Source organism: Poromitra crassiceps (genome assembly GCF_964638095.1).
Source record: "Poromitra crassiceps genome assembly, chromosome: 1".
Lineage (NCBI taxonomy): Eukaryota > Metazoa > Chordata > Actinopteri > Beryciformes > Melamphaidae > Poromitra > Poromitra crassiceps.
The window spans coordinates 10,908,001-11,030,273 of NC_139623.1; the positions used below are offsets into that span (position 1 = coordinate 10,908,001).

The 122,273-nt window shown below is 43.4% G+C and overlaps 3 protein-coding genes across 3 annotated transcripts; all 3 read right to left on the reverse strand.

Moving 5' to 3' along the window:
- Positions 1–4,063: 4,063 nt before the first annotated feature.
- LOC310787905 (G-protein coupled receptor 20-like) lies at positions 4,064–13,104 on the reverse strand (the record flags this gene model as incomplete). Its single annotated transcript, XM_083649359.1, has 6 exons — positions 12,985–13,104; positions 11,520–11,786; positions 9,810–10,054; positions 7,065–7,149; positions 4,798–4,923; positions 4,064–4,552 (listed from the first exon to the last, which is right to left on the reverse strand). The coding sequence occupies exons 1-6, from the start codon at positions 13,087–13,089 to the stop codon at positions 4,064–4,066; spliced, it is 1,317 nt and encodes a 438-aa protein (XP_083505485.1). The 5' UTR covers positions 13,090–13,104.
- Positions 13,105–28,938: 15,834 nt separating this feature from the next.
- dgat1b (diacylglycerol O-acyltransferase 1b) lies at positions 28,939–89,275 on the reverse strand. Its single transcript, XM_083633306.1, has 17 exons — positions 88,975–89,275; positions 82,153–82,240; positions 76,172–76,212; positions 75,558–75,643; positions 56,995–57,047; positions 56,297–56,402; positions 46,352–46,480; positions 43,972–44,040; positions 43,729–43,832; positions 42,114–42,152; positions 39,853–39,894; positions 37,452–37,496; positions 33,099–33,211; positions 32,460–32,525; positions 31,210–31,297; positions 30,839–30,901; positions 28,939–30,708 (listed from the first exon to the last, which is right to left on the reverse strand). The coding sequence occupies exons 1-17, from the start codon at positions 89,196–89,198 to the stop codon at positions 30,559–30,561; spliced, it is 1,506 nt and encodes a 501-aa protein (XP_083489432.1). The 5' UTR covers positions 89,199–89,275; the 3' UTR covers positions 28,939–30,558.
- Positions 61,332–62,768, reverse strand: LOC310784040 (zinc-binding protein A33-like; the record flags this gene model as incomplete). Its single annotated transcript, XM_083645007.1, has 1 exon — positions 61,332–62,768. The coding sequence occupies one exon, from the start codon at positions 62,766–62,768 to the stop codon at positions 61,332–61,334; it is 1,437 nt and encodes a 478-aa protein (XP_083501133.1).
- Positions 89,276–122,273: the final 32,998 nt, after the last annotated feature.

The window sequence follows — 122,273 nt, forward strand, 5'->3', positions numbered from 1 at the left end:
TGCAATTAAGCTGGCCAATATAAGGTACATTCTATTCAGTTTTCCATCCACTTGACTGTATGTCCTGTGCTTACGTATTGCAATAAACAGCCAATCTATGATTCAAAAGGAAGAAGCAGCCAATAAAAGCTGCAGTAGATCCCGTTCACTTTGCCATCCAGTCAACAGGCACGTCGAGGTTATATCCTGGTGTGTGGCTGTTGGAGGTCAGGTGCATGCAGCCGTTTTCCCAGGGTGTGTTTTGACTGTGTATCAGCAGACCTTGGTGTGTGTGTGTGTGTGGGGAGGGAGGGGGAAGGAAGGGGGGGGGGTGTCAATACAGGTGAGAACTCCTTGGCCCAGACTCATTAAGTCACACAGCAACCTGCAGAAAAAACAGATCAGTCAGTTAGACAGTAAGCTAAAGCTACAGATTAGTACAGAGTTTGGCTTCAGCATGCCCTATCTTGGCTTCTATATTCTACAGATGCTGGAGGCAATACAAAACCAAAGTAACAGAAAACAATAGTAAATGATTATTTGAATCCTGTTTCTTCTGAATACATGTAGGCTCCCTTTTGCTGCCTCAGATACAGATTTCCATCCTAGTTAAAACAGAACTTGAGTAAATGTGAATGTATTGCATGAATCAACATGACAGATTAAAATGAACAAAATATATAATAAATAATGCCACACCTTAGGTACTGACTCATTATCTGGAATCTGCACAATCAAATGACACCACTTGTAGCTTTGTAACCTTTGAGTCAGTCAGTCAGTTAGTAAGACCATAAAGACTACAGAGGCATGGAGGAAAGCCAAATTAAGCAACAAAGCCTCCATGCAACAGTGTGACACCATAAGGAACTGGGTCATTTACCAGTGCTAGCTTTCGATTCCCGGAAAACTCAATGAGATCATAGCCACAAGATGACTGGACACTTGTTCTTATTTACAGCAGAGGTTACATTTATTTCACTTGCAAATGTAACTCGAAACTGCAATTCATTTCCTATGGTTAATGAGCACTCATTTTCTGTTATCTGCTAACGTGTCAGGTATGACATGGAAATATGCATTGATGAGGCAAACCATGAGCCCTACCTGTATTTATCCCACCTAACGTTACCTCCTGCAAAATAGGCTGCGGAATAACAGCCAAAACAGGTATCTGTTCAAATAAACGATCCCAATGGCTGGGTGGACCTGCCTGCTCCTCTGGAAAGAAAGAAAAATCCTTTGGGAAAGCGTTGGGACTGATCTTACAGATGTGAAAGCACTGATCAATATTGAGCTTAGCTATCCGCCTTGTCTTTCATGTGCAATGGTGCAAGTTTCGACAGGAACCGCGCATGAATCCGTATGTGCGTCCGAGAAGAGCAGAAAATGATGATTCGGGACAGGAATTTGTGAGTGTGCGTGCCAGGTCGTCCTGAACCGGTTAGGACATGTTTTAACGTTAACCTGAGTCACATAATGAGCGTCCAAACTCCAAAACAAAACCGTCAACGCAGCCATCCTATCAAGTTCCAGCATATAGCATTTCTAGCATCCTGGGAATGAGGATGATGGACATAGTGGCATGCGCGTATTCTGTCGGGCTGGCTGAAAGTGAAACCACCTGACTTATAGCTAGATCGACGTTAGCTTGATGCCGACAGGTTTTCGGCTTGCTGGCTATAATGTTACTACAAGCTAACGTTAGTTGGCGAATACTGTAACATGTACTAACTCTTCAGTTACCACAGACCCACTCACATTGAAGGCAGGCTGATTAAACATACCTCAGTCCTTTATCTTCCAAGAGTCGCATCAACTCCGTATGATGTAACGACGTTTAGCGTTAGCTATGTTTTCAACAACATTGTCGTAGAACTATCGATGATTAGTTAGCTTTGTAGCTAACCGTAGCCCGCTACCCGACTGGCCAGCCTGGTGACGCGAGGTTACCATCTGGTTGATATGCCCATCAATCTCATTGGTTGCCACAGTAACAATGCGGGGGGCAGTCAGAAGGCAGCTGATGTCACCAAACCATTCATAACGGCTTTACTACAGTTAATAACAACAAAAATGATATTACCATTTATGAACATTATCAAAATAAATAGCCAATTCATGGTCGAATCATCTGTAATCCTATTGACTTTTTGTGGGCAAATGAACTAGCCAAAATATAGCAAATATTGCTTACTTTGGCAGGTATTTTATTGGCACATGATCATTGTGAATCGACTAATGTAAAATCAAATAATAATAATGGATAGGGACATTTTATGTTGATTTGAGTTGTTCATTTGTCTAGGTGTCATCAAGACAACATGCATGATGTTGATAACCCTATAATAATTAAACATAGTGAACAGGATTGTATTCCCCCTCCTTTATTCTCAATTTTATTTGATATTTTATCTGCAAAGAGAGATCCCACTGATAAAACTTCTTGTTCACAATCACAAAATAGCTGTAGGCTATGTACAAGATGTTTACAAAGCAGCACACAATACTGAAATGTATTTTCAATTAAAAAAAACATTATGATTACAGGCCAACAATCCCTATCCAAACATTCACAGTGAAGTTGCTATCAGTCTTCCCACTCCCAGCAGCTTTTCATTTGGAATCGCCTCAGTTATAATGGTTATAATCAAGTTGGGGGGGGGAATCTTTTGAGCTCTGATAGTCTTAAGAAGGGAGTGAAATGCTGCCCTCTCCTGCACAGAGCTCACATGACATCTTGTACAGTGGATCTTCAGAAGTTTCTCAGATATGATTTATATCTGAGAAACTTCAGAAGATCATGGATAGTATTTTTTTTAGAAATAGAAAAAAACTCTCTCCAGCAGTTGTCTTTTGCAGGTTGGCCTGAGAAGCGATGATGACCAAAAACTGAAAGTTGCTTGTAATCCCTGCACTGACAGAAATCTGTATTACATTTGTGAGCTGGTGACTGCAAGTTGACTGTTATTATACTGGATAAATAGGTACTCATTATCACTTGTGTGATGCCTTTATATAATATTAATACACATTCAATCAGTGTTATATTCTGTGGTATTGTGTGAATTTGGCAGCAGATTGTCCCAATAGTTAAGGAGACATCCCATAAACAAAAGGTGCAAACTCACAATGTGTCCAACAATCATGTGTACAGTCAAAATGTCCTTGGGCAAGAAGCTGAATCTCTATATCTGCTTACTTATTGTCAGTCACTCTGGATAAGAGATAAGTGTCCGGGTAGTGTAGCGGTAGATTCCCTGCCTACCAATACGAGGGTCGCAGGTCTGCACCCCCGTGTTGGTCAGGTGTCCACACAGGCACGATGGGCTGTGTCTGCGGGTGGGAAGCCGGATTGAGGGTATGTGTCCTGGTTGCTGCTAGCGCCTCCTCTGGTCGGGGCGGAAGGGAACTGGTGGGAATAGCGTGATGCTCCCACATGCTACGTCCTGCCGGTGAAGCTCCCCACTGTCAGGTGAAAAGAAGCGGCTGGCAACTGTGCATGTGTAGGAGGAAGCATGGTGCTAGTCTACGGCTCTCCCCAGATCGGCAGAGGGTGGACCAGTGACCGGGGCAGCAGGGAGGAAATTCGCCAAGTACAATTGGGAGAAAATTGCGGGGAAACTCAGGAAAAAAAAGTCCAAAATGTCAAAGTAAAATATTGGTTTGTGAAGTGACCTTACTGCCTCTCAGGCAACTTGGCTTCTTATGTTAGTCTCTGTGTAGAGGAGAGGGAAGGTTACTGGTCCTGATGCTGTTGTTAGTGACAGTTGACTGCCCCTCTTCACTCTTGGGATTCATCCAAGTATAGCTAGAGGTTGTTAGGACTCTGACCCATCTGTGTTGCATTGTGTGATGATTCCCCATGATGGTATCTCTCTTCATTGTGAATTGTCATTTTGGTCACCACGGTTATATCATTAATGATAGCATTGACTGTCCATCCTCACCCCTTAGCACTGATGTCACCACTGGTCAGCATGTCACGGGAGTCTTGGTATACCAGCCATGTTTCCACAGGCAAATCTGAGATCTCAGCCACTCTCAGCTCTTCCCCGTCTCTTCACGCCATGCCAAAGGAGATTTACAGCGTATTGTTTTTGCTCAGATCACGGTCTCTCTGCGGTGAAGGGCTCAGATTAGCGTCTCTCTGCGGTGAAGGGCTCAGATTAGCGTCTCTCTGCGGTGAAGGGCTCAGATTAGCGTCTCTCTGCGGTGAAGGGCTCAGATTAGCGTCTCTCTGCGGTGAAGGGCTCAGATTACCGTCTCTCTGCGGTGAAGGGCTCAGATTAGCGTCTCTCTGCGGTGAAGGGCTCAGATTAGCGTCTCTCTGCGGTGAAGGGCTCAGATTACCGTCTCTCTGCGGTGAAGGGCTCAGATTAGCGTCTCTCTGGGGTGAAGGGCTCAGATTACCGTCTCTCTGGGGTGAAGGGGGGATGTTGGTCATCACAATCACATTATTGGTGATGGCATGTGCGGTTCCTCCCGAGGCCTTGGAGCTGTGCTGCATACTGATGATGTCGCCGCTACTCTGCTCGGCCTCGGCACGGCGAAACAGACTTCTCATAGTGGCCTGGCGGAGAAAGAGGGACTGAATTATTCAACGAATGGGTGAGTTAATATTGGCTGGAAGAAAATATGGATAGGTGTGGAGAGATGGACAGATAAGGAAGGATGACTGGATTCACAGAATAAAGCAAGAGAGGAAGGCAAGGAAGAGAGGGAGTAAATATATGAATCAATCAAATGTGTATGCACGCATACACACACACACACACACACACACACACACACACACACACACACCGGTCTTATTACCTGGAAATTATTCGTTACAAAGCAGTAGACCACAGGATCCATACAGCTGTTCAAACTGCTGAGAGTGACAGTCAGGTGGTAAACTATCACATGGTGAGGCATGTCAGGGTAGAAGTACACCACCACCTACAGCACAGACACGGACCAACACAACACAGACATGTCATGATGATAGATGACAATGCCTTGTCTGTGCATCATACAACAATGATCATCATCAATCATTCCAGATCCCCCGATTTCCTTAGATGTCCCGAAACTAAAACTGTGCTAAAAAGCTAACATTGTAAGTATCAGTCTGAATAGAGATAGATAGAGAGATAGATAGATAGATAGATAGATAGATAGATAGATAGATAGATAGATAGATAGATAGATAGATATATACTTTATTGATCCCCTTGGGGAAATTCAGGTGTCCAGCAGCTCATAACAGTCTGATAAAACATATGAAACACAGATTAAACGACAAGACACATTAGAGGAGAAGAGTAAAGTATACACAGGGATTAAAAAAGACCAGGGTTATCTTAAAATGAAAAAACTTAGAACAAAGGGGGCCCTATCTTCGCAAAAGCGGTAATTTAGCGTTTGCGCTCGTTTAACACTGTGCGCAATGCAAATTGGGGGCAGGCACAAGCGCATGCCTGTTATAATTGTACTGGGCATAGGCGTGCCACGTGCCAAAGCAGGCGTTTCAGTGCTAAAATGTGGGGATAGATGGCATTATCCTATCGTCAGCAGCATGCAATTACTTTGCGCTAAGAGCTTTGAAAAGCACCTCTTAGGTGCTAAAACACTCGCTGTGCTTGAGCGCACCATAATCTCTGCGGAGCGCAGCGCAGAAACGTCATTACGCACGGACGTGCCACCCCAGGACATCAAATTCTGCTGCTAAAATTGGGTAACCAGCAGATTATTCGGTGAGGCAATCAATTATAATTCACTGAGAAACCTTTATCACATTGCAAGGAGGGGTTATGGTAAATTAATTGAGAAAACTTCAATTGTCACACCTGTCAAAAAAATAACCCGAATTGCATCAAAACTCAGATGTTTTTAACATGTATGATGTGATGGTGTCGTTATGAGATAGGGATAATATATACAGTATAGTCAATAGGCCTACAACTATCCAAATTATGCATGGGGAGAATTACAGCATGCCTCACGCAAACTGTATTACATGGACTGCAAGACGGGAATCTGGTTTGATTGATGTAACGCCCAGGCATTGCCAGGCCACACCTGTGAATAATTCTGGCAGTTAACACCGCCCAAATCCCGTTTGTGCCGTGCATAAATGATTTGGCACGCCTCTAATCTGCGTTTGCGCCCGTTGTTGTGACGAGTTATGCTTCCCCGCAAGTATTGCATCCTCACCATATTTTGGGGCTGTTTTAACTTAAAAACAGGGAGGTCACGTCTACCCAAACAATTATATCATTTTTAAACAGTTATGTTTCTGTATAAATCATTACAATTATGCTCCCGTGAGGTGGGGATGTGTGTAGCTGCCACCGGGCGGGGTGCAAAACTCGGCATAACACCTGGACAGCGGACTGCAATCTTCCCTGCCTTAAGGCACGCGCAAACAGGGGATATCGCCTGTACCAAGATAGGGCCCAAGGAGTCATAACGTGGGGGGGCTAGGGGGGGTTCATACTGTGGTAAAGAATGATAAAAGAGTCCAGGCTTGTATTGCACTAGTCAGGTCATGGGCCCCTGCCACAGGCAGAGTTGTACAGTAGCTAGGATCGAATGCCAAAAGTTAAATATCCTGACAACAGATCTTCTCCTTCACCGTTATATGGCCTGTTGTTGACAAAAAGAACGAGCCCCCCTCCTTTGTTTTTTCCGCTTGATATATATATATAACCGTCCCATCAGAAAGCCATTTTAAAAAACAGCTCAAATCACACTTTTACGATTGCCTTTGGCAATCGATAAACAATCACTGCTTTTACTTGTCATATTTGTTGTTTTATCCCATGTTTTTATTGTACCTTGTTGGTTTTTTAATATATTGTTTTATTGCATTGTATTGCCTTTTCTTACCAATGTAAAGCACTCTGTGCATTTGCGCTATATAAATAAAGTTTTACTTACTTACTTTTATATATATACGGTATATATATATATATATATATATATATATATATATATATATATATACATACATACATGTATATATTTCTATTCAGTACCTGTTATCACTATTCAGCACTTCTTCACAGATATCTCCTCACCTTCCATCTGTCACTCACCTGTCGGATGTGGAAGGGCGTGAAGCAGACAGTGAAGATGACCAGCACAGTGGTCAGCAGCTGGACCGCCCTCCTCCTCCTCTCCCTGAGGGAACAAAGGTTGAAATCCCCCACTGTGACGTCCCAGCTGTCATAATATGCTCTCACTGCTGCAAAGGTGAACCTCTTTCCACAAAGTGCTTTTTTCTCAATACATTTCATGGGGTTTATTCACATTGTGTTCTTGTATAAATAAATAAAAAAATGAAGAAAAAAATCAATCCAATGAATTAGTAGGTAAACAAAGCCAGTGAGGGCGCAATAGTGCTTCCAGAGAGGACACTATGACACAATTCCAGGGCTGGGCTGGGGATGGGAGGGAGGGGAGTGTTGGGGTTCTGATTGAGGCCTGTTTGAAATTATATCCACCTTATTTCTAGCTGAAATATGGGTGCTTCTTCCGGTGTAATCCTCCCAGGAGAAAGACTCATTACTGGGAAGATCCAGATCCATCTTTACCTAAGAGACAGTTTTTTTCAATTCCCCTTTTCGTTTACTGAATCTTCAACTGGATAAAGACACTTTTTGCACTGCCTTTTAAGAGAGACTGCTGCCTTTTAAATGACTCTTTAAACTTTTAGAAAGACTGCCTTCACTGCCTTTTAAGCCATTTTTCAGCTGCTTATGGAAAAATAAACGGATCATTTTCATCCTGAAACTGCCTCCGTCTGTGTGCTTGTGAACCAGAGATTTAAAGAACCCTAGTGTCTATTCCCTGTCTGTAAACCACAGCTGCAGGTGAACGGAGCAAATCACATCCAGCTTGACAAAAATCTCGTCGATAAATATCCCGAGTTGTTCAAAGAGCAACAGAAATAGCGGATGTGATAAAATTATTACATTCCCTCAAATAAGTCGTCAAATGACAGCAACTTTTTTTCCCAGCGGCAGAGTTTTAACGAGAAAATGCACCAGCTGCATCACGTTCTAGACCGGACCTTGCACCCATAATTATTTTACAGTGCAGCGTTCAAAAATAAGGTGGGATACAGTACGCCTAACATCCCACCCTAATCAGCCATTTTGTGTTAAGGCAGGAAGTGAAGCAGTGCAAGCAAGACTTGATTGGAGTGGATTAAACTGGACCAGCTGTCCCTGCAGCAGAGGAGTGGATTAAACTGGACCAGCCTGCAGCAGAGGAGTGGATTAAACTGGACCAGCTGTCCCTGCAGCAGAGGAGTGGATTAAACTGGACCAGCTGTCCCTGCAGCAGAGGAGTGGATTAAACTGGACCAGCTGTCCCTGCAGCAGAGGAGTGGATTAAACTGGACCAGCTGTCCCTGCAGCAGAGGAGTGGACTAAACTGGACCAGCTGTCCCTGCAGCAGAGGAGTGGATTAAACTGGACCAGCTGTCCCTGCAGCAGAGGAGTGGATTAAACTGGACCAGCCTGCAGCAGAGGAGTGGATTAAACTGGACCAGCTGTCCCTGCAGCAGAGGAGTGGATTAAACTGGACCAGCTGTCCCTGCAGCAGAGGAGTGGATTAAACTGGACCAGCTGTCCCTGCAGCAGAGGAGTGGATTGAACTGGACCAGCTGTCCCTGCAGCAGAGGAGTGGATTAAACTGGACCGGCTGTCCCTGCAGCAGAGGAGTGGATTAAACTGGACCAGCTGTCCCTGCAGCAGAGGAGTGGATTAAACTGGACCAGCTGTCCCTGCAGCAGAGGAGTGGATTAAACTGGACCAGCTGTCCCTGCAGCAGAGGAGTGGATTAAACTGGACCAGCTGTCCCTGCAGCAGAGGAGTGGATTAAACTGGACCAGCTGTCCCTGCAGCAGAGGAGTGGATTAAACTGGACCAGCTGTCCCTGCAGCAGAGGAGTGGATTAAACTGGACCAGCTGTCTCTGCAGCAGAGGAGTGGATTAAACTGGACCAGCTGTCCCTGCAGCAGAGGAGTGGATTAAACTGGACCAGCTGTCCCTGCAGCAGAGGAGTGGATTAAACTGGACCAGCTGTCCCTGCAGCAGAGGAGTGGATTAAACTGGACCAGCTGTCCCTGCAGCATAGGAGTGGATTAAACTGGACCAGCTGTCCCTGCAGCAGAGGAGTGGATTAAACTGGACCAGCTGTCCCTGCAGCAGAGGAGTGGATTAAACTGGACCAGCTGTCCCTGCAGCAGAGGAGTGGATTAAACTGGACCAGCTGTCCCTGCAGCAGAGGAGTGGATTAAACTGGACCAGCTGTCCCTGCAGCATAGGAGTGGATTAAACTGGACCAGCTGTCCCTGCAGCAGAGGAGTGGATTAAACTGGACCAGCTGTCCCTGCAGCAGAGGAGTGGATTAAACTGGACCAGCTGTCCCTGCAGCAGAGGAGCGGCAAGCAGTACCTTCTTTGCACCTGCGTTTTACTTCCTGCATTTTAGACCAAATGGATTTGGGTGGGATGTGAAATAGGCTAACGGGTTTGAAATGGTTTTCATGAAAATGTCTCACACCTATAAAGGACAGCATTTAACTATAAAGTTAAATGAAAATTAAAGTGACAAGATTATGCAACAGTGAAACTATGCTTCCTTTGCCTCTGGAAGATTACAACACTTAAGTCATTAAGTTCTTTTTTGGGTCAGATGAAGCGACATGTATGCATGTAACATTTCCCATAGATTACAAACAGGTAAATAACAAAAATACCGGTCTAAAATTGTAAATGGACTGGTATTCTACAGACCATCTAATACTGATACTCCCTTTAACATTGGCCATACCTGCTCTGCTGCATCAGGCGGCGGTCAGCTAGCGCCCACATGATCCTCAGAGTGAAGACCACGATGACGACGAGGGGCAGGAAGAACTCGGTGATGGTGAGGAAGAGGAGCTTGGAGATGCAACAGCCCGTGTGCCGGAAAGCAGTGGAGAGGAAGGAGTAGGTGACCACGATGGCAAACAGCCAGACAGAGAGGCACACACACTTGGCCACGTTGGAGTTACGCCACCGGCGGGACGCTTCAACCTAGAAGGCCAAAGGAAATGAAGTAGCTTCACATCCTGCTGTTATTGAACTGGCATGCAGTGTGAGAGAATAAGAAACAGGAGAGAGAGGGCATCCAGCCTTCAAACAGAGGTGGGCAATTATTTTTCCTGGGGGGCCACATGAGAAACCCAGATTGCCGCCGGGGGGCCTTTTTTGTTGTCATGCCGCAACCTCAAATTTATCACTAGAAGTATAGAAAACATACGTGTGCACTTATTCTTCAGCATTTATTATATTGAAAATCACTCCAAACAGCCAATATAGGTAATCTAATTTGATGTTTTTAGCTTCATAAGTCAAATGGTGTGGTTTGTCTTATTAGACCTCCCGGGCCAGACAGAACCATCACGAGGGCTGGTTCTGGCCCCCAGGCCATGCAATGCCCAGGTCTGCCTTCAAGGAAAATTCGACCATAACATTCAGATGTTATTCCTGTGATCTTGGACAGTCATTGAAACAGAAGGGAGGAAGGAAGGAAGGCAGGCAGGCCGTGGAAAGAAAGGAGCTGACATGAAGGTAAACATCCAAGTGAACTGCATTGAACTCACTCTGCACTGTGGCCAGCTATGGCCAGGTAGTTACAAACGGAACTAGATAGAGGGCACTGCAGAGTGCATACCTCTGCCAGCCTCTCTACAATTCGTGGTGTTAGGTGAATCCATTTGGAAGTTAGGGGCCTTTTTTGTGATCGGCCACGCCCATTTCCACTGCCCTTTTTGGCCAGTGGGTATCTTTTTTTTTTTGCATTTCTGCCTTTATTTAGATAGGACAGTAGGCAGACAGGAAAGGTGGGGAGAGAGAGAGGGGATGACAAAGGACCTCGGGCCGGACCCGAACCCGCGTGAAGGACCGAGCCTCCGTCGTAGACGTGCTACCAGGTGAGCCACGACGTTAATCGGTTTTAAGTTGGTCCATGGCCTACTTTTCTACAAAGTTTTTTGCAAATCTGTAAATTTGTTTAGGTATCCTGCCGACAAACAGACAGACAAACAGGGGTGATAACAAAATCATTATGTTAAGTTAGGCATTAAAGGGTCCTACTACAGATTTGCAACAAAGTGGCTTTCTTGTTCTTCAAGTAGGAACAGAGCTTTTGCACACCTAAAAAAGACAGGCGCTTACTAGGAGAAGACTCAAGTGTCTGCTTCACTTGCAATGAAAAGGTTTTCATGAGAAGAATGACGTGTTGGTACGCTGCTTACCGAAACATCAGCACTTCTCATTAAAACCTTTGAATTGCAAGTGAAGCAGACAGTGTGCGGAGTCCCTTTGTTTCAGTTGTTCTTCAAGTAGGTAGAAATGCCCAAAATGCCAAATGCGTGGGAGAAATGTGATGAATAATAACCAAACAACTTGGTCCGATATTGTCCACTAATACAACACAGAGGATGTTATAATTGCTACAGTACCGTGTTATAATTGCTATCATTACTGACAAACCCACCTGCACTATGGCGAGGTAACGGTCAACACAGATGCAGGTGAGAAACAAGATGCTGCAGTACATGTTGACAAAGTAGCTGAAGATGTGCAGGTAGGAGCAGGTGACGCAGGCTCCTCCGCTGTAGTAGAGCAGGATGCGCGTCGGTAGGGAGAGGTTTACCAGCAGATCCGTCACCGCCAGGTTGATGGTGTAGATCACAGAGGTGCTCTTGGGCTTGGTGCGGAAACAGAAGACGTATAGAGCCACCAAGTTGAGCACCATGCCCACCTGGGAAAAGGAACGACAGGAGAGGCGAGGAGAGGAATATCTGTCAACCTGCCAACTCTTAGCAATCTTGTTGGTGTCTATCAAAGAATGGGTAAATAAGACCGTTTGTACAGATTGGAATATGTTGGAATATGTTGCATCATACAGTTTGAGGCCCTGGCAGTAGAACCCAGTACAACACAGTCATTCTTTTATCACAGTGCCTTGCAGATCTCCAAATCTCCACTTTCCAGGACTTGTAAAAACTTGCCTAATGGTGTTGTCATTGGTGTTTGTTGTTGCAATTTTTTTCTTTCCCTTTTTTTTTTTTTTTTTACGTAATACTTTGCTAAATCAGTGGTCGCGAATGGTTTGGCTTGGTTCCAAGTATGGTTGTTTATAGGAGGTAATCTGCTGGGTTCTGATGGACTGATGACTAGAGCAGGGGTAATCTGCTGGGTTCTGATAGGCTGATGACTAGAGCAGGGGTAATCTGCTGGGTTCTGATAGGCTGATGACTAGAGCAGGGGTAATCTGCTGTGTAAAGTGCAACATTTTTAATCAGTTTAATCAGTTTTAGGGGCCTAGATGAGAAGTGGGTGAGTGCGTCTGTCCGTCCATTCTGTCTTTGCTTATTTTTATGCCTCTTGATGTGTTGTCATTTCCTCCCCCAGTAGTATCAAAAATGTTAACGAGTATCGATATTTTCCTGGGTATATCCGTATCAAAGTTAGAAATTCTAGTATTGTGACAACCCTAGTCCCAACATGGAGAGATGGATGATATCTTGGGGTTTCCGGTGTAGAGCGGATGGCCGCACCAAGTACTTCGGCTTCTGTCGTTGTTATACAGTCCGCGTCCGACGACCTCTCATGGTTATCTGTTTATGGAGATCAGCCGAAATCCCACCTGAACCAGAAACATCTACAATCGATCAACTCCAACTGCCTTCTTGTGTCAATTGGACTGTAATGACCGCAGCGCGCGGAAGTCTTGGTGCAGACATCCCGTTCAACACTGGAAACCGCAAAATATCAGCCGTCTGTCCCAGAGTCTGTCAGCTGTCAATTCAAGTAAAAAACAAGTAGGCTAAAGAAACAAAAAAAACAAAAAAGGACTGTATATTGACAACATGTATAAGATACAGGGCTTTTATAGGATAGGCTATGTTAAATATCAAAGGGGGGGGGGCACATGAGTGAAGAAAATAAAGTCCTACCAGGAATATGAGACAGTTGACGACCATGAGAGCGATCCAGAGGCTGTAGAAGTCGTTGTAGAGCCCCTCGTCCAGATGAACCAGTCTCTGAAGGTACGGCTCCATGTCACTTCTGTTATCGGCACCGACGACCACGGGCAGCATGGGGAACGAAGTGTTGATGGAAGCCCAGGTCTCAGAGCTGTTGGAGTGCATGATGGAAGCCCAGGTCTCAGAGCTGTTGATGGAAGCCCAGGTCTCAGAGCTGTTGGAGTGCATGATGGAAGCCCAGGTCTCAGAGCTGTTGGAGTGCATGATGAGGACGCAGGCGGCGGTGGTGGTGATGATGATTTGGGGGAGGAGTTGGATCTCTGTCAGACAAAAGGATGTTGCTTTCTTAAGCTGATACTTTGGATTTCAGTACCCTATGTAACTACAGTAATAGCAATTAAGCTAACTAGGCTGGCACCAAATCATTTTAATGAAGAATGTGAACAGAAGCAGCTTTTTGGTAATTGAAGCAGTGAAGCAACTGCAGTAGGGTATTTCCCACAATGCAGTGTTGGCAAAGAACTGGTGTAATCTTAAAATAAATTTGATGCAGGATTTGGAATATTAGCCACTAGGACAGTAAACTCCTAAATTGTCTGGAGTCTATGGACACAAATACAAAGTAGACTTGGGCCATGAGAACAGAGCCCTGTACTACGAAACTAGTTTAACAGATCCGCGATAAGTCCCTTTGATCTGGTTTGACTGAACAGGATCAAAGCTATCTAGTTAACTGATACTACGACGCTGGTTTTTTACTAGGTAAGTGGACCTGGGATCTGCCTGTGCACGCGCACGTTTTTCGCTCGTGCACAGGCGCGCGTCCACGCGAAAGAGGTGCGCCAGCCAATCACATTATGAACAGCTGAGTTTATCCACGCCCACACCCATTTCCACACCCATTTCCTCGTTCAATGAAGCGCAGTGCATGATCAGAGTTTTAGCGGATATTTAATGTATCCGCGATTTAATGTCAGAATGAAAATCCGCGTTGGATAGTCTGCTGAAGGGCTGTCTAAAGCAGCAGCTTGTATTCACATCAGTCATTTGATTTACTTTGATCAGCGATTGATACAGCTGCATTGATACAGGCAGCAGCAACAAATCTAAATGTGTAATCTCAGTCTATACATTTCCACAATCTGTAAGCCTATTTAGACCATAGATTTAGAAACGCATGCTCAATGAATAATGATCTCTATCACTCATGTGTGTGGTTGCACTGATCGAATAATTCATATATAAAATAGCCTAGTATAAAGCCTAATAGCCTACTATAAAAGAGAAAACTGCTGAACTGAATTGAGACGACACCCTCACTCCATTTGAGGGTCCATTCATGATATGCGCCGCGGTGATTAATAGTGATCATATTTCTCCACGCATCGTTGAGCTGTTAAGACATAAAGTGGTAAGTAGGCTTAATTTAATTATGTAGCCTACAGAGCCACAAATGTTTTTTTTGTTATATTCTCAGTTGACTGCAATCTATTTTTCATATGGCGATCTTATATGAACGGTGAGTGACTCCAGAGAGCCGATTATATGGGTCTGTCATGGATTTTGATCTTATCCTCTGAAGCTAACCTGTGACCTGTACTACGAAGCTAGTTTAATGCCTTATCCGAGTAAGTTTGAGTTTAAACCTGGTTTAGCCGTACTACAAAGCAAGTTAACTTTCAATCACCATGGCAACTGACGCTGCAAAGCTAACCTGGTCGCGACCAGGTTAGCTTCAGAGGATAAGATCAAAATCCATGACAGACCCATATAATCGGCTCTCTGGAGTCACTCACCGTTCATATAAGATCGCCATATGAAAAATAGATTGCAGTCAACTGAGAATATAACAAGAAAAACATTTGTGGCTCTGTAGGCTACATAATTAAATTAAGCCTACTTACCACTTTATGTCTTAACAGCTCAACGATGCGTGGAGAAATATGATCACTATTAATCACCGCGGCGCATATCATGAATGGACCCTCAAATGGAGTGAGGGTGATATTCTCCTACATGCCAGAAAAGCCTATACATATAATATAGATATGGGATAAATATGGATAGCCCCAATACTAAATATGCAGGCTATTCTTGCATCTTTCAGCTGGAACTGTGTCCTGTAGGCTGTATGCCAATATATGAGCAAAAATAGTCTAGTTTTTATCAATGAAAAGTATGCCCGCATCGTCTCAATTCAGTCCAGCAGTTTTCTCTTTTATATTAGGATATCATTATTATAGCCTATATATGAATTATTCGATCAGTGCAACCACACACACATAATGAGTGATAGAGATCATTATTCATTGAGCATGCGTTTCTAAATCTATGGTCTAAATAGGCTTACAGATTGTGGAAATGTATAGACTGAGACTGCTGTATCAATGTATGCAGCTGTATCAGACAGAAATCGCTGATCAAAGTAGCCTAAATCAAATGACTGATGTGAATACAAGCTGCTGCTTTAGACAGCCCTTCAGCAGACTATCCAACGCGGATTTTCATTCTGACATTAAATCGCGGATACATTAAATATCCGCTAAAACTCTGATCATGCACTGCGCTTTCATGGAACGAGGAAATGGGTGTGGGCGTGGATCAACTCAGCTGTTCATAATGTGATTGGCCAGCGCACCTCTTTCGCGTGGACGCGCGCCTGTGCACGAGCGAAAAACGTGCGCGTGCACAGGCAGATCCCAGGTCCACTTACCTAGTAAAAAACCAGCGTCGTAGTATCAGTTAACTAGATAGCTTTGATCCTGTTCAGTCAAACCAGATCAAAGGGACTTATCGCGGATCTGTCAAACTAGTTTCGTAGTACAGGGCTCTGGTCGCGACCAGGTTAGCTTTGCAGCGTCAGTTGCCATGGTGATTGAAAGTTAACTTGCTTTGTAGTACGGCTAAACCAGGTTTAAACTCAAACTTACTCGGATAAGGCATTAAACTAGCTTCGTAGTACAGGCTACAGGCTTCTTTTGTGCCATAAACAATAATTATCATGAATTGTGTATATCTCTCTCTCTCTCTCTCTCTCTCACACTCACACACACACACACACACACACACACACACACACACACACACACACACACACACACACACACACACACACACACACACACACACACACACACACACACACACACACACACACACAGGAAATACACACACACACACACACACACACACACACACACACACACACACACACAGGAAATACACAACAAAATACACACAAACAATACTGCCCCCTCCTCAGTGGTTGTTGCTGTTGGCATGGCCCTCATTGATAAAGTCACCTAAGGCCAATAGAACCATCCGAGTTATTTAGACTGTATTTATTTATAACGTTATAATTTATTTATGACTATGTATTTACAGCTGCATTTACAGAAGAAGTCAAAATAGTTTTTCCTCCCTTTATGTTTCAGATCGTATTCTCTCCCAAGCAGTGACAAAACACATCTACTGTAACTTTCAACTCTTTCTGGCCAGTATATGACGACTTCTTCATGGGAGAACAAAACTAAAGATTCTCAAAGAAATGATTTTGTGTACACGCTTTCACCCCGTTTAAATTAGAAGATCAGATCTGTACCACCTTAGTGCCTGTGTTACTGCAATCCTGATCTCAGAAACGGGCTGTGTGTTTATTTACCTCCAAGAAAGATGGAAAATTATTCTCTGAAATAAGATGAACTGAGTGTGTGTGTGTGTGTGTCTGGCACTTGCTGTAATAGTGGTGAGGATGTCCCCCCCCCCACGTTTATAAACTATTTAAATGAGTTTTGTATAATTTGCAGCTGTTGAATATCAGCAGAAATAGACCTAAACTGGCGAGTACGGTACAGACAATGACTTGACACATTTAGCTGCCGCACTGACAGATGAAACATCCGTTACAATAGCTGCTAAATGGATGAAGGTTAAACAAGGCTACAGCAGAATGACTGTGTGACTGCTAATGAGAGCAGGCCTACAGATGATAGAGAAGGTATATGCACATCAAAGGTAAACCACTCAAAGAACAAGAAAGAGTAAACAGATGTCAGTGTGACAAAGTATTATATGTCCTCAGGGTATTTTCACAGTGTGATAATATCCTATATGCACCAACAAACTCTCATGCTGTTGTGTGACTTTTTTTAAGATCAGACACTGGAGTTATCTTGTGACCCTTCCCATATTATATATGGCGGGTTCAACCATGAAGAGAAAAATATGCAAATATCCAAATGTGAACGAGAACGTACCAGAATATGAATCTTATAGACAGCAGAGGGCAGACAGTGACTGTACAGTATGTACTGTATCTCAATGGAATGGGAGTGAGAAGCTGTGTGCGAGAGGACGAGAGAGCGAGAGAGAGACTACATCCTTCCTGTCCTCATCCATAGACACAGCCCATCAAGTGGCCAATGACCATATTGGGACAGAGCATTTACGGTCCATAAAGGACGGGGGTAACAGAGATGAATGGGGGATGGTGGTGGAGGGGGGGGGACTTTTGAATCTTAAAGAAGTAATCCGTGTATCTTATCTGTGGAAACAGCAGGTTTCATCCGCTGTGGAAAGGACAGTACATTGGATCTGTACACAGAACAGTCTCACACTGGCCTCATTTATAAAGCTATAGATGGTGTACTTTGAATCAGACTGAATGTGTTCTGCTGCTGCCCTGGTCTTTGTTGATTTGTCTTCAGTTCGTTGGACTGAGGAACTTTAACTTTAAAATAAACTTTATGCAGGATTTGGAATATTAGCCGCTATGACAGTAAACTCCTAAATTGTCTGGAGTCTATGGACACAAATATAAAGTAGACTTGCGCCATGAGAACAGGATTCGTTTGTGCCATAAACAATAATTATCATGAATTGTGTACCTCTCTCACACACTTGAAGGGGTTCCAGGGGTCTTTGGGGGTTCCAGAGGTTCTTGAAGGGGTTCCAGCGGTCCTTGAAGGGGCTCCAGGGGTCCTTGAGGGGGTTCCAGAAGTCCTTGAGGGAGCTCCACGGGTCCTTGAAGGGTTCTAGAGGTCCTCCACAGGGTTCCAGAAGTCCTTGAGGGGTTCCAGAGATCCTTGAGGGGTCCCAGAGGTTCTTGAGGTCCTTGAGGGGGTTCCAGGGGTCCTTGAGGTGGTCCAGAGGTCAACCTAGATTTGAAGGCCACACAGCGGCCTAATAATCTAGTAAGGTTAAACTTCCCATTTTCCTTGGTTAGTAGTGACAGTTGAGTGTGGACCCAAAAGCTGCTTACTGGATCCCTCCATGACAAACAGTTGAATTGCTCATGAGGCTCCCATGCAGGCTGAAAGGGTTTAAGAACCTTTGGTTGTTGTGCTGTGTAGGCTCATACCCCAGAATTAATCTCTCACAGCAAAAAATAATCATCCAGCTGATGAAAAATGTAGTCTATATTGATACTAATGAGAATAACATGCTCAGCTGAGGGTGAGGCATGAATCATGTGATTCATCAACATTAACAAGAGCGGTCCGGCCATTAAGCTTTAAGGCCACTGAAGGAAATAAATGGGTGTTTTCACAGTCACATGCCCTGTTATTATTCAGCTTACTGGAGCTAGTTCATCATCATTAACAGCATTAACGAGTGTTATGATCACTCATAACAGCAGGGGGAAATATTAAAGCACTCACTTCCTCTGCTCAGAGAGATCAATGACAAAACAAGTCATATTTCACTGAATTTCAAAGACTGGGCTGGGAACCAAAGTTGGGTCGTGGGAATGAACATTGATCTCCAAACAGTGTTGGGGGTAACTCATTACAAAAGTAACATATTACATGTAATTTATTACTTTTAGCAGTAACTCAGTAATATAACTTATTACTTAGAGGATTTCAGTAATAATATACCAGTTACTTTGTCAAGTTGAGTTCTTTTTTTTTTAAATCAAAGCACCAAAAAGATCATTTCCTAATAAAACTGTGTCTTTTTATGCAAATAACCACTATAGATGACAATAACAAAGGAAAAGAATAACATTTAGAATTTTGGATTGTTTACACTGACTTCAAGGCAGTTGACATTATTTTTCGGGATGGTTGGACGGCAGCGATGTCATTCTGCTGCTGCTGTTGTTTTGGTAAAAGTAATGCAAAAATAGTGTAATAAGTAATGAGTTATTCTACAAAGACAGTAACATTGTAAAGTAACTTATTACTTTCAAATGAAAGTAACTAGTAATATGTAGTATATTACATTTTGAAAGTAACTTGCCCAACACCGTCCCCAAATGATCCTAAGTAATTACCAAAGACTTCATGCCTATAATGTGTAAAGCATGTGGAAGGTTTGTTCGATTAGTGCATTAGTCTAAAGCTATCAAAATTGATTTTGGTCCACAATACTCTTATCTAAATGAAGATCCCTAAAGAAAAAGTAAATTTTACCTTGCGGTGTCATGGCATGGTTCATCACATGAATGCTCTGTATTGTCATTTAAAAGGTTGATATTTAAGGTTAAGTGATTGTGGAAAATGTTTGATTGTCACATTGACTGTGGTAAAAAACCTTAAAATGTGACCGTTTCAAATATCGGACCTATTATCCTGACTGATTAGAAATAGATTGGATATACTCAAATACATTTGACGGAGATCACAGAGATAAACTGAACTCCATGCAGTGCGTCACTATGGTGGTCCTGTCATGTTGTTGCTCTGCCCCTTTTCACATCAAAAGACTTTGATGATGTAATGACTGATAAGTGATACTGAGAGGAGGGCAGAGGGCTCTGAGGCAGATCGCAAATAACACTGTCCAAATAAATTCCACTGTGGGAGTCCTCGTGTGTGTATGAGAAACAGGATGGGATACGAAGATCAGATCTCACGCATTAGTGCCCCCCCAGGCAAACCTCTAATGCCCCTCAAGATGTACACTGATCATATAGGTTACATCATATCAGAAAACATATCATATCTCAAATATCTCTTAAAAATCCTTATTTAAATCGCTTCAACGGCATCTCCCTTTAATGACTGGAGAGGATTTAATCAAAAAGGGATTAGGGATTTTGCTGAATTGGATGCAGTCAGTGTAGAGCTCGGGCTGAAGCTCTGTGTAAGCCCTCTTGTCATTTCCCTGTCTTTCTTTCAATAAGAATATATCAAGAGTTTATCCTCTGTTGAAGACTACTTACCTGAGGAAAGGAAAGGAGACAAACCAGTGGAGTCCTTATTCCCTGACCATGCCCTGGACCAGTCAATGCTGTAGTCAGATCAAGTTGGAGTGTCCTGAATGTTATTGTAATCCACTGATCCTCGGTCAGTCTCAATGCAGGTGATGCTGGGTCATTCCCAAGCAAGGAAGGGTCAACTTTCAGTGACCTTGGCCCTCTTGCATCATCTCAGAACACTGATATCTCCTTACTTTTCTGTCTGGAAGTTGAGCACATCAATGAGGATCTCCTTTGTCTTCTCTCTGTCGATGTCGTCTTTCCATTCAGGTCCTCCGCTCATATCAGTTTGCTGTATCCATCATACCCTCCTCGACATCTACTCAGTAATACTTATGCCCATCATTTCTGAATGTGTGTCTTTGGTTAGTCTGTTGCTTTCTCTCTAGAATCCTCAAACCCCCTGAGATCTTTCCGTCTCCTTAACTTGCTGTATAAGTAAGTGTCCCTCTCCCCACAGTGTCTTTCTTCTTCTCTCTCTCTCCTTCTCCCCAATCAGAATCATTTCTCTCTCTTTAATGACTTTGTCTTCCTCCCTCCCTCCCTCCCTCCCTCCCTCTGCAAATGTTGTCTGTCTGGTCTTCAGACAGGAAGTCTTCGAGTGTTTACATTCTGCTGTGACGTGCATAATGCACACACATGTACAATCCACATACATGCTTACATTCAAACATGCACGGATATGTGCACAAACCACATATGGTCAGTCAGTCACAGAGTAAGACATACAAACTACATGTGATATATTGTATGGCACAATGTAAACTTGATCTCTCTGTTCTGCCCTTGTCCTGAATATTTGAGAAAATGCTCTTAGTAAGACAGTGTTGGCCAATGTACAGTATACAGGAGTGTTTTAGCAGCATTATATTAAAACAAACTTGGTTCAGCAGGAACGAAGCCACATAAATTTCCTACAGCGAGAAATGACCAAGTGACACTGGTTTCTCTCCTCTGGTTCCCTCTCAAACGTGGGGAATGAATGATTGTATAAATGTTCTTTAGAAGCAAATTGAAATGTACACAGCTGAAACATTAACATCTGTGTCCAAGAGAAGTGCACGTTTGATGCATCGTAACCTAAAGTTGCGGCCAGTTGCATAAACTCAACTTAATTAAAACTGATAGAAAGAACAGTGATTCCCAACCTGTGAGCTGTGACCCTCTGGTGGTCCGCGGAGGTATTGCAAGTGGGCCGCCAAATCATTACACTGTAAAACAAAATATAATACATTAAACAAAACAAATTGCTGATAACCAGCTCCTTGAAAACTGTAACACTGAAAATGCAACATGTTTCAGATGCTGTTAGTGACTGTGGAAAATAAAAAGTGTTCTGAGAACACATTACTTGGCCTCCATATTTTTGATGGGGTCGGAGGTGGGCCCTGAGTTGGAAAAGGTTGGGAACCGCTGCCCAGACTTTCCATGCTTCACTTCTATGAGCTTATCCTGCTATTTATTGGTCCCATTTACCTGCTCTTTAGAGTGCATCACACATTGTAAGTTGCTTTGTATTCACAAGTTTCCTGGGGAGACCGTGGGCGCTTCCATGACACCCTCCCTCCCTGTTTCCAGCTGCCGGTTGCCTGTTTCCGCCCAGGACCGTTCATAGCGAAAGAGACTGAAAATAATCATAATAATTGTTGTGACTTTGTACCTACCTATGTCTTGTAATGGAGCCCCCCAGCATAATAATTTCACACGTGCATAATTGTACAACAGAGTGACAATATCTTGAATCTTGAAAGAGAGAGACCGCTAAAGCTACGTTCAATGACCAAATAATAAGAGTTCTGGTTTGGACGTTTAGCCTTCAAAACAAAAGCGGCCGCTATGCAACCACATACTATTTTTAGCCATTTAGGCTAAAATAAGCCCATACAGTACGAGTGAATTGACATTCACCTCGTTTTTGTAAAATATCGCCCCTATGCAATCACACGTTACTATTTTTAGCCATTTCGGATAAAATAAGCCAAATGTTCCCACTCTTTGATAGCGGCGCGCACGTCCTTGCTAGTGAAAAAAATGTAAGCAGGAAGTAACCGGCAGCCGCTGAGAATCATGGGACACGTAAGTCCAGGAATAAGGTGAATAGCAGTTGAATTGATATATCTGTAACATGTCTGAATAGGTTTAAGGTCTAAGGCACAAGTCTGTCTCTATGCAACTTGTCCCTGGTGCTGCACTCCATCCATCTTCCAGAATGGGACAGGTTTGTGTCTCCTGGTTTCCTGTCTAGAGGATCATCATCGCTCACAGCTTTGTCAGCGCTCCCTTGGAAAGATCCGGAATAACGGATGTCAGGAGAGGAACCATGGATCAACCTGTTACTGAGGACAAGGAGGAAGAGCCGGGTGCACGGGGGGGTGGAAGGAGAGAGAGAAAGATAGAGGGTAAAAGAAAGAGAGACAGAGACAAAGAGTACGACTGGGTGTATGTAGTGTATAGGTGTAGAAATGACAGATGGGACAGGTGACAGATGGTGAGGAGATTGTGTGTGTCAGTATGCTCATGCACAGAGCACCAGTGTGTGACTCGGTGAGGAGCTTGTGTGTGTCAGTATGCTCATGCACAGAGCACCAGTGTGTGACTCGGTGAGGAGATTGTGCGTGTCAGTACGTTCATGCACAGAGCACCAGTGTGTGACTCGGTGAGGAGATTGTGTGTGTCAGTATGCTCAATCACAGAGCACCAGTGTGTGACTCGGTGAGGAGATTGTGCGTGTCAGTACGTTCATGCACAGAGCACCAGTGTGTGACTCGGTGAGGAGATTGTGTGTGTCAGTATGCTCAATCACAGAGCACCAGTGTGTGACTCGGTGAGGAGATTGTGCGTGTCAGTACGTTCATGCACAGAGCACCAGTGTGTGACTCGGTGAGGAGATTGTGCGTGTCAGTATGTTCATGCACAGAGCACCTGTGTGTGACTCGGTGAGGAGATTGTGCGTGTCAGTACGTTCGTGCACAGAGCACCAGTGTGTGACTCGGTGAGGAGATTGTGCGTGTCAGTACGTTCATGCACAGAGCACCAGTGTGTGACTCGGTGAGGAGATTGTGCGTGTCAGTATGTTCATGCACAGAGCACCAGTGTGTGACTCGGTGAGGAGATTGTGCGTGTCAGTACGTTCATGCACAGAGCACCAGTGTGTGACTCGGTGAGGAGATTGTGCGTGTCAGTATGTTCATGCACAGAGCACCAGTGTGTGACTCGGTGAGGAGATTGTGCGTGTCAGTATGTTCATGCACAGAGCACCAGTGTGTGACTCGGTGAGGAGATTGTGCGTGTCAGTATGTTCATGCACAGAGCACCAGTGTGTGACTCGGTACGACCAGGGGAACTGGAAAGCTTTGTTTATGTCAGGAGCCGTCTGAATATTGGTGATGGATGAGAGGTGAGGCGGTTTCTGCACTCTGTACTCCGCTCCCCCTGTCCTCTCATGGGCTCCATTTGTCAGGAATGAAAGGGGGATGGATGGAGGATTACTGCCTGTCCTTTACTGCACACTTTTTGGCACTGGTGTTCTTTTTATTCAGAGTACAGGGACTTATGAGGGGAGATGAAAGGAAATGAGCCATCTCTGGTACAAATAATTACATGGATCCCTCTTTTTAACATTTAAGTACAAAATGAGAGGGGAAAAGCGTCGCTTGCCCATCAACTCCCTCGTTAAATTGGAAGAAATCGCCCACTACTTTATGCTCAACAGAGTGAGACTTTAATAGTGCCGCCGTCACTTTAAATGAACCCTAAAGAAGGTTTCTCTCGCAGTTGAAAAAGTGATTTGGGAGAGGGAGTTGCCCATGGCTTATCCAATCCATGTTCCAATTACCAGATGAATGGCCAACCGGGTGTTTCTCATTACCATACTGAAGGTCGACAAATATGAGTCACAAGTTTGTTTGTGGTGGTGGGTCCCCAGTTTTAATAAGTCGTGTCCCAGACTAGCTTTACTCAGTTTGGGTCCGCACTGAAAAAAGTTCATGAACCCCTTTAGTCAGGTTAAAAAAAAGTCAAATAAAAAATGGTAGTATTTTTTTAGTGAGGTGATTCTGTATATACAGTATATATTGTGTACAGTATGAGGCCATATATCCCGTCATATTTACACTAATGTCAAACTGACACAGCACGTGCACACTGTTCAACTGTCAGCCTGACAAGACACAGGTTCACAGACCTGTCTTCACATCACCGGATGACAAATCTACATGCACACGGACATGCATGCACGCACGCACGCACGGGTGTAGAAAAAAGTAAAAGAAAATTTAACTTGCTTTTGAAACCCTGTGACAAGTTCTGTACCCCTGGCTGAGATGCCCAGATACAAAGCAGTTATTTGTCTCTGTCCTGCAGTTTAGTATTGAGCCCGGTAGGTAGCCTGATGGTGATAAACATCATACTGTAGCCTCAAAATGGTGTCAAGTAATTTAACATGTGTCATGGAGCTAGAACCCCACCACGTGAGAATTAGTTCTGTCTCTATATTGTAATTTTTTTTTAGTTAAACTTAAATTCGGTATCACGTGTGGCCACGGTCTGGGAGGCCTTTAAGGCTACTTGCAGGGGCTGGCTTATCAGCTTCTCCTCAGCAGAGAAAAAAAAACGTGGCGAGGTTAAAGCTAAGCTAAACCTCAAACTCAAGAACTTAGAGGAGCTGCACATGCTGAATCCCTCCAACTTAGAACTGAGGAACTCCCTCCTGACCACCAGGGCAGACTTACAGAGGATCATTCATGAGGAGACAGCTTTCTCCCTTTTTCGTTTGCGTAGGTCCTATTTTGAAACTGGAGATAAGGCAGGGAAGATGTTAGCTCATAGATTAAAGCAAATAGAAAATAGACAGGCAATCCCACCAATTAGAGACAAGAACGGGGTGTTACAATGTGATGCATCTGCAATTTATCAATCTTTTAAAAAGTATTACTCTAAACTTTATAGTACAGTAAGCAATGCAAATTAATCTGAATTAGAGAGTTTCTTTAAAAGTTTCAACCTTCCCACAATTAGTTCGGCTGACAAGGACCTGTTGGAGGCTCCCGTTACACGGGCTGAGATTGAGAGTGCAATTATGAAGATGGCCTCAGGAAAAACTCCAGGGGATGACGGCCTGGGTATTGAATTCTACAAATGTTTTAAAGAACAGCTTTCTCCCTATCTTTTGTTGTTATTTAATGAAATATTTGAATTTGAATCTATGCCTCCCTCCATGTGCAGGGCCATCATCTCTCTGTTGCCAAAACCAGGCAAAGATCAGGTGCAGCTGAGTAATTATCGTCCTTTAAGTTTGTTAAACTGTGATTACAAGATTTTAGCACTTCGATTAGAGAAAGTAGTCCCATCTATTGTACATATGGTACAGTGCGTATCGTCCCCCTTCTGTGGTTTCTCTGAAGAAGTGTGGTTTCACAGAGGGGGAAGATGGGCACTGTGACCCCATCCGGGGCAGATCAACGCCGACTGCTGTGTTGTTGTTAGCTTATCTTCTAGCTATTAGCTAAATAATTATATTTACAACCATAATGAACCGTGATCTGACAGAAAAAGTGTCATTTAGAGAGCGCGTGCAGCATGCCCTGCACTGGCCGCAGGCTCCCGTTCTAGCCTGTTTGAGGAGACTACTCGGAGCTCAAAATCTTCCGTGGGCATCCGAATGAAGCCAAACATATTTCGGTGAGTAAAACATCATATTTTAAGCTGGAAATGAGGACCGTGGTGTAAAAAACCAAAATTCTCCTTTAACAGATGGACAGTATTGCCACTGTCTTTATGGGGCAGAGTAGAGATATTGAAGATGAATGTTCTACCAAGACTTACGCATATAATTTCATCTATTCCCCTTAGAATCCCGCAGAACTGGTTTAAAGACGTTAAATCTCTTTTTATTAATTTCCTCTGGAATAACCAAAAACCCAGAATTGCTTACAAGAAACTAAATATACCCAGATCGAGGGGTGGACTGGGAGTCCCTGATGTATTCCAGTATTATCTTTCATACAATGCAAAGTATCCTTTGACTTGGGCCTACAAACCCGACTCTGTGGTAGGTAGCTGGGATTGGTTGGAGAAATCCATCATGTCTAAATGTAAAAAAAATTCCTGTGGTACTGTCCTAGTCCACCTCCATTGTTAGGTGGTACTCTAAGTAATAACAAAACGTAGAACAAGCCAGCACACGAGATGTCCTTTTTTTATCGTTTTTTATTTACCTCAGTCCGGGGTGGGTACAGCACAAACAAGTTTCGGGCCCTAGGCCTTCATCAGTGTAGTACACCACAAGGCGGAAATGACGTTTAAGTAGCCTCAAACCGGAAATAGTAATAAAAAATAAGTAATAAAACCTGGCAGAGGCTTGGCATCACAACAGTTGGTCAGATTTTTAAAGATAATATGCTTTCATTCCAAGAACTTAAAAATCAATTTAGCCTTACTGACTCCTCCTTTCTAATATACGCACAATTATCTTCTAGCATAAACAAGAAATGTGGGGAGGGAGTCATGCCAGCCTCTTGTTCGGAGTGGGACGCAGGGAGCGGAAAATAAATCCATTAATGGGCAGAGCCGGTCGGTTGGAGCAGAGCTTGCAGGGAGTGGAAAGGGATTTTCTTCCGCTGCCGACCGCGCCTCTTGAGTTCCTGTCGCACCACATTGAAACGGGGCTGCTGCCCCCAGAGGTTAGAGGATTTTTTATTTTTGTTTAACCGATGGGTTCCCAGATTGGGACAGACAGAATCAATAAAGATCCACTTGTTGGATTTTCTCACAAATGCACTGCTGTAAAAATAGCTGTGATCTCGAATTCTAATGCGTGCTACAAACATGGCTGTGAAAATAAGGTTAGTCTCGGTTTGTATCGTGGTTTGGGACCGTGTGTTTCCTGGTCTTTGTTTACAGTGCGGCATGTCGGCTGTGTTGCTTGCTCTGCATGTCTTGATGGCAGACGAGTCTGTGGGTTGCATAGTGTAGATGGCAGACGCTATATCAGCGCACGTTATACAGTATATGTTTATGGTGGCATGGGGAGCCGTACCACCATGTGTTTTATAGACTGTGTTTATGTTTTGATGTTACTTCAGCGTGACATCTAGTGGACAAACATTTTACATAATGGGCCTTTAAGGGTTTCATTCTGAAGTGGGACAAGTGGTCAAAAACATTGGTGAGGGGTGGCTGCTGGGAAATGTCCACTGGCCACACAGTGAGAAGATGAATGAATGTTCATTGGACGACTGTTGATGTCCTGGACTAGGAACTGACTGAACTGACCACTCGGGATAGACTGGGAGGAGCAACAGGTGGATTATACAGAATATTGGACTGCGGGACTTGAATGGACGGATGCATTGCTCTTTTGCCACTCTCCCTGTATCTCCATTTGACCTAGATCAGAACTGATGACACCTGGTTTGAAGAATAGGCTTTTTTCACAGCAACCCTTTAGAGGTTGTAAAGCAGGTGTAATGAATGAGATTAATGAGGGCCCTAGCACTGGAACACCAAAACGGAATGGAACCATAATTAATGGCATTGGTTGCACTTGCTTTACTTCTTGCTTTTACCACCTCAAAACGGTTGCTGTGAAATGGGCCCATACACCAGACTAGGAGGAAACGGTTTATGCACTCCCCCTTCCCCCATTCATCGAACTACTTTAAATTAGGGATGGGACCGATCCGATCCAATATCAGTATCGGGTGCTGATATTGGCACTAATTCACGAATCAGATTTTTTTTGTTTTTTGCAATTCCAGCACGGGCCGCGCAGGGGGTGCTGGCCGTAATTTGCCCATGTATAATAGTATCCTCCTTTGCCTTGTATATTTTCTTAATTTTGTCTGCTTTTTGCTAGGTATATTAAAAAACAAAAATCTTTAATTGGCCAAATCTTTGCCTATACTGTATATTCAAGAAAAATATGGGTATCAGCATAATATCGGCAGATATCCAAATTCAGGTATCGGAATCGGATCGGAAGTGAAAAAATGTGGATCGGTGCATCCCTACTTTAAATGCCATGGGACTGCATGCGTGAAAGATCAATTTGCTCAAACCTGGTACAGTACATCTCTCCTTGTTTTACAAGGTTAATGTTCTTTGTACATAGTCCCTGTTCAAAAATAAATTCATTCATTTGTGTATTATTTGTAACTCAAAACGGTCTAATTAGTGTTGCTTTCAATTTTATTTTTGTGCCTCTTGTTAGCTGGTTTGCAACAAAAACAACTACTTATACAATATTATAAGTTTGTCCTCAAAAGTCTTTGCCTAGTGCCTACCTAATCACTTGTATAATCATGGTGAGTTTTACAGCTGTCCATTTACCATCTTTTTTCTGTCTATTCAGCTGTCATGGGAGGATGCTCATTATTTCTATCTATCTATCTATCTATCTATGCCAATTTTTACTGTCTGGATGAATAGATCTGCATACATTTTGTCAGATACTCGCCATCTCTACACACAAAGGACAGTATGAAGCTAAAAGTAAACCTTGTTCTTTCTCTTCCGGCAAATCACTTTGTATAGTATGAATTTGGCTTTGGGCCCCTCAAGAACAGATCCTATGTGTTTCAGACAGGTTTGATCTTTAGGTTTCACCATTCATTATTTTTGCTCACTTGAAGATGAAAAAAAGGCAAGGAAAACAGATGCATTGCCACAAAATAACCCATGGATAAATAACAAGACTGAAATATAACTCTTCAAATGTTTGTATTCATGAACATATATTTAGACAGACATGATTTTCAGCAGTTCTTTGGGGTATTAGCATGAGGAAAAAACAAGTCAAGGGATTCTTGTGTACCTGAGCATAGATTCATTCAATGATTTTGCATATTGACTGGTTCTCAGCAGACCTTGCAAAAACTTTTTTTTTCAAAGAACACATAAAAAGTATTGGCATATGATTTATTTTTGTGTTGTATTAATGTCATTTCACAGGGACATACTGTACACCTGTTCAGAATGCTGGTAATTTTCACTCTGCCACTGACAAAGGTGATGGAAAAAATAAATGGAAAACAAAAAATACATTGATAAAATCCTATTAGCATGTATACATTTTTCCTAGACATGTTCCATCTCATAGTAAAAACAGAAAGTTAAGGCCGCTTTGAGCCACTTTAAGCACAAGGTTTCATAATCTCTTACTTTACCAAGGCACCTGAATCATGCAGTCATGCAGGCCATAATGACACTGAGGCTTCACACTTAAAGGAAGACTTTGATGATTCTCAACCCGCTTGGTATGATTACAGTGTGGGTAATATATGCAGATGGGCAGCCTTGACCTTGTCTTCATGTTTTCCTGTGTCGAGAACTCTGCAGTCTATTCCAGGCACTTCCTGACGCAAAATGCGTCATTCTGAGATGGAAGTGAGCAGATGTTCTGCTCGAGGGTGGCTGTTCGAACTACATATTTTTTTATTTTATTTTTTATATAAGTGACTGTGTGTGAGCACGGGATGCGTGCAGCGAGATGTGGATGAGATTTAGGCTAAGCCCCTCCCCCCCGGTTCAAACATACAAGGCAGTGAGAGTGGAGTCATAAGGTGCCACGGCTCCTAGTCGGTGAAAGCCGAAAGACGCACATACGCACGGACACACACGGGTTCGACCTGCAAAACCTGCCCCGCTTACTTACACCGCTTACATTTTCTATGTATGCGCACATCCACAGAGAATCGCATGGAGACTTAATGAGCGTTAATGACCCATACCAGCTGGCAGGGGCGGAGTTTCTGCAAGCAGATGAACTGGGATTTGTCGGTGCAGAAAAGTAAACACTGTTCATGTGCTTATACTACCGAGATTATAACGAGCGTGTTGAAAATCGGCAAAGCCTTCCTTTAAGCTGAATGCTAAGCAGAAACCTACACTCCGAAGTTTTAACCAAAAATACATCGGTATAAATAGAATTGCAGTTTTCTTTACTTGTTTACCCAGTGTGGTTGAGTTTGCTCCATTTAACGTAAAAAGAGAGAGACCGTCATATAATGAGAGAGGGGGGGGATCCTCTCACTGTGGGTGCGCTTCAGCAAAACATCTAAGGTAAAAATATGAAGTTGATCCCACATACTGCTGTTGCAACACATTCACCTGAGCGAGAAACTGTGACTGGCTGTGTTACTACATCATTTTATTCCTATCTGAAGGAAACATCTCACTGTACAGTATATCTTGGCCCTGACGTCTGATGTAAACATAATTATTATCGAGAGTGACAATCCATCCTGCCCTTTAGAGGACGCTACCTGTCTGCTGCATTAGTCACTAGACACTAGTGGTGGTGTGTGTGTGTGTGTGTGCGCGCGTGTGTACGTGCACACACGTCAGTCAGTTTCCTGTCTGTAGTGTAGGACGTAGTAGTCGTGGACGTACATCAGGATAGCAAACGGTTGACCAATGATGACTGAGATCCACACTGCTGCGTTGCCATAGTTACCACGCAGGAAGTGACCAACCAACCAGGCTAATGGGAGCTGATAAGTAAATGAAGAGGGCAGTGAATTAAAATGATTGTCTTTGTAATGACCAATAGTCTTCTTAACATAAGGTTTGTGCTGGACACGGATGTTTTATTATGTGTGATTTGTGTTTGTGTGGTCTCACCTGAGCCATCATGCCCATGAAGGCCCACAGTCTGAACATCCTCAGAGGAACACTCACTAGGTACTGACAGGGGGGGGGGGGGAGCACAGTGTGAACATCCTCAGAGGAACACTCACTAGGTACTGACAGGGGGGGGGGGGGGTATTTGTGATTATTTATTTACTGTTGCACTCACACAGTACTTCACAGTGGAATAGAGCATTGGCTAAATGCCTAAAATGTAATGTAATGATCTTTAGACATTCGAAACAGGACATTTTCAAAACAGGGTGACATTGTGATACTAAGCAGATGGTCTTAATATTTGATAGACTCAATGTTCTACAGTCTAAACGTCACAGGGAGTGGTGTTGCACTCGCTCAGTGCTTACCTCATGGAAAAAGGCAGACAGGAAGAAGACGGCTGATTGGCTGGCCATTTTACTGACGCCCCTCCTCAGCAGGGGCTTGTAGAAGTGGCTTCAGAGGGGAGGGATGGATGGATGGAGGAAGGAACAGAGAGAGAAACAGAGCTAGAAAGACCAAGTTCACTCTTTTATTCAGTCAGTCACTCCCTCCCTACTTCCTAACTCACCAGCATGTTGTAACTCTCTCCCTCCCTGACAGCCATTCAAAGTCGACCCGTTGTAATGGATTAACTTGTAGAAGAGATAGCCTTTCACTCCCTTTGTCTTGTTTAATATAAACCTCACTGCATGCACAATACTTATTACTGTCACTTACTCACAGACAAATGGAGCGGTCTGTTTCCCAAATAGATCAGTGTGCATTACGGAGTCTGTAGCCGCTTTCACACACAGATTGCGCAATATTGCAGTTCAGAAGGCCCGCAATGACGTCAGCCTTGCCACAGAAATTGCTTTCACACAAGACCAAGCAGCCCAGCCATATTTCTGCCTCGGAGTGCGTTGGCGCTGAGTTTCATTATTATAATTAATCAAAGTCCGACAAATTAAAATGATGCTGGTCACCAACCAAATCAACCAATGCGCAGCAGCTCTCAACAGCTGCTCGTTAAGACATCAAAGAGAAAAGAGACAGACGACAGTCAGTGGTAATCAGTGTTCTCCAAGACAAGGTAGGCTACCGAAAAATCTTCATATTTCGACCTGCATTATTAATAGAGGCGTATTGCGTGCGGATGCATGAATATATTCTGGGGAGCTGAAGATAATTTTGCAGCTGTGCATAAAGCAGGCTGCAGATGGATTTCTCTGTGAGCACCTATTATGAGAGAGATTATTATTATAACCGAGGAGTCTATTAACACACAACAGGCGAGACAGACTGCAGATATGCTTTGGTTATCTTACTTCTGATAGTAGGCTGTTCCGTGTCGCGGCTCCTAGCCTTTCAGGTGGAGGCAGAGTGGAGGGTGATACGGCACTATGACTACCTCCACTGGCGGAACGAAAGGCGTAACACAATTATCCACCAATCCGCTTTCACCACTTTCACTTCGGTTGCGCGGATCACATATTCCGTAACATTTACCGCTTTCAAGGCCGGTGTGAAAGCGGCTTGTGTCCCTGTATCAAACCCACTGCTGTTCCCTCTGTGTAGTTCTACCAATATAAACCTGGTGGCTCCCTCCCACTGGGTTAGTGTGTGTATAACTCACCGTAAACACCACTTGTGAACAGGGATGTTCCAGTTCTGCCAGAAATACGTCACCGTCTCAGAGTTCCTGAAAGAGTCAGCAAATAGTGTATTGAACCTTGAAAAAGGGGCACACTCCAAATAATATTGATGAGATCTGAGACAGTCTGATCGATCAATATTGGTGAACATGAAAATGTCTCTTCTAACATCTAGAGCTGTGCAACCCAGACTCATCTGTACTGTCATGCAGGAAAGAGGAATTTAACAAGCCTTTATTGAGTGATACAACAAATAATTGTCCTCCTCCCTTTTGTTTCCTGATAGCATACCGCTACATCAGGAAACAAAAGGGAGGACGACAATTATTTACATAAGTTAAATTAAATTAAATCAAATTATCAATCAAATAACCCTACAGAGGGCACCCTTAGAAGCCAAAATGCTTTAAAATGCCCTCCATTTCCTTATCTGACACTAAATATTGCCACACAATACTGAAAATCCAGTTTACAAAGCTTTGTTCTCACAGGTCTCTTAAAAAGCTTGCACCCACATGCCTTTACAAGTTCTGAAAGTCTCCACCATACACACTCACACAAAGCCTCTGGTTTTCAGTCACAAGCATGCGCATGTACGCACGCACAATACACGCACTCACCACCAGTCCTTGTAGAACTGTCTGTCTCCAAAGCGCAGCAGCTCAGCGGTGAAGTTCATAGAGGAGTGGAAGAACCAGTAGAAAAACATCAACCACAACAGATGATTAGGAACCTAGAGAGAGAGAGAGAGAGAGAGAGAGAGACACACACACACACACACACACACACACACACACACACACAGAGGACTAATTGTGAATAGGATATTATATGTGACACTGGCAAGCAGGAGGTGGATTGAGTGATGATTGTGAGGCACCTGCACACAGTTGAGTTAACCTGTAAATCTCAACCTGTGTGTTTCTGTCGACACTGGAAGAAAATACTGCTGACCAGGGAGGCATGCCTGTAGGCCCGGCCCCAACACAACTACAGACTGAGAGACTGAACCCCACGAGGGGAACATTTATCTCCAGACTGTGGAGTCCACACTGAAAGGGCAACAGTGGCTGCTGGTGTGTCATGTAATTTATGTTCTGTTTAATTTATGTTGGCACCAAATAAACTACGAGGAAGAACCACAAGCAACTCTCCAGCATCCTCGAGAAAGAAAATGCCAAACAAGCATAGTCAATTAGAATTCACAGCAAGAAGTTAATACCTACCCCTTGTTTTATATCTATAGGCTTAATATGAAAGTATTTATAATATAATAGTAATTATAATATAAAAATATAATAATGTTATACTACTGTAATAATATATAAGAGATGTGTGCATACTCACAATATATCCATAATAATATCACATACTATAGAGTTGTGCCTAATACATTTGTAGCATACCATGTACACATACTTAAACACTTGCGTGTACATACGCGCAGACACACACCCTCCCACATACACATTTACAAACAGCCACAATTGAATCATACATAGTTATGTTATAGAATTCATTCTGTATCTATTTAATATCAAATCTTTAAACTTCCGTTTGACTTGATTAAGTGATCTACATAACATCAATTCCTCACTACAGTTGTTCCACAGATGAACTCCTTTAACGCTGATACAGTGATATTTTGTATTTGTCCTGACTAGTTGTTTTTTGAACAAACAGGTTCCTCTTAAGTCATGATGACTTTCTCTCATTTGAAACAGCTTTTGGATACTGTTAGGTAGTAATTGGTTTTTGGCTCTGTACATGATTTGGACTGTTCTGTAGGCAACCAGGTCTTTACATTTTAGTGTTTTTAGTTTGATAAAGTATGGGTTTGTCGGTTCTCTATAAGTGGTTTTGTTTAGAATTCTTATGGCTCTCTTTTGAAGGATGAAGGATGAAGAATAGTGTTAGTTGCATATGTGTTTCCCCACACTTCCACACAGTAGGTGATGTATGGGAGTATAAAGGAACAGTAGAGTGTGAATAATGAATTTTGATTGAGCATATCTTTGAGTTTGTATAATATTGCAATTGATTTTGATAGTTTAGCTTTTATATAATTTATATGTGGTTTCCAGCACAATTTATTATCTATTATAACTTGAAATTTGATTTCAAATACTTTTTTTTTCAAATATGTTTATCATGAGTTTCTTGTTAGAGCTGATTGCACGATTGCCAAAGATTATGAATTTTGTTTGACTTAAGTTCAGTGTTAGTTTGTTGGAGTCAAACCATCTCTTTAGCTTAATTAATTCAGTTTCCACAGTTTCCAAAAGTTGGTCAAGGTTTTTACCACAGCGAAATAAATAAGTATCATCTGTAAATATGATTGATTTTAGTAATTTAGATACTTCACAAATATTATTTATATATAAAATAAACAACAATGGTCCCAAAACCGAGCCCTGGGGCACCCCACAGGTCACATTCAATAACTCAGAACTGGAGTTGAGAACTTCAAGATTCAAGATTCAAGATTTTTATTGTCACTCCATGGTACAAGTATCACGTGTGAAATTCTTGTGCTGTGGACTCCGTTTACGACATAGTACAAATAGGCAACAAGCAATGAGCAATAAGAAATAGGCATCAATAAGCAATACTAAGCAGCAATAGGCAATAAGGCAGAATAGCGATAAGACAAGTCAGTGGCATATTCATTGCACATAGGTGCACATGTCATGTGCATACGTTAGACAGACATTTTAAATTCGACGTATTTGACATGCAGTGCAAATAGCATGTACCTTATTAAACATACAATTAAACATTAGGCATTGTGCATACGTTAGACGTGTTCAGACATTTTAAATTCGACGTATTTGACATACAGGTGCAAATAGCATGTACCTTGTTAAACATACAATTAAACATTAGGCATACATAATGGTAGCAGCTGCAGTACGGTACGGTACGGCTACTACACTATTTGCGTATGTTAAGGAGTCTCGTGGCCTGCGGGAAGAAACTGTTCCTCAAGCGATTTGTGCGTGCTATTGGAACCCTGTATCTCCTCCCTGAGGGTAGCAGGGAGAACAGGCTGTTGTGGGGATGGTTTGTGTCTTTGATGATCTTCAGGGACCTCCTGAGGCACCGCTGGTTATACAGTTCATGCAGTTCTGGCAACTCACATCCTGTTACGTGCTGGGCCGCGCGCCTCACCCTCCGTAGCGCCCTGCGGTCCATGGTGGTACAGTTCCCGTACCAGGTGGTGAACATACCCCCGTACTTGGTCCGGGGTGGTCCCGTAAGTGGTCCCGTACTTGAACATACTGGTTCCGATTCTCCAGATAACTGCTTAACCAAGTGTGTGCTACCCCTCTAATCCCATATCTGTTGAGTTTCCTCATTAATAAGATGTGGTCAACCGTGTCAAAAGCTTTTTTTAGATCGAGGAAAACCCCTACTGCATATTCTTTATTTTCTATTGCTGTTGATATTTCCTCCACAAACTCCGTGAGTGCATTATGCAGTTGTCATATTGGTTCTGAACCCATATTGCTGATCACACAGTATGTTGTGTTTTGTGATGAATTCATTTACTCTAATGTAAAATATTTCTTTTGGAAAAGCCCATAAATCATAGATTTATCACAATGTTTCCTCTCAATGGGAACATTTTGGCTGATACCGATAAACAATATTAACATTGCAACATCGGACCGATGCCGATATGTTAAAAAATTACTAACATCTGCCGATATACATATATATACATATGATTGCCGATATATCGTGCATCCCTAGTTTCACCACACATTCAATTTGATTTTTGACAATGGCCATATCGATTCCATTAGAGTCAGTAGATTTTTTACTCCTAAATGATTTAACAATGTCAACAATTTCGATATGAAATTGATGATGTCATAGACATTGTGACATTATCAGTGACATCAGTACTGACCAAAATCATCACAAATCTCACAATGTGGGACCAAAATCGCAGACAGACAGAGCCCAATTACACAATTCTATATGATGATGATGATGACTAGGCATCTCACACGCTCGATGCCTATGGCCCGTAGCTCACCCTGCTCTTATGACATCACTGATGACCACTGCGTGTCGCGGCCTCGCCTGCTCTATGACATGGTAATTAGGGCAATTAACTAATTAAAAAATATGGCTCCGTCAGGTCACCCGCACAGCCCAGGGGCGGAAGCCATCATCTCCGTCTGGTTCCTCCCGATTCTACCTACTTATACTTCTCACTTATATAGTCTCACACTGATGACATCACTGATGACATAATCACTGAACTATAGCCTCAGGGCAATAAATCTGCCCTAATTTTAAAAAATTCGGCTCCGTCAGGTCACCCGCACGGGTGCCCTTTACACACCGTGAAGGTTTCAGCCGATCGCACGTAAAACAGCATAGCTGTGGCCAAACACAGAACTTGAAACAAACAAACATTGCCCACATACTCAATTGTATATATAGATAGATGATGATGATGATGATGATGATATTCCTGTATGTGACGCCATTCTCAGCATAGTCCTGCAGAAAATCTTGTATCTCCTGTGTGTTTACTGTTATTGAAAGCTGGCATTGTTCCTCATGAGTTGAAGCCAAGTCGTTTGGTAATTGCTCTCAATGTATGAGGAATACTCAATTAACAATGACTTTTTGGAAAGGCACTGATGATATGTGACTGCTAAGTCAATAAAGGCGATTGTAATTGTGATGATAGATGATTAGCTGTGACAGTGATTGCAGTGGTGAGTTATGCCTTTGCCATGCTCCGCCATTATAAATGAATGGGAGCTGTTAATCCAAAAACACTTGTAATGCTGAAAAGCTGAAATATCTCCCTGGTTTCTACTTATTGTGATGATCAAGTGCTGTTGAGTTTTGTAATGGCATGTTGTGTTGGTTGTTTCTCACAGCCAGCCTGAATACTGACAATAATAGTAAATAGCTGTGGTGTTGTTGGGTGTTGTAGCTCTACTCACAGCTAGTCTCAGCAGTCTCTCCATCATCCTGGACAGATCCATGTCCTACAGCACAGGAAGAGAGAGGAGAGGAGACTCTTGTCACATGGGATCTCAAAAGACAAGTCCTGTGAGCCACTGTTGGTCAGGGTTAGTGTCCTCTAGAGCAGCGATCCCCAAAGTCCGGACTCCGGTTCGCATCCGGACCCAGACGCCGTCCTATCCGGACCGAGCCCTATAACCTACAAATCATTGTATTAAGAATTGTTACATTTCACGAGCTTTTCTTTTTTAACCGGCACATGCTTTTCTACCCTTTACGGTACTGGTTTAATCTGCCAGGAAGCTCACAGACCAATGCATGCGCTGTAAATCATCACACGTGATGCTACTCAGCCAATCAAATATCCGATTCGATTCTGCCTGTTCCAGTCGGTTCCAGTGCGAGAGAGTGTCTGGCACACTGACGGAGTAGAGGCGCGAGACTCTGAGAAACGTGAGAGATAGAAGTCATTTCACATGACGTGCTCAAAAGAAACGAGTACACCGCAAAAACAAAGATTTTGTTTTAATCCGGAGCAGGCAGACTCTTACATGTTCATTCATTGTTCTCACGGGCAGCTCAAAACCAGGCAGTATGTCTCATGTGAAGTGCGATGCGATCCTAACCTGTCTATGAAAGCGCCACACGAGCAAACACACTCAAATCCAGACTGAGGGCACACTCACACATTCACTGCCCAACGCATGTGACGTTTGCATTGCGAACGATCGATAGACAGATAGACAGACAGACAGACAGACAGACAGGCAGATAGATAGACAGACAGACAGACAGACAGACAGACAGACAGACAGACAGACAGACAGGCAGAAAGATAGACAGACAGACAGACAGATAGATAGATAGATAGATAGATAGGGAACTCACTTCTCTCAAGAGAAAAGGTGGAGTTAAGGGAAGAAAAGAAGATTTTCTTTCTCAAATTAAAACACTTTTAAGATGCACATTTTCCCAAAGCACTCTGTTGTATGTTATTTTTAAATGCAGCCATTATTTTACTTGAAATGAGAAAAGAACATGTATTTATTATTAGTGTAGGCTAGTTATTTATAATTAATCCAGTTAAATATGAAAACTAAATAAACATTGTTGATGTTTATTTTGATTTTTACCAGTCAGTCGTTGACTACATACAGACATTGTACATTAGGCTAGTGCAATCATTGAAGTGGCCTAAGTTCAATGGCACTGAATCATAACGCAAGCTACGTTACAATGTTCCGGACCTTTGCTTGAGGACATTTTCTCTAACTGGACCTCTAGGAATTTTAATTGAGTGCCCCTGCTCTAGAGAGAGAGTGGCGTCAGCGGAGGACCAAAATGCGAGACTAATTAGCCAATGAACAGCCAGGAATGGGTCTCGCGCTACTTTTGCATGCTAAAATAAAGCTGATAATGTACAATTTGATTCAAGGGGGGAAAAACCCTTTCAGAGTACAACACAAACTGTCTATTTTGCTGCAACTCGACAGTGCTGCTTAATCCAGGACCTTACTTCCTGGAACTCTTGAGAGTAAAATACTGGTCTATTGGAGTGAATGGAGATGTCGGGACTCTTCTATCTACAGGGCTCTGGTCAGGACCATAGACTGTATATAAATATAAGGATGTAGCCACTGTTGGTCAGGACCATAGACTGTATATAAATATAAGGATGTAGCCACTGTTGCTCAGGACCATAGACTGTATATAAATATAAGGATGTAGCCACTGTTGCTCAGGACCATAGACTGTATATAAATATAAGGATGTAGCCACTGTTGGTCAGGACCATATACTGTATATAAATATAAGGATGTAGCCACTGTTGCTCAGGACCATAGACTGTATATAAATATAAGGATGTAGCCACCGTGACGACACCCATTGGTTTTTGGACTTGCATTTTAAAACCCAGAGGTTGGCATTTTCACCGTCGCCATCTTGGTTATTTGGAACCAGAAGTGAGGTTAATTTGGACGAGAAGAGCCGCAGCGCCGCCTGCTATTGGTCTGTGATCGGAGAGCTGCGACATCACTGGACAGGCGACCCATCACACCCCAAAACAAATGAGGACCACAAAATGAACATCTCGCTGTATTGAAGACGACTTGAAACTGGCGATTGAGGCCATAAACTCATTAGGAAAGTGTTTTACTGAGGTCATAAATCAAGTGAGAAGTAGTGACATTTTCACATTCACTTCTTTTTGCAGCCAGGGGAGTTCGGAAGAAGGCAGGTTTAAGCTACTTCTGCATTGGCCTCACAAACAGAGTTCCCAGGTCAGGTTGGTAGTGCAGTGAGTGATCCTGTGGCAGGCTACGCTGCTGCGGTGGGTGGTAATCTGCATAAGCTCCACTGCCATTCTTCCTTCCTTACCTCTAGTGGCTTCATGGAGCTTTGAATAATGGGAATCATCCACTGATCGAGAGAGGAGAGAGAGCAGCATTACAAGAGTGAATTCATACATACAGTACAATAGGGGGAAATACCATACATGGAGGAGGCATGTCATTGTGGAAAAAATACTACTACACTCAAATGAAACTTCCAATGAGAAAAGTACATTTGAAGTATAAAGTAGCAAGGGGAAGTTTACAAACCTCTTTAATATATAATATTTGCATGATTTTATAATCAAAATGGCATTTGATCATCACATAATTTCAACAACTGAGGTATTTATATCTTGATGTGCTAATCAAAACATACATCAAATTATCATGTTCGATCCAAGATTAATAATACCTTTGAAAGACTCCCAGACGAACATGCTTTCTTTGACGTTTTGCTGAGCCCTCCTCACTCTAAGCATCTAATTTCTAGGTTTGTATGTTGGTTTGACAACTGCATCACGGCCTCTACTGAGAGGATTAGAGAAGGATGGCCGGGGGAACTTGGCACTGATTTATCTGATATTATATGGGATAGGAGTCAGTCTGTGGTACAGCTCTGCTCAGTTAATAGTAGACACCAGCTGATCCAATTTAAAGTCATCCATCGTCTTCACTATTCTAAACAAAAGTTGCACAAGATTTACCCCTCTGTCTCTCCACTGTGTGACAGATGTCAGGTATCGGAGGGCACTCTGTCTCATGCCTTCTGGTTCTGCCCTTCACTGGCGGGATTCTGGGCCAAAATATTTGACTGGTATTCTAAGGCCTACGAAATAACCCTTCAGCCGGAGGCAGAACTCGCCATCTTCGGCTGCTCGGAGTCCTCTCTGAACGTCACTACAGCTGTGCAACAATCTCTGACACTGGGGACAACTGTTGGCAAAAAACTAATTCTTAAGGAATGGAAGCCCTCTTCACCCTCTTTCCAATTGTGGTTGACGGACATGATCTCTGTTATACAGATGGAGAGACTCTGGTTCCTGAGAACCAACTCACTTAGAACATTTCTAACTACTGTCTATGGGACCCGTTTTTAGCCTACCTCGATGAGGTTAGGGGCAACGGGTGACTCGTCGTCGTTTCCTATAGACACCTTGTGTGAGATCTCAAGTGCGTCGCTTACAAGCACATAAGCACCTTACGTGGCTGGTAGCACCACTGTAATATTGAATGTTCATTATGTACGTATGTTTTTGTTTCATTTCTTTTCTTGTGTCTGAGCCTGTATTTTTGTTTTGTTTGTTTCTTAAAAAATAAATAAAATAAAGTATTGAAAAAAAAACTATACGTCAAATTCATATCTATTTTTTTTCTTTTTTTACACTTTTGAATGATGATGTTTAGGCTGGCTTTACACGGTAAAACTTTCACGCAAATTTAGTTGGTTGAAACTGAGGTGAAACTAAGTTGCAAATGATTTGCATGGTCTAAAGCAGGGGGTCCCAAACTTTTCCATGCAAAGGCCCCCCATATAGCATTAGCCTTTGGCTGCGGCCCCCTTAAAAACCCATTGACAATGCTATTAAAAATGTAAAAAATCACTTCCATACAACCTCAGAAGAATATATTTCCTTACTTGTATTCATGTAATAACCTAATAATTACTTATGTATCTCAAATCTTTTCTTGTCTGTTTTCCATTATAAACATTGTTCCAGAGTCAGACTACTGTATTACCCACACCGGGGGGAAATGACAATGAATGTGATGACGACTGGCAGGCAATTAGACAGATGGGAAAGGCAAATATGATTTTTATGTGGAAGGAAAACGATTCAATTATATTTGTTAACACTACACTAAATATAATTATAACATATATTCTTTATTATACTGTAGTATTAACAAATATAACAGAAAACTTCCTTTCCCATGAAGATGTTTTTTAAGTATTTTCATTAATTTGCTGAGGCCCCCCTAGTGCCCTCTGGAGGCCCGGCCCCCACTTTGAAAAGCACTGGTCTAAAGCCCTCTGCAACACACTTGAAACTTGTCATTATGACAGATGAAACATTGCCAATCTTGCTAGCTTGTTTTTGTGAAACAAACTACCTGAGACTTGATTATTTTGTAATTGCTTTGTGTAAAGGCCAAGTTGCATGACAATTATGTTTCATGCAAGTTGCAACCTGCAACTAGTTGCGTGAAAGTTTCACCATCTAAAGGCAGCCTTACAATTCTTGAATAAATACAGAATGATATAGCACCATGCAGTCAGTTTGGGATAACATGAGTAGGTTTTACCTGCTGAGTCAGACCCACTAACAGCTGGGTGAAGAACAGCTGGGGACAAAGACACATATTGACAGAGTGGGTGAATGCATTTTCCCAGGAATAAAGTGGTGTTTTCATGAACTTTCTCCAATGAAATCAATGGAAAACAAGGAAGAAGTTACATTAAATAATACAAAAAAATAATAACCAAAGGAATAATCAGGAGCTTTCATCCAAACTCAAATTATTCGTTATAAATGACTATATCACAATAATACAGGATTACAAAGTTCTTCAAATTATGTTGAGGACATCTCCAGCTGTGACAACACGTCTACATTTTCTTTAGATTTCAAAAAGTACTGCAAAATTACTTTGGTTATGGCTATTGGAACAGTGGCTGTACAACTGACATTGGACAATCTCTAAAAGTCAACAATATCAGTATTTTCCTCCTATTCAAAAGTATGGGCTTTGATTGAAATGCTCCCAAAGTACATACAGTAAGCCTTGGTCTAGCTGACTCATATGCAAGGGGCTTAAATCCTGTTCCTTGTACAGTGAAGCAGGAGTACAAGAGATACCTCCTGGACAAGACTCGCTAATCCATCTCTTACTTACAGCAACATCAAACAGTGAGGCAGAGGCACCTGCTCTCATTTTGTGTGTGTTTTGGCCAGGAGTCAAATGCTTTCACCACTAGGCCGCGCTGTACTGAACTGATCACAAAGCTACTGTAAAGCTAGTGTTTGTTGACTGACACGGACATCAGCCTGTCTTCCTCCCCATCTCAAACAGTCTCCTCAGCACAGCAGGACACATCAAATATTTCAGACAGCCTGTCTTCGTCACCATCTCAAACAGTCTCCTCAGCAGGAAACATCAGATATTTAAGACAGCCTGTCTTCCTCACCATCTCAAACAGTCTCCTCAGCAGGAAACATCAGATATTTAAGACAGCCTGTCTTCCTCACCATCTCAAACAGTCTCCTCAGCAGGAAACATCAAATATTTCAGACAGCCTGTCTTCCTCACCATCTCAAACAGTCTCCTCAGCAGGAAACATCAAATATTTCAGACAGCCTGTCTTCCTCACCATCTCAAACAGTCTCCTCAGCAGGAAACATCAAATATTTAAGACAGCCTGTCTTCCTCACCATCTCAAACAGTCTCCTCAGCAGGAAACATCAAATATTTAAGACAGCCTGTCTTCCTCACCATCTCAAACAGTCTCCTCAGCAGGAAACATCAAATATTTAAGACAGCCTGTCTTCCTCACCATCTCAAACAGTCTCCTCAGCAGGAAGCATCAGATATTTCAGACAGCCTGTCTTCCTCACCATCTCAAACAGTCTCCTCAGCAGGAAACATCAGATATTTCAGACAGCCTGTCTTCCTCACCATCTCAAACAGTCTCCTCAGCAGGAAACATCAGATATTTAAGACAGCCTGTCTTCCTCACCATCTCAAACAGTCTCCTCAGCAGGAAACATCAAATATTTAAGACAGCCTGTCTTCCTCACCATCTCAAACAGTCTCCTCAGCAGGAAACATCAGATATTTCAGACAGCCTGTCTTCCTCACCATCTCAAACAGTCTCCTCAGCAGGAAACATCAAATATTTAAGACAGCCTGTCTTCCTCACCATCTCAAACAGTCTCCTCAGCAGGAAACTCATGCGGATGGTGGGAGAGCGAGGGAAGTTCAGCTCGTAGCACAGAGTTGGAGCGAAGACAAAGTAATACAGATCTGTTGAGACGGAGAGGGAGGTCAGTTGGAATGTTTGACAAAACAGTTAAAGTACATTCATAACTCAGTGATGAATGACAGCAACAAAATCACATGAATTCAGGTCCATTTAAAACAGTGGTAGCATCCAGTTGAGTACCTCTGATAGTGAGGTTGCCAGGGTAACAGACCTGACGGTCTCCTCCACTGAGGTGCTGCGCTGAGGGACCTGTGGCAGAAATTTAGAATTAATCTAAAAATAAAGTTGTTTTTTTCCCTGTGTTCTGTTTGTTTGTCTTGTTCTTGATTTGTTTCAAGAAAAGTTGAAAAATAAAATATTGAAAATATATAAAAATAAAGAGTTCCAACATCTTAACACATTCACTGCCAGACGTTTTTTTTTTACTGTAGGTAGGTTGTGCCAGAGGGTTTTTTTGAGGATTCTGGCTCATCTTTCAAGACCCGAGGATTCTTTTCTGCTAAGATTTTGTGAACACACAATATCTCAAAAGAACTAATAGAATGTGTGCTTTCTCTGTCTAAAAGAGTTAGTTTGTAGAGTTAGTAGTTATGTAAGCATTAGCAGTTGAATACAGCATGGTTTCAGCGTCAGAAAAATTATTCAGAGATAAACGGCTTTTTGTGAAATTCGATAGAACAGTCACTTTAACCATTCATTTTTGGCATCAGTAAGACGTCAGACATCTAAACAATAGTTTTGAACAGTAATTTCCTCCATAACAGCAGGAAACCCCCCTCTGCTTCCAACTCCTCCCTCCGTGGGCGTTCTTGTTGGCTGCAGCGGCCGTGTCACAAGCTTGTCACCAGTCTCACTGCTTTGCTGCTGCTGCTGCCTGTCTGCGCGGCCGCTGTTTGAGGAAGTCTGGATGGACTCGCTCGCTTCTTGGAGTTTTGGTTGAGAGCTTTGAAGAAGCTTTTGCGATTCTGGTCATATTTATGCTGCGTGTTTCAAAGTGTGTTCCACCTGTAATCTATTATGCAAATTTGCAATCCCGCATCGCCAGCAATCAGCGCGAAAACGAAAGCGTTTTCGCCAAATCCATTTTCATGAGAATGGCTGCTTTTTGCTTGCCTTCCTCTAGTCAGGAGAGCACTGTCGCCACTTAGCTGGTCGGTAAAATAGATTATACACATTCTCTTCCTCCAATATTGGTATAGGAGACGTAAAAGGGGTTGATCGATGTCCCACCGTCAAAAAAAAAAAAAAAAAATTTAAGCCGAGATATCTCGTCTTTGGCACTCAACGGTTGGATCCTGTAAGCCGAGATATCTCGTCATTGGCACTCAACGTGTTAATTAGGGATGCACGATATATCGGCAATCATATCGGTATCGGCCGATGTTAGTCATTTTTTAACATATTGGTCATATCGGTATCGGTCAGATGTTGCAATGTTAATATCGGTTATCATTATCAGCCAAATTCTTCACATTGATATGAAATAATGCAGTAAATCTATGATTTATGGGCTTTTCCAAAGGCTTTGTAAATAAAGAAATGCATAACTTTTTCAAATTCAGTGTTAACATGTGTTTTTCAGTATGTACAAAATGTGATGATCATAAAAATGTGGTTTTATACAGATCATATCGACATCGGTAAATATCGGTTATCGGCCATAGCAGCAATGTTAATATCGGTTATCGGCATCGGCCAAGATTTTCATATCGGTGCATCCCTAGTGTTAATAGTGCAAATTATATGGTTAAATATACTAAGAAATATTGTATTTTATATGAGTAAATACTACAATAACTGATATTTGAATGAAATGTGCAGTTAATTTGCAGACATACACCACAGTAAAACGTCTTGACAAAATGTTGCCACATGTTTGCGAACATCTATCTAATAAGTAAAAGACAGGTTGCCATAACTTAAGTAGTATTATTTCATTTAGCAATATTTATATATTATTATAAAATATAATATATTGCATAACCCTGCTGTAACATTGTAGTACATTTCAGGCAATGTTTTCAAGGTACACATTTGGTACCGGATAGTATAAATGAAACAGACAAATATGGACAGTTAGGACATATTTCGTTTAAATAATTTTGGTATGTCAATCTTGATTCATTATCAAGATTAACATTTTAGCGATAATTGTGAAGCCTTATGCTGAACCCAGACGTTCACCCTTCTAAGAGCTGCAGTGTCAAGACTCTGCCATCAGATGTCACTGTAACAGCATGAGGAAGGGATCTACGGGTCAGGGGGGCCAATTCACATTCAATCAAATTCAAAACAGAGACAGAAAATGTATTTACTAATACTATTGTACTCCTTCTGTTATAGGCTGGATATGCTAACCCTCTCTTGCCAATTTTTTTTTTTTTTAATGAAAATGACCTTAATGAATGTATTTAATTGAAAGGGGTTCAAGCTAGCCTTAGGTTGCATGCTTATTTGTTTGTGTGTGCTTGCTCATACACCTGTGTGTGTGTGTGTGTGTGTGTGTGTGTGTGTGTGTGTGTGTGTGTGTGTGTGTGTGTGTGTGCACACTGTAACTTACAGGACAGTGATCGGGCCAGTTTCTTGGCCTTGATGGTGCTCAGCTCCCTGCACCACATGTTGACGTCCTTATAGGAGTACAGCTTCAGAAAGAGAATGGTGTAGGAACCTAGAACGAACGCACCCCCAACTGACAGAGGGACAGACAGACACAGAGAGACAAAAATGGAGATAGTTCATGCTTTAACTTCTAGAGTAAGATAACATACTACCAACTGACAGAGAGAGGGAGAGAGAGAGGAGGGACAGAGCATGAGGAAGAAGGGAAAGGGGGCAGGGAGGCAGAAAGCCATAGAAAGAAGAAGGAAGATGGAGGGAGAGAAAGAGAGGTTTGATCTTCAACAAACAGCACAGCAGGGCCAGTAAAAATAATAATCACAACTCAGTATGAGAGCAGTCAAACTATGCCAAGGACGGACGTGATAATATAGTCACTGTTGTTTATCAGTGTAGTTATGCGTGTGTGTGTGTGTGTGTGTGTGTGTGTGTGTGTGTGTGTGTGTGTGTGTGTGTGTGTGTGTGTGTGTGTATGACAGAGACAGAAACAGTGTCGGTCAATATAAAATATGTTTTGTTTAATGTGAGATTAATCAACACATTTTGCCAATTGCGCGTTCGCCACACACGCACGCACGCGCACGCACACACACACACACACACGCACGCACACACACAGGCCAAGCGAGCAGTTTGCACAACAGGGCTTTATCAATAGTCACCACCATATGCTAGATCATGCTGGACACACATGCACACATACACTGACACGCATACATTAACTCATTGACTCACACACATGTGCGCGCACACACTCGCTGGTGTGCCAACAGGGTGAGGTAGAGGTCAGCACACCTGGCATCAGGACCACAGCAGATCGTATCCATTAACCATCTGCCTCTCTGGCTCAATATGGCTTCTAGAGAGCTAGATAGTGATCACAGGAACTCACAGGAAGGCGGGGCTAAACTTCTAGACAGTGATCATAGGAACTCACAGGAAGGCGGGGCTAAACTTCTAGACAGTGATCATAGGAACACACAGGAAGGCGGGGCTAAACTTCTAGACAGTGATCATAGGAACACACAGGAAGGTGGGGCTAAACTTCTAGACAGTGATCATAGGAACACACAGGAAGGCGGGGCTAAACTTCTAGACAGCTAGATAGTGATCATACGAACACACAGTCAGGAATTGAAGGTGGGGCTAAACTTCTAGACAGCTAGATAGTGATCATAGGAACACAGGGAGGCAGGGCTAAACTTCTAGACAGCTAGATAGTGATCATAGGAACACACAGGGAGGCGGGGCTAAACTTCTATACAGCTAGATAGTGATCATAGGAACACACAGGGAGGCGGGGCTAAACTTCTAGACAGCTAGATAGTGATCATAGGAACACACAGGGAGGCAGGGCTAAACTTCTAGACAGCTAGATAGTGATCATAGGAACCCACAGGAAGGCGGGGCTAAACTTCTACACAGCTAGATAGTGATCATAGGAACACACAGGAAGGCGGGGATAAACCTCTAGACAGCTAGACAGTGATCATAGGAACACACAGGGAGGCGGGGCTAAACTTCTACACAGCTAGATAGTGATCATAGGAACCCACAGGAAGGTGGGGCTAAACTTCTACACAGCTAGATAGTGATCATAGGAACACACAGGAAGGCGGGGCTAAACTTCTACACAGCTAGATAGTGATCATAGGAACACACAGTCAGGAATTGAAGGTGGGGCTAAACTTCTACACAGCTAGATAGTGATCATAGAAACTCACAGGAAGGCGTGGCTAAACTTCTACACAGCTAGATAGTGATCATAGGAACACACAGTCAGGAATTGAAGGTGGGGCTAAAGGTCTACACAGCTAGATAGTGGTCATAGGAACTCACGGGAAGGTGGGGCTAAACTTCTAGACAGCGATCATAGGAACACACAGGGAGGCGGGGCTAAACTTCTAGACAGCTAGATTGTGATCATAGGAACCCACAGGAAGGCGGGGCTAAACTTCTACACAGCTAGATAGTGATCATAGGAACACACAGGAAGACGGGGCTAAACTTCTACACAGCTAGATAGTGATCATAGGAACACACAGGAAGGCGGGGCTAAACTTCTACACAGCGATCATAGGAACACACAGGGAGGCGGGGCTAAACTTCTACACAGCTAGATAGTGATCATAGGAACACACAGGAAGGCGGGGCTAAACTTCTAGACAGCTAGATAGTGATCATAGGAACACAGAGGGAGGCGGGGCTAAACTTCTAGACAGCTAGATAGTGATCATAGGAACACACAGGAAGGCGGGGCTAAAGGTCTACAGAGCTAGATAGCGATCATAGGAACACACAGGAAGGCGGGGCTAAACTTCTACACAGCTAGATAGTAATCATAGGAACACACAGTCAGGAATTGAAGGTGGGGCTAAAGGTCTACACAGCTAGATAGTGATCATAGGAACACACAGGAAGGCGTGGCTAAACTTCTACACCGCTAGATAGTGATCATAGGAACACACAGGAAGGCGGGGCTAAACTTCTACACAGCTAGATAGTGATCATAGGAACTCACAGGAAGGCGGGGCTAAACTTCTACACAGCTAGATAGTGATCATAGGAACACACAGGAAGGCGGGGCTAAACTTCTACACAGCTAGATAGTGATCATAGGAACACACAGGAAGGCGGGGCTAAACTTCTACACAGCTAGATAGTGATCATAGGAACACACAGGAAGGCGGGGCTAAACTTCTAGACAGCGATCATAGGAACACACAGGGAGGCAGGGCTAAACTTCTAGACAGCTAGATAGTGATCATAGGAACACACAGGAAGGTGGGGCTAAACTTCTACACAGCTAGATAGTGATCATAGGAACACACAGCAAGGCGGGGCTAAACTTCTAGACAGATAGTGATCATAGGAACACACAGGAAGGTGGAGCTAAACTTCTACACAGCTAGATAGTGATCATAGGAACACACAGCAAGGCGGGGCTAAACTTCTAGACAGATAGTGATCATAGGAACACACAGGAAGGTGGAGCTAAACTTCTACACAGCTAGATAGTGATCATAGGAACACACAGCAAGGCGGGGCTAAACTTCTACACAGCTAGATAGTGATCATAGGAACACACAGGGAGGCGGGGCTAAACTTCTAGACAGCTAGATTGTGATCATAGGAACACACAGGGAGGCGGGGCTAAACTTCTAGACAGCTAGATCGTGATCATAGGAACACACAGGGAGGCGGGGCTAAACTTATAGACAGATAGTGATCATAGGAACACAGGGGAGGCGGGGCTAAACTTCTAGACAGATAGTGATCATAGGAACACACAGGGAGGTGGGGCTAAACTGGAAAAACATGCCAGAGGGACACTCCACTCCCACTCAGAAACTCCCATCCAAATCCTGTATTTGTCAGGTTGTCAGTGAAACATGCCTATTAACATATTTTTAGAATTTTTGATTCGAGATGCATATCGAGAGAGATACAGGAGAGATACCTAGTATAAACTGATAACTTTGTGATATTAATAAGAAGACTGGCCAAGAAAGTAATATGATGGTGTGTTATATGTCCTTACCGTTTGTATTTTCACTTACAAATTTTGCTATTTTGTAATTCTCAGCCTAGACAGCTTACAGTAAAAAAAAAATCCCTTGCAGCAGATGTGTACACAGTCAAGCACATCAAAAGCTGTGGAAAAAATGAAATAATACCAGCAGACAGTAGTTAACAGCTTCCACCACCAGCTGAAAAGAGCTCTCACCACCCTCAACAGAAATTCAATACAATTTGAAATTAAGCTTGGTATCACATTCTTGCACTCCACTTCAGGTGCCATGGTTGAATACTGGTTGCATTTGCAGTGTCTTTCCAGTCATTTCCAAGCTCACTCGCTCTCTCTCCCTCTCACACACACTCTCCTTCCTGTGTGAACAGCAGCACTGAAGAGGAGAACAGAAAGACAGACAGATGGACTGACTCCTTTACTCCTTCACCTCCCAGTTAGAGAACAGATGAGGTAGGAGGAGAGGAGAGGGGGTAGAGGAGGATAGGAGGAGAGGATAGGAGAAGAGGATAGGAGAGGGGAGAGGAGGAGAGGGGGGGGGATGAGAGGAGAGGATAGGAGAGGGGAGATGAGGAGAGGGGAGGAGAGGATAGGAGAGGGGAGATGAGGAGAGGGGAGGAGAGGATAGGAGAGGGGGAGGGGAGAGGAGGAGGGGAGGAGGAGATAGGAGAAGATAGGAGAAGAGAGGATAGGAGAGGGGAGGATGAGAGGATAGGATAGGAGAGGAGGAGGGGGAGGGGAGAGGAGGAGAGGATAGGATAATTGAGTATATGAGTTGGGAGAGGAGGAGAGGATAGGAGAACAGAGGAGAGTAGAAGAGAGGATAGGAGAGGGGAGAGGAGGGGAGGAGATGATAATAAAGTGAATGGAGAGAGTAAAGAGAAGCAACACAGCAAGCCTCTTATAATGAGAACGGGTTGAACTTTGAAAGAATGAATGCCTTAGACGACACAACCAACTCCCACAGCAAAGTCTTGCTGTGGCAGAGGAATGACAACCAAAATATGATGAACACCGTGGCGTACACTATAAAGCCACCATCTGTCTCATGACCGGGGTCAAATGAGATGCATCCGAACTGAAACGTACAATAAAGGGCTAAGGAATCAGGCTATGCCAGAAAGCTGGCTGTTATCTGAGCTAAATATATTACCTTAACCACATGAAATACTCCTGCTGTGTCGCTTGTGTGGGCTAAATGACAGATGTGACCTTGGCAGTGAACACTTTCAAGTGTTCAAGTTCATTAGAAGTTATGGACACAGATGAAGAGTGTCCAGTATACAAGTGATAGCCATCCTACAAGTCATCACTCATGGTACATATACTGTATATTTAGCACGAAGGTCGGTGGCAGGTTGGCCTGGGGAAAGAAAGGATGGACAGTAACTCAAAGGTTGCTGGTTCAATATCCATCACAACAGGAGTATGCTTTGTTTGGAAAATCTAATCTTAGGGAATCAATTTGTTCCAAAATGAGACCATTTGAAAACATGTGCATTTGACCAAATGATGTTGACATGAGAATGAAATGTCCTATTACTTACTGTAAATGTTACTGAATACTATTCGCTTTCTTGAGCCCTTAAACAAAGAGTCAGATTTGAGAGCAGGGCTCAGTAACCTCTGGCACGCGAAGGGTTAACCAGTGGCACGGCAGCAGCACACAGTAGCAATAAGTGCACAATTGAGATTTCTTTGTAGAAATGTTGAAGTGCCCTGCAAAGTGACCATTTCACAGCCATTGCGCAACCTGTTATTTAGGATATTTACGGTAGTGACTCACTCTCTACCTCTGATTGGTTGCCTTCCATGGCAGCGCAAGAGAAAGACCGTGCTGTGTATCTTGAAGATACACAGCACGGTTGCTGTTGTAGAGGACTAGGCATCTCGCGCGCTCGATTCCTAGGGCCTCGCCCGCCCTGCACCTCACCCAGCTGGCCCTGCAGCTCGCATACTCGCCCTGGCTGCTCCTTGATGGCATACTTCAGGGATGCTGGACCACCTGTCCTGGAGCTGGCAGCATACAGCTGTCCATGGTTGAAGACGGGAGTCTTTCTATCAGTGTCTGCCCCTGGGACTTGATTTTGCTTATGACATCACTGATGACATCATCACTGGGACTTAGCTGCGTTCGGAATCGTTCACTCATTCACTCACTCACTATTCTCCATAGTGCTTATCATATAGTGAACTATACGGGGAACAATCAAACGAGTTTCGGACACTAGCTAACTCTTCTTCTCCCTTGGTAAACACAGCCGCATTGCATTGTGGTAGATGAGAGAAAATGTAGGGTACATTCGCTGTTCACTAGAAATCGCTGTGCATTGTGGGTATTTTATAGTGGACTAAATAGTGAATCAAATTAACAGTTGAGAATTCGGACACTAAAAAAAAGATGGCAACACACTAAATAGTCCACTATTTCTGTCATAGGGACCAATTCCGAACAGGGCTTGTGCGTGTCTGTCTCTTGTGTGTGTGTGATGTCACAATTTATGACATCACTGATGACATCATCACTGGGACTGTGTGTGTGTGTGTTGTGCGTGCGTGCGTGTGAGTGAATTTATGACATCACTGATGATGTCGTCAGTGGACAGAGACAGAGAGACAAACAAACAGACAGAGCCTAGCCTGGGTAAACCCAGCCCCCACGTGACCTGCTCTCAGACAGACCCTGCTCACTAGTGACTGAGAGCAGGTCTGAGAGCAGGTCACGTGGAGGCTGGGTTTACCCAGGCTAGACAGAGCCCTAGCTCCCTTTTATAGATAGATAGATAGATAGATAGATAGATAGATAGATAATAATAATTTGCGTTTTGTAAAATACTAAAATTATGTACATCAGGTAACTTTTTTCTTCCAAAAATAGATGTACTGTATAGTGTTTTGGAGTTAAACCCTTTAAGTGTTCTCAGGTAAAATATAGTATGCTGGTTTATCATGTAAAGCAGTGATCCTCACTATTTCTTCGATGAGAGCCGCACTGGCAGGACAAAGTCAATAGGAGAGGCAGGCAACGACACACGTTGACATGTTTTGGAACAGCGCTGCACGCTGGCACAATACTCCTAAAAGCAAAATGCTTATTGTTTTGAATGATTTGGCACCTTCTATTACTGTCAACACCAGTATTGTTGTATTGTAATAATATGCCATAAAGGTTTATTGAAATTTTGGGGAGAGCAGGAAAAAAAAAAAAAAAAGGAATTTCTTAGAGCCGCCAACTAAAGCTTCGAGAGCCGCCAGCGTCTCGCGAGCCGCACAATGAGGAACTAGGATGTAAAGTATAGTCATTCGTGATGGGCTGTATTTGTATGGTGTGTGGAGGGTGGCCATATTGCCTGTCAGGCAGCCTGATAAAGACAGGAGTAAGTGACCCTTGGACGACCCCATAGTGTAAACCACACCCACCTTGGCATCTCTCTTACCCTGCTCTCTCCTCCCCTCCCCTCTCTTTTCTCTCCTCCAATCCGAACTGGCCAACTGGATGCAATCCAGTCATGACCAACTGCTACCATTAGCACTAACAGAGTCCAATTATGACCCTGTACGAGAGATTTCTTTAACCACACTATGAAACTGGTCAGCTGTTTCTTTGAAGGTCAAGGATATGAATGTCCTCTTAATCGTTTATACCTTTATATAATTTGTTATTTTATTCATGGCGCTATAATGTTAGCTATTCCCGCATCAATTAATGGTTAGTGGTCCAGTTGTATAAGACATTTGGCACACTGAGCAAAAAAGTGGTAACACTTCTTGGTACAGTACTGAGTACCCCTATTACTAGGTGTTTATTTACCAGAAATATGTGGTAAAAATAGGAAATATGCGTGCACTTTCTTCTCCAAGTGCAAATTCGCAATAGCTGTGACCACATGTGTGAATTTCCTAAATGCAGGATGGCAGGGGCAGCCCACCATACTCTGCCACCCTGCATTTCAACATCACAATCAGAATCAGAATCACTTGATTGACCCGAGGGGAAATTGAGTCATGCTACAGTTGCTTCACACTCAGGCATGAAAAGATGTGGCCTTCCTAAAGAATTAGGCTACACTTTCTTAGAAACACCTTCTCCATTACCTATCCATTCAAACAAATATGTTCAATAGGTACAGTATGAAGGTTCACATTGGCAGTAGTCTCGCTGGCCAGCCTCCTCTCTCTTCTGTCCGAGGAGTCTGGCGCCACGGAAACAGGCAACTGGGATAAACCCTCCCCTGCTCTACAGCTGCTCTCTCATTGGAGCGACTGTTTCGGTGGCAGCCGGATGTCCGCTCCCGGCTTATTACAAACTCTGTCATTGGCTCCGACCATGTCAATCAGATCGGCTTCCGCTCCCTCCTCCCTGTGTGTCGCTGTAAATGGTGCCCTGCCGCCTCAGTGAAAACAACAACGCTAACTAGCTAGCAAGCTAACAGCAGAAACCTACACGCTAGCTCGTTGCCACACGCTGAAAACGGCAAGTTGGATTGTTGAAAACTATTTTCCAAGGGCACTGTCGCTAAGCGCCGCCCATGGCAATCCCACTATGGAGACCTGCGGCGCCAGACTCCTTGAACGGAAGGGAGAGGAGGCTCGCCAGCGAGACTAAATTGGCAGTAGCCCAAGTTTAACTGTTTATTTTCTATAAATCAATGCAACACTTTGATATAAATGAGATGTTCTTATGTAGTAAAAAGTAAATAGTCAATACAAAAGGTATTAGGAAACTATTGTGATGTTGTAGTTTAACTCATTGAGTGCCAGCCACTTTTGGAGAACGGACGCTCGCAGTGCCAGTCTCAGAGCGTTTTCAGTGATTTCTCGAGGCCCACAGAATATTGTGTGATATTACTATGTAAACACCGAACACGCACAAAGAACGATGAGACTCTCTTCTCTCATCTGCAAAAAAAGTTTATTGATATCATTTTCCGTTCTTTAGTTATCAGCCGGAGAAGATAGGTTGATTTTAGCAAAAACACACGTTTCAATTTAGAAGCTGAGATATTCCGCCTTTTGTGAAATGAAGCATTTCAAGCACATCATTGACTCTGAAGCTAATATTTTCTGATGTAATGACACCTCAAAAATAATTTCCTTCAATAAAACAGTGAAAACAAAGGAATTTTGTTTGGCCAAATAATATTTTTTAGCTGCAACCAGCAGCGCTGGCCCCTGCGTGCGCAGACCCTACACCTTCTTGCTGGTCTTGATTTACTGCTGGTGGGCATCAGATATTCTAGCTTGTTTGCCTGTCTCTCTGTCTATCGAGCCTGCTGCTGTCTGGGTCTGTGTTTACTGTCAATGGTTGTATACTGCCCTGCGTGCCCCACCCCCCTCCTCCTCCTCCGTGGGAGTGTCTCTGGGGCTCTGCTGCGTTTGCTCTGCGTTTGCTCTGTCTGCACTGAAAAGTGCGCTGCATCCCCCCGCTTTTTCACAGCGTGTCGCCGGCTCCCAGCTGAGAATAATGTAACTTTTCAGAAAGACGCTGGTGTCGGCAACTAAATCATATGGAGGGGCTATCGCAGCGGAGATGGAGGGGCTCAATTGTGGCAGCAGATTGACTGCTGTTCACAGGCACAGCTAACGTTATGCTTCATGCATATCGATGCGATTTCCGTTTCCTCATGACTTCTTCTCTCTTTTTTCCTCGCCTTTCTCTAATCTGGAGAGCACTGTCGCCACCTAATGGGTCGGTAAAATAGGTTATACACATTCAACATGCCCCAAAGTTTTACAGGAGATGGATCTGGCTTTGATCCACGTCCCACTGTCAAAAAACGCAATTGACGACTTTAGTCGTCATTGGCACTCAACGTTACTATCCGAATTGACGACTAAAGTCATCATTGGCACTCAATGAGTTAATGGCAAAGTCAGAGTCATGCGGCAGAAAGGATCAGTGCAGCCAAATTAATTAAGTCATATTTTTCTTATTGATTGATTATTCAGCCAGGGAAGGTAATTACACACACTTTTTTTATGTACAATTTTGGCTTTGTGGAGTCATTGCTGGGAGGGACTCTGTCACACACACACACACACACACACACACACACACACACACACACACACACACTTCTACGATACTGTAATGAGCAGCTCTACAGGAGCATTTGAGGCATGTGGGTGAATGACCTAAGGGCCCTTTAGTGTATCTTGTTCTGAAGTGCAGCTAATTAAGACTACTGCCATAACGATGCAGCTTATTAGTTACGTTTGTGAGAAGTTTAAAAGTACAGTCATAGAGAGAACCATAAAAACACATGTAACATTAGTGGGCTAGAACAATGGGTTGTCTGCTAACAGCAGTGGTCAGTGGTAAGGCTGCAGTTTATTTGTTAATGATAAGGAAGAGTTTACCTGGAGTCACGGAGGGGACCAATAGGACCACAGCAGCAGGGAAGCATATGATGATTGACAGGTTAACACAATGGACCAGCAACCCCCCACGTTCACTGAATGAACCCTGGACAGAGAGAGGAAGGGGGCTTTTACATCTGCAATTACACTTTGATGCTACATTTTCAACCACCGTCTTTGTTTACACTGTGATTTAATGGACTGAAGATTTGATTCACTCGGAGTTTTCGATACAAGCACTAACGGGCACAGGACAGCTAAACATAAGTTTTCCAAGTCTGTTTACATTTGTAACGCTGATTGTCCACGGAGTCAAACATAACTCTATTTTAAGTTATGGTGGTCTTGTAAAGTTCTCAAAAGCCTATGTTCCATCTCCATGTTCAATTTCAGATGTTCTCATTACAGTATATTTGTGCGATTTGGTGCGATTGAGGGGGGGGGGGGGGGGGTCAATGAACTGTCAGTATTAAGGGTTTTAGAAAAACAAATCCCTTCAGTGTGTTCAGCATGCAAAGATAAAGACTGTTGCAAGTTGTTCAATGTTGTCCATTCCCAGAGGTTCAGTGCCTGCCACACCTACTCCTCTTGACTCCTCGCCCAGAGTGAACTGTGAACAGCCGACAGGGTGGCGCTGAGTAAACAAACAGCAAATGTGAGAGCGCTCGGAATTCACCAACAGAAAAGAATCAACTGACCATTGACAGCTGCCTTTCTGTGTAGAGGGCCACCAGGATGAACACATTGGACACTGTGAAAGACAAGAAGAAAGTCAGGTCACTTCTTCTGAAACAGTATGACATTAAACTAAGTCCCTCCCCCCTCACAGGCCCGCTTCTGATCGGGCCCTATAGGACAGGAGTATGAGCCGAGTCCCAGACAGTCCCTGTATCCAAAAGTTAAATAAGCCGTCTGTCTCTGAAATGTCACACAATCTTGTTCTCTTAGAGACAAGAAATGAGAGAAGGCACAAAAACTTCAGACACCATTTGGCTTCTTTCTGCTCAGTCGGCTAAGTTTCAATCTGTGTGACATATAGTGGGGGGCGGAGAAGAATCTGATTTAATCCGACAGCTGCAAACAAGGTCTATACATGACGTATGAAGCAGAACAGACACTGAACACCAATCCATCTGTTTCAGTTTCACATTCACTGACGATGCTTGAGGACTGCTTGGGTTATTTTTAAAAGATGATTCAGGTGAATTAAGATTCAACTGATGAGACTAGTAGGGGCAACCACCTGTCCTGTTAAGAAGACGATGCTGGCACACGCACACGCACACGCACACACACACACAGCATATGAAAGAAATGAGCCAGCACTAACAGAGCATGTGTTGCACAACACACACCAACTGCTAGATACCAGAGTGACAGGGCTCACACACATACTAAGCATGCACAGTGAGTGACACACCCGCCCCCCCCACACACACTGTGACTGCACAAACTTCATATCCCCAATTTGGTTTAAACATTGATTGTGAGTGACAGCTGGTCTTGTCCCATGTGTGTAAAAACGTGACCGAGCCAAGCCATTACTGATCCAGTATGGATGTCATTATTAATACATGTATCAACTGGACAAAAGCATTTCATAAATTGTCTTAATTTCTTGGAGATAATCTGCAATGACATGCTCTGAGCATATTTGATAGTGGGTATTGCAGGGAGAAGTATAATATACACTATGCATTAAAATCCAAGAGGTTATTATGGAATAAGCTGCACAAAGCATCTCCAAGGAACGTCTCATAATGAATGCTCGGTAAAGTCCTGAGAAAGAGAAGAAAAAAAAGGACTAACTTTGCAAAAAAGGGTACCAAAAGCTACAATATCCAGGAAAATGTGTCTCTCATATGGAAAGAAAAAGAACAAAACTTGCTGAGAAACTGCTTTTGAAATAATGTCATTTTGATTTTCCGTCCAGAGAATGTAGCTCATTACTCTTCCTCACTTGAGTGAAGGTGCCTGCTATTCTGAAGGGCGCTATACCCATGGGTACTAGGCATCTCTCAGACCCAGTATCCAAGTTTTATTGATAAAACTTAAAAACTAAAAAAAAGAAAAAAAAAAAAAAAGTGAGCTAAATTGTGGATGACAGTTTTAGCACAAGTCTTTGGGTCAATCTTGATACAGTAAGTGAGCCATAGCAAGGAGGCCTTCAGATCACAGAATTTGCAATGATATTGTAACAGGAGTAAGACCAAACTTGATTTGTCTTTCACACTTGCTGCAGCAGTCTTATGATCAGTGTTGGGGGTAACTCATTACAAAAGTAACATATTACAAGTAATATGTTACTTTTAGCAGTAACATATTACAAGTAATATGTTACTTTTAGCAGTAACTCAGTAATATAACTTATTACAAATAGGATTTCAGTAATTTTATACCAGTTACTTTGTCAAGTAACACAAGTTACAAATTGAGTTACTTTCATCTTCTTCATCAAAGCACATATTTCAATAAAGACACAATCATTGCCTAATCAAATTGTGTGTTTCTATGCAAATAACCACTATAGATGACAATAACAAAGGGAAAAGATAACATTTAGAATCTTGGACGGTTTACACTGACTTCAAGACAGTTGAAATTAATCTTTGGGATGCTTCGACAGGGCGGCGATGTCATTCTGCTACTGCTGTTATTTTGGTGTAAGTAATGCAAAAGTAATGTGATAAGTAACAAGTTATACTCTACACAGACGGTAATATTGTAAAGTAACATATTACTTTCAAAAGAAAGTAACTAGTAATATGTAGTATATTACCTTTTGAAAGTAACTTGCCCAACACTGCTTATGATCAACAGCAGCAGAAACTGCACTGACATTGACATATTAATTTGCATATTTGTAACTGTTGACAAACTAGCCTGAAACAAGGTTTGAGTGTCATTTAGAGCATTTCCATAACAGCTGGCTGCATATCTTGCTCTGTTATACAGTACCGTAAATTCCGGACTATAAGCCGCGGCTTTTTTCCCGTTTTTTGGCCCCTGCGGCTTATATAACGGTGCGGCTTATCTATGGATTTTTTCAGAAAAAAAATTTCAAATACAAATAAAATCTCTCTTTTTTAGCACTCTTTCTACCTATAAATCCACTTCTGTTTTAATTTCCTCTGTTGCCCTCTTTTCACCACACCGCGGACACTGTGTGCACTGTCGAAATAAACAAAGGTGTTGTGTTATGTTGTTTTGTTGAAATGTTACGGTAATACGGTAAATGGGAGCTTCCTCAAACAGCCAACAATCCCCTCTGTGCGTGAACCCTTACATATGGTAATTACGGTAAGCAAAGTTCATCAGCCCGGAATCACAACAAGACGAGCAGTCTCTCTCTCACTTACCATGGGGAAGGTACGCAGAAATTCACACGAAGCAGCTTTCAAGCTGAAAGCAGTCGAACTCGCACTAAAAGAGGGAAACAGAGCAGCCGCGCGTAACCTGGGCATCGATGAGTCAATGGTGAGGCGTTGGACGGTGCAGCAGGAGGAACTGTCTCAGTGTAAGAAGACAAAAAAGTCCTTCAGAGGCCACAAAAGCAGATGGCCGGAACTTGAAGATTCCCTTGAGGACTGGGTGTTGACCCAGAGAGCAGACGGCCGAGGCGTTTCCACGGTGCAGATCCGACAGAAGGCCAAAACAGTCGCCACCGAGATGAAAATTGAACATTTCAGAGGTGGGCCATCTTGGTGCTTTCGATTCATGAGACGAAAGGGACTGTCCGTCCGGGGGAGAACTACTGAACAACTCCCTCCCGACTACCAGGAGAAAATCACAAACTTCGGCGAATTCACACAAAGGAAGATCACGGAATATTATAGGAGTGTGAAAACATCCACAATCACCAACGGGTTCCAAAACGCTGGACTGCTGCGGGATGAAGAGAATGACGCCGCCACAGCTGGCGCTGAGGGCCGTCAGAGGCTTCAGAGGCTGTTCGATGCCGACAGTGATGAAGAGGAGTTCGTTGGTTTTGAGTGACAATGAAGGAGAGAGGAGAGTGGTTGACGAAGCCACCCTGAACCTGTTCGTTTCCGACACTGAAGATGAGGACTTTGGTGGTTTCAGTACGCAGGAAGAAGAGGAAGACGAGGATTAGTGACTTGACTTCTCTGGTTACAGGTTTGCTGCACATATAGCCTATTGTTGTGTGATTTTGTCTGGGGATTAGTGACCTGACTTTTGTTTTGTTTTGTTGAAATGTTAATAAATGGGAGCTTCCCCAAACAGCGATCTCTTTCCCGACATTCCTCTCTGTGCACGAACCCTTTCATATGGTAATTAAACATCAAAACACCCGCGGCTTATAGACCGGTGCGGCTTATAGAAGAAAAAAATAGTCAATTTTGGTCCCGCGGCTTATAGACCGGTGCGTCTTATAGTCCGGAATTTACGGTACTCTATATTGTTACTGTGACTTTCCAAGCCATAGAGGACCTTGTAATGTAATCCATTTGGAATTAAAACATTAAATTCCAAATGGATCACAAGCTCCTCTATGGCTAGCCGCTGAGAAAATGCTACAACCTTTTATGAAACCTTATGAAAACCAATTAGGGAAAATCAAAAATGCATCATAGTAGAGTTAAAAAAAACAAGGCTGTTTTTTGTGGTTCATTCATGAAAAGCACATAACCCTGGCACGATTGAATGAATCTGTGACTTTATAGAGTGTGGAGAAACGGCTACCTTGATTTGACAGTTCGTGCACCAACTTGCAATGCTGGATTGGGTGTTTTTCTTTTTTGGAGAGGTTGGCATTACAAATGACTTAACAGTTGCTACTGAAGTCTTGTGCCAAAAGCTTTTCTAATGTCAAAATATATTGCAGGGGTAATTTCCTGAAGAGAAGTTACAACCAAGAGAAATGTTTCACACACTTTATTTGCCAATAAATGCAGTAAAATAACATTTTGAGCCACAACACAGTTTTAAGTTAAAAAATACTAATGCAGTCAATTTAAGACAATCTTTCAAGAAAATCCTGAAAGTTGTATGATTTGGATATCAAGTTCCGCTCTCACAGAGGTCTTGCTGGCATCACCCTTACAGGGTGGAGGGGGCAGCAGTTACCGATGTAGGGAAACACTTTCTCAGTGAATGTGCCATCAAAACGGTGTAGCACCTCCTGGGTCTCAACATCAGTGAACAGCAAAGATCCACCATCACAATCCAGATGCACTCGGATTCTCCGGGGTTTGCGGGTGATTCCCAGAGGCGTCCCCAACTCTGTTACCAGGAAGCTCAAAGTGTCTTCTATACTCTGGTCTGGCCTGGATACTTTGTACTCCCCTTGATCAAGTCGGAACAGCCATCGGCCTGCCAGCTGATCGTATCGGTCAATACCTTCAGCTACTATGCCTACTTCAAAGTACTCACTGTCTCCAACCTCAACGTCCCAGCTGTGAATTCCTGAGACAAAGCCCTGAGATCCCATGACTCCAGGACACTCAAACCTTTCTGGGTTGTGAGGAAGCATCTGTTTATCCTCATAACCTATGAATGAGACGCCGGTGAGATCTTCTGATAGGAGGAGACTGCAGTCTGCAGTGTTGGGGTCTAGAATCACGGGGGTGTAGGATGCAAACTTCTCCATTTTCTCCCACACTCTGAACGTCAGGTTGCCCATGTGTTTGGGCACATTGATGAGAGCCCCAGTGACCTCCGGTAGATCATACAGTGGGAGCTCCGTTACTTTTATTATGGCCTTGTACTTATGGAGGAAGGAGATCTTCTGCTCGGGAGATGTTATATCTTCATTAAGCTTCATCACCTCCTCTGTGGTTCGGATTTTGTCTGAAAGGTGTAGTATCTGTCTTCTCAAACACTTAATGTTCTCCTCCATCGCACAGCTCTTCTGGTGTTCTTCCTCCCTCAGTGCAGCTACCATGGCCCTCTCTTCCTCATGCAGAAACTGGTGTAGCTTCCAGAACTCCTGCGTAATCTGCTTCTCAGAGTGCTCTGCCTGGACCTTAATGTGTTCTGCCATTTCATCGCAGGTCACTAAAAATCTCTCTGAGTTCACACGCATGCGCAACAAGATCTTGTGATTAAACCAAGCTAAGCCCTCGAGCTCCTCGGCAGCTTTGCTGATTGGTCTGAATGTGTGTTCTCTGTGGCTTTTTGAGTCCTGACAGACAAGGCAGACTAGCTGATGGTCATTCAGACAGAAGTGCTCAAGTGTCTCACCATGCAGCCCGCAGAGCACCTCAGCCTGATTTTGCCCTAATGAGTAAGCCTCACACAGGTTACGAAGGGTCAGATTCGTCAGCGGTTCCCTCTGTGAAGATATTGTCCTGCAAACTGGACAGTCCCAAGCGCTCCTCTTGGCCCAGTATTTCTTCAGGCAGGCTCTGCAGAAGCTGTGGCCACAATGAAGAAGAACAGGATCTTTGAAGATGTCGTAGCACACGGGACAGGACAGATCCTCCTTCAGGAGAGACAGTCTGGTGGCCATTTTCTCATCAGATGAATAATGAAAAGCAGTCCAACTGGAATCCAAAATATCCTCTTGCTTCGCTTGTGGTTGTTCAGTGGGAAGCCTTGATCCACCAAGTGGTTTTAGGATTAGATGCTAACACTAAAGTTTAACTTTAGGCAAGATACCATCTGATAAGCTCAGGCCAAGATCAGTGAATGAATCCCTAAATGCAGCATCTTTTTATACAAAAGAGGCAACAACACAGCTGATGGCTGCTCCCCCCATTTGTTTTCCAGCCTTCACAGGTGAAACCCATCCCCAGCTAACGAACGTCCTACCCACGCCCAATAGACCATTTTCACAGCAGCCATTTTGTGTCTCAATGCAGGGTAAACATCTATAACCAATAACATTTTTCAACTTCCATTCCATTTAGGTGTTCCAATGCCAGGGCCCTCATTAGTGTTGTAGTGTTATACCTGTGCTTACCCTGCCTTGAGACACAAACTGGCTGCTGTGAAAAGGGTCCATGGCCCCAGCTCCAGCCATCAAAATCCTGGTGTGATAGGCCTTTTTCACAGCAGCCATGTTGTGTCTAAAAGACAGGAAGTAGCACAGGTGCACCAACACATTAATTAGGGTTTTCAACTTCTAGTCCATTTAGGTGTTCCAGTGCTGGGGCCATAATTAGTGAGTTGGTTAAACATGTGTTTACCCAGCCTTTTAGACACAGAATGGCAGCTGTCAAAAAGGCCCATAATGATAAGGGGAAGGGGGGGTATAACAGGGGTTCCCAACCTTTTTTGCACCACGGACCGGTTTAGAATTGACAATGTTGCTGCGGACCGGGGGGATGGGGGGTGTGTGGTTGGATAAATGCACAGTGCATAGTTCATATACGTTTGAATATAGTAGCCTATCAAATACACATGTAGGCTATATTCCTCATATGAATATGAAAACATTAACTCACCAATATCTGTCCCAACAAACCGCACATCGAGCACCGCGGTGGTAGGCCACGAATGTCAAGCCCAGCTTAAACTCAGCCCACAGCTGATTAGGAGCTGATCTCAAACCCAGCCCACATCAGCTGACTGCTTAGCTGAGGCTCCACCTGGCTCCTTGTTGAACTAACATCTTTCTCTCATAAAAAAAAAAACTTTACCGCTTTCTTAAGAAATTGTAGCCGTCATAGACTGTGTTGCATAGTTGATTGCTCTATTGCTGACAAAAAATTGTTATTGTAAGTCGCTTTGGATAAAAGCGTCTGCCAAATGACGTAATGTAATGTAATGTAATGATGCATTCAATTGGCTCAACTCAAACAGGGCACCCTCTTTAATTCTGCTCCAGTCTGCTGCCTAACATGGCTGCTTCATCTACAAGCTGTTTGCATCCCAAGGTACACAGGAGGTAACAAAAGGAGCGAGTCCACGCCAAAGTAAAGTTTAAAACAGGAATTTATTACCTAAAACTAAGGACTAAAAAACACAACCTACCATAAACCAAAACAACAGAACAAAAAGGTGCACACAGATGAGGGGGGGGGTAGTGACATTGAATAGTCTGCAGGCTTTTAAAGCCCAAGGAGTGCACCACCAAGACAGGGCCAGGAGAGTGGGAGGGTCGTCACAATGAATCTTTGAACACCGGTAGAGCAATACATGTAAGGGTTAATGCACGACGAGGTGTACATTATCACTTTTTAAGGGACGACGTGGAGGCGTGAACCGTCCGAGGCGAAGCCGAGGATGGTTTGCCTCCGCGAAGTCCCTTAAAAAGTGATAATGTACACCTCGAAGTGCATTAACCCGCTTATACCATCACTTGCCAACAAAACAATAAGACCAGTCATTTATATTTCCATGTGTAATAAATAAAGCAATCTAAATGGCTAAATGTCTGTAAATCAGTCTTCCACGAAATAAAATAGTCCCTCCCACCTGCACCACCCTCCGTTTTAAAGCCGACTCAAACGTTAACTTTATCACAGGAATGCAGGTTTAACGATGTTTTGCATTCTACATTAAATGAAGACATTACCGTTTGGCTGCTTGCTTTATTTTGTATGATAGATACGTATTGGCCAAGTATATTAACATTTAAGAGCGAAGAGTTTCAGGAAGTGAAACAGTGCATCTCTCTCTCTCTCTCTCTCTCTCTCTCTCTCTCTCTCTCTCTCTCTCTCTCTCTCTCTCTCTCTCTCTCTCTCTCTCTCTCTCTCTCTCTCTCTCTCTCTCTCTCTCTCTCTCTCTCTCTCTCTCTCTCTCTCTCTCTCTCTCTCTCGAGCAGAGGGAAATCTCTTTGTCGCTGAGAAGAGCCTGGTGACGCGAGGTTAAAAATCTCCGAAACGAAAATCAAAATTGTAAATAAGAGTTATTTTTGATAAACTGAGCACACAGGGGTGATTTAAATACCGTACTTACTTTGACCGAGTCAATTTTTTTCTCAACATCCAAAATTGTCATATTAACCGGGGGTATAGAGCTCAAACAGCTCTCTTGATGCACTGTTGAAACTATGGCGCATTGATATGAATGGTGAACAGACCATTTGGCTGAACAACTTTACCAACTGTACATTATCACTTTTTAACGTTTTAACGGACACCCTGCAGCCAATCAGAATCGAGTATTCACCCAGACCATGGTATAAGTAATAATAATGATAATCAACGACTAGGTGTGCATTATATGATTTTAATGCACAACGTGGAGGCAAATAACCACCCTCCGCGAAGTGATGTCATAAATTCACTCTCACACACACACACACACACACAAACATCAGTGATGTCATCAGTGATGATGTCATCAGTGTTGATGTCATCACTGATGTCATACATAGGCATTGTGACATAACCGATGATGTCATCAGTGACACACACACACACACGAGAGAGACTGAGGGAGAGGGAGAGAGGCTGAGGAAGAGGGAGAGATAGGAGAGACTGAGGGAGAGAGAGGCTGAGGGAGAGGGAGGCGAGGGAGAGATAGAAGAAAGGGGGAGAGACAGGGAGAGAGAGAGGGGGAGGGAGACTGAGGGAGAGGAGAACAAACCTTGGATACGAGCTGGTATGGTGCAGGAAAGCTAGTCCGCTCGGCTCATAATTTAGAAGCTGAGGTAGTGAGTTGAATAACGTTAGCCGTGCTGCTTGATTAAACAGCTGTGCAGGTTGGGTAGCGGATGAATTTACAACATGTGCAGTGTTTCTCCTACCATTCTACAGGCCCGCCAGGTGAGATTTTCTTTTCTTTTTTCCCCCTGCTCTCCCCAAAATTTCAATAAACCTTTATGGCATATTATTAGAATACAACAATACTGGTGTTGACAGTGTTGGCAGTAATAGAAGGTGCCAAATCATTCAAAACAATACGCATTTTGCTTTTAGGAGCATCGTGCCAGCGTGCGGCGCTGTTCCAAAATGTGTCAAATGTGTGTCGTTGCCTGGGAAACGCACATCCCATAAGACAACTGTTCGCATCGCATCCCAAAATATTATGATGATACTTGGGATGCCATTGCGAACATACAGTAGATGCAAACAGGTTAGCTAAAAGTTTAGCATCGCCAGCCAACCAAACGGCTCAGCTGTATTTAGAATGGGGAGAGACCATAGAACATTTCACTCGGACCAAAACTAAAAAAAACATCAAAACATTTTGGTCCGAGTGAAATGTTATGCAGTCTCTCCGGTTTCTAAATTTATCTGAACCGTTTGGTTTGAACAAGTAAAACTATTTGTATAAGCATTTTACAAAATGTCTATGGGAAAATAAATAACGGATGAAAATCTCTGGTACAGTGCTGATTCTGAAGCAGAAAGTGACATTCACTTTGGCTCTCTATAACTGTTACCACTATACCACACACTACAATGTAAACAACATTCTCCACAAAGTCAGTTGGCTCTGCAGTACCAGACCCTTACCTACCCCTTAGAAGAGGCCTGTTCTTGGTAACAAATACCAATGCATACTGTGCTCAGGGCTGTAGTGGTGGCTAAACGCACGTAAACGGAGTTTACGTACCTTTTTCAATGCTCTGCAGCGTTTAGGCACCTTTTAAGATCGTTTACTCACATGTTTAAATCGTTTATGCACACGTATTATTGCACAAGTTTTAACACGTTCGCGTAAACTCCGTTGATGCGGAGACCACGCCAAGCACGTCACACACCAAAAGAAAAGAAAAAAGATTATACATGGGCATGGCACTGACCAGGATCTCCGCGAACCGTAGCCTATTTTTGTGGAGCGCTCCGCGGGAAAGGTACACGGCCCCGGTCACGTTGGTGCCTTTATCGAGCTGTGCTTGCCTGCCCAGACAGCGCTCCCTTCAAACAACTTAACGGTGCCATTGTGCCAGCGATGCGCAATGCGCATTTGGAGACCAGCTCATGGTGAGCTGAACATAGGTAAGGTTGGTTAAAAATGTGTGTCCGGAGTGGGGAAAATCATATAGGCTCACCGTTTTACAACTGAAGAGTGAATCACTGGTGTAAGAAACATGATTGATTTCCCTCTGATCAAGTAGCTAAAGTTTGTAACATTAGGTGCGTGCGAGTCGACTTGAATAGTCCAGGTGCTACTGTATAAAGCCAATATAATACGACCATGTTGAAAACTATCTAGAAACATACTGGTGTTTGTTGTGCCGAGATCTGTATAAATAAATATTGGCTGACTAAAATTTAGTGGCCAGAGTGGCAGAACCACTTTTATTTCCATGTACAGTATGTTGTCTACCTATCCTTGCCCAATGTGTTTGTCGACAGTTTGAATTATATATTGGTATTCAAGAATCACAGATTCAATCTGTCTACATACTTTTAGCTATAAAGCTGAAGCTGACAATCACAGGTACAGTGTGTGTCAGAGAGAGAACTATATTACTCTTCAAACTGTATATACTGGGTTCATACAAGGTCCTTTAAAGTAGGCTACCTACTGTATAATTTAACTTTTCATACCTGGAGAAATTCAACAAATGTTCAATAAATACATTTTATATTGATTGTTTAGGCCTAATTATTTGTAAAGTCACAACACATTAGAGATGTGTGTAGTTCATTTTGCTCTCAAATGCACCAGGTTGATGAATTTTACTTTAAAATTAAAAAAAAAATCTTCCGGGGGAGAATCCCCCCGGACCCCCCTTGAGCGGCAAGGCCCATCCCATAGCCAGCTACTTTTTCTATCTGGCTGGCTACTCAGAAATGTGGGGGAACCCCCTGATATACCTTATAGGGCTATATGATTCAGATTAAGTTGTTCTATATACTCTCATATTTTGTCTTGTATATCGGTCACGGAAGCTTATTTATCCGCCGTTATAACACTGCCGGTGCCGCGTGAGAAAGCTGCCTCGAGTCAAAAGTATAGTTTACCTACCTTTTTTTTTACCACTACAGCACTGACTGTGCTGCTACTACTGTACTACTGTGTATTTTTTTAAACAGCATAGCAACTGAAACCAGAATGACTGGAAAAAACGGAAACTATTTATTTCCCACCTTTAGTCTCTTTTTTGAAAAGAATAAAGAAATAAACAACGGATTTCCACACTGTGCTAGTAGCTCCCAGTAAATTGAATGAGCAACATTTCTATAAGAGATCTTCGTCGGGCATTGTTACACCTAAAGCAGAACAAGCAATATTTAATACACAGACATAAACACATCATTCACACAGGTGATTGTGGAGTGCTTGATTGAGAGTCAATCTACTCTCAAAGTAGGACCAATCAGAGCAGAGCTGGACAACGCTGTCTGTTAGGCTACTCCCATAACCATGTGCTCAATCAAGCAGACAATGTTCTGCTTTGTGATACTAACCAAGTGACCAAGTAACCAACTCTGATCCAAAAGTTGCTCATTATATTTACTGGGAGCTACTAGTACAGTGTGCTGATAATTTGTTTATTTACTTTACAGTTTGATTTTTGACCCAGCACCTGAACATGTTTTTTTTCGGCTGTGCGTACCCAACACCCGGGTTATCTTTTGAAAACAGGTCTGTGGAGTATTCACAAACAGACCAACTAAGCAACTACTGAACACATAGTACATGCATCTAATGAGGACAAACAGCACAATTAAGCATCTGTTAAATCTTTTGAGGGGATTAAATAGGTATGAAAAGCACGTCCAATGAGTAATGTGTCATACCTCTCATTCTTGAAATTATAGTTTCCTATAAGGTTTCCTTAAAATGTTTAACCTTAACTCATTGAATGCCAATGACGACAGCTGTCGTCAATTCAAATACTGACGTAGAGTGCCAATGACGACAGCTGTCGTCAATTCAAATACTGACGTAGAGTGCCAATGACGACGGTTGTCGTCAATTGCGTTTTTTGACGGTGGGACGTGGATCAATCCCTGATACATCTCTGGTACAACTATTGTAGCTATTGGAGGTCTATAACCTATTTTACAGAACCCTTAGGTGGCGACAGTGCTCTCCACATAACAGAAAGGCAAGGAAAAAACAAAGAAGAAGTCGTTATGGAAACGGAAATCGCATCGCATCCGTATGCATCGATATGCTGAAGCACGTTACTGCAGCTGTGCCTGCAGCAGCCAATCTGCTCCCACAATTGAGCCGCTCTGTGTCGGTTGCGACAGCACATCCGCACATCCACACCGTGGAGTTATTATTCTCAACTGGAAGCATCGTTGCCGGTGACAAACACACGCGGAACGCTGTAAAAAAGCTGCACCCTTCACTGTGCGCACAGCAAACTCAGCAGAGAGCCACCACAGACAGGAGGAGGAGTGTGCAGTTGAGGCGAGGCGGGGCGGGGCGGGGCGGGGCGGGGCGGGGGGGGGGGGGGGGGGGGGGGGGCACGCAGAGCAGCACGCAACACCCAGACAGACCCAGGCAGCAGGACAGGATTGACAAACGCAAGCCAGAATATCCGATGCCCACCAGCAGCAAATCAAGACCAGCAAGAAGCTGCAACCAGCAGCGCACGCAGGGGCCAGCGCTGCTGGTTGTAGCTAAAAATATTATTCTGCCAAACAAAATTCCCTGGCCTAAACTGTTTTATTGAAGGAAATTATTTTTGAGGTGTGACTACATTAGAAAAGATTAGCTTCAGAGTCAGTGTGTGCTTGAAATGTTTAATTTCACAAAAGGCCAATTATCTCAGCTTCTAGAAAAAAATTACTTTTTTTGGATGAATCAAGCTATCTTCTCCGGCTCATAACTAAAGAACGGAAAATGGGATCAATAAACTTTTTTTTGCAGATGATAGAATAGAGTCTCATCGTTCTTTGTGCGTGTTCAGTGTTTACATAGTAATATCACACAATATTCTGTGGGCCTCGAGAAATCACTGAAAACGCTCTGAAACTCTGGCACTGGGAGCGTCCGTTCTCCAAAAGTGGCTGGCACTCAATGAGTTAACACCTTAAGTGCCATAGCCGAAATAATTCGTCTTACATAATCCAGCGCTTGAGTGCCAGAGCCGAAATAACTCGTCTTACATGTTTTTTTGACGGTGGGACATCAATCAACCCCTTTTACATCTTCCAGATAACTATTTGGAGCAAGAGCATGCGTGTAATCTATTTTACCGACCACTAAGTGGCGACAGAGACCGAGAGAAGTCACATCCACGGGACCCAAAAGCCACAAAAGCAGCCGCCTCCCGCGGAAAAGCCCGGACACACACACACAGAACGGACAGAGATCCCTTCCCCCCAGAGCCGCGCAGCAACGCGCGAACACACACACACACACACACACACACACACACACACACACACACACACACACACACACACACACACACACACACACACACACACACACACACACACACACACACACACACACACACACCGCGGGAGAAAGCCATTCAAGGAAATGGCGACGCGATTTTACAGTAATCCGTTTCAGACTCGTCTTGCCCGACAGGCAGACAGGCAGGCAGGCACGCAGACAGACAGGCAGGCAGCACAACGCGCTTCTGACACGCCCGCTGAAGCCAGGAGGAAGGAGAAGACACACGGAGGGAGGAGTTTGAATGAGAGGGGTGTTTCCTGTTGTTATGGAGGAAATTACTGTTCAAAACTATTGTTTAGAATGTCTGACGGTCTTACTGATGCCAAAAATGAATGGTTAAAGTGACTGTTTCACAAAAAGCCATTTATCTCTGAATAAATTTCCAGACGCTGAAACCATGCTGTACTCAACGGCTAATATCTACATAACTACTAACTCTGCAAACTAACTCTTTTAGACAGAGAAAGCACACATTCTATTAGTTATTTTTAGATGATTGGTGTTCATGAATTCTTAACAGAAAAGAATCCTCGGCTCTTCTAAAATGAGCCAGAATCGTCAAAAACACCCCTGGCACAACTTACCTACAGGAATGAAAACATGGCTGGCATTCAATGTGTTAAGGGTGTTTGTGCAACCAATTTTATTTTAACGAAACCTTAACTGGGACTTTAAGGAAAATCTTAACTCAAAAGGTGTTTCGTGCAACCGGCGTTTTTTACCCCATAAAACATCACTCATAAGGAAGTCATTTGGAAGCCCTGAGCAGGAAATGACAACTGCAAAGGAATGCTTTAGATGAGGGAAAACTAAAACATTTACTGTAGATTTTCCAAAACTTTACTCAATTTGCTTGCTAGTTTTTTGATACATTGCAGATAGGTTCTATCACATTTTCCTTTTACAGCAGGCTACTATAAAGTGTAGACTAGTCATTTACTGTGTGTGTGTGTGTGTGTGTGTGTGTGTGTGTGTGTGTGTGTGTGTGTGCGTGCGTGTGTGTGTGTGTGTGTGTGTAAGTTGCCGCAGTGACTAAAAGTACTCGGTGTCCTCGGGGAGGGAGATGCTTTACTGTCCATGCTACTGTAAACAGACTCCCGTTCACACCTGTCTCTTGTTCCACGTCCTCAGTGCAGTCATTTACACAAACTCCATCCATCTCTCTCGCCCTTCGTTGATGCAGTAGTTGTCAGTTCTGTGTCTCTCTACCTCCCCCACTCATCTGCTCTTCTCCCTGTAGTGTCTCTTTCCCTTCATCCCTGCCCTCTCTCCAGCCTTCTCTCCACCTTCCACTTAACGCTTCACTTGCAACGCATTGTCTCCTCTTTTCCACACCCAGATCTCTCTCCCCCCCGTCTCTTGTGCTCTTCCTCCCTCCGCAGCACAGTATCAGTGTGCAGTATGTAGGGCAGATAATTGTCCCTCAAGAGACAGTGTGAGCTGCGCCACTGCAGACTTCTGCTGCTATTAGCCGTAAAAATAAAAATAAACTCTGAATAAAGGAAACAAGTAAGCATATTTGCATGTCTCAAAACAAGTCGTGTCTTGGAATAAGGCAGATCACACCACCTGTTTCAAGAAAATCTTGAGACAAGTTCATTTCAACAACACATAGCTAAATTATGTAATCTGACTGGCTAAATGATCTAATTTGTTTTCAGAAAATACTTTTTTTTTAATACATATAATACATAATGAAATGCATATTCATGTTTTCTTTCTCCATCCCCCTAACCGGTTAAATATCATTACTTAAAGGAGAATTTCGGTTTTTTTACACCACGGTCCTCATTTCCAGCTTAAAATATGATGTTTTACTCACCGAAATATGTTTGGCTACATTCGGATGCCCACGGAAGATTTTGAGCTCGTAGTATCATCCTCAAACAGGCTATAACGAGAGCATACGGGGCAAGGTGCTTACGCTCTGTAAATGTCACTTTTTCGGTCACATCGCGGTTCGTTATGGTTGTAAATATAATTATGAGAACATGAAATCGATATCTAACTAAACCATCCTCTGCTGGGAGTCCCGACAGCCCACTCCGTTTGCTGTCCGTCCGGGTGTCCATCACATAACATCTCCCGCTGCTGTTGTTGTCGATATGTGGCATGATTCCACACGAGCGGTAAAGGAATTGAAACGTCCATAATCTTGACATCAGATATCTATAATAATGCCAAGCTAAAAGCTAAGCTAACAACAACACAACAGAGAGCGAGTCAACTCTGATCTGCCCCGGATGGGCTTACAGTGCTTATGTACTTCTTCTGTGGTTTCTCTTCTACTGTAACCAAACAGAAGCGCTTCTCACTGCATCTTCCCAAGCACATCAGGGGGACCCGGACAGCAAACGGAGTGGGCTGTCGGCACTCGGGAGCAGAGGACGGTTAGTTAGATATCTATTTAATGTTCTCATAAGTATATTTACAACCATAACGAACCGCGATGTGACCGAAAAAGTGACATTTACAGAGCGTAAGCAGCTTGCCCTGTATGCTCTCATTATAGCCTGTTTGAGGATGATACTACGAGCTCAAAATCTTCCGTGGGCATCCGAATGAAGCCAAACATATTTCGGTGAGTAAAACATCATATTTTAAGCTGGAAATGAGGACCGTGGTGTAAAAAACCGAAATTCTCCTTTAAGGCCTAAACAGACTCGTCCGTCCGCCTCGAATTGGAGCCGTCTCGCCATCTGCCGGCGCCAGCGAGCCCTACACGCTAGGACGTCACTACACCCTCCCTCCTCCCACCCTCCCTCCTCCTGTGGGAGCTCTGTGGGAAAATGGCGGCGATTGAGTGCAAGGCAGTCTGAATGAAATTGAATGTAACGTTCCCAATTCTATGTATTAAATTCTAAAAAACGACCCTCAACATTTGGGAAGGCTAAGCCACACAACTAGTTCGTTATAATCTAACGTCATGCTTTGAAGGCGACTTTACGACGATGAGCCAAGGCAACGGCCAATCACAACTCTCGTGCAGCTGACGTCACGCACGTATCGTCGCCACTGAGTTACATTTTCGAGCAGCCCCCGTCAGCCGCCCGCGCCCCCTCCCCGCATGACGGCGCTCCACCCGCCGTCATACGGGGAGGGCGGGGCGAGGCTCTGACGGAAGAGTCTGTTTAGGCCAGGGGCACTCAATTAAAATTCAGAGGTCCAGTTAGAGAAAATGTCCTCAAGCAAAGGTCCGGAACATTGTAACGTACAGTAGCTTGCGTTATGATTCAGTGCCATTGAACTTAGGCTACTTCAATGATTGCAGTAGCCTAATGGTACAATGTCTGTATGTAGTCAATGACTGACTGTTAAATCAAAATAAACATCAACAATGTTTATTTAGTTTTCATATTTAACTGGATTAATTATAAATAATTAGCCTACAATAATAATAAATACATGTTATTTTCTCATTTCAAGTAAAATAATGGCTGCATTTAAAAATAACATACAACAGAGTGCTTTGGGAAAATGTGCATCTTAAAAGTGTTTTAATTTGAGAAAGAAAATCTTCTTTTCTTCCCTTAACTCCACCTTTTCTCTTGAGAGAAGTGAGCTCCCTATCTATCTATCTATCTATCTGTCTCAGTGTCTGTCTCTATCTATCTATCTATCTATCTATCTATCTATCTATCTATCTATCTATCTATCTATCTATCTATCTGTCTCAGTGTCTGTCTCTATCTATCTATCTATCTGCCTGCCTGTCTGTCTGTCTGCCTGTCTGTCTGTGTGTCTGTCTGTCTGTCTGTCTATCGATCGTTCGCAATGCAAACGTCACATGCCGTTGGGCAGTGAATGTGTGAGTGTGCCCTCAGTCTGGATTTGAGTGTGTTTGCTCCTGTGACGCTTTCACAGACAGGTTAGGATCGCATCGCACTGACATACTGCCTGGTTTTGAACTGCCCGTGAGAACAATGAATGAACATCTAGGAGTCTGCCTGCTCCGGATTAAAACGAAATCTTTGTTTTTGCGGTCTACTCGTTTCTTTTGAGCACACCATGTTAAATTACTTATATCTCTCGCATATCTCCGTGTCTGACAATCTCTCGCCTGCAGCACCACTGGAACCGACTGGCGACTGGAACAGGCAGAATCGAATCGGATATTTGATTGGCTCAGTAGCATCACGTGTGATGATTTACAGCGCATGCATTGGTCTGTGAGCCTCCTGGCACATTAGACCAGTAAAGCGTAGAAAAGCATGTGCCGGCTCGGTGAAATGTAACAATTCTCAATGATTTGTAGGTTATAGCGATCGGTCCGGATAGGACGGCGTCTGGGTCCGGATGCGGACCGGAGTCCGGACTTTGGGGATCGCTGGTTTAGGCCTTTAGGGACATGGCCAGATTTAACTTTATGTTTACACACTCAGTTACTCAAAGCAGTATTTCCTTTATCATTTATTGTAGTCATGGTGGTTGGGAGTCATTTTGGTTTTGGTTCAACATCCATTCCTTTTTTTAGTCCCATTTTTGGTTCAGGTTGTCATCTTTCCATTTTCATATTAACTTTCAGTGGTGACTTTTTGCTGTGGTTTCCAACACTGCTAAAATTATTAAGGAAAACATTGAATTCTGTGATGTCAGCGCGTATTTATAATGTTGAGGACACTATAATCTGACAGTTTTGGTTTGACATTTTACATCTTCATCACATTAAAGGTCTTTGCACACACGGTCCTTTTTTTATCGTATGTGTTTTTTTGAAAACACAGATGGGGCAAACAGCTCGCAAAAAGCTATTGACTGGTGCGAAAATCGCAGAAAATCAAACCTGTTCCGAAAAAGTTTCGGAGTCAGTGTGTAAACATGAGTGAGTGACACAACATGTCGTATTTATTTTAAAACATGCGACAATTTTGGACGAAAAATACAAACTTGGTGTGCAAAAGCCTTTAGTGTGTTGTTTGCTAAACCTTTGCAATTACAGTCAACATTTTGGACTAGTGAATTTTGCCTCAATGTACATTGACTGAAACCGATCAATACCTCTTTAAAAACCTGTTATGCGAGTACCTACCGATCACCAGGCATGCTGCTGGCCAGCTATAGGGGTCCTTCACAAACAAGGAAATCACCTGAATAGGGTCCACCAGAATACCATACCTGGGAAGACAACGAAACAAATCAACATTATATGTGTCATAGCTTTGTATGCAGGGCTGGATTCAAGTCACTTTTAACTCAATTCAGTCAATTCATGCATAGAACATAGAACAGTATTGTCAATTAATCTTATGAGGGGAAGAAAATTAATGATGTATGTTTAGCAAAATATGTGTATATTTAGACATTATGTGACTCAAAGAAAAAATTACTGCATATGCAATTTGCATATCAGCATCATTACAAAATTGGTAGTATTTGTTTATTATTATTATTTTATTATTGGGAATTTTCGCCTTTATTGGTTAGGACAGTCTGATGACAGGAAAGCGGGGAGAGAGAGGGGAGGACATGCAGCGGACGTTCATGGGTCGGATTTGAACCCGGGTCGGCTGCGTGACTGAGCCTTAATGGTAAGAGCTCTACCTGGTGAGCGACCGGGCCACAACAGTATTTTGTTAGAAATAATAAATAGGAAAGGAATAGGCTAACAAATGTGCTTTTTCAAAATAATATAGGTTTACTTACTTTAACAGGTTTTCTAAGAAGAGGCGAGCATTGCTCAGCACCTGCAACACAAAGCAAGCGTTCAAGATATTCAGTCTGTAGACTCTGGAGTAGTGTAATACTACAAAGCTAGATTATGGGGTTAGGAAGGTAACTTCAGGTTTAACCATGAGCATCTGATGTCATGGTGGTTCACTTTTACAGTAAGCGGGGTATATCACCATTGATAACTTATGCTGCACTTAACGTGAGCAGGTTATTTTCGGATCCAAACATAAAAATCCTCATCAATCAACTCTCTAGAAAAATGGCATCACCACTCCAAGAGAATTAAGTCCACAAAAATGTAATTTACAAAAACATTTATGAACAGAAATATTGAACTGAAATGAGTGAGACAAGTAATCAAAAGAATTGTAGAGGGGAAACTACTGCATTAACAGATAGGAGAAGACGGGCTGTGACAGTGTTAAGCGACTGACAGTCACTTTGCTTTCCTTCTTTTTTAGGGTCCTTGCCTTCCTTTATACTCCCCATCCCTCCTTCTGCTTCTCCTTCCTCTTTTCCCCCTCATTCCTGGTCTCATCCCTTTCATCTCTCCGCCTCTCTCCCTCCTTCTAAATGGATTGTAATATCTCATTACCCGACACAAAGGCTGCACGCCTGGGGATGGGACAGAAGTTCAGTGGGAATGAAGGAAAACCTCCTGCGACGAACACAACGATCTGTGTTCAAAGAGTGGATTAGCAGAAAGCAGCGTTGGCTAGCCTCGTCTCATCTCCCTCTCTCTCTCTCCTGTTCTATCACTTCTCCCAGGCAATGTGGAGGAAGAGGTGCAGAAGGTGTTGAACTTGACATGAACCCCAACTTCAGAGCTTGTCAATCTTATTGGTTTACGCTAAATCATTTAACTGGACTTGCACAATTATGTTTTTGAGAGAGAGAGAGAAAAAAATCTGATATAGTGTTTTGATATGCTTTAAAAGTGATCATCTCAAACATTTCCATGTAAATAAATGTTAAGTCACTATCTATCGCCAACTGAGTGAACACAATGATGACTGAGCCTATGCCCCATTGATGGAAACCTTTGCATTTTCAGTATTGCAGCATTTATGAACTGGGTGAACTGTTGTGACACCCCAGAGAGGGTAGGCGGAGCTAACGCAATATACTCGCTCTTCAACTACTGTATGTTCCCGACAACCCCTGTTTGAAGTAGGATAGTGTCGTTGGCCGGCCTCCTCTCCCTTCCGTCCGAGGAGCCTGGCGCCGCAGGTCTCCATAACTGGGATAAACTCTCCTCTGCTCTACTCTGATCTCCCATTGGAGCGACTGTTTCGGTGGCAGCCGGCTGTCCGCTCCCGGCTTATTACAAACTCTGTCATTGGCTCCGACCATGTCAATCAGAGCGGCTTCCGCTCCCTCCTCCCTGTGTGTCGCTGTAAATAGTGCCCTGCCGCCACAGTGAAAACAACAACGCTAACTAGCTAGCAAGCTAACGGCAGAAACCTACACGCTAGCTCGTTGCTACACGCTGAAAACGGCAAGTTGGATTGTTTGAAACTATTTTCCAAGGGCACTGCCGCTAAGCGCCGCCCATCGCAATCCCACTATGGAGACCTGCGGCGCCAGACTCCTCGGACGGAAGGGAGAGGAGGCTGGCCAGCGAGACTAGAAGTAGGATAAGAAACTCCTTGTTTGCGCTCTCTGCTAGCAGTGGTTACTATGGCTGAACAAACTGACTGTCACATTATGCAAGACTGTTTGGATCTCACCTGCAATTACCGCTCATCGTCATAGGTGTCACCAAAGAGAATGAAACTGAAATCTTTGAGATTATACCTTTAACTAGTGTTTTGAATGACTGTTTTAAGACTTTTTTTGTGTTGTGGTTATTTCTTCAAACAAGTAATTGTTTAATTAAACAAGCAATATTTTTTTAGACCTGAAAAATCATATGCCTGTGCTGCAACACAATTTGCCTTAAAATATCTTGGAACAGGCTCTATTCCAAATAAAATCCCAGTTGCTAACATTCTCATTTTTTGCAGTGCGTCTAAGCTGGCAGGCAACCACATCTGACAGAATCAGACACGCTGAGACCACATCTGACAGAATCAGACGCGCTGAGACTGCTGAAAAGGAGCAAGTATTTATAGAAAGATTTTCATTTAATTTGAATTAATTTGATTATATTAATCTACAGTATGTGAATGGATTATCCGCCCAGTGACCACTTTCTCTTTCTGTTTTATAGTGAGTTATGTGGTGAATTAAAAGAAGTGGGTCTGGGAGCTAACATAATTTAACTGATGATGCTTCACTTTGATAATAATAACTAACTAAAGGTGCAACTGGTGAATTTCAGTAGCTTGAATAATGTTGAATCACTTAGTTGGATAATGTTGATTACCACATATCAAAGTCCCAAACATTCAAAATAAGGACAACATAACAAGTAAAGTCAGCATTGCTCTTCATGGCATGGAATCAAAATGAATTTTATAAATTCATATCCTATCAGATCACATCAAATGAATGCAATAATATTGAATTGTTGACCTGCTCAGAGATATCTTTCCTGAAATCAACTTGATAATATTCATATTGAATTGTCTAAAGGCGTTTTTAGACCAACCAGTCCGGTTCCTTGATTTGCACCTACCGTAATTGTTTCGTTTTTCAGCTGGTTTGGTTCAGTTTCACACCAGGTAAAAAGCAGTCGTCCTCCCGGATTGACTCGTCTCCCGGGATGGAAATATAAATTCCCAGAGATTCTTTTGACAGGTGAAATTCTAAGAATGCGTGCATTGCATATGCTGTAGCCTACTCTTCTTTCCCTTTAAAATAAATAAATAAATAAATAAATATAATAATAATATAGTCTATGGTCGGAACCGGTGCCTATTTGGCATTGCGTAATGGCGACAGCGAGTGTGTGTGTGTGTGAGTAAGAGAAGGGGAGAGAGAGACACACAGACACAGACAGACAGAGGAAGGGAGACAGCGCATGTGAACAGACCTTTCCGTACCTGCTCTTGAAGACATTTCCCTGTGCCAAGCATGCTTCTATCACCTGTCAATCAAAGACTGAGACTTGAGACGCAAGAGTGGGCTGATAAGAGAGGGCTGATATATATCATATGTAGGGCTGGGTATCGCCACTGACTTCCCGATCGATACGATTCCGATACACAAGGTCCCAAGTCGATACGATTTCCGATACGATACGATTCGATATCGATATTTTAGTTACAATACCAGTTTTGCTTTGATAATGGAAGAGATTCTCAAAGAACTAATGCTGCAAATTGTACAAGGAACCCTCTAACCTGGTGCATTATTAAAAAATAGTAATATTTACGGTACATTAAGAATTTACCATAAAGCAAGCAGTTACATCATGTAATTATTTTTTATTTAAACATGACCAACATAGTCATTCAACATCTTATCTTTCTTTACAGTCTTCTGTGAGAAGCCAAACAAATTTAGATTTCTACTATACAACAGAATCATTGAACAGCAGCATGTTGTAAACCAGTGGTTCTCAACTGGTGTAGCCTCAGGACCCACTATTTTCCTTGTCATGAAGTCACGACCCAAATTTCAGATTTTTTTTTAAACCACTCAAATTTATTGCACAAAACATTGCGCATTAATTTAATACACAATGCCTTCATGCACTGTTATAAACCTCAAATGAACAAAAAAGTGCAACAGAAGTGCAACTAGGGCTAAAAACCACTTGAAATAAGGCAGACTTGAATTACAGGCCTATATGTTTTTAAATTTAAACAGGTCAAACTGGTCATGCTCAGAAAGTCTTATTTGAACTGTATGAAATATGAAATAAAAGGCAGACTTATCTTGAATTACATGCCTATATGTTTTTAAACAAGTTAATAATAATAATAATAATAATAATAATAATAATAATAATAATAATAATAATAATAATAATAATAATAATAATAATAATAATAAAACAAGTTAACCTGGTCATGCTAATCCAGTTTCAATAGTCTGAATTTAACTAATGAAATAAAAAGGAATCACAAGCAGGCTATATGCTTTTTAGTTAAACTGGTCATAACTTTTAATTAAACTGGGGCCATGCTAATCCAGTTTCAATCATCTGAATTGAACTAAAATTAAATATGAAATGAAAAGGCAGACTTCTCTTGAATTACAGGCAGAGCATATGCTTCAGCTTGTTAAACAAGTAAAACTGGTCAGGCTAATCCAGTTTCAATAATCTGAATTGAACTCAAATGAAATATGAAAATGGAAAAAAAAAAAAAAAAAAAAAAAAAAATTGGCCAATGTCCGCGACCCAATCAAAACGGCCCCGCGACCCACCTTTCGGTCACGACCCACCAGTTGAGAAACGCTGTTGTAAACAGTGTTTCATAAAGTATAAATGCTTTGTAAATAAAATTAAATAAAATTAAATACAGCTCATGAACATTTCCAGTTCACAAACATTATAGTGCAAACAGATTTGAGGCCTGTACATCTGGCTCATGGTGCATGCACAATGCACATGTAGCCTACAGTATTTATGTTTTTGTTTCAACTACAAACATAAATAAACGTCAACTTGAAACTATGTTTTAACTACCACACACAGCCTATAATATTATAGCCTATGTTTATTAAAAAAAATTAAAAGAAATTGTAAAATGCATTTTAAAAGATCGATACTGGGATTTATGTATCGATACTTGTTCCTTCACATGAATATCGATTCAATATCGATATATTGATTTTTTTTAACCCAGCCCTAATCATATGTATCACCAACCATCAGTAATTTGGCTCCGGTCATTTTTGTAAAAATAAAAAAAACCTGGCAACTTCTGCCTAAATTAGGCTACTATCATGAAGAGTATGACCGCTGCTGACCACTGCAATACTGCAAAAAAATCCCCCCGCCCCCAATAATCCACGAGTTTCACCAGTCAACAAACAGCATGTGAAGATTGAAGAATGAAGATATTTTTAACCATAACATGCTCGTCCTCAGCTAAATTACGCACAACGCAGCTGCCTGTGGGACCCGTTTAATCCAAAAATGCACAAGGCTTCCTGCATTTGGGTTGGATCACGTTCTCAATCTCACCACAAACGAACTGTAACAGAGTTTAGGAGCCGCACCGAGACCACGGGCCCTATCTTTGCAAAAGCGGTAATTTAGCGTTTGCGCTCGTTTAACACTGTGCGCAATGCAAATTGGGGGCGTGCACAAGCACATGCCTGTTATAATTGTACTGGACATAGGCGTGCCACATGCCAAAGCAGGCATTTCGGTGCAAAAATGTGGGGATAGATTGCATTATCCTATCATCAGCAGCGTGCAATTACTTTGCGCTAAGAGCTTTTAAAAGCACCTCTTACGTGCTAAATACCCCGCTGCGCTTGAGCGCACCATAATCTCCATGCCGCGCAGCACAGTGCAGAGTAAAATTCCTTTTGGATATGTCATTACGCACAGCCTTGCCACGCCAGGACATCAAATTCTTCTGCTAAAATTGCAGATAATTCAGTGAGGCAATCAACTATAACTCACTGAGAAACTTTTATCGCATTGCAAAGAGGACAATGAATTGAGAAAACTTGTTGGACAATGGACATAGGCTATTCACCTTCACCTATCCCATAACCCGGAGGGTCGTTGGCACCACAGAGGATCTGTCAACAAGCTCTCTCCATCTCTTTTTGTTTTCACTGCGTACGCAAGTATATTTGTGTGCATGTGTGTTTCTGTTAGCTTGTTTTCACTGCGTACGCTGTATATTTGTGTGCGTGTCTTGCTCTGTTAGCTTGTTTTCACTGCGTACACTGTATATTTGTGTGCATGTGTGTGTTTGTTAGCTTGTTTTTACTGTGTACGCTGTATATTTGTGTGCATGTGTGTGTTTCTGTTAGGTTGTTTTCACTGCGTACGTACGCTGTATATTTGTGTGCATGTGTGTGCGCATGTCCTTTTGTCTTACCAGCATAACAACACACCAGTTGAGGACTCCTCTGTAGTTGCTGTAGCCACTGGCTGAACTCAGTAGGGACTCCTGTAGCTGGTGACAACTGGAGAAATAAAGTGAAATATAAATGGATGGCTGGATGGATGGAAGAAAGACAAAATGGTTGAACTGAGCATAGTCAATAAGAAAATTAGCTTAAGTTAAGTCTGTCTTCGTTTGATTAATCTATAGTGTAATGTGGATTACACAAGAAAATATGAATAGGAGTAAAAAAAAAAAGATATTGTTGCCGTCTATGGGTCGTCATTGGCCTCCATGTTTAAACACGTTGAAACAATGACATCAGCAAAAGAAGACCAACTTTTACTGACTGTCGCAATACCTTTTGCTGCTATGAGTTAAAAAAAATTATGTTATTCTTAAACTGTCTGAGAAGAAATAAGAACAGATCAGTTGCCAGATAAAGTTCAGCTTCCAAAATCTGGGAAAATGTAACTTTTAAAAGTTACAAAATGTATATGAGGATGATAATAGTACTGCTGCCAATAATGATGGTGATGATGAAAATCTGTTGAATTCTTGAGTCTCTAAGGATTGGAGGACAGATGGTTATACAGACTGAATATGAAATGCATGTCACAATGGTCACATATAGCCGACTGGGTAAAGCATTGGGTTAGGGGCCACTGTGGCCACCTATGTATCAGGAGGTGTACATTTATAATTACACCATGGTCTACTCAAGTCTGATTGGCTGCAGGGTGTCCATTATTTTTTGATGATGTACACCTACTAAGTAGTTCCAGTCAAACTGTCTTAATGATAGTTTGAATCACACATCTATTCAATTCACTATTCAGCTCCAGGGCTCGACGTTAACTTTGAAAAGTGGTTGCCGGGGTGGCAACCTGGCAGGAGCTTTTGGTTGCCCAAATAAAAATGGTTGCCATTTTTAGTTGCTTTATATTTTAAGTAATTAAGATACTATGCAATCATAAGTCGGCTTAATAATGAAGATGTGACAGAAAAGTAAGTATAATAGTCTATATTTGTAGTATAATCGTATACTATGTATGCTTGTAATTAGGGAATATTTTTTGTTATTACAGCACTAACCCAGCACATTTTTCTCTGTTGATTTTTTTTAGGGTAGGTTAGGACTAATAGTTGTTTTGCAGCTAAAGTGACTGCAGTCTTGTTTGATTTTCTGTTGGTTTTGTTGTAGCATGCAATATAGGCTATTATATTTCTATGTAATGAAATGCATATAAAATACATTTGAAGTGGGATATATTAGGAAGATCTATAGAAATATAATATCCAAGACATACAGTAGTTGTGTAAGCTCTATAAGATGTTACATTTCTCTCTCTTTCCCTCTCTCCCTTCACTGGTTGGCATTGAGGGTAGAGCCACAATTTATGTCAACAACAGTCAAAGTCTATTGAAAAAAGAAAGATGTAGTAATTTGCTAAAAAGATCATATATTTTTACTAAATGTAAGTACTGTATGAAGTACTCTGTTTCAATATTGAGCTTTAAATAAAAAAAACTAGGTATATTCACTGCAGCCTCCCTCCCTCCTTCCCTCTCTCTCTTCCCCCTATATGGCAGGTCATGCACTAGAGTAATATAGGAGGCCTATCTGCGTATTCCTTCATACAACAGCAGTCCAAACTAACAGTATTTGCCCCCACCTCTTTTCTCAAATAAATGAATAACGTTAGTACCTCCTGCATGCCTGATCTGACGTAGCTCGTCAGTCGCCATAAATCAGATCCGTTCTTTACTGAAACTATGCCAGACGAGGTAAGGGTGTAAACTGTAAAGGGTTCCTCATTTCTCAGCACATAACACTCGCTGTTAAAAAGTGTTTTAAGGATCTCTTAGTTGGCGGCATTCTGTACATGCTTTGCAGTTAGCCGCGACGCACAACTATAAAGGGGCTCGCCTACCGCTGTAATCAGGAAATTCCGCACAGTGCGGTCTAATCTGTTTGGCCATATCAAATGTGTGCTTGCAGCTGAGCCGGTGTGCGCGCAGTGTCTGACCTGAGTAAACACACCGCACGTGTCTACTGGGTGTCTGGTAATTAGCAACATCGTTCCGATTGTAACAGCAATAAAATGTCACATGCGTGTTACTCACAAGTATTAAAAAAAAATATTTATTTGGTGCATGTTTTGCTGTTGTGCTTATTTTTTACATGTTAAAACGTGGTTGCCACTATGGCAACCAAAGGCCAAGAAATGGTTGCAATTTTTTATTTTATTTTTGGGTTGTCCGGGGCAACCGGGCATCCGTTAATGTCGAGCCCTGAGCTCGCTAAAGTTAACGTACATCAGGCTGCGGCCGACGGGGTGTGACAAAGCCTATCTCATCTTTCATGAAAAAATATTACGATTTGGGGACAATGACATGGCTGGATAGCTAGCCTGTCTTGTTGTTAAACATACTCCAAGTTATATTTACTGTTTATCAACCGTACACATCTCACACCCATAATCAGAGAGGAGGATGACGCACAGTTGTACAATTGCCCAACTGCCAGTTGGGCAAGCACTGCGGGCGAGGCCGGGTCGCGTATGTGAGCCTGCGTAGCGCGCGAGGCCAGACGAGCGTGCGAGCTGCGTCTGCGAGCCTGCAAAGCGGCCGATCACTCGCGGGGAATATTGTGACTCGAAAACACGACAACGTTGGACCCATAAGTGCCATGGCGGTGAATATTACCGCTACTTCTGCTCTGGACCAGCCAACAAGTTCAACAAAGAGGGAACCCACACAGAGAGCAGCGCTGCTGTCTATGTGCCTCATCCTGCGGGCGAGGCGGCGCAGCCGGCAGACAGGGCCGCGGGAAGTACGGGTGCTGCAGCACCCCCTAGTGGCGAGATTATTATTATTATTATTATTATTTTTTTTTTTACAAATGTAATTAAACATATTTTGCAGTGCACTATGTTCCTTTCTTGTTTGGGAATGTTTCGGGAAATAATAATAATGATGATTGGATTTATATAGCGCTTTTCTAGACACCCAAAGCGCTTCACAGGAATCATTATTCATTCACACCATTCGTACCAGTGGTGGTAAGCTACGGGTGATGTAGCCACAGCTGCCCTGGGGAAGACTGACGGAAGCGTGGCAGCCATTTCGCGCCTACGGCCCCTCCGACCACCACCAACATTCATAGACATTCATACCCATTCATACGAGGCAATGAGGGTTAAGTGTCTTGCCCAAGGACACAACGACAACAGCTGGGAGGGAGCGGGATTCGAACCGCCAACCCTTGAGTCATTGGCCGACCTGCTCTACCTCCCGAGCTAATGCCGTTATTGCATTATTGATATACTGAAAATGTAGCCTATTTAAATAGAATTATCAACAATAACAATCAAGGAAGTTACATGCTTGTAGGCTAGAGAAGAAGAAGAAGTGCGCATGGGCGCACATGTTGTGTTGAACCAACCAACAACCAATACGAATTGTTTAATCTGGCAATAAAGAAACGTGAACTTGACATGCTATTTTAACTCATTGAGTGCCAAGGACGAGTATGTTTGTCAATTCAGATACTAACGTAGAGTGCCAAGGACGAGTATGTTCGTCAATTGCGTTTTTTGACGGTGGGACGTGGATCAAAGCCTCAGGCATCTCCTGTACAAATATTGTAGCTATTGAAGTTGTATAACCTATTTTACGGACTCATTAGGTGGCGACAGTGCTCTCCAGATTAGAGAAAGGTCCGGAAAACAGCAGGAAAAAGCCCCGTGATGAAAGAGAAACCGCTCATGCTGCAGCCAGAGCCATATAGATTGCTCTGTCTGGAGCTGACGTTGGCTGCGAACAGCAGTCAATCCGCGCCCACAACTGAGCCCCTCTGCCTCTGTCTGTCTGTCTGCATAGTTTCTCCACACGATTAGCCGCCAGAAAAGCAGGACCCGACGCCGAAGGGCCAAACCATTCTCAGCAGTCCGGTTTGGCTTTTCCGTGTCGCGCTGGGAGCCGGCGCACAAAAACGGAGCACTCCGAAAATAGACTGGGTGCGTGAGGCTGTGTGTTAGTGTGGGGAGGAGTTTGCAGCTGAGGGGGGGGAGAGGGGGGTGGGGCACGCAGGGCACCACACAACTACACCACGTCACTACATCAGAAAATATTATCTTCAGAGTCAGTGAATGTGCTTGAAATGCTTCATTTCACAAAAGGCGGAATAACTCAGCTTCTAATTTGAAACGCCTGTATTTGCTCAAAACAACCTATCTTCTCCGGCTCATAACTAAAGAACGGAAAATGGTATCAATAAACTTTTTTTTGCTGATGATACAATAGTCAGCTCGTTCTTTGTGCGTGTTCGGTGTTTACATAGTAATATCACACAATATTCTGTGGGCCTCGAGAAATCACTGAAAACGCTCTGAAACTCTGGCACTGGGAGCGTCCATTCTCCAAAAGTGGCTGGCACTCAATGAGTTAATAGCCTACTCAAAAATGCACCTCCCACTATATAGCAAAGAGAGGAGTCAATGTTTCTTGATATAATCATTGCCATTCAGATCAGAATAATTAGTCTAGTCATTAAGTTTGCTGATAATATTTCTATCATGTTAACTCTGTGTCATGTTAACTGCTGGGGGGGAAATACACTTCTGTAAATTGGTGGGTCGGGCGTGGGTCCGCATTTAACTAAATGCGGACGGGGGGCGGGTGGAACAACGACAACGTATGAGCCATGTATGTTTTCCTGTTGCACTCAGATGGAGGCAGGGGGTGTGTCTGGCAGGGGGTGTGTCTGGCAGGGGGTGTGTCTGACAGGGGGGGGTGTGTCTGGCAGGGTGTGTGTCTGGCAGCTGGTCTGACTCGAAGAGGAGAAAAGTTTCTGACGCACGTTTTCCGCTTTTTGTTTACATAACCGGCATCGTTTCAAGTATGCGCATACTGTGAATTGTGTGACGCTATATGGACTGCACAAAACATTCAAAACTCAGCTGCGGGGTCAAGGTGATTGATTGGAGACAATACGAGTCGGACAGATAATATAGTAGGCTAACGTTAGCTTCCACTACAGTCAAACATACGGCTGTTTTCATAGCAACAGGCAACAACATGTCATGGATGGATAGCGTGAAAGTGGAGAGGTCTCATCCCAACGTGGATTTACGTTCCTCCAACAGCAATCATAAAGGCAGTATGGATTATACCGGACATATTGGAAATAGCTGGTAAGTCACTTTGCTTGCTGTAACTGTCTGTGTGTCTGATAGCAGAGCTATCCAGCTGGTTAGTGAGCTAGCAGCTGCTAAAAGCTAATTAACGTACATCAGCTGACGAGCCTCGGCCAGAAAGACTGCCGTTCGCCTCCCGTGTGAAACGGTGGCAGTTTCGTTAGGTTCACTACAAAATGTTTGCACTGCAGATTAACGGTTATTATATATATGCGGTTCCGGATCGGAGCGCGGGTCTCATGTCTGCGGGGCGGGGTGGGTTGCGGTACTGATTGATCATATGTGCGGGTTCGCGGAGCGGGGTCGGTACTGCACGTCGCGGGGCCGGGCGGAACCGGGTCTTGAAAATCAGACCCGCGCAGGACTCTGATTCAGAATACGAAGATATAGAGCATTATCATCATGCTATATATCTGCCTCTTTGCTCTGAATGAGTGAGAAAAGGAGAAAATACTGAATAATTACATCACAACAGTATAATCCTAATGTTAATTTAAAATTAGATATTCCTCTAAATATGGCTAAAAATGTCCCAAAAAACGTCCGAGAGTCCCTTCCTTACAGGCACTAGGCGCCATTTTCTCCTTCATTTGGAAGAGAAAATTATCCTGAAATGAAGATTTGATTGACAGCTGCCATGTCGTGATCTGATTGGTTGAAATGGGGTAGCCATTTGATAGTACGATGTGATGTCAGCAAACTGTAGATTACTGTTATGAATGAAATCTTGAAAAATGAACTTTTGATGTGAAAAAGTATGAAAAATGAAAGAAATTAGATTTTTGTCATTTCTTTTGGCATACATTATTAAATAGGTGCACTGAATACCCAGGTATTTGAACTAAACTAAAACAAAAGACATTTTTGGGTTCAGCTCGACTTTTAATACTGCTCTGGTGTTTAAACAAGGTTTGGTTGATATCTCCAAAAATACAAACAAATAAAACTTGTTAACAGGAATATAATTTGGCAAGGTTTATCCTGTGAGTGTGCAGAGTAGACTAAAATCTAATTTTGAACAAAGGGCTGGTTTAAGTTTGGTTATGACAGCCGGTTATCAGGGTAGCACCCAAAAGCTGATAATTGTAAAAGTAAAGTAAATGTGTGACTGTGAGGGTATGTTTGCGTTGTGGATGAGTAGACAGTTTGCCACAGAATAATGGTGGTGTGGGGAGGAGAGCAAAGTGGAGGGGAGGTGAGTCTCGGTCCAGAATTCCTAGCTACGCCCCTGGATGGAAAATAAAGCCTGTTGTTGTGGAGGAGCGAAGGCAGATTGTTTGATGAAACACAGGCCACAGATTTTCTTCACACACACACCACAGACACAAACTCCTGGTACATGTGTCCGTGATACTGCAAGTTTTGTCTTTATTCTGACAAGGAATGCAAGACTATAATGAAAATGAATGAACGATATGCATGAAAACAAAGAACATGCACATACTGCAACTTGTTTGGCACGACCCAAAGTGTAGCTGGATATTTACTGACCTGACATGAACCTTCCTTTCATACGAAAACAAAAAACTACGTCAGGTTTCTAACGCGATAGGCTACCGACTGCCTAAACTCGCATCAAATTGAACAACACATCCACAGCTCTGTTTCCCCTCACCTCAGCCTGAAACCTGGGTCATTCCTCCGTTTCTTCTTCTCATTCTTGGTTTTGGACTGGGCTGGTTCCCAGCCGTCAGGTTTGCTGTCGTCAGCGGTCACTGCACTGTGAGTCGCCGCTGCAGACCGCCCGTTCATCGGCGGCAGAGTCGCCCCTCTCCCCGCCGAGATAGTAGCCCGTCTCCGGCGAGATCTTGTGGGCCCGACTGCGTCCGAGTCGCCCATGTTGAGAGAGAAAAACAACTATTCGCTGCCACGCTCGACAGAAGTTCACTTGAAACAGTTTACTTTGGGCAACATGTTGCTGCTGTACTAGCATGGGCGTAACGAGAAGGAAGTGGAGGGTGGATTGCCCAAGCCAACTGTCCGCCCAAAAGCTCCAACTTCCGTACAGTTGACAGAGTGGGAGTGTGAAGACAACACTGCTGTTACAACCTGACGGTTTACTCCACACAGGTGAGTCAGGCATGTGGCCTCCAGCCTTCTTTATTAAAGCAAGACTAAACCCCAAAACACTTTTTTTCAGCTTTTAACCAAGGCTTTTGGGGTGGTGTGTGAAGAATTCTGGTCAAAATTTCCACATTTGAGACCAAATTTATAATATTCTACAAACTATCATTTTTAACAGCATAAGTGCCCTCTATGGGTTCAAACCTGCTTTTTTTGCCCTCCAAAATGGTACAACCTGACGTCACGGCGTACTCCCCCCTTTCCCACTCATGTGAACAATGTTTTTTTAATGTGAGTATTACTGTAGTTCACGCCAGAGCCATAATAGGAGAGTTGCAACATCTCCATTCACTCCAATGGACCCGTTTTTAGCGCGAGCCCTTTAACAACGCAATGCATCATGGGTAATCGCATACTGTGGCTAATGTTAGCGGCTAGTTAGTTATGTTACATGGCAGTAAAACCCACCAGCGTTAGTTTGTTGTTTATACATGGCTATATTTATAACGTTCTCTATCTCTGATACACTGAAAATCCTGGGAGGTGGGCCATAGCGTGCGTCTCTGTCGATGATTTGATTTTACAGTTCTGGGCACTGGCGTTGGCCAATCCTGGTGTGTTTCGTCCCCAAATCGAGTGGGTTCTGGCGCTAAGTGAGTGGGTTCTAGGACAACAAGGCACGAGCCAACTACGTTAACGTGGAGCATTGCGGTAAATACAATATTCCTGGAATGCGAGTTTAACAAACCAGTTAGGGGACATTCAGACCAAAAGCGTTTTTAGGGCTGCCAGCGTCTTTCTGCAATTCATTCTCTATGTAAGGACGCGCTAGACGTGCTCATCTTTGAATGAATGCACCTGGCATTTTAAAATGCTGGTGGCGTCTCGTCTTTTTGGCGGAGAGCTCTGGGCGTTTTAAAGCTGAAAAAGTTGAACATTTGGAGGAAAAGTGCGCTGCTCGTCTTTTTACTCCTACATTTTCTCCTCCCAGAGGGATCCTCAACCTCGCTGCTGCCAGAATTGGCAATAATCTGGCTTTCATGTTGACAGTGAACAACATCAAACAGACAAAACCAGCTGGCTACCATCCGTGTGGTCGTTGTGTGCTCAACTCTAGTGCGGCGACTGCAGGGCAAAATAAAACGAAGTGGGAAAAAAACGCTGCGTGCGCTGTGTTTTGTGCGCATAGCGTTCTGACTGAAAAAAAAATGCTTTGGGTGTGAATGTCCCCTTACATGTCATTCTACATCAAATGAAGACATTACTTTTTGTTTTATTTTGTATGTTACATACTTATTGGCCAAGTTATTAGTTAGTTTATGGGCTAGGAATTCTGCTAGGGTACAAGGGACTATAGGCGGCCATCTTGCCTGCAGAATTTTCAAATCAAGTAGAATACCATTTTGCCAGAAATCTGGGGGGTTTAGTCCCCCTTTAAGAAGAGATAGTCAGTCAGGTCAGTCAGGTTAGTCTGCCAACAAGCATGGACTGCTCATAGATATAAACAGAATATAATAGAATCATCATCATCATCAGTAGGAGCTAGGGCTCTGTCTGTCTGTTTCTCTGTCTCTCTGTCGCACTGTGATTGTCCCACTGTGATTTCATAAATCCCACTGTGACATCATCAGTGATGTCATAAATCCCACTGTTACATCATCAGTGATCAGTGATTTCACAAAAAATAAGTGGGAGTCTGACTTCAGACCCCCCTGTCTTTGCCAGCTCCAGGACACGTGATCCAGCATCCCTGAAGTATGCCATCAAGGAGTAGCCAGGGCGAGGCATGTCGTTTAACCAGTCAACCTTGTCTGTTTATTTAGACAATTATATGTCAACAGTAAAACATTACACAGCTGAGGCTAGAGTGAGCACTCAAAGCTAGCTCCATAGTAGTCTCAACGCCAGACCCATGAGTGTTCTTATGCTGATACACAGTTACTGCATGCTGCAGAGCTCTCTCTGGGTCTGGGACACTTTCCCTCAGCCGGCTGGTTATGGGAGGGAACCGTTCACTTGGCCAGTGATATGCCAGTGGTGGATTCAGTCCTCCCCAAACAGTAACGACTTTGCGATCAGACGACACGGGATGCGCAGTCCATTTCTCGAACCGCTCTCTCAACAGTGCTATGACCTGTCACGTGGCACGACCTGTGAAGTGGCACAGACTCACTTAATATGTAGTATGTGGAGAGCAGCGATTCAACATAACGGCCGGGCCACACATCTTGCGTCTGCTGTGCGTCTGCGTGGCGTTACCTGTTGATTTTCATTTCGGTGCCCATGTTAACAGGTTACAGCAGCCACACCACCGGCATGAGACACGCGTCTCAGGCGCGTGTCTTGGGAGGCGTGAGACGCGCGTCATCTAGAGAATAGAAGCGACGCCTATTTTTTCTGCTTACTGCGCGCGTGTCTCTACACAAATAGAGACATTAAAATTATATTTTACAGGGGCAGCCACAGCCAATCAAGGCTCGTTTTGATTTGAGACGGGAGGATGAGCTCACAGCTGCAGTTCTCCTGCCCTCTGAAAACCACATACAGTACATAGGCTACAACGTGGCTTCGTTCCTCCCCTCCCCACACACACACACACACACACACACACACACACACAAATCAATACTGCCTCGATTATGAAGTGAGTCCAAGCGATCTTCAGTTAAAATCATCGTTTATAGCAAATTTAATAAAAGGTAAACTCTATAGACCAAATCAGCGGGGATGTTTACATTTACTTCCGGTTACCCCTGGGTCCACATATTATAATGGCGGTGGACGACACAAACTGACGTGTTGAAGACAAAAACAGACAAAGAAGACAAAAATGGTTCGTCCGTGTTGTGTTGTTGTTTAATATCATTCATAACAACACTTTCACTAACGTTAGTGGAGACCAGACTAGCTAATTTACCTGTTGGACCAGACCAGAGTAGACTTGAAGCTAAATTAAATTAACGTGGCGTCAGTAGCTCTGTCTGTAACGTTAACGAGTCTGCAAAAAAACAGCGAGTTTGACAGACAAACAAACGTTATTAGCTAGCTAACACTACATAAAACAAACACAGAAGAAAGGCTAGATACGTCGGACAAGCATGTTTACCAACCGTTTAACCATTTAAATTGAAAGTAGTCGGCCGAAAACAACGAGAGGGTTTGACAGCATTTATTTGACAACACGCACATTTAAACCTGCCGCCTTCCCCAAGTGGTACCCGGAAGTAAATTTGTTTACATGGTGACGTCACGGTGATTTGGTCTATAGGAAGAGAACAGCAGCGCAGCAGCTGCAACGCAGCAGCAACGCTGCCTGTGTGGATGCCGCGGGCGTGCCAGCCGCAGCCCCCACGCGACACACACACACGCACTAGGTAGACGCGAGATGTCTGACCCGGGCGTAATATTTCAGTCTTGGGAGAGACTAGCTCCATAGGGTCCCATTGCAGTTTCCACCCGGAAACGCGGTTTGTTTGCCAAAATGCTGCTCGGCTGATCCCTCGTATAGAATAGAATAGAATAGGTACTTAGCTTGAAGAAAGCTTGAACTACGTAGAATAGTAGTTTTTTCCAATGAATCTGTCCAGATCTCTTGAGTCTTGAAATAGGGGAAGTACTTTCACTGCTCAATTTCAGGGATTATTAGTAGACAAATTGATAGGGGAAATGGGGGAGGGGGGATGGTAGTTAAATCAAACCCATGAGAATATCCATTCTGTCTATTCCAGTTCTGTGGAAACTGTTCAGTGGCATTGATCCAGCTTTATCGGCCCTGAGTGTCTATAAGCTTGTCTTTTAGAGTAATGGGCCTGCCTGCTGTTGTTGGCATAAGAGACCTTGGGGAGGGATCAATAGGAAACTGACGACTAATTGTTTTAACTCTTAAACTCCTACCTGAACTTAATTTCCTTGTGTTTTTCCTTAAAGTTTTCCTCTTAAACACAATTTATTTGGTATCAATTTAGCAGCAGCTCAGATTTGTTTATGCCTTGTCTGTATTTCAGTAATTTCTGTGGAGCCTATGTTTTCACTTATACACGTATACATTGCTCACATGTCATATTATGTTTTTTTTTAAGCTGGCATATGATTATGAAATCCAATGAGAGTTGGCCTGACAGATGTGACTGGGGAGGGAAATCCAGAGGGAGGGGCGGCTGCACCAAGACCCTGTCCGAGCACACACCCACCCCCCACCCCCTGCGATGCTTGGGAAAGTGGATATAAATCTTATGATCATATTCAGCCAGACAGTGACATGGGGATTTACAATCCGCTCATGGTGCCGCTGCTCAGTGCATATAGAGGAAACACTGGTATTGAACCCTGGGAACAATGAGCCCTGGGAACATTCATACTGTGGCCGAACACAATTTTGCTCACTCTCTCTCTCACACACACACACACACACACACACACACACACACACACACACACACACACACACACACACACACACACACACACACACACACACACACACACACACACACACACACACACACACACACACACACACACACACACACACACACACACACACACACACACACACACAGACTTCACCCCCCCACCCCCGGGGAGACATTATGTAGAGCTATATATTTACAAAAAAGACTGCGTGCTTGCGTGCGTGTGTGTGCGTAGTGGCTGTGGGCTTGATAGCAGAGGCTTGAGCATGGAAGGCATCTCCCAAATCTTTATGACATCATCCGTACAAAAACTCCCCAATTGCATCAAAACCGCAAGTATTTGAAGTTCAAATACGTGCTTGAACCACTAGATGGAGTCAAAGGCTGATGTCCTGTTTCTGATTGGTGAGGCAGGCTTGAGGCTTCTGTGTTTTGTAATGGCCTGAAGTCAGTGAGTGGATATCTCCATCTGATAAATGATATAACATTGTCTGTTTCAGCCCTGTGATTATGTCAGATCATTCATTATCCATTGTAGAATGTAAAAAATGCATGAGCATCAATGAGAAAATTTACCCGTTTTTGACCAGCTCCTAAAAAGTGGGTGCTAAGATGGATGTGCATTTGGAACAAAAGTGGACCTGAGCTGAACCGGCTCTGCGCCTGCTCCTCTCTATAGTTGCGTGCTGCTGAGTCTCCTAATCTTCGCAGATCAAGATATTTTTGGGGCCGGTTGTGCATGCACAGCCAGGACCCCTACATTCGACTCTGTCGCCAATTTGCATATTTTTGATAGTGGCTAGCCATTTAAAATAAGAGAAGAGGTTTTGGTGATGTATTATTCATGTTTTATAGGGCCTCCAGATCCACGCTTTCTCCTACAAGGCTTCTGTCTGAGCTGTGAGAGGCAGGCAGGAACACCACACACAGGTGTGACCGCCAAACTCCTCTGTAAATGTGTCTCTTTTCTATTTTCCACAACACACACGTGTGACCAAACTCCTATCTGTAAATGTCTCTTTTCCTCTGTCTCTGTTTCTCTGAACACAACACACACGTGTGACCAAACTCCTCTCTGTAAATGTCTCTTTTCCTCTGTCTCTGTTTCTCTGAACACAACACACACGTGTGACCAAACTCCTCTCTGTAAATGTCTCTTTTCCTCTGTCTCTGTTTCTCTGAACACAACATACACGTGTGACCAAACTCCTCTCTGTAAATGTCTCTTTTCCTCCGTCTCTGTTTCTCTGAACACAACATACACGTGTGACCAAACTCCTATCTGTAAATGTCTCTTTTCCTCTGTCTCTGTTTCTCTGAACACAACACACACGTGTGACCAAACTCCTCTCTGTAAATGTCTCTTTTCCTCTGTCTCTGTTTCTCTGAACACAACACACACGTGTGACCAAACTCCTCTCTGTAAATGTCTCTTTTCCTCTGTCTCTGTTTCTCTGAACACAACATACACGTGTGACCAAACTCCTCTCTGTAAATGTCTCTTTTCCTCCGTCTCTGTTTCTCTGAACACAACATACACGTGTGACCAAACTCCTATCTGTAAATGTCTCTTTTCCTCTGTCTCTGTTTCTCTGAACACAACACACACGTGTGACCAAACTCCTATCTGTAAATGTCTCTTTTCCTCTGTCTCTGTTTCTCTGAACACAACATACACGTGTGACCAAACTCCTCTCTGTAAATGTCTCTTTTCCTCTGTCTCTGTTTCTCTGAACACAACACACACGTGTGACCAAACTCCTCTCTGTAAATGTCTCTTTTCCTCTGTCTCTGTTTCTCTGAACACAACACACACGTGTGACCAAACTCCTATCTGTAAATGTCTCTTTTCCTCTGTCTCTGTTTCTCTGAACACAACACACACGTGTGACCAAAATCTAATATGTGGCAGATATTGTGGACTGATCTCCCCCTATTGCAGAGAGTTGCCAACAACTGACTGAAGTGTGGATGCAGATTTGAATGCTGTGGAAGGTCCAAATGCAAAGATTACGCTCGGTTTCAACCCATAGGATTATACATGTACATTTTCTATAACATAACTGTTGATCCTCGAATGGTCATGACTTTTGGAACATAAATGCATTTTTTTACGCAATTTTTTGAAAACGCTTCAAAAGGCATAAAAGTTATTCACGTTTGTGAAGAGTATCATGCTGAACCCAAATTCGCGTTCCCATAAACTTTTGTTAACCACAGACCTTATTTTATGCATTTAAGTGAAATCCCCATTCTAAAACCCCATAGACTTTTCCACTGAAGAACCAAATGGCCACAATTTCTGGATAAAGCCTACAAAAATACGTCATCCCTGCGGTACTCTATTGGAATACGTAGGCAGGGACCGACAAAGCTGATATTTCCATTTTCCCAACTTTATTTTTCGCAAGTCTGCGTGGTGTTGTGGTGCGCGCATCCGCGGATATGGACTAGTTTATATAGATCAGAGTAAACAACCTTTGTTCCCTCTGGAAACTCCTGTCCTACATACTGTAGGTATAATAGGTACATACATACATGAATGTAAAAACATAATATCAAGCCCCTAGTGTTTTTAGTATATTTGTAATTTTGGTATATTTTTTGTTTACTTTATATTGTAGGCAGTTGTGTTCTGCTAGAGCGGACAGTAGCTACAAGTCTTCCTTTCTTATACTCAATCCAGTTAATTGTTAATATCTATAGTTTGCTCATGTTTTAACAGCACTATTATCTTTCACTCACTAGTCAACCGCTGGGAGTTAGACCCCCCCAGTGGTCTCCAAAGCCTTCGGGACACACTCAAATTCATCAGCACTCAATGATGATGTCATCAGTGAGTGATGTCATCAGTGATGCTGTCACCAGATGATGTGATCATTGCTCGAGTGACATCACATCATTAGGTAATTAAGGCAGGGCAATTAATTACCTAATTACTAACTAACTAATTACCTAATTAAAAATTCCGCCTCCGTCACCCGCAGGTGCGCTCTTTACACTTCCTTTCAGCTCGATCGCACGTAAAATGGCATAGCTGTGGCCGAACACAATTCTGCTCACACACACTCACATACTGTACAGACACTGCATTTTCTTATTATAATAGGATTCGCCCTTGAGTCTATTCTATTCTATTCTATTCTATTCTATTCTATTCTGCTTACATCCAACTGCATGGCCATCCTGGCACTCACTCAGACCTATAGGTTGGAAGGGGAGAGAAAGAGAGAGATAGTGTGATAGAGAACATAGATAGAAGGAGATAGATATAGACAGAAGATAAATATAGACAGAGAGAATGAGAGGGAAAGACTGAGATATAGGGTGGGAGAGATAGAGTGAAAGAGATAGATAACTGACAATAAATCGAGAGAAAGAGAGAGACAGAGTTTGTCCTTGCAGGTTGTAAGGATAGATGACTCACTTCAACACAGGGAGAAGAGAAATACACACTCCAACATCACTCAGCTGGTGTGTGTGCGTGCGTGCGTGCGTGCGTGCGTGCGTGCGTGCGTGCGTGCGTGCGTGCGTGCGTGCGTGTGTGTGTGCATGCATGCATGCGTGCGTGCGTGTGTGTGAGAGAGAGAGAGTCTGTGTATCATATGCGCGCATGTGGTGCCGATGGTGTGTGTGTGACAGTAGAGACTGATGGTGATTGTATAGGAGACTAGACAGAGCGATAAAGGTGCAAGTAGATACACAGACAATGATGCATGTATAGAGGTTAGTTTAGTTTAGTTAGCTATTCTTACTGGGGTCCGAGATGCACTGTACTATGATGTAGTATGCGTTAACATGTATGCACGTGTTTGCAGCACATATGTACCTGCACTATTTGTGTGTGTGTGTGTGTGTGTGTGTGTGTGTGTGTGTGTGTGAGAGAGAGTGAAGTATAGTGTGTGCACCTGCATAAGTCCCATACATGCATCCACACGGTGTGTGTGTGTGTGTGTGTGTGTGTGTGTGTGTGTGTGTGTGTGTGTGTGTGTGTGTGTGTGAGAGTGGGTGTATGTGTGTGTGTGTGAGTGAGTGCGTGCGTGTGAGTGAGTGAGTGAGTGTGTGTGTGTGTGTGTGTGTGTGTGTGTGTGTGTGTGTGAGAGAGAGAGAGAGAGTGCACAGAAAGACAGATAGAGGCGTCATAGCGCTGTTAGATGGCGCCACATCAGCACTTCTGCAGTTCAGCCAAGGACTCCGGCTCAAACTGTCCATCTCTACCTTTCTGAGAGAGAGAGAGAGAGAGTTTGTCTGTGTGTGTGTGTGTGTGTGTGTGTGTGTGTGTGTGTGTGTGTGTGTGTGTGTGTGTGTGTGTGTGCGCGCACGTGCGCGTGCGCGTGCGTGCATGTGTGTGTGTGAGAGAACGAGAAAGAGAGAGAGAGAGATGGACTCGGGAAATGGGTGAATGGGGGATGGACAAATGGAGGAATAGACCAACCTTCCTCTGGTCAAGGACCCTCCCTGGCAGAGTCCTGGCTGCATGTGGCTGCATGTATGAAATCCCAGCGCTGCAGCTGCCTCAGGCCTCCTGCTCCAGCACCACACTCTTCTTCTGCCTTCCCTGTGGTGACCTTCACCATCACTCCACTGGGCCTTGACCACTCCTGGCTCCCAAATGGTGGAATGACCTTCCTACTTCAGTCAGGACAGCAGAGTTACTCTCTGTTGGCTGATACATCTGAAAGGTCATCCCTTCAACAAGTACTTCAGGTTCTCTTCTCCCTGACCTGAATCACATCCCACCCCCAAAATGCTTACCAAAAATGCTTGTTAAACAAGGCCAGGTGGAAACCTGGCATAGGGCCGGTGCATGGTAGCCTATTGCCTATTACTTATCCTACTGCATAGGCTAAAATACCCGCTAACGTTCACGTAGCATATTAATTAATTAATCGTTCGGAGAATAGCTTATTATACGCTGTAACGTTATGGACTGCTAACGTTCACGTAGCATATTAATTAATCGTTCGGGCAATTGGTATCAGTCTTCCACGAAATAAAATAGTCCGTCCCACCTCCACCACCCTCCGTTTTAAAGCCGACTCAAACGTTAACTTTATCACAGGAATGCGGGTTTAATCACAGGAATGCGGGTTTAACGATGTTTTGCGTTCTACATTAATTAAATGAAGACATTACCGTTTGGCAGCTTGCTTTGTTTATATGATAGATACGTATTGGCCAAGTATATAAACATTTAAGAGCGAAGACTTTCAGGAAGTGACACAGAGCTCTCTCTCTCTCTCTCTCTCTCTCTCTCTCTGTCAAAGGCCGGGCTCGCCCCCGCTCGTGCACGAGCCGAGGGAAATCGCCTCTTTCTCCCCGAGAAGAGCCTGGTGACGCGAGAAAAGTAGTGTGGAGCTGCAGCGTCCTCCGTGTCCGTGCAGTACTACACAAATAAAAAGCTCAGCTGATGTAGATGCAGCCAATTGTGCTCTGGAACTTTTTGCCATTTTTCGCCATAAATGTTCGTAAAGTGGCACTTATTGAAACCTACTACCCTGCTTGTAGGCATCAAAAGTCATCAGAAATTAATTTAGTGATGAAATAAAACTTTAAATTGTAAAAAACTATCCGGAGCTTATGGCGTCTTCTCTGCTGCGTTCTGCCTCTGCTTATGCCGAAATGCATGCTGGGAGTTTATGCCGAAATGCATGCTGGGAGTGTGGAAAGACATTTAGAACCTGAATCCGTGCTCAAATCTGGCGACAGAGTCGAATGTAGGGGCCCTGCTGTGCATGCTGCACACCGGCCCCAAAAATCTAGCTGTACTCCTTAGCGGTTATTTCAGTGCCTACAGTAGTAGCTCTTCTGTATGATTATTTCTATAGGAATGAATGCCTAAAATGTGAAAATGTAATTTTAAGAAGATTTGATCCCGGACCTCAGATCCTAATATTTAAATTAATTGCAAACTAAATATTTTACTATGGAATAGTAAACAGTTATAAAATGATTTGTTCAAAAAGTTAAAGCCTTTGGCCATGCTTAGCATTTTCATATTGTGGCCTGATATTTCAACAAGGCCTCGTTGTAACTGTGTAGCACCCAAGTAAAGTACCTGTGGCTCAGTGGCCTTCTCCATATTGACATTGTTGTATCGGGCAGTGGAAGGGATACAATTAAGACTACTGAGAACGAGAAGCCATTGGAGGCTATGGGCTCTATCTTCCCAAAAGCGCTAATTTAGCATTTGCACTCGTTTAACGCGGTGCACAATGCAAATTGGGGGTGGACACAAGCGCATGCCTGTGATAATTGTACAGGGCATTGGCTGCCACAATCCAAAGCAGGCTTTTCAGCGCTAAAATGTGGTGATAGATGGCATGCTATCATCAGCAGCGCGCAATTACTTTGCGCTAAGAGCTTTGAAAAGGACCTCTTACGCGCAAATACCTGCTGCGCTGGGTTGCGCACCATAATCTCCGTGCAGCGCAGCGCAGTGCAAGTAAAATCCCTTTTGGATATGTCATTACGTACAGCCTTTCCATGCCAGGACATCAAATTATGCTGCTAAAATTGGGTTTTAACAGATAATTCAGTGAGGCAATCAACTATAACTCACTGAGAAACTTTTATCACATCGCAAAGAGGGAAATGAATTGAGAAAACTTGTTGGACAATGGACATAGGCTATTTACCTTCATAACCACCCGGAGGGTCGTTGGCACCACAGATGATCTGTCAATAAGCTCTCTCTGTCCTCGCACGAGTGAATACACTCTATTACGCATGGAAAGAATGACAGCATATTGCATGCCTCGCGCAAACATGCGAGACGAGAATATGATTGGTTTTGATTGACGTAATGCCCAGCCTTGCCTGGCCATGCCTGTGAATAATTCTGGTAGTTAAGACCGCCCAAATCCCGTTTGCGCGGGCATTTAGGGGCGCAGATGATTTTGGCACGGCTCTAATTTGCGCTTGCGACACATGCCGTGAACCTTTCCACATCCCGGCCGAGAATTGCATCCCCAACATATTTCGGGGCTGTTTTAACTTAGAAATCAGGGAGGTCACGTCTACCAGACAATTATATCACTTTTAAACAGTTACATTTCTGTATAAATCATTACAAGTATGCTCCCGTGAGGTGGGGATGCTTTTTTTTGCTGATTGTCGGGGGAGCAAAACTCGGCAGAACACCTGGCGGACGGCGCAAAGCGGAATGCTATCTTTCCTGCCTTAAGGCACGCGCAAACAGGTGCGCAAGCGCTATTAGGGGATAGCGCCTGTCGGAAGATAGAGCCCTATATCTTTGCTGAAGCCATTTATGGGATCTGGTCAATGATATGCCAGCACCGGCAACTGAGAGACCATCAGTGAGAAATGAGAAGCCGACTATTGATTTGTCTTACCTAGCAACCCACAGCCGATCCAGACAAAGTGAACCAGAAAAGTTGACTACTAATAAAATCAGAATCAATCACTTTTCTTGCCACAGTAGGTAATCAGATTAGATTACTGTACATAAGAGGAAATTTACTTTGTGTAAGTATGCAGTGTAGCGGTCACATCATTAGAAGACAAAAACTATATAGAAAAGATAAAATCATGAAAAGAAAAATCAAAGTGCCATCCAATATTTACATTTCCAATGTAAAAAAAATACAATATATTTTCATTGTCAGGTCTCTTGGGGGAAAACGGCAGGCCTGATATACGCCACTGTGATATTTTTTTTAAATAAATTGTTTCCTGCATGATCTGTTCCATACCCCAGTCCAGTTGGTGGTGGTAATGCACCTCTAAGCTAGTTTGCTAATAAACATGAAACAAGAAGAAGATGAGCAGCTCACCTAGTAGCTAACATAACGTTAGCTAGCCTAGGTAAGCTAATGACCAGGCAATCCAATAGCTGATCCAGTGGGTTGCTAGCCTCTCCAAGCTAGTAGCTATCGTAGGCAAACTAATGACCAGGCAATCCAATAGCCGATCCAGTGCGTTGCTAGCCTCTCCAAGCTAGTAGCTAGCCTAGGCAAGCTAATGACCAGCCGATCCAATAGCCGATCCAGTGGGTTACTAGCCTATCCAAGCTAGTAGATAGCCTAGGCAAGCTAATGACCAGTCGTTCCAACAGCTGATCCAGTGGGTTGCTAGCCTATCCAAGTGAGTAGCTAGCCTAAGCAAACTAATGACCAGCCGATCCAGTGGGTTGCTAGCCTATCCAAGCTAGTCGCTAGCCTAGGCAAGCTAATGACCAGCCAATCCAATATGTGATCCAGTGGGTTGCTAGCTTATCCAAGCTAGTAGCTACCCTAGGCAAGCTAATGACCAGTCAATCCAATAGCCGATCCAGTGGGTTGCTAGGTAAGACAAATCGATATGCCAGAATAGGCCAGAATGGGCGTTTCAGCCTTAAACGCTATCTTCCCAACTGGCGTTAATTTAGCGCTTAGCGCTTTTCAAAACCAGGCCTTATTCAGTGCGCCGACTCCCCTACCAAATGCCACACACAGACATACATGTGCATCTCCCAGCATGCATTGAGGCTTAATACATTTCGACAAGAAAAAGCAACCAAATCAGCCTAAGTAGGCTAAGTGGTAGATAGAAATAATATTTATGTTAACACAACATGCAATTCTAGAACATTTCAATATTGGCCAAAATAAAACATAAAAATCAAAACACAAACCTATGTGAAACATATATGTAATCCAGGTGGCATATATCCGTCGCAAATACAACGTGGTATAAACGAGTAACACGGTTGTACTGTGATGTCCGCTCCAACAAGACAGCTTACTTGACACGTACTTTTTCAATAAAAACACATTTATGCCATGACTTTACATAATGTAGGCCAGGGGTATTCAATTAGAATTCAGAGAGGTCCAGTTTGAGAAAATTTCCTCAAGCAAAGGTCCACAACATCGTAATGTCTAACCTGCATTATGATTCAGTGCAATAGAAGTACCCTAATACAGTAGTTGTATCAATGTCTGTATGTAGTCAGCCACAAAGTACAACTCATTAATTTCAACAATTAAAGTAAAGTAAGGGCTGCATTTAAAAATAAAAAACACATATAGCAGAAAGCTTTTGAAAATGCATCTTAAAATAAAGTGCTTAAGAACATTTTTTACAAAAGTAGCAGCTTGAGCTTCCCTTGTTCTGGTTTTTGCAGTCTCAACCAAAACAATCTCAACATATTTGAACAGCTTTACACCTCCTCTTCTGTTCTGAGAGTAGATGACTTGCTGACTAGGAATATTCATATTTAACCTGATTAGTTGATAACCCTAACCCTAGAACACATCCTTGTTTCAACAGACTAGCTAACCAAGAATACACTCATATTTAACCAAACTACCTGTCTGAACTCATTCAAACTAAACCAGGCAAGGTGACCAACAATTCAACCAGACTGCAGCCTGTGTGGGCAGTTAGTTGTACTGGGAAGGGGGGAGGGAGGGAAGGAGGGAGGGAGGGAGACAGACAGACAGACAGACAGACAGACACACAGACACACACACACACACATTGCCACTTTTAATAAGCGTCTCGCAGCAGATCAGACATACGGGCTTTGAACTGGCGTGGGGAGGATAAACATGAACAAATCTGTCCATTCTTTATTAAAAACTTGGTTCTCTCCACTTTTCTCTTTTTAGAGCACGCCATACTTCTTGTGTCTCACCTATTTCTCCAACGTGTCTCGGTTTTCTCTCCCCCGTGTTTGTATCGCTGCTCACTGACACCAGTTCTCTGACAAGCAGAGTGGAGCGCTGCCGCACGGAGGAATCTTGAATGGTCATTGGCCGAGTAACGTCACGTGAGACTCTAAACCAGTACCGTAAATGCTAGAATAGCCAGAAAAGCTGCGCCATTTAAAAATAGAAACACTTCAACATTGAAGAAGAATCTCAATATAATAACAGCTTATAGGTCTGGGTCCACATAGGACGGCGTCTCGGTCCGGATTCGGACCGCGGTCCGCCTATTAGTGACCTATGATGTAGGCTATGGGCCCTATCTTGGTACAGGCCGTAGGCGCAAAAACTGGCGTTAAACGCAAAACGTGCCTTGCGCCTGCCTCGGGAACATAGCCTATATATGGAGACAGACAGACGGGGATGAAAGGGAGGGGGGGGAGCTCAGAGCGCTTGGCTTTTCTGACCGGACTGGATCGCTCCGTGGAATTAGAGCTTAAAAGGGAAGCTTGTGATTTGTTTACTGCACTTCTCCAATGACCAGATTGTGCATAATTTTACGCTTAAAAGGCGTGGTTATAATGCTTAAGGCCGCCTGTAGCGGCGACACCAAAATATCGAGTGGGCTGGTCCACGCCCATTAATCTGCGCTGCGCCGGGCGCTGGGCACAGTTTATAGGCCGATGCAACGATAGAGCCCTATATTTATGTGCATCATTTAGCCTGTGCTGTGATGTCCAGGAGCAGCAGGTAGCCTACAAGTTATAAAAGTATACCTGCCCTGAATGAGCAGAGTGGGGGTGCTTGTTCACTATTGTGAAAGTTATGTGTTTACAACATAAAAATCATGGAATTGGATGGCATCAGGAATGTCACCGATAGTTAACGTTCTATATTGTAGGCTACAGGGAGACCGCATCAGCCCTGCTGAACAGATCTGTATTTGCCTGGGTGTAGGTTGAATTGTTTTATTCAGGCTATGATCTGTGATGTGCTGATATATCATTGCGTAATTGCAGTTCACCAATGACCACAGAACACAATAATTCTACGCCTAAAAGGTGTGGTTAAATGGTTAAGGCCGGGTTTAGCGCCGAGGGGAAAATAGGGACTGCGCTTGACCACGCCCACTAATAGCGCTTGGCCTGGCGTTAAATGCTATTTTAAGGCCAGGGGGAAGATAGGGCCCATAGCCTCCAACGGCTTCTCAGTGGTCTTAATTTTGTCCCTTCTACTGCCTGATATTGTCGTGGGTTTGAGTGTGATTCACAACCTTGTCATACTGTACTGTCACCCTGTCTCTTATCACTCCTTCTGTCATTCAACTCTGTAGCCTACTATAGATTGCAAAATACTCAAGAACATATTTAGAGGTGAACTGAGGTGTAGTTCTGTACATCAGTAAGGCCACGCTGAAGCAGGCCAACAAGGAGTAGTACACAACACTGAAGAACGATTACGAGATGACGCTCCATGCTAATACAGTATAGCGCCTTGCGGTGACAGCCAGCGCATTCCCACCATGCAGTGCCAATCGCTGGGCTGGAGAACAGAGGCAAGGATGTGCACGCTGTGTGCAAGATTTAGAGGGTTGAGATCAGAGTTTTGATCTACATTACTGGCAGATAGTTTAATGCTAAAATAGGCTGACTTCCCCAACATATAAAAGGGCGCGAGTGGGAGTTGACAGACTGAGATTAGAAAAAGTGACAAGACAGAATAAGTTTCTGTGTATGCATGTGTGTGTGTGTGTGTGTGTGTGTGTGTGTGTGTGTGTGTGTGTGTGTGTTGTGTGTGTGTGTGTGTGTGTGTGTGTGTGTGTGTGTGTGTGTGTGTGTGTGTGTGTGTGTGTGCGCGCGTGCGAAGCAGACCATTGCCCTGGGGGAAATGTCATTCACCCCTTGCTATGTGAGTCATCTGATGTGGGAGGAAAGTGATTTTATACGGGACAGAATGGAAAGGCGTTTTATTTAGTGTTTCATATGCAGCAACGGTGTTTCCCTACTGTACCATGAAATGGGCGAATCAGGTCACACTGCCTTAGAGAATTTCATTAGTGTTGGTTTCACTGAAGAGTTTTACTGTCACACCGGTATAAAAGCTGTTTACACCATGTTAAGGTATATTTAAGCAATATAGCATGAGAGCCAGTGTGTTGTGGCAAATATATCCCGCTGATCAGCTTTTAGCTGGGATAACTGCTGAGCAGCGGGATATATGCCACAACACACGCAGCTCGAGTGCTATATTGCTTTTATAAAACGGTTTCCAAGTATGATAATATAATAATAATAATAATACTATAAGTCCGACTGGCATGGCATTCTGATAGAGTCAGTTGAAACACTACTCTAGGCGGGACCGCTAGCAAGAAGATAGACGTGCGGGTGATTTGATTGGATCGTTCTGGAGACTGAAGTTGACATTGGCCAATCCTGGCGCTTGCTGAGAAGCTGAGAGCTTTCTGCAAAGCCCGACACCAACTAACGTTACGTCTTATTTAGAAATGCGGGATTAACAGCCTTTTTTTTGCAAAGAAGACATTAGCCCGCGTCTATTCTTGTACAAAACATAATTTTCTGCGAAGTATTAGTAAAGTTATAAGTAGGGATGCACCGATTGCCATTTTCTTGGCCGATTCCGATTTCCGATTTTTGAATAGTCTGAGTTGCCGATACCGATTTTTGCCGATTCCGATTTTTTTTTCTAAAAACAACAATTGACAGCTTACACAAACGTTTTTGTAACTTTGTTTGAAAATTAAGATTCATAGAACAATTCTTACATCTAATGGGGATCCAAATAAACAAATAAACAATTCTTATCATTTGCATGAAGTAGGACCATCTCACTCAAACACATCTCAAAATAAAAGTGTTCCAGGTTAGGCTACTGGACAGAGCTTTTTTGTGCAAATACAATGAATACAAAAATTTAATTAAATCCAATAGCCTATATGCCACAGCTATCATGCATTTACTTTTCCAAAAGAAAACAGGTGCAACAGAACATCAAAATGATCCATGGACAAGGAGTTTATAGACTGGCTCCAGACCAGTCCTCTTGAGTAGAGGGGAAATGAGTTTATGAGTTACAGTAACGATCTTCAGTCTGAATATCAGTCGGAGTTTACACACAGTCCGAAGTTTGGTATGCGTATTTTTATCTGCCATCCGAAAAAATATCATCACGCACAGAAAACGTTGCACGCTTGTGAGTCCGATGCATTTTTATTATTATGTCCGTCATTCTCATGTCGTTCTATTTGCAATACGAAACAAATAGTCTCTCCTGTATCCACCACGTTGCAACATGAGTGACAGGCTGAGGCAGCAGCGCTGATGTGGAATGGAGAATGCAGGTCGGGGAATGGTTATCATACTGGACACAATGCTCGCGTTCACCTCGCCAAGCCGGCTGTGCGCGGTGGCGGGTTGCTGGAGCACCGCTTCCCGGGGAGAGAGAGCAGAGAGAGAGGGGCCAGTGAGGTGAAGCGAGCCGCTCAGACTGGACTCCAGCCGAGCGGGACTCGGCCGCATCTCTGTCTCCACGGCTTATTTTCGACTTGCATGTGTGACAAACTGCGAGCTTTGTCTACTTCACTGACGGTGAAAAAAAACCACAACGAGGAAGGTATGCTGGCATGTGTGGTGTGGTGGCTGGGTGCCTGTCTCGGTGCTTTGGGGTGCGCGCACGTCATGTGAAAATCGGCTCACAGAATCGGCTATTTAGAGTGACCGGCGCAGATCACCGATCGAGGCCGATCACGTGAAAATCGGCCATTTCCGGTCACGTGCCGATCGATCGGTGCATCCCTAGTTATAAGCGAAGATCGATTCACAAGGATCTGACAGCTGTCTCCGCCATTTTTGTTTTTTCTACATTGTCATTTGAGGTAACCAAAGCCTTTTAGTAAGAGAGTTGCGTCTCATAACCCATGGCCATGGGTTATGAGAGTGGTATACGGTATTTATACCATGGCTGTGAACCAATCAGATTGCTTGATTTGAGAGAGCCGTTTTATAAACAGTGTTTCCCGCCAGGCCAGTAAAATAATTGCAATATATAATAAAGTAAATAAAGAAAAAACATCGCATGGATGCATAACTGGGACGTATCCTCAGTGATGTACCCTGGGGTCATAGGATGTTTCGGGTCTCGCAACATCATACACCCTCGCCCAGGTGACCCAGCCGGGGCTGGCCAAGCCCCAACTTACGTCCCAGTAGCTATTCACGGTCAGCCCTCCAGGAAGGGTCTGGTCACGCGGTCAGGGCCACTCAATCCGCTGCTCCGGAACTACTCTGCCGGGACCAGGGGGGGGGGGGGGGGGGGGGATCTGGTACGTAGAGGGACCGGGCTCTGTGGGTTGCCACCCGGCCGGGCTCCTCCTTCGTCTCACCAGGTCTAGGACCTGTGCGCTGCACCAGACTCCCCCGCTCCAAACATCTCATTCCGAGGTGATGGTATCTTGGTGGATACCATGCAGTACCAGTACTTGGTCTTGGTGGCACTGCAGTCTCCACTTGTGGCTTGAATGGCCCTCCTAAAAGGCCTCTCGTGGGTTGTTGGGCTTCTTCCTCACGGAAGACGCAGGCTGGGGAGCTAACCCATTTCTGTAAGTAAACATCCATACCTTTTCAACTAGAAATTGTACATGGTAGTATATATTTTCTACCTAAAAGTACTTTAAATATCACTGTATCTTAATGGATACGTTTATATTGTTTGTATCTTTCAGAACCGATATGTACGTTTGAAGTAGGCTACATGCTTTTTCTCAGTGTAAGAGAAGCATTGCTTGGTCCTGTTTGTAAGTAGTATGTCTGCTATGGAGAGAGAGTGAGTAATACTGCTGTTTACACACATATCTATATATATATATATATATATATATATATATATATATCCAGGAATATGACGGTATGCTGATCTGCTATAGGTGGCAATTCACCCTTGTGAATTCGTATCAGTAATTATCAGGTCTTCATATAATGCCATATAATGTAATCAAAGGTTGTCTTCTCATGCTGGACAACATTAATGACAGCCACAGAGCAACGGCTTTTAAGCACTGAACTTTCACACCAAATGGAGTCAATTTTGAACTTTTAGCTCTTTGTGTCTGGCAGAGGCTGCATCTTAGTTACAAAGTTTTGAATTAGCAAAATATTTTTCACTGCTTTGGTATTAGCTTTTATAATGTTCAGTTACATATCTTACATCTTTCAGGGGACAAAGAAAATAAATTAAAACACAGGAAAAGGTTATTAGGTTTGTAATAATCAAGATAAACATGATGTTAAGATGTAGCAACTGAAAGTCATGAGTATCCATAATTGGTAAAGGAATATTTGGTGTATATGAAATGATAATGTTCATTATTTCATTCAAGTGTTTGGCGATGAAAAAGAAACTAAAACTCCAAATGTCAAGACATCCCTCTGAGTTTCCTTGTCAGTAGCTTTAAAGGTAAGAAAAACAGTTGATGTCATGCACATCTTTATCTCATATTGCTTATCTAACTCATCATTTTGAGTGTTTAGCATGTTTATATTTAGTGACATATTTAAACCCACACAGCAAAATCAGCAGTGTTAATTAGAGATGACAAATCAACACTGTGCCAGTGTTTTCTAAGACCAAACCATCAGTTAATTGAACACTTTCAGACAGTTTGGAAACAGCTGCCCCAGAGCCCCATCAGCTCTATGAGGGAAGAGACAACACTGCAATCAACTTGTCAACTCCACGGTGGCTCAGTGGTTAGCGCTGCTCACTCACAGCAAGAAGGTCCTGGGTTCGAACCCCGGTCCATCCCAGGTCCCTTTCTGTGTGGAGTTTGCATGTTCTCCCTGTGTTTGTGTGGGTTTGCTCTGGTTTCCTCCTGTCCTCAAAGACATGTTAGGGTTAATATACAGTACCTGTCAGTGTGTGTGAGGCATTGGCAATTCTAACTGGAGTTCCAAGGGACAGCAGTTGAAAATTAGCCATCTGGCTAACACTGGTGCATTTACAGTAACGTTCATTAATGTGCATTGAACCCTCAAAAAATAATTAAATTAAACTAATTAATGAAATAATTGTCACTGAAAGATCAAGTCAAGTATAGCCTATTATTGAAAGGGTTAAAGAAGAAATGAGAGGGTGAGTCCTTTAGTCAAGGGGTTATGAAGCATTTGATCACAGGTTTTCTCTGACTGCAGCTCCTCTGACATTATCAACCGCACTCTCTGTGAAAGCCAAACCTAACCGCTGCACTGCAGTCTTCACACAAACGCCTCAAACATTTGCAAATCCAGAGTGTTTTGTAGCCGAAGGTCTTTGTATGCAAATCTGGGCTCAATTGGGTTTTGATGAAAGAAAATGTCCACGTTCAGTCTGGCAGTCTCCTGTTGTTTTGCATTGTGTTCTGTTTTTGAACAGCTCCATAATCAAAGGCTTTTCTCTCTCCGTAGTGTGTTGAACTCAGTGCTGTAATGGAGGAAGAAAGTGAAGTGCCCAAATTTCACCATTCAATTATGTTTTATCTTCTGCTCATTATTTTACATGCTCACATATGCACCCCCCCCCACACACACACACACACACACACACACACACACACACACACAGACTCTTGTGTACACACATGCGCAGCACACACGAGCACGCACGTGCACACAAACACACACAAACACACACACACACACACACATCCTCAAGGACAATACAGTACATATACGCAAGGGCATAAAGGTGCATGCATATAAGACAGTATATGTACGCATGTTTGTGTTGTGTGCATAGCTACACACTCATATGCACTCATACAGTACGTCCTTGTGTCTGTTCTCCAGCTCGGCGATGGGCACAAAGTCGCACTGCATGGTGGCAATACTTTGGCTGTCACCGCAGGGCACGATGGAGCTATTAGCAATTTAGCATGGAGCGCCATCTTGTATTTGTTCTTCAGCATCATGTACTCCTTGTTGGGCAGCTTCAGCCTGGCCTTACTGATAGTACACCTCGCCTTGCTCCACTAAAGAGAAAAACTTGTCCACCTCGTTGTTGAAGGCTGTGATCCTGATCTCCCCACTCTCATCCACAATATCAAAGGAGAAGATCTCCTCTAGAGCTACTCCAGGCAGGTGTGGATGCTGTGCTTGTTGGTGGCTCTGATCATCCACTTGCATTGGTAGGGGTTGAGGCTCACGCCATCAGGGTCTTCTTCACAAAACCTCTGCCACGGCCTCGGTCAAAAGAAGGCTCTGCTCTCTCATTTTGAACCAAACAGACAGACAGCTCTTCGATTATAGTATAGGACGAATCAGCATGTTTGTAAACAAATGGATTGGCTATACTTCCAGGTGCAGCTTCCGTTTGTTTTAAACAGCAGTTCATGGTGAATCCACGCCCTCTTTGAACTCTAACTGCTCCTTCATACTTTAAGCTAGACACTCCCTTTAGCTACTTCTCACTCACAATGTCAAAATAGAAGTGATGTGATGTATAGTTTTAGTTTATGAGATATTTATATTTATTTGGCACAACTTTTCAGCTTTATTTTATACTCGTTTATACTGCAGTGACACCCGGAAGTGCTTTTTTGTTGTGGTGATGTCGCGCTGATTCGTCCAATAGTATTGCTGCTATTATTATTATTATTATTATTATTATTATTATTAATAATATTATTATTGGATTATTATTTACTAGAAATATGTTGCGCTTCACATGCTTTTTTGTATTATTAATATTATTATTATTATTATTATTATTATTATTATTATTATTATTATTATTATTATTATTATTATCTTTGTCACCCACATAAAGTTTAAATGCAGTCCATCATTGGACCAAAGACGACAATATACCTGAGGGACATTTGACTGAAACTATGCTGCTTTTTGGAGCACCAAATTTCACATTTATTTAATGATTCACATAATGATACATCTCTACATATATTTATTCAACAAGTTAATATCACGAAATGAAGGTTTATTTATTATTCACTGATGATCACTGAGAAGCTTAAAAAAACAAAAAGTGCCAAATCAAAAATGGAAAGATTCTGAAAGACACCAACAATATCGGATGACATTTCCATATACTATATGACAAGCAAGTGTATATTTATGCTGAATGAATGAATTCATATATTTACATACTCCCATGCTTACCCCAGTCAGTCTCACCAAACAGCCGGTGGAAGTGTGTGAAGAAGATGCTGCTGTGTTTGTGTTCATGAAGGCAGTGGATGGTGTTTATTTGGAGCTGGTTAATTAGCAGCAACAGTAATGAGGCCACATGGGACACAGTGTATCTGGATGGCCAGGACAGACACCAGGGCTATTTACACTGTATTTGTCCAAGGATATGTTATCTTTATTCTCTACACATGCGCGTGCAGACACACACACACACACACACACACACACACACACACACACACACACACACACACACACACACACACACACACACACACACACACACACACACACACACACACACACACACACACACACACAATCTTCCCCCTTATCTACTGCCAGATTAGTAGTGTAGTGTTTCATGTATGTGTTTGCATTTCTCTCTTTGTATTCAAGTGTGTGGCATGCTTGAGTGTGTGTGTGTGTGTGTGTGTGTGTGTGTGTGCGCGTGTGCGTGTGTGCGTGCGTGTGTGTGTGTGTGTGTGTGAGCGAGAGAGAGAGAGCATGCTGTTTAAAGTGGAGCTAATAGACACATAACAAGGATTATTTCCAGTCTCTATGAAGTGTTAGCTGTCTTTGGAGATGTCGCTGCTAACTGCTTCATTTGAGCAGGAATTGTATTTCCTGCTAATTTTCATTGACTTAAATTGAAATGCTTACCAACCTTGGTTTAACCTATTATATATATATATATATATATATATATATATATATATATATATATATATATATATATATATATATATATATATATATATATATGAACTGTCATAGGCATTTGTTGTGACAAGTAGCAATTTTTCTCCACATTGACAGTTAAAAATTCTACAGTTCTACTCATTTATCTATGAGTTGCAGACAGCTTTATTTCAAAATGAGGCAAGTTGACAAGACAAATGTTCTGACCAGGTTTGGCAGGATGGACACCGAAGAGTTAGCCTGGATTTGCCTGTAGTTAATTTGCGAGCAATTAAACACAAACCAGAGCATAAAAAAGCAAACATCAGTTGTGTGTTCATGCATGTGTCACACATAGGGTTGCCAACCGTCCCTTAAAATACGGAATTGTCCCGTATTTGTAAACAAAAAGACGTGTCCCGTATTGAACTGATACGGGACGCGCTGTGTCCCGTATTGGAGAAGCAATGCAGTGCAAAGAGTGACAGGCTATTTGTATTGAGTGAGAAACGCCGTAGCCGCTGCAGCTGCTCTGCCCCTCAGCCTGTGTGGTGTCATGTTACGTTCAACTACCCTAGAATGGCTTCTCATTGATTGTTGTGAGTCACGACCAATGAAGCGCTGTCAGCGTTGCTAGATTCAACTAAACTCTGACGACAGCACATTGAGTAAGCTTTTTTCTTAATACAGCTGTTTTAGCCTATTCAGAATAAGAAACTTCTGTTTTGTGACGCCCAAATACAATTCTTGAATGATAATCTTAGGAAGAGGCTACGTGCAAAAATGCAAAAACTGATCAAATTCAGGTTTGCTTGTCTTAATAATAATGGGTAGGCTAAATGGTTTCCACTACTGACTGACCTCCCCGGACCGCCCCCCGACCGTTCCTTATTTCCATTTCAAGAAGTTGACAACCCTAGTCACACACGCACACGCACACACACCTCACCACTAATCTGACTTTGATCTATCTTGGGGAAATGATGCTCTCACTGCTGCATCCCAGCACTCACAATTACACTGATTGGCCAAAGGGGAACTACATTTACAACAAAGTGACTACACAATTTGTTACCGATTGGCCCATTCCTTCATAGAAGATGCCACGTTTACCGCTGTCTTGTTTACTAAGAACAAAGAATGCTTGTTTTCATTTTTGCTCTCTGTAATATTGGCCACCACATTTGGAGTGAGAGAGAGCACAGGCACATGACCTCTGGTTTACTCCACAACCTCTGTTTACACTCCAGGAAAATAACTAGAAATCACAAAACAAGGCAAACAGAAAAAAAGATGCATCGGGGAGGAGGGAGAGAGACTGAATGGTCTCAAGGTCTTCTTAAAGGAGAATTCAGTTTTTTTACACCACGGACCTTATTTCCAGCTTAAAATAGAGTCCTGAAACTGGCCAAAATTGGTGAAAAGGGGGCATACATAGTACACACTGTAAATAACGTATTGCCTGGAATTCCCCTTTAAAGGAGTCCCAGTCCCAGCTTTTCGACCCACCACAGCTGACTTTCGGCAAAGGGAGCTTCTTTCTCTAACTCCATACCCAGAGTGCCTTGCAGCCCGAAGAAAGCAGAGCTCCCATCGGAAATTATGCCCCCTATCTTCTAGGGCTGTGGCGATTCACTTATCTCCCGATCGATACTATCACGATTCTTGGGTGCCGATTCGATTTATATTGCGATTCTTAAGTATTGCGATTCTACGATTATTGCGATTCGATATTACGATTTATTGCGATTTTTGTTTATTTTTTTCTTTTATTTATTCAGTTTGTTTGCTTTTTTACACTAGATTAGAACATGGGAAAAGTTGAATCATACACTAGAGACTGTATATTATATCATGAGTAGGGCTGGGCGATATAGTTAAAAACAGGGGCGGACTGGGATCATACCAAGCAGGCCAGGCCGATATGGGCCGACGCGCGTGAAATTTGGGCTGTTTGAAGCCCAATTTGGGCCGTTTGAAGCCAGATTTGGGCCGTTTGAAGTCCAATTTTACAATGAGATGCACCCACTTTAACCCTGAAGTGTAATTATTACTTCAGACTAACTAATAAAGTAATAAAACCACTAGTAAACCAGTAGGCGGCGCCTGGCCTGCTGTTCAGTGAGTGGCCTGACTGCGGGCACCCAATTTTTTTTTTTTTTTTCCGATTATCGATTCTGGAATAAAAGATCGATTAAAAAAATCGTGACATTAAAAATCGCGATACTTAGGTGAATCGATTTTCTCCCCCACCCCTACTATCTTCCCACTGGCCTTAGGCGCAAAAACTGGTGTTAAACGCAACAAAACGCGCCTTGCGCCTGCCTCGGGAAGATAGCAACATGGTTTTAGGCCCCGAAATGCGCTTTACGCCAAAGAGGCGTGGCGCAGTGCCAGAATAGGCCAGAATGGGCGTTTCGGCCTTAAATACCGGCCTAACGATATCTTCCCCCCTGGCGTTAATTTAGCGCTTAGCGCTTTTCCCAAAAAAACAGGCGTCATTCAATGCGCTGCGGATATTACTGTGCGTATTTACGCACAGCTCTCCTCTGCCGATCTCACACTCTCTCCCCCTCTCTCTCTTTCTCCCTCTCTCGCGCGTCTCTATCTCTCTCTCTCTCCCTCACACGTCAGACAGGCACAAAGACCGATGGAAAAAAGTTGTTATATCTAGTTTTGAGCCCCTGTCATTCAGAGGCTGCACATGTGAAATCTCCCAGCATGCATTGAGGCTAATACATTTCGACAAGAAATATCAACCAAATCAGCCTAAATTGCCTAAAGTGGTAGATAGAAATAATGTTTATGTTCACACAACATGCAATTCTCCAACATTTCAATATTGGCCAAAATAAAACATAGAAATCCAATAGAAATCCAAACACAACCCTATGTGAAACATATAATCCAGGTGGTATATACAGTATATCCCTCGCAGATTTAACGTGATTTAGATGAGTGACAGCCGTAACACGGTTCTACTGTGATGTCCTACTGTGATGTCCGCTCCAATAAGACTTCTTACTTCACATTTACTTCTACAATAAAAACACATTTATGCAATGCCTTTACATAATGTAGGCATAATGTGCATCATCTGCAGCACTGGAGAAGAAAAGGTAGCGAGAGAAAACGATATCATTCTAATCTGGACAAATTTTCGTGGTTATAATGCTTAAGGCCGCGTGTAGCGCCGACACCAAAATATCGAGTGCGCTTGTCCACACCCACTAATCTGCGCTGCGCCTGGCGCTAAGCGCAGTTTTAAGGCCGTTGCAACGATAGAGCCCTATATCTCTATAATAATATCATGTTGGAATAATCCCATCCTGTCAGTGGTAAAAGAAAAAAGAAAAAAAAGCTTGTTTAGTGCACTAGGGGCATGTGGGAAAAGTGGCTGCCAACTATATCAATCTAGGTCAATACTGCACCAATTTCAAAGAACAGATATGACTTAGCTATACATAAACAGATATGACTTAGCTATACATAAACAGATATTACTTAGCTATACATAAACAGATATGACTTAGCTATACATAAACAGATATGAAAATAAGGTCCAGGATGAAAAATACATAGATTCTCCTTTAAGCCCAATGTGTGCACCGGGTCCAATCAGCCTAACGACCCCAACACCAGGCTCCTACAGGACAGGGCCAGGAGAGTGGGAGGGTCGTCACAAAAGGTCAAATCAAATGGGGGTCAGTGGTCTTATTTGTGTCAGTTTAAGGGTGCTTTCTCACTGGTGCCCCGGTACCGTTCCCGAGCACACTTGTCCCCAAATTGACCCCAGTTTCGGAACGTTTGATGAGTGTGAACGTTGCGTTGCATTCCGTTCCGTGCCCGGGCGCACAACAAGGAACCGTGACAGAATCCACTTGAAAAGGTGGTCTGGGGAGCGCTTTGGTGTGCCCGGGCACGGAACACTTGCGAGTGTGAAAGCCAACCGTTCCGAACCACATAGACAACACACGGGCGAGGATAACCTCCAGGCATAGTTGATGATGCAAGTGCACTCTGTTCCATTTCCGAGCGCGGAAGAAATGTTGTAATGTGAAAGCTGACCAGCCGGGGAGAGGGGAGGGGGCCAATCGTTCCTAACCTGCGACGCTGCCAGATGGACGGTATAGCTCCACATAGATCGTTCCCGGGTGCGGAACGGAATGGAACCAAAGCAATCGTTCCCAGTGAGAAAGCACTCTAAAGGTCTTTGCACACACAGACCGATTGTTTTCATATGCGTGTTTTTTAATCCGTCATCTGAAAACACAGACGGGTCCCAGCTCGCAAAAATCTATTGACTGATGCGAAAAACGCAGAAAATCGAACCTCGTCCGAAAACTTAAAGGAACACTCCGCCCATTTTCAACCAGCTTTGTATCATTAGAACATCAGTAGTATATCAGAAAACTGTAAACGGTTTTGAAGTCTGTCATTTAATTTGACAGTTATTGAGTGTTAAAGTGTCGACCAGTGACATCACTGGTCCACACTAACTCAAATTAATAACTCATTAACTCAAATCAACTCTCAATAACTGTCAAACTATTCATCATTCATCTAGTTTGACAGTTATTGAGAGTTGATTTGAGTTAATGAGTTATTCATTATATGAGTTATTCATCATTCAGTTATTCCGGACTCGGTGTGTCAATGATGATTGACACAAATTAGGTCGTTCTTTTCAATTTCGGACGAAAATACGGACTTGGTGTGCAAAAGCTATTAGAGTTCTGCTCTAACATACACTGTAGAGATCAGTTTGATTTGCACTGTATTGGAAGAGGATTGTATGATTTAACTGTTTTCCCCTAAAGTTATGACAACTAATCTGTAGTAGTGAAGGAGCAGGCAATGGCTTAATTGTGGAGACTCATATAGCACAAGAAGTGCAACAACTGTGTGTGTGTGTGTGTGTGTGTGTGTGTGTGTGTGTGTGTGTGTGTGTGTGTAGCTGTGGCTGTGTGTGTGTGTGCATGTGTGCGTGTGCATGCGTGAGTATGTGTGTATTTCCGTTTGTGTGTGTGTGTGTGTGTGTGTGTGTGTGTGTTGTTTCCAGGGAAATTGCCAATTTCAGCGATTCAACTGAGGCAGGCTGACAGTGAAGGAGCAGAAACTGCAACAAGACTGACAGTGTACACCTCTCTCTCTCTCTCTCTCTCTCTCTCTCTCTCTCTCTCTCTCTCTCTCTCTCTCTCTCTCTCTCTCTCTCTCTCTCTCTCTCTCTCTCTCTCTCTCTCTGCGCACTACTCTATTCGGCTATCATTCAGTTTGTATGTGGTGTTTTTTGATTGCAATGTATTACAATTATTGATATTATGCTTGTAGAACTGCAGAGAATTAATAGAATTGCAATTGCTTAAGAGTAAGACACTGGGAAAATGTGTTGCTAATTTCACAGAGAATGAGTTGCGTTAGTCCCAATGTCCCAATAAGTTATTTTTCACTTTTTACTGTATGTTGATGTTGTTGTTATTGTTGTGTGACTCTTCTTGCTTCCATGTGCAAATCTATCCATCGATCGATCAATTGATCGATGGATCGATCTGTCATATATAAAGCAAGGAACAATCATGTGGATGTGAAACAGATCACTAATATTGAAAATTACCGTATATTAATAAATGATACCCAAACAACCAGGTTAACTTCATCACATACTCAATTCTGATTGGCTGGAAGGCATCAATATAACCAGACACCTGCATAAAATCTTGTTCACTGTTTGAACCAGAAAGATAAGGGCATTGTATTTCAGCAAAATAATAACTTGAATAAAGGGGTTTCAAGTTCCCTTCAAAATGCTCAAATTAACAATCGAGACTGATGTGTCCCAGTGCCATACATCTCTGTCTGCATAGGAAGGATGATTCTGTGCCAGGGTTTATGAGGACCATATCTTTAAATGATTTACAGCCCTCTACAGCACCACTGTCAAAATCCATCAATCATTAGAGTTTGATTTTATTACGGTGAGGAGGTGAGAGAAGAGTTCACTTAGCGACCTGAGGGTGGCGGTATTGAGCTCTGCATCTATTCTCTTCTCTCTGTCTCTCTCTTACTCTCTGTCTCTCCCTTAATCTCGCTCTCTCTGTTCCAACCTGAGGAAAATGTGCTACAAGGTTAACATCTGTGGAGCCAGGGAGAGAGAGACAGAGAGAGAGAGACGAGGGAAGGAAAGAGCATGCAGAGAGAGAGAGAGAGAGAGAGAGAGAGAGACGAGGAAAGGAAAAAGCATGCAGAGAGAGAGAGAGAGAGAGGAGGGAAGGAAAGAGCATGCAGAGAGAGAGAGAGGGAGAGAGAGACGAGGAAAGGAAAAAGCATGCAGAGAGAGAGAGAGAGAGAGACGAGGGAAGGAAAGAGCATGCAGAGAGAGAGAGAGGGAGAGAGAGACGAGGAAAGGAAAAAGCATGCAGAGAGAGAGAGAGAGAGAGAGAGAGAGACGAGGAAAGGAAAAAGCATGCAGAGAGAGAGAGAGAGAGAGGAGGGAAGGAAAGAGCATGCAGAGAGAGAGAGACGAGGGAAGGAAAGAGCATGCAGAGAGAGAGAGAGACGAGGGAAGGAAAAAGCATGCAGAGAGAGAGAGAGAGAGAGGAGGGAAGGAAAGAGCATGCAGAGAGAGAGAGAGGGAGAGAGAGACGAGGAAAGGAAAAAGCATGCAGAGAGAGAGAGAGAGAGAGAGAGAGAGACGAGGAAAGGAAAAAGCATGCAGAGAGAGAGAGAGAGAGGAGGGAAGGAAAGAGCATGCAGAGAGAGAGAGAGGGAGAGAGAGACGAGGAAAGGAAAAAGCATGCAGAGAGAGAGAGAGAGAGACAAGGGAAGGAAAGAGCATGCAGAGAGAGAGAGAGAGAGACAAGGGAAGGAAAGAGCATGCAGAGAGAGAGAGAGGGAGAGAGAGACGAGGAAAGGAAAAAGCATGCAGAGAGAGAGAGAGACGAGGAAAGGAAAAAGCATGCAGAGAGAGAGAGACGAGGAAAGGAAAGAGCATGCAGAGAGAGAGAGAGAGACGAGGGAAGGAAAGAGCATGCAGAGAGAGAGAGAGGAGGGAAGGAAAGAGCATGCAGAGAGAGAGAGAGGAGGGAAGGAAAGAGCATGCAGAGAGAGGGAGAGAGAGAGGAGGGAAGGAAAGAGCATGCAGAGAGAGAGAGAGAGAGAGAGACGAGGAAAGGAAAAAGCATGCAGAGAGAGAGAGGAGGGAAGGAAAGAGCATGCAGAGAGAGAGAGAGGAGGGAAGGAAAGAGCATGCAGAGAGAGAGAGAGGAGGGAAGGAAAGAGCATGCAGAGAGAGAGAGAGGAGGGAAGGAAAGAGCATGCAGAGAGAGAAACGAGGGAAGGAAAGAGCATGCAGAGAGAGCGAGAGACGAGGGAAGGAAAGAGCATGCAGAGAGAGAGACGAGGGAAGGAAAGAGCATGCAGAGAGAGAGAGAGAGAGACGAGGGAAGGAAAGAGCATGCAGAGAGAGAGAGAGAGATGAGGGAAGGAAAGAGCATGCAGAGAGAGAGAGAGAGAGAGAGGAGGGAAGGAAAGAGCATGCAGAGAGAGAGAGAGAGATGAGGGAAGGAAAGAGCATGCAGAGAGAGAGAGATGAGGGAAGGAAAGAGCATGCAGAGAGAGAGAGAGAGAGAGACGAGGGAAGGAAAGAGCATGCAGAGAGAGAGAGAGGAGGGAATGAAAGAGCATGCAGAGAGAGAGAGAGTGACGAGGGAAGGAAAGAACATGCAGAGAGAGCGAGCGACGAGGGAAGGAAAGAGCATGCAGAGAGAGAGAGAGGGAGAGAGAGACGAGGAAAGGAAAAAGCATGCAGAGAGAGAGAGAGGAGGAAAGGAAAGAGCATGCAGAGAGAGAGAGAGGAGGGAAGGAAAGAGCATGCAGAGAGAGAGAGAGGGAGAGAGAGAGGAGGGAAGGAAAGAGCATGCAGAGAGAGAGAGAGAGAGAGGAGGGAAGGAAAGAGCATGCAGAGAGAGAAACGAGGGAAGGAAAGAGCATGCAGAGAGAGAGAGAGGAGGGAAGGAAAGAGCATGCAGAGAGAGAAACGAGGGAAGGAAAGAGCATGCAGAGAGAGAGAGAGAGACGAGGGAAGGAAAGAGCATGCAGAGAGAGCGAGAGAGACGAGGGAAGGAAAGAGCATGCAGAGAGAGAGAGAGACGAGGGAAGGAAAGAGCATGCAGAGAGAGAGAGAGACGAGGGAAGGAAAGAGCATGCAGAGAGAGAGAGAGAGAGAGAGACGAGGGAAGGAAAGAGCATGCAGAGAGAGAGAGAGAGACGAGGGAAGGAAAGAGCATGCAGAGAGAGAGAGAGAGACGAGGGAAGGAAAGAGCATGCAGAGAGAGAGAGATGAGGGAAGGAAAGAGCATGCAGAGAGAGAGAGAGAGATGAGGGAAGGAAAGAGCATGCAGAGAGAGAGAGAGAGACGAGGGAAGGAAAGAGCATGCAGAGAGAGAGAGATGAGGGAAGGAAAGAGCATGCAGAGAGAGAGAGAGATGAGGGAAGGAAAGAGCATGCAGAGAGAGAGAGAGAGATGAGGGAAGGAAAGAGCATGCAGAGAGAGAGAGAGAGATGAGGGAAGGAAAGAGCATGCAGAGAGAGAGAGAGACGAGGGAAGGAAAGAGCATGCAGAGAGAGAGAGAGGAGGGAATGAAAGAGCATGCAGAGAGAGAGAGAGGAGGGAAGGAAAGAGCATGCAGAGAGAGAGAGAGAGATGAGGGAAGGAAAGAGCATGCAGAGAGAGAGAGAGACGAGGGAAGGAAAGAGCATGCAGAGAGAGAGAGAGAGATGAGGGAAGGAAAGAGCATGCAGAGAGAGAGAGAGGAGGGAAGGAAAGAGCATGCAGAGAGAGAGAGAGAGATGAGGGAAGGAAAGAGCATGCAGAGAGAGAGAGATGAGGGAAGGAAAGAGCATGCAGAGAGAGAGAGAGAGATGAGGGAAGGAAAGAGCATGCAGAGAGAGAGAGAGAGAGAGATGAGGGAAGGAAAGAGCATGCAGAGAGAGAGAGAGAGAGAGAGAGAGAGAGAGAGATGAGGGAAGGAAAGAGCATGCAGAGAGAGAGAGAGATGAGGGAAGGAAAGAGCATGCAGAGAGAGAGAGAGAGAGAGAGATGAGGGAAGGAAAGAGCATGCAGAGAGAGAGAGAGATGAGGGAAGGAAAGAGCATGCAGAGAGAGAGAGAGAGAGAGAGAGAGAGATGAGGGAAGGAAAGAGCATGCAGAGAGACAGAGAGAGATGAGGGAAGGAAAGAGCATGCAGAGAGAGAGAGAGAGAGAGACGAGGGAAGGAAAGAGCATGCAGAGAGAGAGAGAGACGAGGGAAGGAAAGAGCATGCAGAGAGAGAGAGAGAGAGACGAGGGAATGAAAGAGCATGCAGAGAGAGAGAGAGAGAGACGAGGGAAGGAAAGAGCATGCAGAGAGAGAGAGAGACGAGGGAAGGAAAGAGCATGCAGAGAGAGAGAGAGAGAGACGAGGGAATGAAAGAGCATGCAGAGAGAGAGAGAGAGAGACGAGGGAAGGAAATAGCATGCAGAGAGAGAGAGAGAGAGAGAGAGACGAGGGAAGGAAATAGCATGCAGAGAGAGAGAGAGAGAGAGACGAGGGAAGGAAAGAGCATGCAGAGAGAGAGAGAGAGACGAGGGAAGGAAAGAGCATGCAGAGAGAGAGAGAGGAGGGAATGAAAGAGCATGCAGAGAGAGAGAGAGAGAGACGAGGGAAGGAAAGAGCATGCAGAGAGAGAGAGAGACGAGGGAAGGAAAGAGCATGCAGAGAGAGAGAGAGAGAGACGAGGGAAGGAAAGAGCATGCAGAGAGAGAGAGAGACGAGGGAAGGAAATAGCATGCAGAGAGAGAGAGAGAGAGAGACGAGGGAAGGAAAGAGCATGCAGAGAGAGAGAGAGAGAGGAGGGAATGAAAGAGCA

Coding starts and splice junctions, on each gene's coding strand:
- dgat1b (XM_083633306.1), bottom strand. CDS start 89,198: ATGGGCGACTCGGACGCAGTCGGGCCCACAAGATCTCGCCGGAGACGG. Junction 57,048..75,557: donor AGCAGCATGCCTGGTGATCG/GTAGGTACTCGC, acceptor TGTCTTTCACAG/TGTCCAATGTGTTCATCCTG. Junction 31,298..32,459: donor GTTCACAAGTGGTGTTTACG/GTGAGTTATACA, acceptor TCCCCTCTGAAG/CCACTTCTACAAGCCCCTGC.